This window comes from Rhodamnia argentea, chromosome 10, assembly GCF_020921035.1.
Source record: "Rhodamnia argentea isolate NSW1041297 chromosome 10, ASM2092103v1, whole genome shotgun sequence".
NCBI classification, from domain to species: domain Eukaryota; kingdom Viridiplantae; phylum Streptophyta; class Magnoliopsida; order Myrtales; family Myrtaceae; genus Rhodamnia; species Rhodamnia argentea.
In genome coordinates, this window is record NC_063159.1 from 12,945,644 (window position 1) to 13,086,053 (window position 140,410).

The 140,410-nt window shown below is 40.3% G+C and overlaps 12 protein-coding genes and 1 long non-coding RNA gene across 21 annotated transcripts in view; 7 read left to right on the forward strand and 6 right to left on the reverse strand.

Moving 5' to 3' along the window:
• Window positions 1-18,899: 18,899 nt before the first annotated feature.
• On the reverse strand, window positions 18,900-20,716 carry LOC115733874 (putative disease resistance protein RGA1). The gene is made up of 2 exons (XM_048271822.1): window positions 19,719-20,716; window positions 18,900-19,635 (listed from the first exon to the last, which is right to left on the reverse strand). Exons 1-2 carry the CDS (start codon window positions 20,714-20,716, stop codon window positions 18,900-18,902), a joined length of 1,734 nt encoding a protein of 577 aa, XP_048127779.1.
• A 3,482-nt stretch (window positions 20,717-24,198) lies between these two features.
• LOC125312712 (putative disease resistance protein RGA4) lies at window positions 24,199-26,718 on the reverse strand. The gene has a single exon (XM_048271823.1). It carries the CDS (start codon window positions 26,716-26,718, stop codon window positions 24,199-24,201), a length of 2,520 nt encoding a protein of 839 aa, XP_048127780.1.
• Window positions 26,719-29,794: 3,076 nt separating this feature from the next.
• Window positions 29,795-49,030, forward strand: LOC115726432 (homogentisate solanesyltransferase, chloroplastic). Of its 3 annotated transcripts, none has more exons than XM_048271282.1 (10): window positions 29,795-30,056; window positions 42,529-42,650; window positions 42,775-42,921; window positions 43,285-43,510; window positions 45,316-45,389; window positions 45,880-45,972; window positions 46,342-46,459; window positions 46,677-46,739; window positions 48,212-48,244; window positions 48,693-49,030. In XM_048271282.1, exons 1-10 carry the CDS (start codon window positions 29,826-29,828, stop codon window positions 48,765-48,767), a joined length of 1,182 nt encoding a protein of 393 aa, XP_048127239.1. In that variant the 5' UTR covers window positions 29,795-29,825; the 3' UTR covers window positions 48,768-49,030. The 3 variants fall into 3 exon arrangements, with proteins under 3 accessions (XP_048127239.1, XP_048127240.1, XP_048127238.1); XM_048271281.1 differs by lacking the exon at window positions 29,795-30,056 and adding an exon at window positions 41,373-41,634; XM_048271283.1 differs by lacking the exons at window positions 29,795-30,056; window positions 42,775-42,921 and adding an exon at window positions 41,372-41,634.
• Window positions 49,031-51,448: 2,418 nt separating this feature from the next.
• LOC115726418 (eukaryotic translation initiation factor 3 subunit C-like) lies at window positions 51,449-55,624 on the forward strand. The gene is made up of 5 exons (XM_048286049.1): window positions 51,449-51,463; window positions 51,957-52,017; window positions 52,175-53,974; window positions 54,397-55,350; window positions 55,428-55,624. The coding sequence occupies exons 2-5, from the start codon at window positions 51,994-51,996 to the stop codon at window positions 55,458-55,460; spliced, it is 2,811 nt and encodes a 936-aa protein (XP_048142006.1). The 5' UTR covers window positions 51,449-51,463; window positions 51,957-51,993; the 3' UTR covers window positions 55,461-55,624.
• On the forward strand, window positions 51,965-62,266 carry LOC115726419 (eukaryotic translation initiation factor 3 subunit C-like). 2 transcript variants are annotated; one of them, XM_030656273.2, is made up of 4 exons: window positions 57,985-58,146; window positions 58,870-58,934; window positions 59,121-60,905; window positions 61,100-62,266. In XM_030656273.2, the coding sequence occupies exons 2-4, from the start codon at window positions 58,911-58,913 to the stop codon at window positions 62,066-62,068; spliced, it is 2,778 nt and encodes a 925-aa protein (XP_030512133.1). In that variant the 5' UTR covers window positions 57,985-58,146; window positions 58,870-58,910; the 3' UTR covers window positions 62,069-62,266. The 2 variants fall into 2 exon arrangements, with proteins under 2 accessions (XP_030512134.1, XP_030512133.1); XM_030656274.2 differs by lacking the exons at window positions 57,985-58,146; window positions 58,870-58,934 and adding an exon at window positions 51,965-52,017.
• A 1,074-nt stretch (window positions 62,267-63,340) lies between these two features.
• LOC115726430 lies at window positions 63,341-65,792 on the reverse strand. Of its 2 annotated transcripts, none has more exons than XM_030656289.2 (3): window positions 65,592-65,792; window positions 64,249-65,197; window positions 63,341-63,803 (listed from the first exon to the last, which is right to left on the reverse strand). In XM_030656289.2, exons 2-3 carry the CDS (start codon window positions 65,164-65,166, stop codon window positions 63,612-63,614), a joined length of 1,110 nt encoding a protein of 369 aa, XP_030512149.2. In that variant the 5' UTR covers window positions 65,167-65,197; window positions 65,592-65,792; the 3' UTR covers window positions 63,341-63,611. The 2 variants fall into 2 exon arrangements, with proteins under 2 accessions (XP_030512149.2, XP_030512150.2); XM_030656290.2 differs by having other exon boundaries at window positions 64,249-65,203.
• A 2,055-nt stretch (window positions 65,793-67,847) lies between these two features.
• On the forward strand, window positions 67,848-71,332 carry LOC115726431 (mediator of RNA polymerase II transcription subunit 7a). 3 transcript variants are annotated; one of them, XM_048271755.1, is made up of 6 exons: window positions 67,848-67,956; window positions 68,091-68,257; window positions 68,578-68,647; window positions 70,472-70,638; window positions 70,712-70,785; window positions 70,989-71,332. In XM_048271755.1, exons 2-6 carry the CDS (start codon window positions 68,123-68,125, stop codon window positions 71,047-71,049), a joined length of 507 nt encoding a protein of 168 aa, XP_048127712.1. In that variant the 5' UTR covers window positions 67,848-67,956; window positions 68,091-68,122; the 3' UTR covers window positions 71,050-71,332. The 3 variants fall into 3 exon arrangements, with proteins under 3 accessions (XP_048127712.1, XP_030512153.2, XP_048127713.1); XM_030656293.2 differs by having other exon boundaries at window positions 67,859-67,959; window positions 68,093-68,257; XM_048271756.1 differs by lacking the exon at window positions 67,848-67,956 and adding an exon at window positions 67,966-67,998 and having other exon boundaries at window positions 68,093-68,257.
• Window positions 71,333-71,769: 437 nt separating this feature from the next.
• LOC115726427 (rRNA biogenesis protein RRP5) lies at window positions 71,770-96,100 on the reverse strand. Of its 2 annotated transcripts, XM_030656285.2 has the most exons (40): window positions 95,683-96,100; window positions 94,916-95,121; window positions 94,294-94,434; window positions 93,998-94,171; window positions 92,919-93,018; window positions 91,548-91,666; window positions 91,323-91,445; window positions 91,121-91,192; window positions 89,842-89,934; window positions 88,668-88,781; window positions 88,444-88,566; window positions 87,456-87,641; window positions 87,288-87,362; window positions 86,163-86,299; window positions 84,557-84,691; window positions 83,820-83,965; window positions 83,664-83,729; window positions 82,811-82,917; window positions 82,642-82,722; window positions 82,473-82,547; window positions 82,283-82,384; window positions 80,645-80,813; window positions 80,413-80,561; window positions 80,142-80,225; window positions 79,887-79,987; window positions 79,191-79,344; window positions 78,977-79,051; window positions 78,725-78,872; window positions 76,922-77,561; window positions 76,098-76,158; window positions 75,397-75,542; window positions 75,115-75,298; window positions 74,669-74,767; window positions 74,124-74,503; window positions 73,853-74,029; window positions 73,113-73,209; window positions 72,877-73,032; window positions 72,566-72,796; window positions 72,399-72,482; window positions 71,770-72,302 (listed from the first exon to the last, which is right to left on the reverse strand). In XM_030656285.2, exons 1-40 carry the CDS (start codon window positions 95,840-95,842, stop codon window positions 72,195-72,197), a joined length of 5,778 nt encoding a protein of 1,925 aa, XP_030512145.2. In that variant the 5' UTR covers window positions 95,843-96,100; the 3' UTR covers window positions 71,770-72,194. The 2 variants fall into 2 exon arrangements, with proteins under 2 accessions (XP_030512145.2, XP_048127599.1); XM_048271642.1 differs by lacking the exons at window positions 71,770-72,302; window positions 72,399-72,482; window positions 72,566-72,796; window positions 72,877-73,032; window positions 73,113-73,209 and having other exon boundaries at window positions 73,912-74,029; window positions 74,108-74,503.
• On the forward strand, window positions 90,478-108,883 carry LOC125312673. Its single transcript, XR_007196763.1, has 3 exons — window positions 90,478-90,612; window positions 107,286-107,292; window positions 108,873-108,883. It is a non-coding gene; the product is annotated as an uncharacterized LOC125312673 (long non-coding RNA).
• On the forward strand, window positions 98,961-102,915 carry LOC115726426 (serine/arginine-rich SC35-like splicing factor SCL33). 2 transcript variants are annotated; one of them, XM_030656284.2, is made up of 7 exons: window positions 98,961-99,108; window positions 100,235-100,409; window positions 100,742-100,819; window positions 101,372-101,536; window positions 102,398-102,520; window positions 102,650-102,674; window positions 102,705-102,915. In XM_030656284.2, exons 2-7 carry the CDS (start codon window positions 100,261-100,263, stop codon window positions 102,759-102,761), a joined length of 597 nt encoding a protein of 198 aa, XP_030512144.2. In that variant the 5' UTR covers window positions 98,961-99,108; window positions 100,235-100,260; the 3' UTR covers window positions 102,762-102,915. The 2 variants fall into 2 exon arrangements, with proteins under 2 accessions (XP_030512144.2, XP_048127601.1); XM_048271644.1 differs by lacking the exon at window positions 98,961-99,108 and adding an exon at window positions 99,841-99,860.
• LOC115726424 lies at window positions 104,007-108,768 on the reverse strand. The gene is made up of 3 exons (XM_030656279.2): window positions 108,477-108,768; window positions 107,306-107,665; window positions 104,007-104,753 (listed from the first exon to the last, which is right to left on the reverse strand). Exons 1-3 carry the CDS (start codon window positions 108,684-108,686, stop codon window positions 104,226-104,228), a joined length of 1,098 nt encoding a protein of 365 aa, XP_030512139.2. The 5' UTR covers window positions 108,687-108,768; the 3' UTR covers window positions 104,007-104,225.
• Window positions 108,884-111,951: 3,068 nt separating the features above from the next.
• On the forward strand, window positions 111,952-116,288 carry LOC115726425 (histone-lysine N-methyltransferase ATXR4). The gene is given in 8 exon segments (XM_048271643.1): window positions 111,952-112,421; window positions 112,771-112,826; window positions 113,586-113,661; window positions 113,663-113,713; window positions 114,173-114,242; window positions 114,340-114,519; window positions 115,040-115,111; window positions 115,990-116,288. Coding segments are annotated over 8 exon segments (993 nt in total). The 5' UTR covers window positions 111,952-112,052; the 3' UTR covers window positions 116,109-116,288.
• Window positions 116,289-137,689: 21,401 nt separating this feature from the next.
• The window catches only part of LOC115726428 (fatty acyl-CoA reductase 2, chloroplastic), a 3,617-nt gene continuing 896 nt past the window's right edge, over window positions 137,690-140,410 (reverse strand). Inside the window, exons 3-9 of the mRNA XM_030656287.2 lie at window positions 140,204-140,403; window positions 139,916-140,016; window positions 139,598-139,805; window positions 139,290-139,451; window positions 139,120-139,201; window positions 138,292-138,686; window positions 137,690-138,070 (exon numbers count right to left, since the gene is read on the reverse strand). Coding sequence (XP_030512147.2) covers window positions 137,905-138,070; window positions 138,292-138,686; window positions 139,120-139,201; window positions 139,290-139,451; window positions 139,598-139,805; window positions 139,916-140,016; window positions 140,204-140,403 — 1,314 coding nt within the window. The 3' untranslated portion in view covers window positions 137,690-137,904. The remainder of the gene's footprint in view (window positions 138,071-138,291; window positions 138,687-139,119; window positions 139,202-139,289; window positions 139,452-139,597; window positions 139,806-139,915; window positions 140,017-140,203; window positions 140,404-140,410) is intronic.

Consider the following 140,410-nt stretch of genomic DNA (forward strand, 5'->3'; position numbering starts at 1 on the left):
ATTTTAAAAATTTCAAGAGGACTTTCTAAGATTTTGGAAAGTAATGGAACAAATTCTGAAGGATTCTTGATGTCGATATTTGTCTAGCTGTGGCGCGATATTAAATAAAAGTAGAATTGCATCCACTACTACAGCGAAAAGGAAGTAAAAAAACAAACATCAGTTCGTATTGCTTCATGATGTCCCTAATTTGAACTAATTCTCCAGGTCCAAATGTTGATGCTAAATAGAGCAAGTCCGAAGCAAGGTAGCAACTAAATTTTTGCATGAATGGACCACGCATCAGCAGATTTCGTTACGGACAACGCTCCACGATACTCGATGCACACAACGTTTGTCATTTGGTAAAATAAACGAAATCGAGACATAGCTGTTGTTACATAGAAGAAAATTCAATATCCCCTCCCATAGGACAATGACCCCATTACTTGTAATGGGTATCTTCTTCTTCTTCTTCTTCTTCTTCGTTGGTTTTCTTTTCCAATGTTTACTTTAATTCCTAATGGCCGAAATTTCTCATTTATTTTGAGATCTAATGTAATTTCACTCCTATTTTTTGCTTTCATTAACTTATTGTATGCATTATTTCTCAAGTGTCTGATGTCCAATGATTGTATCTTCCACTTTACTAATTGACCATAAAACCATAATTATCTTGCGCATTGAGCTGGAAAACTTTCAAGATATATGGGAATTCCTATAATATTTGAAAGGCAAATTTTCAATCCTAAACCTTTTAAGTTCACCAGTTAAGTTCTATACATTTTCACTTTTTGTCAATTGAGTTCTATTGATTGGAAATCTCTAATATGGACTCTGGCTGTCTTATGTAGCATAACCAGTGTTGATGTGGATAATTTTACTAATATTTTAATATATTATTTTTTTCTTTTTTTTACCTCTAACTTTTCTTCTTGAGCGGGCCGGTGAGGACCACGACACCCTCACCGGTGGCCGGCAAGCACCGCAAATGAGGTTGGCCTCACCCAAACAATCGAGGCCTTACCGCCGGCTCCAGGTGAGCAACCTTGCCCCTCGCCCATAGCCATTATGGCCTCGCTTAGACTTGGGAGAGGCCGAGCGAGGGCCGTGACCCTCGCTTGCGGTCTGCGAGGCGTCACACCCCTTGCCACCCGCCGAAGAAGAAAACCAACGTAAAGAACGAAAAAATGAAAAAACTAACAAAATTAATAAAGTATATTAAAAACTATAAATTTCTTCATGTCATGCCCCGACTCTCGAGCTCGCGACATCCCTACCTTACTCGCCTCGGGTCATGAATGATAGCGTCCCGGGTAGCTATCGACCTATAAAATAACGGCGCATGCGGAACGTGCAATTCTCCCGGACAATAATATCGGCGGGGATAGTATAGCGGGAAAATCAACACAGTCAATTCATCAAAACAATTTCATTAAACAATCAAAGCAGACGAATCTCAACCCTACTGAGTTACGGTAAATATATATACAACCCCATTCTTCGGGGCGGCTCACTAGGACCTCAAAAAGACACGGGATCGGGTAAGGTTAAACCTTCGTCTACTCCAAAAATTCAATCCTACCACACTCCTCCAAGATCGGCGTCCACGGCCTCCATCACCGCCTGAAAATTGTTACCACGACGAGGTGAGAAATTAATCTCGGTGAGCCAACGCCTAAGCCCGGTTAGGACGTTGATTCGCTCGAACACCCTAAAAATTAACACATCAGCATAAAGCAAATATTTCAATCACAGGCAAACTTACCCTCCGGGCCACACGTAATGCAATGCAGACTCAACTCAACGATCACCCAATCAAATCAATTCATCACCGCAAAGCATCACAGCACTTGCATGCACAAGACACCACACGTAGTCCATTTATTATCGATCCGACCCGTAGGTCCAAAGACACTAGTCGGTTGGTGCTCTCTGGCGGAGACCGAGGCATCGTCCCTTACTTCCGGCGACGGCGTCTGATAGTCCATGTGACTCCGCTCGACCAACCGGAAGACAATGATTGTCGGCACGGCACGGAGCTAACGGGAATCTTTAAAAGGCTTCACCCATCACAAGTCAGCGACTCGCAAACGCGTGCTGACGGAAGACAATGATCGACGCGCATCCAAAGAACCAAAAGGCAATGATTGCCAGGATCGAACGACCGGAAGACAATGATCGTCGGAATTATCCCATTATGTGACCACTCGGGCACTTCGACAACCAGCCAATTCATTTCTTGGATTTAGGTCGAATGCTCATACTCGCATGTTCAAATACTTGGCCAAAGACCGTTTTCGTGCAAAAACATGCAATTTTATCTCATACGTGGTCACATGAATGCGCAATTTAAATTGACTGACAGACCAAGCAATTTGAGGCGATTAACCTATAATCGGACCCCCACGGCAATCAACAGCAAAACCGGCACTCATGGCCAACAATTCAATAATTCAATTAGTTAATTGCACCCAGTCAATTATTAATCACAATTTTAATTCCAATCGCGCCACTCGTCTCTGACATATCGCTCGCTCGCGATCAATCAATGCAAACAATCAAATCAATCAATCAATCTAATCTAATTAGGCATGAAATCCTAACTAATTAGACTAACTTAACCAATTATGGCCATTGAACCTAAACCAAATTTCTAACCTAAACCGGCCCTAATCGAGCTACCTAAATACTTAATAATCTAATTAAACTAAACCGAACGTAATTAGCGTCCTAACCAAGAGTTAGGGGCTAACTCACCAATTTTAATTGCTCGGGCGGTCTCAACTCAAGCGGCGGCGGTGACGCGAACTCGGCCCGACCCAACGACGACGACGACTCGCGGCCCGATCCACTTAACTCCGGGCTTCCAATTTGGTCAAAGGCGGTCCGCGGGACTTGGCGACAACCTGGGACGGCAGCACGAGGTTCGAGGGTGGCGGCCGGTGGCCGGAGCTAGCCGGAACAGTGCCGGCCGGCATGAACAGTGGCGGCCAGAGGGAAAACAGGGGAAAACAGTGGCTTTGCGGGCTGTTTTGGGGTGGTTCGGGTGGTTCAATGCCAGGGGGAAAGGTTGGGCTTTGGTCGGGGGTCTCCGGGGAAGCTGTGGGTGGCGGCGACGGCGGACGGCCGGAGGCGGCGGATCGGCGGCGGACAGAACAGGCGCAGAGAACAGAGGACTCGGGGGCAGAACATGGGAGGTTTTTCCGGGCTCAATCCGAGCTCTACGGGCGGCAATCAACTTCCGGTGACCTTGGGTAACGATGAGGGGAGGCTGGTGGTTGCTCGTGGTGGCTAGCGGCTGGCGGAGCTGGGCGGAGGGGGCTGGAACATCCGCGGCAGCTCGGGCGACGGGAAACAGGGCAGGCGGCTTCGGGTCTGACCTGGGCTGTTCGCGGCGGTCTCCGGCGGCGTTCGACGGACGGGATGGTGGCTGAGGGTTGAAGGGGGCCTGAGATGGTGACCGGTGGTGGCGAGACGCGGCGGCAAGGGCGGCCGGAGCTCGAACAGCTCACGAACGCAGAAACAAAGCAGGTGGTCTGTGGGAGCTCCAGGCGGCGGTCCGGCGGCTTCGCGGCGGTCGGAGGGGCTGCTGGCTGACGGGCTGTGGTGGTGGTGGTCAGAGGAAGGTGGCTGGAGGTGGTGGTGGCGTAAACTGAAGAAGAAAGAAGAAAAAAGCTACACGGTGGGGCTGTTTCGCGCGAGCAGAGGAGAAGAGAGGGAGCAGACGGGGAGAGAGAGAAAAGAAGTACGTGGGCTTTGACTGGAGCTGGTTTGACTGGTAGTGGGGCCCACTGGTCATTCAAAATTTATGTTTTTATCCCTTATGCATAATATCTGAGGGTGTTTCGGTAATTTGACAAATCGGGACTGGTTGGATTTTTGGCTCAACCGTTTAGGGATAAAATTAGGAATTTCACGGGCTAGGTTCGGTCCAGAAAATTTTAGGCGTGAGGATTAAAAATCCTAAGTCGCGGCGACCACGATTTCGAGACCCAATCGAAATCGAACGACATTTCGGGATTAGTCCAAATTCGTCACTTTCGTCCTTTCGATCCAAAATTTGCACCGACTGAAATTCAATTTTCTTCATTTATTGAATTCGGGCAAATTTTACAAACTTTGAATTTCTCGGGCATCACAATTCACGTCGGCGCTAGCCATCCCACGTAGGACGGTCAAGAGTCCACACCGTAAATTTTCGATCAATAGAAATCCATTGGCAAAAAGTGAAAATGGTTAAGACCTTTTTTTGACAATTTCCTCATATTTGAAAATAGTATATCTCCATATTAAATTAAAAACCCATCAACTAAAGTTAGATGTTTTAGGTGTGTTTTTTGAATGTAATTGTTTTAGACCAAAAGAAATATGTAATTGTTCATGGAATACCTAAAAAAGCAATGTACATATTGAATGCAAATGCTTGTATCAAAGTGATGAAAACATAAAAATAAAAGAAATTTTCAAATAAAAGCTTGAAATGCTCTCATTTTTCACATAAAGGCATGAAGTGGACCTTATTTCAAATAAGGTTGAAGTATCCTCATTATTTCAAAGAAAAACATGACTAAGGATATTTTCTTCGTTTACATTTTCTATTTTTTTCCTTTTTTTAAAAAATTTTTTTTCCTTTCTTTTGGCCAATGGTCAATCTTAGGTAATGGCCGACCACCGGCGAGGGTCAAGCAGCCTCTCCTGCGACTATTGATGCGAGCCCTTGCCGACCACAATGAAGCGTTCATTGCCCTACCTAGGCAAGGCCAACCATTGCACGTGGTCGGCGAGGTCGCCCAACCCTCATCGGTGGCCAGGCACACTAGTGGCCGTTTCCTTTCTTGAAGGAAAAAGGAAAAAATTCAGAAATTATAAATTACGAAAATATCCTTGGTGAGAACTTTCTTTGAAATAATGAAGGCATTTCATATTCTTATTTGAAAAAATAAGGGCATTTCCGACTTTTATTTGAATTTTTTCTCATAAAAATGACTTGTGATTTTATAGCAAATCCAAAGGAACTTACAAAGTGAGGTGGAAGAACACCAAGCATATGAGGAGTAATTAATAAAATAAATTTTTTGGTCGGAACAAAATAAGTTAACAAAAGCAAATAAACAGGGGTGAAATTTAGTATGAAATGTCTTGTAACATAAGGTAACACAACACCATTGAGCTGTGAAGAGAAATGTAATTCTTTAAGTGCACGAATCTAACTTGTCAAGAAAACCCACAACTTTCTCTATGCATTGCTTCTTAGCAGCAAGAGATCATTGGTCAGGCAAACAAATAAAATTGGGAAAGGAAAAAACAATAGTACAAGCAAGATTTCGAATTACCTAAGTGAATTATCATTTAATTCCCTCCCAAATCCTCATCAAAAGACGCATGATTTCCTTAAAATGTGTATTTACTTTTCCTACGTATTTCCACTTAAATCCTCGTTGAGGCGCTTTGGTTCAATTAAGATTAACCACCAAAATGCAAAGTCTCGCGGTAAGATCCTTGTGGACGAGAACCCGAGCCAAAACATACACAAACACTCTCTCTCTCTCTCTCCAACGTCAGCCCCGACGACGCACGAAGCAGGATACTCCCCCTCTCTCATGGAGCTCTCAGTGTCTCCTTCGTCTTCCCTTCGTATTCCGGCCATAACCCCTCTCCGCAGCTCCGCCTCGTCTCACCGTCAGAATGGGCGCGGCAGCAAGCCGACGTGTCAATGCTCCGCCAGTCCCTACTTCAAGCGCTCCCAGAGTTTGCCTTCGCCCCGCGCGTCCAGTCCAAAAAGCCGTTCCAGACCTGCCCCGAGGAGATACAATGGGAAGAACCTTATCCAGGCACGCCCTTCTGCTTGGCGTCGATTTCACTACGGAGCTTCCGGCTGCTAGCTAGCTGTGCAGGTCCGTGATCTTTGAATTAGCGAGATATTTGTCGATTGGGCTCTTGGGTGCGATAGATAAGCTGAACTGTCCATTTCTCCTTGGACAAAGAGGAGTGAATTCGTCGTGGACGCGTGTTCAATTGTAAAGAAACGCACTTCACAGGATATTCATCATGCTAATAGATGACAAGAGGGGAAACATACCATTGAATTTGCATAAGTGCGAGGATGGGAATATGGGAACTGGATGGAATGAATGAAATGCTGCTCTCAAGCGTGTTTCTTTTGCAGTGTTGATTCCATACTTAGTGGGGGTGGGCGAGTTCTGCCTGGAAATTGGGATGACATGCCATGTGACTGGAATATAGGGTCCTACTTATCACGTTGTATAGGCTTGAGTGTGTACTGAGATTTATCCATCAAAGTGGATCTGGTGTAGTAGCAGTTCTCTACTGAGGGTTTACCATCACTGCATGGATTTGTTGTAGCAGCAGTTTTCGCTAAGAAAAAAATGAAAAAAAAGCTTTGATACCTATCGTGTGTCTTGTTATCAAACTAAACAAGATATATAATGTACAACTTGATGAGGAGTGTGTTCTTTAACAGAGCCAAAATAATTTGTTGGTCGATTGTCATGACGCGCCTTGGATAAGAAGAACAGTTGCAGCTGACATTTGAAAACGTCAATCAAAGTGTTTCCTTATGCACAATTCTCGATCAACTATTTGACAAAGCTTCAGTTGCATATCTGTCGGAAGATGCATGATCACACCCTTTCATTCTATCGACAGTCCTCGTGTCCTAGAGTCTGTCTAGTTTACTTGAGCCATAATTGAGTGCACACAATCTGCTAGGCCTGTGCTCGAGTTGGAGCAGCTGGCTCTGATCCTACATTGAGTAAAATCTGCTAGACCAGTGCTCGAGTTGGAGCAGCTGGATCTGATCCTATACTGAGTACAATCTGTGATTTTAAAGATGCATGTTGGACATTTTTAAGACCTCACTCAATAAGAGGAACAGCTCTGGGTTCCTTGTAAGTACTCTTTTCCTGCTGCGATAGTTATTTCCGGTTAGCTGATCATAACGCTTTAGTTTTTTTGAAGCTTAAGTACACCCCAAGTGCCATAAGTTGTGTACGGCGCTCACTTTAGTGCCAAAACTTTCAAATCGTTCACTTTAGTGCTAAGTTTTTGTAACTTCGATCACTTAAGTGCCAACTTCTTTTAAAAACGATCACTTTAGTGCCAGAGCTAACGTGGCTTGCCAAAAATTCGACACGTGGTATTTTTTATTAATATTTGAGATGACGTGGCTCGGTGAATTTGACACTAAAGTGATCGTTTTTAAAAGAAGTTGGCACTTAAGTTATCGAAGTTACAAAAACTTAGCACTAAAGTGATCGTTTTGAAAGTTTTGGCACTGAAGTGATCGAAGTTACAAAAACTTAGCACTAAAGTGATCGATTTGAAAGTTTTGGCACTAAAGTGAGCGCCATACACAACTTATGGCACTTGGGGTGTACTTAAGCCGTTTTTTTTTTGTGTTTTGTCTCTCCCTGCTTGCCCCAATTTACTTGAACTTATTCTTGCTCATCAACAGCTCATTGGTGACTAGAGCTACGATCGAGAACTCGCACATGATAAAGTGGTCTCTTCTGCTTAAACTACAAGATATTGGAACCGAGAAACAGAGCAAAAGTCCTTCCGGCCTCGGCGTAGATGTTTGAAGTGACAAAGAGTGCATGTGTTCATAATAAAACAGTGTGAAATCTCAACTTTTACTAGACAACAGATTTAGGGAAATTTTCAAGTAAGGAACCCAAGTATTCTCATTTTCTCAAATAAAGGCCTGAAATGCCTTCTTTATTTCAAATAAGAGCATGAAGTAGTCATAACTATTTCAACTAAGTGCCTAACCCCATCGGCCGGCTAAAAATTCCAGCCTATCAAGGACATTTTCATCAAAATACAATTTTAACCTAATTTTTAATTAAACTAAATTAAAAATAAAAATGTAAAAGTAAAAAAAAAAAACAAAAGATGGGAGATGGTGGGGCCGCGACCATAGGTGGGAGGGCAGAACCCTCCTACCTGTATCTCCTTCTTTTTTTTTTTTTTGAAAAATAGAAAAAAGAAAATGATAATAATGCCCCTAATCCATGGTGAGTGAGGACCTTTTTTGAAACTAGTATGGCCACTTGAGGTCCTTATTTGAAATAATGTCCACTTTAGGCCCTTATTTGAGATAAAAAAAAAAAAAAAGCACTTCAGGTCCTTATTTGAGAAAATTAGAAGACTTGGGGCCCTTTTTTAAAATTTTTCCTCGGATTTATGTCGGTGTTTGAGGCACCATTAACAATTGCAATGTGTAAATTCCCTATTACCTAGAAGTTAGATTACAGATATGCCACAAATTCCCAACCACGATGCTTGTTTAAAAAGAGTCGGAATAAGTGCACTAGTATTCCGAAAACTTATCACGAAAGTGTAATTGAGTCTTAAAATTTACAAAAAGTGCAATCAAGTAATTTGTCAAATTTGTGTAGTCGAGTTCTTCTGTTAACTAGGTCCAACTTGACGAATGGAAAATGCTAACCTAATTTTTTTAAAAATATTGTCTCTTTCCAACGTGGCGATGATGTGGCTAAAACATGAAACATAAGGCTAAAATGATGTCATTTTAATCCAAATATGATTTTAGTGTATATATATTTTTTAAAATCAAATTAAGAAGTAAGATAAACTTAAAAAGAAAAAAGAAAAAAGAGGTGTAAGAAACCAGGTGGCCGCCGTGGCGTTTGCCACCCCACCATCACCGGGACGGGCCAGCAACCCTTGCTGGCCATCCCCCACTCTTGCCGGCCCTTCTCGGCGATGGTGGGGCGGCAAGCGCTTGTTTCTCACTCATATGTTTTTTCTAATTTAGCTAACCATTTAATTCAATTTAAAAGAATTTGTACTAAAAATCATATTTGGACCATAACGTCATTTTTACCACTTCATTGCCTTGTAGGATATAGAAAATAATAAATAAATAAAAACGCCACATCAATATTTTTCTTCCCAATTTGGATATAGTTAACGGAAGGTTCGCGATCTTTGAATTAGGTAGGTATTTGTCTATTGGGCTCTTAGGTGCGATAGATAAGCTAGGAAAGAAACTAGTTAGCAGGAGAAGGATAGCAACTAAGCATGATTTTTTGCCAGATTACATATGCACAAGCATAGGAGTACACATGGTGGTGCAATGGAGTACGTACAAAGTTATTCCAAACTCTTGCATAGTTCACTTAAATGTTGGCGGAAATCCGCAAGCAATTCGATGCCGTTCCAATTAGAATTGGAATGCCTTTGTTTGATGGAAGGTAAAGCGAAAGTGGCTTGAATTCTGCGACCTTTCTCTTAAATCTATACGACATTCCTTTCTTTGTTACTCTGTTTCTTGGAAGACAAATATGTACACAGAGAAGAAGAATCTCCTTTTCGAGAATGATCGGTTCACAAGTATGTGCTGTTTTCCCTCCACAATTTAAGACTTTCTAAGATATTTGAAAATAATCGAACAAATTCTAAATGATTCTTGGTGTCAATATTTGTCTAGCTACTCTTCAATATTAAGTAGGAGTCGAATTGCGTACTATACTACAGAAAAAAGGAAGTAACCAATAAAGCATTAGTTCGGATTGCTTCATGATGTCCCCGATTTGAATTAATTTCTTTCATCCCAAATATTGATACTAAATAGAGTGAGTTCGAAGCAAGGCAACAACTACATTATTGCACGAAATGGACAATGCGTAAGAAGATTTCATTACGGCCACCAGTCCACAATACTGAAAGCACATGAAGGACTACTAGTGTTAAAAAGATTTGTGGGAGTTGTCGCAACCTAAACTTTCGGTTCCAATTTTGGATTAATAGATTATTAGGTTAATTATTTGACTAACCTAACTCGGATCGAGTTCATATCAAATCGCAACTTAAGGTTCAAATAATTCACATGCAATGTATTTTAAATTTGGAGCCGCCACTAATCTTTTTCGGTAGGTCGACTAGAAACCTAAGTAAATTAGTAGGAGAACTAAATTACTTCTACGAACCAAAGATTAAGAGTCCGGGGACTTGATTACGCTAGATTACTCTAGCGCACTTTTGGTACCATTTTATCTCATGAATATTTTTTTTTTTAGAATGCAATATTAATTGATTTTAACCTAAGTCACTAACAAAGATTATCATGTGGTTGCACAATCAATTAATGAACATCCAAAAATCAAATAAACACAAGGAGGATGCGCCACATAATCCATTATTTCTTTTTCTTTTTTTTCGATTTTTTATATGAATGCATGAACCTATTCTAAATGATGCAATGTCATGAGTTAAATGCATAACTAAACTAGATGACATGAAAAATGAATGTACAAGTGAGTCCGTGGTTTGATTAAATGTGTGACATGTAAATGAACTAAAACCTAGACATGCAATCTAATATGCAATTTAAGCTAAAATGCAACCTAATATGACATGGCAAGAATGATGACGTGGCAAGAATGACGAAGCAAAGATCAATGATTTTTTTATTTATTTTGGGATGGATTTGTTTCCTAAAATAGAACTATGCCAAAATAATGTTTATCTTGCATATCTTAGAGTTTAAATTGACCTAAACCCTACTATATTAAAAACGAATTATTTTAGACATGAAATTATATTTAAACGTGCAATTTCTATCCTAAAATGCAATCTAACCTAAATATTTTACAAAAAAAAAAAAATTAGATATGCAATATCTACATGATGCTATTTTTTGAAAAGATATGCATTTTTCCAATATGGAAAGTAAATGAATGCAAATCTTTTAGAATTTTTTAGATTACATCATGCAACCGATATATATAAGAATACGAAAATCAAACAAATCAATTCGAAATAGGAAAGTGGATATGCCAATCAATGTCAATCAAGAAAGTGGATGTATCAATCAAGTTTTGAAATATTTCACGAATATTTGAGTCAATATTTAATTCGTAATCTTACAATTAATGATTGAACCCAAATCCTTGCCTAATCGAGTATCCATCAATAATCTTAAATGTGGACATTCTCGATTATACGGAAAATTGCGGATTAGGAAAGAAACTTTTCCTAATCAACCTATATTTTGAAAAGATATCTACTTTTATGCAATACGCTCGAGATATGCAAATAAATCTCAAAATATGCAAGTGAATATATTCAAGTTCAAGATAGGAAATTTACCTCATGTTGCAAAATTCGCACTTTCCTAATTTGAATTCGCCCAAATCTTTCACGCCGTCTACGGGCCGGCGACACAAGAGGGGCAGTAGATGATACTCACGTTTTGGATCCTTCAATAGACGTCCACTGTGGTTGCTAGTGGTGTGTCCCACAATCATACTTTATTGAAGGAAACGGTGGTCAATGGATTGTACCTCGGTCAACTTTCATTGACACCTTGCTCAGCGACACAAGGACTTCACCGAAGACTGCACCGAAGACCAAGTCTGGAGGAGATTAAACAAGTCAAAAAGAAGGGCTGCTGGATCGATTACTTCAGGGATATGGCGCACTGATGGGCAACAACACGAGCTCGATGGGTCCGACGATGACAACAACTCAGCGATTGTGCACGTGAACTGCAGGTCGGGACAACAAGCTCTCGGGTCTGTTCTTCTTGGCGAAAGGAGGTCCTGATCACCGAGTAACAAGGACAAATTGTCCTTCTCGAAGTTTTCAAGGAAAGAAAGACGATTTTATTTCCACAGAATATCTTACGCTTTCTTTCATATACTGACTGAATTTCTTGGGCTCATTTCAAATCCATGTGTCCTCAGTGAAGAACGTGCCTCCCTTTCTTGTTTTAAAGCCAGAAAATATATTGCTTGTACAACATTATTTGTTGATACGGATGTCATTAGTAGTGCGTTCTTGGATCGATTGGATCGACATAAATCTAATCGGAAGGCGAAACGGTGCTGCGGCTAGAACCAGCGGATTGGGTCGATGACGTCGGATTGAGCTCAAATTGAATTTTGGCGGTTCGAGAATGTCTAGATGGGTTTTCCTATTTTTTTTTAGTATTTTTCGGGCTTAATTTTATTTCGGTGGCACTTTTGTAATTTTTCGTTTTTTGATATTTTGATTCCTAATTGGACTAGGGTTAGGATAACACCCTATAAAAGGTGTTTATCACGTTTTTTGAAGGATCATCAATAATATTTACAGAATTTTCGAGATTTCTCTCCTTTAGCAAGAATTTTCTTGCAATATTCGTTGAACGTTGCGTCGGGTGGTATCAAAGCCTATGGCGACTGGCGGTGGTCTTCGTGACGATGCTCGGGAGACCGGAGCCCCAATCCTTGGGGACGACGCGCCGCAACGTTTGGAGCAATGTTTAATGGAACGCATAGATCAACGATTTGATCAAGGCCTTCGTCATTTCGAAGAGCGATTTGACGAGATAGCATATCGATTCGAGGGTCTCGGCGTTGATGTGAATCAGAATCGGCAACATGGCAGAAGGCCGGGTACAGATTTTGCTCGCGGTGACCACGTCGATAGGCACGTTCCGGTTCGCAGGCGGGATATTCCTCTTTATTCAAAGAGTTCGAAAGAAGAGGAGACCGAAGTTTCGGATGAAGAACGTGCCGATTATGCAAACCGGAACAATTATGGAGGAATTCGAAGGGGACGTTACAACGATCGTGAAAGAAGAGACAAGAGGCGACGCTATGACAATCGTGAAGGTAACGACTTTAAACTAAAAGTCGATATCCCTTATTTTAATGGAGGTTTGGGAATAGAGGAATTTACGGATTGGGTTGCTGATATAGATAAATTCTTCGATTATATGGAAACCCCTAGTGAGAAAAAGGTGCGATTAGTAACCTGTAGATTGAAGGGGGGTGCATCCGCATGGTGGGAGAGATTGCAGAATAGGAGAGAGAGAAGGAAAAGAGCGAGTTCGAACTTGGCGGAGGATGAGAAGGTTGCTGAAGCAAGAGTTCCTTCCTCTTGATTATGAGCAGATCATGTTCCAGCAATATCAACATTGCCAGCAAGGTAATCGATCCGTACATGAGTACACGGTAGAATTTATGAGGTTGGCGGAGCGGAATAATCTGTCGAGACGGAGGGGCAACAGGTGGCCGGATATCTCAATGGGTTGAAGCCCTTCATCCTAGATAAGATTGGAGTACGGGTTTTGCGGAATCTATCTCAAGCGAAGAACATGGCAATGAAGGCAGAGATGATGCAGCAAGAACGGGGTAAGAGGGGCTACGAGAACTATAGAGGTAGCGGTTCGAACAGTTCCATAGAGAAGAGCGGCTTCAACAATCGTTATAACACGGAGCGAAGTCGGGATGATAAGGTGGTGGAGAAGCGCCCTGTGAACGAGGCAAGGGATAAGGGAACGCAAGCGCAGAAACCCGCAAACCCAAATCCTTACGCTAAACCAGCGGGGATAAAGTGCTACAGGTGTAGTCAACCTGGGCACAAATCTAATGAATGCCCTCAGAGAAAGATAGTTAATGTGGCCGCGAGGGAAGAGGAGGAAGATGGATATTGTTGTGAACCGGATGGTGACGAGGATGATTTTAAAGAAGAGGAAGAGGAGGAGGTGCATTGTGTTGTGCGCGGGATGATGTTAGCCCCAAAACAGGAGGATGATTCGCAGCGCCATCGGTTATTCTAAACCGGATGTACCATTCTAGGAAAAATCTTTGCTGTGGTCATTGACGGTGGGAGCATGGAGAACATTATTGGAAAAAAGGCAATGAAGAAGCTAGGAATACCTGTGGAGAAGCATCCTAACCCATACACGTTAGGATGGATTAAATCTGGAGCGGACAGCATTCGGGTGATCGAGCGATGTAAAATTCCATTCTCCATTGGTAAATATCATGATGAATTGTATTGTGATATGGTAGACGTGGATGTATGTCATGTGTTATTTGGGAGGCCGTGGCAATTTGATGTAGATGCTCAAGATTCGGGAATGAGCAATCAGTATAGTCTCGTGAATGATGGTGTGAAGTATACATTGTTGCCCCTAAAGAACAAAAGCAAACAGGTTGCCGAAAGTAATTTCCTTACCCTTACAAGGAAATTTGACTCCGAAATTAAGGAGACCAAGGAAATTCATGTTTTGATAGTAAAGCAGGCAATTGAGGTAGAGGTTGGACAACAAGTAGATGAGCAACCTGAATCAGTTAGACCTTTATTGAAGGAATTTAGCCGATTAATGCCCGAAGAGATTCCAGACGGGTTGCCTCCTATGCGCGATATTCGGCACCATATAGACTTAATTCTTGGTGCTAGTCTGCCTAATCTACCGCACTACGGGATGAGTGCAAAGGAGAGCAAGATTCTAAAGGAGAAGGTGGAGGAGTTGTCGCGAAAGAGACATATTCAGAATAGTATGAGCCCATGTGCCGTTCCTGCTCTGTTAACTCCTAAGAAAGATGGGAGTTGGAAGATGTGTGTAGATAGCAGAGCCATCAACAAGATAACTGTGGGCTACAAGTTTCCTATTCCAAGATCGGATGACATGCTGGATAGGTTGCATGGCGCTAAGTGGTTTTCGAAGTTGGATTTGAAGAACGGATATCATCATATTCGTATTCGGCCTGGCGATGAGTGGAAGACAGCTTTCAAGACAAAAGAGGGGCTGTACGAGTGGTTGGTGATGCCGTTCGGCCTTTCTAATGCTCCAAGCACTTTCATGAGGCTTATGAATCGGGTTCTGAAATCTTTTATTAGCAAATTTGTCGTAGTTTATTTTGATGATATCCCGATTTATAGTAAATCCGAGGAGGAGCATTTGATGCATTTGAGGGAGGTGTTAACGGCTTTGCAAATTAATAAGCTGTATGTAAATCTTAAGAAGTGCGGTTTTCTGACTAATAAGTTGTTATTCCTGGGATTTATTATCACTGCTAAGGGAATAGAGGTGGATGAGGGAAAAGTAAGAGCAATAAGAGAGTGGCTAGCTCCTAAAACGGTTTTCGAAGTTAGGAGTTTCCATGGGTTGGCTACCTTTTATAGGCGTTTTTATTAAAATTTCCAGTACTATTGCGGCCCCAATTACAGAGTGTATGAAGAAAGGGAAATTTGTATGGGGAGAGGAAGTCGATAATAGTTTTGTTATTCTGAAGGAAAAGTTATGTACCGCACATGTTCTGGCTTTACCCGATTTTGATAAACTGTTTGAAGTGAACTGTGATGCTAGTGGATTGGGCATATGAGCTGTTTTATCTCAAGAGCGCAAACCAGTTTGCTATTTTAGTGAGAAGCTTAGCGACGCGAGACAGAAGTGGAGTACCTATGACAAAGAATTTTATTCTGTCGTAAGGGCTTTGAAGACCTGGGAGCATTATCTGATTGGAAAAGAATTCGTGCTATATTCTGATCATGAAGCTTTGAAGTATCTCGAATAGTCGAAGAGGATTAGCAAAGACATGCACGCGCGTTGGTGTCAATTTTGCAAAAATTTCCTTTCGGATTACAACACAAGTCAAGTGTGCAGAATGTAGTAGCTAATGCATTGAGCATGAGAGCTGGCTTGTTGATTACGTTAAGCCAAGACATTCTAGAATTCGAGCAGTTGAAAGACCATTATGCAGGCGATGATGACTTTGGGCGGATTTGGAGGTCATGTGCTGCTGGTAAACCTGTGCAAGAATTCTATGCCATGGATGGTTATCTGATGCGAGGTAATCAGCTTTGCCTTCCTCGGACCTCATTACAAGAGAAGGTAATTCGTGATTTACATGAAGGAGGTTTAGCTGCACATCGGGGACGCGACAAAACTATTGCTGCCATTAGGGAGCGATTTTACCGGCCCCGGTTGCGTAGAGACGTCAGCAGCAGTACGTGCTAAAATGTTATGTTTGTCAGATCGCTAAGGGGCAATCTAAGAATACAGGTCTATACATGCCTTTACCTGTTCCTGGCAATATATGGGAAGATCTGTCTATGGATTTTGTGCTTGGTTTGCCACGAACCCAAAGAGGCGTAGATTCTGTTTTTGTTGTGGTAGACAAATTTTCCAAGATGGCACACTTCATTCATTGTAGGAAAACGTTCGATGCGAGAAGCGTGGCCAGATTATTTTTCAAAGAAGTAGTTCGCTTGCATGGAGTGCCTAAATCTATTACTTCCGATAGAGACAGTAAGTTTCGGGGGCACTTTTGGAGGACTTTGTGGAAGCTCTTTGACTCTTCTTTGAATTTTAGTAGCACAAAGCACACCCGCAAACCGATGGTCAGACAGAGGTGGTCAATAGAACTCTGGGCAACTTGATTCGAAGCATCCGTGGAGACAAGCCGAAGTAGTGGGATATTGCTTTATCTCGAGGCGAGTTTGCTTATAATAATGCAGTTCATAGTTCTATTGGCAAGTCACCTTTTTCTGTTGTTTATACAAAAGCGCCTCAGCATACTCTAGATTTGATACGATTGCCTAAGCAAACAAACAAGAGTGTTGTAGCGGATCATATGGCTAAACAGATTGTGCAGGTGCATCATGAAGTCAAACAGAGGCTGGAGGAAGCTAATAAGAAGTATAAGGCAGCCTCGGATAAGCACGAGCGAAAGCAGGTGTTTGAGGTAAGTGATCGAGTCATGGTGTTTCTTCGTAAGGAGCGGTTACCAGCTGGATCTTACAAAGAACTGCAGCAGAAGACGTACGGGCTTTATACTGTCGGCAGGAGAATCAATGATAATGCTTATGTTATAGACCTTCCACATAGCATGAGCATATTCAACACTTTTAATGTTGCTGATTTGTCGCCATTCCATGAGTCGGCCGAGCCGATGTATCCGGATTTCGATTCTAACTCGAGGACGAATTTTTTTCAAGTGGAGGAGAATGATACGGATGTCATTAGTAGTGCGTTCCTGGATCGATTGGATCGACATAAATCTAATCGGAAGGCAAATCGGTCTTGCTGGCTAGAACCAGTGATCGGGTCGACGACGTCGGATTGAGCTCAAATTCGGCAGGCTGAAGTGAAACAGCGTCCTGATCAATACTCTTTGCCTTTGGCTGTGACTAACGATGAATTTTGGCGGTTCGAGAATGTCTAGATGGATTTTCCTATTTTTTTTAGTATTTTCCGGGCTTAACTTTATTTCGGTGGCACTTTTGTAATTTTTCGTTTTTTGATATTTTGATTCCTAATTGGACTAGGGTTAGGATAGCACCCTATAAAAGGTGTTTATCACGTTTTTGAAGGATCATCAATAATATTCACAGAATTTTCGAGAATTTTCTCCTTTAGCAAGAATTTTCTTGCGATATTCGCTGAATGCTGCGTCATTTGTTCCCTTTTTGGGCTTCAAGGTGCGAAGACACCTCTTATTAATTGATCCTTTCTTCCCTTCTTTTGCCAAAGAGTATGCTTTCTTGGTGAAATCTATAGGACACTCACGAGCTAAGGATAAAAATATTTTTGCCTCAATGCTATTTAATTCTATTAAGCTCAAAGCGCTCAATTGATTCCATCCACTACCGATCCGAATCAAATGCAAATGTAATGCAATGGATGTTAAAATGAAAACTATACTAAAATGATTAAACATTTTTGGTTAGGGACTAAGATTAGTCCCTAATTTTCCATGCAATTAATAATATATAAAAAATCAAAATTTAGGTGTCAATAGGAGTGCTAACACGTAATATCTAGCCTTTACCCTCGCCGCACATCTCAATTTGGGTGACAAGGTTTTCAATCGATATGCAAATTCACAGCGGGGTTGGAAAAGACACATTCCCGACAAAATCTCTCATCCACAAGAAAAAAAAACGAGTTACGGTATTATTCACAAACTCCATTATCTCAAAAAGATACTAAGCATTCGACACTGACAACATGTACTAAAATCGAATAGATGCTAGTACTTAAAATTGAGCAACTTTGTCAATCTACTCTTTCGAAGTGTTAAAAACGAGTCAAGATGTCATTCAAGATTCTCTTTTTTGAATGGGTGAAATGGATTAAATCACCTCGTCATCTAGTCCTAATTCATATTCCTCTATCATTTCAACGTAAATTGTCATCGCAAATGGTCTTGGGTCATTGTCGCTCATTCTCAAGCGGTAGTCAATTAGTTTGAGTTAGCATCAATTGGACTTGAGTAGCCTTTAATCGGTCATTAGGTCCCCAACGGTTCATCCTCGACCGATGCCAGAGCATCATAAGTCATAGTCAATTTTCCCAAAATGCCTATCCTTAATCCCTCAACGTGCGTCGAGTAGGCGGGTGTCGTCGGCATATTACAATTTTCAAAAGATTTTACAATTTACATGTCCGTCAATCGAAAAAATATGAAAAGTCGTCACATACATGCACATGGGCCTAGGAAACCTCATTTTGAATGGAGGCACCTTGAAATTTTTTCATCCCCAAATTTTAACTTGTAAATTTCTAGTAATGTGACACGTCGAGATGCTTCCACTATTCTCTTTTTCTTCTTCTTCTTTTTTTTTTTCATTTGTTTACGTCGAGGCATAAATTAAACCCCAGCATGAATAATTAAATGGAGTTGCAAAATGCAAATTAGCCACTTTTGCTTTACAGACAGCAATGCAGACAGCAATGCATTCCTTTCTCAAAGAATTCGACTTGCAAGAAAATTGTTAATGAAATAAACAGACTGAAAGTACAATTTTGATTAACAAACGTGCCAAAAAAAGGGAGGGACTTTGCTTATACCGCCGATGTGAAACTCGATCTTGCCCCAATCTCTACCGCTTTTAGCCGCGGTCGTAGAGCATGCGGAGCGACAGCTCAAATACCAATCCATGAAAAGGACACAAAACCAACTTAAAGAAAACACACACCTTTTTATTATTATTATTATTATTAAAGGTCCTCTAATACAAATATGGGTCGACAGAACTCCTTACACACACAGTTATTTGTTGGTGTTAGCCACACATTTCCACACTCTTGTTATAAGAAAATATCTGACAAGACAATATATCTACATATTTCAGTGGTATTTATTCCTTCTTCAACGTCGCCGCCCCTGCTCAATTCCCGCGCAATCAATTATCCGCAGCTCTGTCAACGTGGCAATGCGGCGAACGCCATCTGGTAAAGAGGTCAACCCAGGACATCTCTTAATCTCCAGTTTTCTCAGAGAAGAACAATTTTGCAGCCACTCGGGCAATTCACTCAATTTGGGACAATCCTCAATTCTTATCCTCTCCAGCGTACTTGCAGAACCTTCGAGCCACCCGGGGAAAGAAACTAGTTCCGGTAATCCCTTGAATCTGATGGATTGAAGCCTCGACATGGAGCTTGCCTCGTTACTTTCGCCTTCTGGCAGCCTCAAGCTCTCGCAGTGGCCAATGCAGAGATCCTCCAATGCCTTCAGATTCTTGATGCCTTGTGGTAAGGAGGCCAACTTCGGACAACCTCCAATGAACAACTTACGGAGCGACGTGAGCGATTGGATACCATCGAACAAGGCCTCCAAATTCTCGCACCCTCCAATGAAGAGCCACCGCAGAGAGGTCAAGCATCCTATTCCATTCTCTGGGAGACGCTGCTGTTTCGTGGTTATCCACAAAATGCGGAGGCTGATCATGTTCTTCATGTCTGCAGGCAATTCCTCGAGTTCCCAGCACCAGAGAAGGTCTAAGCACTGCAGATTGCAAAGCTCGCAGATCGACTCGGGGAGTTTCTTAATATTAATGTTGCCCCATACACTAAGAAGCCTCAAATGCTTTAGACCGCCAATGGAACTAGGCAGTTGGTCAAAGGCAGTTGGTCAAAGCTAGAGTCCTGTAGCCATAGCACTCGCAAGTGCTTGAATCGCGAAATGCACCTCTCCAGAAAGAACTCCCCAGAGGAACCGTCCTCAGACAAGAAGATGGTACGAACGCGGCTGAGTTTGCTCAAGGTGCCGCTTACTTCATCTTTTGGTAGAAGAGATGGGTCCGGAAATGATACATGGCGAGTCCTCGAGGAAATATCCTGCGTGGGCACTTTCATGTTGGACGATTCGGTTTGTGCCACAGAAATGGCAAGCTCGTGAATGAGGTCGTGCACTCGGAAGGTCAGAAACGGATAGTCTTCGATGACAACATCGAAGAAGGATCTCGACCACAGCTCCTCCAAGTAGTGCCGTCCGATCTCTTCCAGCTCCTGGTTATTTCCGCTGGATTGGATAAACCCGTTGGAGATCCACAGTTGGATCAGATCCAAGTTGAGGAACTCGCGGCTCTTCGGGAGTATCGAGCAATAAGCGAAACATCGTTTCAAGTAAGACGGCATTAGATCGTAGCTTATTCTCAGTGAAGTCAACGGGTCATCTGGTAATTGCCACATCTTACTATCTCTTACCTGTTCCCAGTCGCTCCGGTTCTTTTTCTTTGAATACAACAAGCTTCCCAAAGTCTTCACCGCCAGAGGATTTCCCCCGCACTTGCTCACGATTTCCTTGGCCATCACCATAAGGTCCGGGTGATTCTTCTCTTGCCCTTGATCAAACGCGCACCTCACGAACATTGTCAAAGATTCCTCCTCCGAAAGGTTGGCCAAATAAAGCGGGGGGACAGTGCCCATGATTTCGGCGATCGATTTATTCTGCGAACTCACGATGACTTTACTCCCTTCGGAAACGCCCCCTAACAAATCTCTCAGTTCCATCCAATCCTCCCTCCTCACTTCCCACACATCGTCCATTACGAACAAACACCTTTTGTTCTTCAGGACGTTCCTCAGGCGTTCTTGCAGCATTTCAAATCCATCATTATTTCCTTTTTGACCAAGAGACTCGATGATGTCTCTTATTGTCTTCTTAACTTCGAATTCTACTGGCATGGATAACCAAACTTTGTGATCGAAATGTTCGTTTACACTGTCATCATTGTATACAAATTTAGCGAGAGTGGTCTTTCCAGTACCCCCATTCCAAGAATCGGAACGACTGCTATCTTTCCAGCTCCATCATCATCTGACCTTATCAACAACTCTATTATCATTTTCTTTTCTTCATCTCTTCCAATCACGTTCGAAGCGGGTACAAAAGAATGAGTTTCCCTCCGCGGAACTATAGTCTTTTCTTGAACATTACTCGACAAGTTGAACTGAGTTTTCTCTTCATTGATCACATCAAGTCTCTTCCCCAGCTCTTTCATTTTATGCGGCATCTTAAACTGGAAAATCAAGTTGGATAGCCACGAGGACAAGTAGCGTACCTTCCTTCTGAGGGTCAAGCGCTCGGTCAACCTCGCCCGCCTCCGCAAAGACCTGGTTTCAAATTCGTCTAGCACGTCCTCAGCATCATAGCAGAAGTCTTTAAGCTCCGACAGCCAACGCCTCACAGCTGTTTCTTTTATTTGCTTCTGCTCAGCATCGGCGAGCACCTCCTGGATCATCTTTAGCGTCTTCTTGAGCTTCTCTCGGTCATCCTTGACGCCACATACCAGTTGAATTTCTTCAACAGCCGATGAAGCCAGTTTCTCCACGAGAGGTCCGAGGATGCTCGAGACGAAGTCAGTCATGGTTGTGATTGGTGTTATTGGTTTTCGAGGAGGTTTGTTGTAGCCGCTATGCAAGAAGGAAGCTAGTTATCAGGGGAAGGATAGCAAAGAAGCACGATTTTTTGCCAGATTATATAGGCAGAGGCATGGAAGATCCGAGAATCAACATCAACACTTCACCGTGGACTATAACGAGAATCGACAGATGGGTGTTAGAGATCCTCACAGATCGCTCACGATTTACACAGAAAGAGGAATTCGCGAGCTCACTCTGGCAGATCTGGAAATCTCGCAACTCTTGCACTTTCGTAGGCCTCAGAGTTTCCCCCCTGTCCACCCTAACCGATGCTCTAGCCATGCACGAAGATGAATTTTTAAGCTATCGGAAGACACCAACAGAAGCAAGGGACAATCTTTCGGAGTCAGGGAAATGGTTACCTCCAGATCGCGGTTGGCGAAAACTCGACGTTGATGTTTCGTGGTCGGAGGAGAAATCTGAAGCTTCGGTCGCCGGCATCAGTGGAGAAAGCCACGGAACCCTGATCGATGGTTTTGCCTAGAAGATCCGCTCAGATTCATCTGTCATGGCCGAAACCCTTGCCTTACGCGAGGGAGTGCTGCGCCGGTGGGAAGCTTCGGGTGGAGGGGGGGAGTGACGTACGAGACAGATCCAAGGATAAGAGAAAATATATCCCTTGTAGACTGGTGTCAGATTGCAAATCTATCGTGGAGGGCCTCCTCAACGTGGACCAAAGCCCATGGTCCATCAGAAATGTGCTGGAAGACTGCAAGGAAATGCTAAATCATTTACAAGAGGTTCAAGCAGCTTTTGCCCCTCGCGATACAAATCGTTGTGCCGACTGGGTCGCAAAGGTTCATAGGCTCGGGTCTCTTTCCCCTTAATTGGCTAGCAAAGCCTCCTCAATCTCTTTGGGATCTACTTTGTTTAGACGCTTGTTGTGCTTCCTTTTCAAGAACCTTTGATTAATGAAAGTCTCAATTATTTTGAACAAATATATATATAGGCAAAGACATAGCAATACACATGGTGCAACGGAGTGTGCCCAACGTTATTCCAAACTTTTGCATGGTTCATATTCCAAACTTTTGCATGGTTCACTCAATTCTTGTTGGAAATCTGCAAGCAATTCGATCTTGTTCCAACTAGATTTTGAGTACCTTCCTCTGATGTAAGATAAAGCAAAAGTGGCTTGAGTTCTGCTCCCTTTCTCTTTAATTATTACTCCATTCTTTTCTTTGCTACTCTGTTTCTTGTTAGACAAATATGCGCACAGAGAAGAAAAAGCTTTTTTTTGTTGCTTGATCCCAGTATTATATGCCCACTCTTTCGTCCTACTACAAGACTCGGGATGATTGGTTCATAAGCATGTGTTGTTTTCCCTATACAATTTTGGAAATTGGAAAAAGACTTTCTAAGATGTTGTTAAATAATGGAACAAGTTCTAAATGATTCTTGGTGTTGGTATTTGTCTAGCTATTGTTCGATATCAAATAAACACCAGCTCGAATTGCTTCATGATGTCCCTAATTTGAACTAATTCTCCAGTTCCAAATGTTGATGCTAAATAGAGTAAGTCCAAAGCAAGGTAGCAACTACATAAAATGGACGACACATCAGAAAGATTTCATTACAGATCGCACTCCATAATACTCAATATCCCAATAATAAAATGAGAATGATCGGTTCACAAGTATGTGCTGTTTTCCCTCCACAATTTAAGACTTTCTAAGATATTTGAAAATAATCGAACAAATTCTAAATGATTCTTGGTGTCAATATTTGTCTAGCTACTCTTCAATATTAAGTAAGAGTCGAATTGCGTACACTACTACGAGAAAAAGGAAGTAAACAATAAAGCATTAGTTCGGATTGCTTCATGATGTCCCCGATTTGAATTAATTTCTTTCATCCCAAATATTGATACTAAATAGAGTGAGTTTGAAGCAAGGTAATAACTACATTATTGCATGAATTGGACAGCACGTGAGAAGATTTCATTACAGCCAACACTCCACAATATTGAAAGCACATGAAGGATTTCTGGTGTTAAAAAGAGCTGTGGGAGTGCCAACACATAATGTCTGGCCTCTACCCTCGCCGCACATCTCAATTTGGGTGACAAGGCTTTCAATCGATATGGTCGGGAGGTTGGTAGTTATTGCATATCCGCAGTAGGGTTGGAAAAGACACATTCTTGACAAAATCTCTTATCCACAAGAAAAAACCGAGTGATGGTATTTTTCATGAACACCATTATCTCGTAAAGATACTGAGCATCAGACAACAACAGCATGTGCTAAAATCGAACATATGCTAGTACTTAAAGTTGAGCAGCACAGTCAATCTACTCTTTCGAAGTTTTAAAAACGAGCCAAGATGTCATTTGAGATTCTCTTTTTTGAATGGGTGAAATGGATTAAATCGCCTCGACATCTAGTCCTAATCCATATTTCTCTATCATTTCAATATAAATTGTCACCGTAAATAGTCTTGGGTCATTGTTGCTCGCTCTCAAGTGGACTTGAGTAGCTTTTAGTCGGTCATTAGGTCGACAACAGTTCATCCTTGACTGATGCCAGTGCGTCGTAATTCATATTCAATTGTCCCATAATGCCTATCCTCAATCCCTGGACGTGCATCGAACAGTCACGTTTTCCACATTTTTATTAAAGGTCCTCTGTACAATATCGGTTGAGAAAGCTCTTTACACACACTTACACAAGCACACTGACATTTCCACACTCTTGTTATAAGAAAATATCTTACAAGACAATATAATCTAGATATTTCAGTGGTATTTATTCGCTATTATCTTCTTCTTCAACGTCGCTGCCCTGCTCAATTCCCTCGCAATCAATTATCCGCAGCTCTGTCAACGTGGCAATGCGGCGGACGCCATCTGGTAAAGAGGTCAACCCAGGACATTTCTTAATCTCCAGTTTTCTCAGAGAAGAACAATTTTGCAGCCACTCGGGCAATTCACTCAAGTTGGGACAATCCTCAATTCTTATCCTCTGCAGCGTACTTGCAGAACCTTCGAGCCACCCGGGGAAAGAAACTAGTTCCGGTAATTCCTTGAATCTGATGGATTGAAGCCTCGACATGGAGGGTGGCCCGCTACTTTCGCCTTCTGGCAGCCTCAAGTTCTTGCAGTCTTTAATCCAGAGATCCTCCAATGCCTTCAGATTCTTGATGCCTTGCGGTAAGGAGGCCAACTTCGGACAACGCCAAATGAGCAACTTGCGGAGGGACGTGAGCGATTGGATATCATCGAACAAGGCCTCCAAATTCGAGCACTCTCCAATGAAGAGCCACCGCAGAGAGGTCAAGCATCCTATTCCACTCTCCGGAAGACGCTGCTGTTTCGTGGTTATCCACAAAACGTGGAGGCTGATCATCTTCTTCATGTCTGCAGGCAATTCCTCGAGTTCCATGCACCCGATAAGGTCTAAGCACTGCAGATTACAAAGCTCGCAGATCGACTCGGGGAGTTTCTCGATATTGTCGTTGCGGCGCAAACTAAGACACCTCAAATGCTTTAGACCGCCAATGGAACTAGGCAGCTGGTCGAAGCTAGACTCCTCTAGCCATAGCACTCGCAAGTGCTTGAATCGCGAAATGCACCTCTCCAGAAAGAACTCCCCAGAGGAACCCCTCTCAGACAAGAAGATGGTACGAACGCCGCTGAGTTTGCTCAAGCAGCGGCTTACTTCATCTTTTGGTAGAAGAGATGGGTCCGGAAATGATACATGCCGAGTCGTCGGGGAAATATCCTGCACGCGCACTTTCATGTTGGATGATTCGGTTTGTGCCACAGAAATGGCAAGCTCGTGAATGAGGTCGTGCATTCGGAAGATCACCGCTGGATAGTTTTCCCCGACAACATCGAAGAAGGATCTCGAACACAGCTCCTCCAAGTACTGCCGTCCGATCTCTTCCAGCTCCTGGTTATTTCCGCTGGATTGGATAAACCCGTTGGAGATCCACAGTTGGATCAGATCGAAGTTGGAGAACCCCTTGTTCTTCGGGAATATCGAGGAATAAGCGAAACATCGTTTCAAGTAAGACGGCATTAGATCGTAGCTTATTCTCAGTGAAGGTAAAATATCAGTTTGTAATTGCCAAATCTCACTATCTCTTACGTGTTCCCAGTCGCCCCGGTTCTTTTTCTCTGAAAACAACAAGCATCCCAAAGTCTTCACCGCCAGAGGATTTCCCCCGCACTTGCCCACGATTTCCTTGGCGATCGCCATAAGGTCCGGGTGATTCTGCTCTTGCCCTTGATCGAACGCGCACTTCACGAACAATGTCAAAGATTCCTCCTCCGAAAGGTTGGCCAAATGAAGCGGAGGGACAGTGCCCATGATTTCGGCGATCGATTTAATCCGCGAAGTCACAATGACTTTACTCCCTTCGGAAACGCCCCCTAACAAATCTCTCAGTCCCACCCAGTCCTCCCTCCTCATTTCCCACACGTCGTCCATTACGAACAAACACCTTTTGTCCTTCACGAGTTCTCTTAGGTGTTTTTGCAGCTTTTCAAGGCTCCAGCTATCACATTTTGCTTCATCACTAAGAGACTTGATGACGTCTCTTACTATCTTCTCAACTTCGAATTTTACTGGCATGGATAACCAAACTTTTTTGTCTTCGAAATGTTTGTTTACCCTATCGTCATTGTATGCCAATCTAGCGAGAGTCGTCTTTCCGGTACCCCCCATTCCAAGGATTGGAATGACTGCTATCTTTCCAGCTCCACCATCATCTGATCCTCTCAACAACAGGTCTATTATCATTTTCTTTTCTTCATCTCTTCCAATCACATTCAAAGCGGGTTCAAAAGAATGAGTTTCCCTCCGCGGAACTATAGTCTTTTCTTGAACATTACTCGACAAGTTGAACTTAGTTTTCTCTCCATTGATCCCATCAAGTCTCTTTCCCAGCTCTTTCATTTTATGTGCCATCTTAAACTGGAAAATGAAGTTGGATAGCCACGAGGACAAGTAGCGTACCTTCCTTCTGAGGGTCAAGCGCTCAGTCAACCTCGCCCGCCTCCACAAGGCCCTGGTTTCAAATTCGTCTAGCAGGTCCTCGACATCATAGCAGAAGTCTTTAAGATCCGACAGCCAACGCCTAACAGCTGGTTCTTTTATTTGCTTCTGCTCAGCATCGGCGAGCACCTCCTGGATCATCTCTAGTGTGTTCTTGAGCTTCTCTCGATCATCCTTGACCCCACGTACCAGTTGAATTTCTTCAACAGCCGTTGAAGCCAGTTTCTCCATGAGAGGGCCGAGGATGCTCGAGACGAAGTCAGTCATGGTTGTGATTGGTGTTATTGGTTTTCGAGGAGGTTTGGCGTAGCCGCTATGCTGGAAAGAAACTAGTTATGAGGAGAAGGATAGCAAAGAAGCACGATTTTTTGCCAGGTTATATAGGCAAAGACATAGCAATACACATGTTACAATGGAGTGTGTCCAACGTCATTCCAACTTTTGCATGGTTCACTCAATTCTTGTGGGAAATCTGCAAGGAATTGGATGCCGTTCCAATTAGATTTGGAATACCTTCGTCCGATGTAAGATAAAGCAAAAGTGGCTTGAGTTCTGCTCCCTTTCTCTTTAATCGTTACTACATTCTTTTCTTTACTACTCTGTTTCTTGTTAGACAAATATGCGCACAAAGAAGAAAAAGCTCCTTTTGGTTGCTTGATCCCTGCATTATATGCCCACTCTTTCATCCTACTACAAGACTCAGGATGATTAGTTTATAAGCATGTGTTGTTTTCCCTCCACAATTTTGAAAATTGGAAAAAGACTTTCTAAGATGTTGTTAAACAATGGAACAAGTTCTAAATGATTCTTGGTGTTGGTATTTGTCTAGCTATTGTTCGATATCAAATAAACACCAGCTCGAATTGCTTCATGATGACCCCGATTTGAACTAATTCTCCAGTTCCAAATGTTGATGCTAAATAGAGTAAGTCCAAAGCAAGATAGCAACTACATAAAATGGACAACACATCAGAAAGATTTCATTATAGACAGCACTCCACAATACTCAATATCCCATTCCTCGTGCAATGGCCCTATTACTTATAGTGGGTATCTTCTTCTTCTTCTTCTTTGTTGATTTTTTTTTCCAATGTATACTTTAATTTCTAATGGTTGAAATTTCTCAAATGTTTTGTTTTCTAATCTAATTTCACTTCTATTTGTGGCTTTTATTAACTTATTATGTGCAATATTTCTCATATATCCATTGTCCGGTGATTTTATTTTTCACTTTATTTTCAGTTTTACTCTATCTAATTAACTATAAAACCAGAATTATCTTGCTCATTGAGCTGGAAAACTTCAAGATATATGGCAATTTCTAAAATATTTGAAAGAGAAAATTGTCAAAAATGTTTTAAATAAATTGCATTTTTGCCAATTCAGTCATAAAACTTTTGTCAATTGAGTCCAATTGGCCCATAATTGTTGATGTGGACCCCTCTCGTCCTATGTGATACGGTTGGCGTTGATGTGAATAATTTTTAATAATATTTTATTATATTTTATTATTTTATTATTTTTTTTCTTTGATTTCTCTTTTTTAGTAGCCAGTGAGGGTTGTTGAGCCCTCAATGGCTGCGGCAAGGGCCATGAAACCCTCACCGGTGGCGGGCAAGCACCGCGGTCGAGGCCGGCCACGCCTAAACAATCTCAGCCTTGTCGCCGGCCGCGAACGAGGCAACCTTGCCCCTCACCCGCAACCATTATGGCCTCACTCGGATCTAGGTGAGGCCGGGCAAGGCCATGACCCTCATTTGAGGTTGGCAAGGGGTCACAATCCTCCTCACTTGTAGCGGCGAGGGTCCAAATGACCCTCGCCGCTAAACAAGAAAACAAAGAGAAAAAAAAAATAAAAAAATAGCAAAATATTCAAAAAGCATATTAAAATTTATTTATAATTATCCATGTCATCGTTGGTCATCCCACATAGGACGGTCGATGTCCACATCGGTAATTTTCTGTCATTAGGACTTAATGAACAAAAAGTGAAAATGTTGAGGACTTAGTTAGCAAACTTAAAAATTAGGAACTCAATTGACAAAATTGCAATAAGTTTAAGACTTTTTTTACAAATTTTCTATATCTTGATAGTATATTAGTGAACCATAAATTAAAGTTTGGTGTTTTAGATGAGTTTATTGAATGTAATTGTTCGATGTATACCAAAAAAATTGATGTAGATATTGAATGCAAATACTTGTATCAAAATGATGAAAGCATAAAAAGGAAAAATTTCAAATAAGGGTTTGAAGTGCCCTCATTTTTCAAATAAGGGCTTGAAGCGGGCCTTTATTTCAACTAAAGGCATAAAGTGTCATTATTGTTTGAAAGAAGGGCTTGGCCAATGGCATTTTCCCCATTTATATATTTTTATTTTTTTTATTTCTTTTTCTTTTTTCATTTTTTCCCTTTCTTTTCGCCGATGGCCGGTCTGGCGGGATGGCCAACCACCAACAAGGGTTGAGCGGCCTCATCCGGCAAGGGCTGCCCTCGATGGCCACAGCAAGGCGTTCCTCGCCTTATCTAGGCGAGGTCGCCTAGCTCTCATTAGTAGCCGGGTGTACCGATGGTCGTTCCCTTTCTTGAAGAAAAAAAGGAAAATTTTCAGAAAATACAAATAACGAAATACCATTGGTCTGACTCTTTTTTGAAATTATAATAGTGTACTCCATGCCCTTCTTTAAAAGAATAAGTATATTCCAAGCCCTTATTGAAAAAAAAATCCATTTCAAATCCTTATTTGAGAAAATAAATACACTTCATGCCTTTTTTTTTTTTTAAATTTCTTCATAAAAATTGACGTGATTTTATTGCAAATCCAAAAGAACTTACAAAGTGGGTGAAAAAAACACCAGGCATATGAGGAGTACTCAACAAAATAAATTAACCAAACAAATAGGAATGAAATTTAGTGTGAAATGTCTGGTAACATAAGTCAACCCCATTGAGTTGCCAAGAAAAATGTAATTCTTTAAATGTACGAACCTAACTTGTCAAGAAAATCCATAACTTCTCTTTGCGTTGCTTCTTAGCAGCAAGAGATCATTGGTCAGGCAAACAAATAAAATTGGAAAAGGAAAAAGACAATAGTACAAGCAAGATTTCGAGTTACCTAAGTAAATTATCATTTATTTCCTCCCAAATCCTCATCAAAAGACACGTGATTTCTTTAAAATGTGTATTTACTTTTCATACGTATTTCCACTTAAATCCTCGTTGGGGCGTTTTGGTTAAATTAAGATTAACCACCAAAATACAATGTCTCGCGTTAAGATTCTCGTGGACGAGAACCCGAGCCAAAACACACACCTCTCTCTCTCTCCAACGTCAGCCACGACGACGCACGAAGCAGGATACTCCCCCCGTCTCTCATGGAGCTCTCAGTGTCTCCTTCGTCTTCCCTTCGTATTCCGGCCATAACCCCTCTCCGCAGCTCCGCCTCGTCTCACCCTTGGAATGGGCGCGGCAGCAAGCCGACGTGTCAATGCTCCGCCAGTCCCTACTTCAAGCTCTCCCAGAGTTCGCCTTCGCCCGGCGCGTCCAGTCCGAAAAGCCGTTCCAGACCTGCCCCGAGAAGATACAATGGGAAGAACCTTATCCAGGTACGCTCTTCTGCTTGGCGTCGATTTCACTACGGGGCTTCCGGCTGCTAGCTAGCTGTGCAGGTGCGTGATCTTTGAATTAGCGAGACATTTGTCGATTGGGCTCTTGGGTGCGATAGATAAGCGGAACTGTCCATTTCTCCCTGGACGAAGAGGAGTGAATTCGTCGTGGACGCCTGTTTAATTGGAAAGAAACGCACTTCACAGGATATTCATCATGCTAATAGATGACAAGAGGGGAAACATACCATTGAATTTGCATAAGTGGGAGGATGGGAATAATGGGAACTGGATGGAATGGGTGAAATGCGGGTTTCCCATCCGTGCATGGATTTTGTTGTGAAATAATCGGTACCGCAGCACAATCGGATCGGCGAGCCTCTGCAATTAATGTCGGGAGCCGTAGAAAAAAAAATCAATAGAGAAACAAAACGAGGAACAATTAAGGACACAATTTATATGTGATTCGGTCCGAATGTCGGAACCTTCGTCCACGGAAGAGCTAACAAAATAATCAACTAATAAATCGGAGAATTACAGGATTATAATCACTTGTACTCAAGTGTTTCCCAATCCTAGATTATACACTCAATACCCACGGTGTTTAATAACTCAACTCGATGGACTCGACGTGACGAACAAACCTCTCCGAGCTCTAGACTCTCGTCGTCTCTTGAGCTCTTGTTTTCTTGCCCTTCCTTCACAGAGGTCTTTGCTCCTTCTTATGGGATAGGTGAAGGAGACAAGAAAACATCATCATTAGATTTCTTCTTAAACAAAGTCCATGAAGATATCTTACCTTTTAGTTCCTACGTTCACCATAATCCATGGGGAATCTAATGATGATGAATGGTGGATGGTGGATGGGCACCCACAAGCAATAAGGAAAAGAAATGGACGTTCACTCTTCTGACCTTCACTTTCCTCTTGTCGGCCAAGTGATGAAAAGCTAACAAAGAGATAAGAGCATAAAGGCAAGAAGACAAATAGAGCTCCATCTTCATTGAGCATGCACTTATTTAATGCTAGGATTTCCATATCCTTCATTCTTTTTGTCTGAAAACAATTGTCATCCCGCATGAAGAGAAGGGATGCGCGTGGATTGAGCAGTAAATACTCCACGCGTGTCGGGTCTCGTAAACGGACTCAAACTCGAGACACAATTTTAATAGATTTGGTGCGGCAGTAGTTTTCACTAGGGGAAAAAAAAGCTTTGATACCTAGAGTAGTGTGTCTTGATATCAACACTAAAGAAGACATACAATGGACAACTTGATGAGGAGTGTGTTCTTTAACCCGAGCCAAAAATAATTTGTTGGTCGATTGTCATGGCGAACTAGAATAAGAAGAACTATCACAGCTGAGGTTTTAAAAATTCAATCAAAGAGTGTCCTTATGCACGATTCTCGATCAACTATTTGACAAAGTTTCAGTTACATAATCGGTCGGAAGATGCATGATCACCCGCTTTCGTTCAATCGACATTCCTCGTCTCCTGGAGTCTTTCTAGTTTACTTGTGCCATAATGGAGTGTACACAATCTGCGCCTGAGCTCGAGTTGGAGCAGCTGGATCTGATCCTATATTGAGTAAAGTCTCTGATTTTAAAGATGCATGTTGGAGATTTTTACGACCTCACACAATGAGAGGAATGGCTCTGGGTTCCTTGTAAGCATTCTTCTCCTGCTGAGATAGTTATTTCCAATTAGCTGATCATAACACTTTATTTTTTTCTTATGTTTTGTCTCTTCCTGCTTGCCCTGGTTTACTTGAACTTATTCTTGCTCATCAATAGTGCTTTGGCGACTAGAGCTCTGATCAAGAACTCGCACTTGATAAAGTGGTCTCTTTTGCTCAAAGCATTCTCTGGTCTTTTTGCTCTGATATGTGGGAATGGATACATTTTCGACATCAATCAGACATATGATATCGTCATTGACAAGTATGCGGTGCTTGCTTGAACATTGTTTTATTAAATTATATCTGGCTAGATGGGCGCTGGATATAGTGTCACTGTTACTAGCTTGAGAAGAACTGAAAACTACAAGATATTGGAACTCAGAAACATAGCAAAAGTTCTTCCGGCCTTGGCGTAGATGTTTGAAGTGACAAAGAATGCATGTGTTCATAATGAAACAATGCGAAATCCCAATTTTTACTGGACATCAGATTTAGGGAGATTTTCAAATAAGGACCCCAAGTCCTCTCATTTTCTCAAATATGAGCCTGAAATAGTCATTGTTTCAAATAAAGGCCCGAAATACTTTCTTTGTCTCAAATAAGGGCCTGAAGTGGCCATAACTGTTTCAATTAAGGGCCTGACCTCGCCGGCCGGTTGGCCGGCCAAAAATTCCAGCCAATCAAGGACATTTTCATCAAAATACAATTGTAACCTAATTTTTAATTAAACTAAATTAAAAATAAAAATGTAAAAGTGAAAAAAAGGGGGCGGAGATGGTGGGGTCGAGGCCACAAGCGGGAGGGCAGAACCCTCCCGCCCGTATCTCCTTCCTTGTTTATTTTTTTGAAAAATAGAAAAAAGAAAAATACATAAAAAAGAAAATGATAAAAATGCCCCTAATCCATGGTGAGTCCGGCCCTTTTTTGAAACTAGTATGGCCACTTCGAACCCTTATTTGAAACAATGTCCACTTTAGGCACTTATTTGAGATAAAAAAAGACACTTCGTAACCTTATTTGAAACAACGACCACTTCAGGCCTTTATTTGAGAAAATGAGAGGACTTATAGCCCTTTTTTGAAAATTTTCCTCAGATTTATGTCGGTGTTTGAGGCACCTTTAACAATCGTAATGTGTAAATTCCCTATTACCTAGAAGTTAGATTACAGATATACTATGAATCCCCAACCACGACGCTTGTTTAAAAAAAAAATCGGGATAAGTGCACTGGAATTTTCAAAACTTATCACGAAAGTGCAATTGAGTGGCAAAATTTACAAAAGTGAAATTGAGCTCCAAAAATTTATCAAATTTGTGTAGTCGAGTCCTTCCATTGACTCAGTCCAACTTGACAAATGGAAAATGCTAACTTGATTTTTTTAAAAATATTTTCTCTCTCCTATGTGGCAATGACATGGCTAAAACATGAAACATAAGGCTAAAATGAAGTCGTTTTGATCCAAATATGATTTTAGTGTAGATTTTTTTGTAAATCAAATTAAGAAGTAAGATAAACTTAAAAAGAAAAAAAGAGGTGTGAGAAACCAGGTGGCCGCCGCAATGTCCGCCACCCCACCATCGCCCGGACGGGCCAGCGACCCTTGCTAGCCATCCCCCACTCTTGCTGGCCCTTCTCGGCAATGGTGGGGCGGCAACGGCGAGCGTTTGCCGCCCGGTTTCTCACCGACATGTTTTTTTCTAATTTAGCTAACCTTTTAATTCAATTTAAAAGAATTTGTACTAAAAATCATATTTGGACCATAACAATGTCACTTTTACCACTTCATTGCCTTGTAGGATATAGAAAATAATAAATAAATAAAAATGCCACATCAGTATTTTTCTTCCTAATTTGGACATAGTTAACGGACCTTCCGCGATCTTTGAATTAGGAAGATGTCGTCTATTGGGCTCTTAGGTGCGATAGATAAGCTAGGAAAGAAACTAGTTAGCAGGAGAAGGATAGCAACTAAGCATGACTTTTTGCCAGGTTACATACGCACAAGCATAGGAGTACACATGGTGGTGCAATGGAGTATGTAGAAAGTTATTCCGAACTCTTGCGTAGTTCACTTAATTGTTGGCGGAAATCTGCAACCAATTCAATGCCGTTCCAATTAGAATTGGAATACCTTTGTTTGATGAAAGATAAAGCGAAAGTGGCTTGAATTCTACGACCTTTCTCTTAAATCTATACGACATTCCTTTCTTTGTTACTCTGTTTCTTAGAAGACAAATATGTGCACAGAGAAGAAGAATCTCCTTTTCATTGCTCCCACTCTTTCGCCCTTCCACAAGAATGAGAATGATCGGTTCACAAGTATGTGCTGTTTTCCCTCCACAATTTAAGACTTTCTAAGATATTTGAAAATAATCGAACAAATTCTAAATGATTCTTGGTGTCAATATTTGTCTAGCTACTCTTCAATATTAAGTAAGAGTCGAATTGCGTACACTACTACAGAAAAAAGGAAGTAAACAATAAAGCATTAGTTCGGATTGCTTCATGATGTCCCCGATTTGAATTAATTTCTTTCATCCCAAATATTGATACTAAATAGAGTGAGTTCGAAGCAAGGTAATAACTACATTATTGCATGAATTGGACAATGCGTGAGAAGATTTCATTACAGCCAACACTCCACAATATTGAAAGCACATGAAGGATTTCTGGTGTTAAAAAGAGCTGTGGGAGTGCCAACACATAATGTCTGGCCTCTACCCTCGCCGCACATCTCAATTTGGGTGACAAGGCTTTCAATCGATATGGTCGGGAGGTTGGTAGTTATTGCATATCCGCAATAGGGTTGGAAAAGACACATTCTTGACAAAATCTCTTATCCACAAGAAAAAACCGAGTGATGGTATTTTTCATGAACACCATTATCTCGTAAAGATACCGAGCATCGACAACAACAACATGTGCTAAAATCGAACATATGTTAGTACTTAAAGTTGAGAAGCACAGTCAACCTACTCTTTCGAAGTTTTAAAAACGAGCCAAGATGTCATTTGAGATTCTCTTTTTTGAATGGGTGAAATGGATTAAATCGCCTCGACATCTAGTCCTAATCCATATTTCTCTATCATTTCAATAGTTTTGGGTCATTGTCACTCGCTCTCAAGCGGACTTGAGTAGCTTTTAGTCGGTCATTAGGTCGACAATGGTTCATCCTTGACCGATGCTAGTGCGTCGTAAGTCATAGTCAATTGTCCCATAATGCCTATCCTCAATCCCTGGATGTGCGTCGAGCAGTCAAGTGTCGTCGGCATATTTCAATTTTCAAAATGTTTTACAATTTACATGTCTGTCAATGGAAAAAATATGAAAGGTTGTCACATACATGTACATGGGCCTAGGAAACCTCATTTTGAATTGAGGCGCCTTGAAATCTTTTCATCCCCATATTTTAACTTCTGAATTTCTAATATTATGATATGTCGAGGTGCTTCCTCTATTCTCTTCTTCATTTTTTCAGTTATTTATCTTGAGGGGTAAATTAAACCCAAAAACATAAATAGTTAAATGGAGTTACAAAATGCAAAGTAGCCACTTTGGCTTTGCAGACAGCAACGCATACTTGCTCGAAAAATTCGACTTACAAGAAATTTGTTGATGAAATACACAGACCGAAAGTCCCCAGACGAGCAATCATTGAATTGCATGCATGGTCCAATTTTAAATCGTAAACGTGTCAATCTATTCTCTTTCCTTCCGTCGATGTGAATCTCGATCTTGTTCCGACCTCCACCGCTTCGAGCCGCGGCTGTGGAGCGCGCGGCGAAAGGTGTGATACCAATTGTTGAAAAAGACACAAAAACCCACTTACAGAAAACACCCACATTTTTATTAAAGGTCCTCTGTACAATATCGGTTGAGAAAGCTCTTTACACACACTTACACAAGCACACTGACATTTCCACACTCTTGTTATAAGAAAATATCTTACAAGACAATATAATCTACATATTTCAGTGGTATTTATTCGCTATTATCTTCTTCTTCAACGTCGCTGCCCTGCTCAATTCCCTCGCAATCAATTATCCGCAGCTCTGTCAACGTGGCAATGGGGCGAACGCCATCTGGTAAAGAGGTCAACCCAGGACAGCTTATAATCTCCAGTTTTCTCAGAGAAGAACAATTTTGCAGCCACTCGGGCAATTCACTCGAGTTGGGACAATCCTCAATTCTTATCCTCTGCAGCGTACTTGCAGAACCTTCGAGCCACCCGGGGAAAGAAACTAGCTGCGGTAATTCCTCGAATCTGATGGATTGAAGCCTCGACATGGAGCTTGCCCCATTACTTTCGCCTTCTGGCAGCCTCAAGCTCTCGCAGTGGCCAATGCAGAGATCCTCCAATGCCTTCAGATTCTTGATGCCTTGTGGTAAGGAGGCCAACTTCGGACAACCTGCAATTAACAACTTACGGAGCGACGTCAGCGATTGGATATCATCGAACAAGGCCTCCAAATTCTCGCACCCTCCAATGAAGAGCCACCGCAGAGAGGTCAAGCATCCGATCCCATTCTCTGGGAGACGCTGCTGTTTCGTGGTTATCCACAAAACGTGGAGGCTGATCATGTTCTTCATGTCTACAGGCAATTCCTCGAGTTCCGTGCACCCGAGAAGGTCTAAGCATTGCAGATTGCAAAGCTCGCAGACCGATTCGGGGAGTTTCTTGATATCACCGTCGTCGCGTAAACTAAGATACCTCAAATGCTTTAGACCGCCAATGGAACTAGGCAGTTGGTCAAAGCTAGAGTTCTGTAGCCATAGCACTCGCAAGTGCTTGAATCTCGAAATGCACCTCTCCAGAAAGAACTCCCCAGAGGAATCCTCTTCAAACAAGATGAGGGTACGAACGAGGCTGAGTTTGCTCAAGCGGTCGCGTAATTCATCATTTGGTAGAAGAGACGGATTGGGAAAATATATATGCCGAGTCCTCGGGGAAATATCCTGGGCGCGCGCTTCCATGTTGGACGATTCGGTTTGTGCCGCAGAAATGGCAAGCTCGTGAATGAGGTCGTGCATTCGGAAGATCACCACCGGATAGTCTTCCCTGACAACATCGAAGAAGGATCTCGACCACAGCTCCCCCAAGTACTGCCGTCCGATCTCTTCCAGCTCCTGGTTATTTCCGCTGGATTGGATAAACCCGTTGGAGATCCACAGTTGGATCAGATCAAAGTTGAGGAACTCGCGGCTCTTCGGGAATATCGAGCAATAAGCGAAACATCGTTTCAAGTAACACGGCATTAGATCGTAGCTTATTCTCAGTGAAGGTACAATATCAGTTTGTAATTGCCAAATCTCACTATCTCTTACGTGTTCCCAGTCGCCCCGGTTCTTTTTCTCTGAATACAGCAAGCATCCCAAAGTCTTCACCGCCAGAGGATTTCCCCCGCACTTGCTCACGATTTCCTTGGCGATCACCATAAGGTCCGGGTGATTCTGCTCTTGCCCTTGATCGAACGCGCACTTCACGAACATTGTCAAAGATTCCTCCTCCGAAAGGTTGGCCAAATGAAGCGGAGGGACAGTGCCCATGATTTCGGCGATCGATTTAATCCGCGAAGTCACAATGACTTTGCTCCCTTCGGAAACGCCCCCTAACAAATCTCTCAGTCCCGCCCAATCCTCCCTCCTCATTTTCCACACGTCGTCCATTACGAACAAACACTTTTTGTCCTTCACGAGGTCTCCTAGGCGTTCTTGCAGCTTTTCAAGTCTATCACTATTTTCTGTGTCTCCAAGGGACTCGATGATGTCTCTTATTGTCTTCTTAACTTCGAATTCTACTGGCATGGATAACCAAACTTTGTGATCGAAATGTTCGTTTACACTGTCATCATTGTATACCAATTTAGCGAGAGTGGTCTTTCCGGTACCCCCCATTCCAAGAATCGGAACGACAGCTATCTTTCCAGCTCCACCATCATCTGGCCTTATCAACAACTCTATTATCCTTTCCTTTTCTTTGTCCCTTACAATCACATTCGAAGCGGGTACAAAAGAATGAGTTTCCCTCCGCGGAACTATAGTCTTTTCTTGAACATTACTCGACAAGTCGAACTTAGTTTTCTCTTCATTGATCCCGTCAAGTCTCTTTCCCAGCTCTTTCATTTTATTTGCCATCTTAAACTGGAAAATCAAGTTAGATAGCCACGAGGACAAGTAGCGTACCTTCCTTCTGAGGGTCAAGCGCTCGGTCAACCTGGCCCGCCTCCACAAGGCCCTGGTTTCGAATTCGTCTAGCACGTCCTCGACATCATAGCAGAAGTCTTTAAGCTCCGACAGCCAACGCCTCACAGCTGGTTCTTTTATTTGCTTCTGCTCAGCGTCGGCGAGCACCTCCTGGATCATCTTTAGCGTCTTCTTGAGCTTCTCTCGGTCAGCCTTGACGCCACAGACCAGTTGAATTTCTTCAACAGCCGATGAAGCCAGTTTCTCCACGAGAGGTCCGAGGATGCTCGAGACAACCTCAGTCATGGTTGTGATTGGTGCTATTGGTTTTCGAGGAGGTTTGGCATAAGCGCTATGAAGGAAAGAAACTAGTTATGAGGAGAAGGATAGCAAAGAAGCACGATTTTTTTCTTTGCCGGTTTATATAGGCAAAGACATAGCAATACACATGGTGCGATGGAGTGTGTCCAACGTTATTCCAAGCTGTTGCAAGGTTCACTCAATTCTTGTTGGAAATCTACAAGCAATTCGATGCCGTTGCAATTGGATTTGGGAATACCTTCTACTGATGAAAAGAAAAAGCAAACGTGGCCTGAGTTCTGCTCCCTTTCTCTTTAGTCATTACAACATTCTTTTCTTTGCTACTCTGTTTCTTGTAAGACAAGTATGCGCTCCGAGAAGAATAAACTCCTTTTCATTGCTTTATCCTTGTATGAGATGACCACTTTTTTGCCCTACTACAAGAATGAGAATGATTGGTTTACAAGTACGTGCTGTTTTTCATCCACAATTTTAAAATTTTCAAAAGGACTTTCTAAGATTTTGGAAAGTAATGGAACAAATTCTGAAGGATTCTTGATGTCGATATTTGTCTAGCTGCGGCGCGATATTAAATAAAAGTAGAATTGCATCCACTACTGCAGCGAAAAGGAAGTAAAAAAACAAACATCAGTTCGTATTGCTTCATGATGTCCCTAATTTGAACTAATTCTCCAGTTCCAAATGTTGATGCTTAATAGAGCAAGTCCGAAGCAAGGTAGCAACTAAATTTTTGCATGAATGGACCACGCATCAGCAAATTTCGTTACGGACAACGCTCCACGATACTCGATGCACACAACGTTTGTCATTTGGTAAAATAAACGAAATCGAGACATAGCTGCTGTTACATGGAAGAAAATTCAATATCCCCTCCCATAGGACAATGGCCCCATTACTTGTAATGGGTATCTTCTTCTTCTTCTCTTCTTCTTTCTCTTTTTTTTCTTCATTGGTTTTCTTTTCCAATGTTTGCTTTAATTCCTAATGGCCGAAATTTCTCATTTATTTTGAGATCTAATGTAATTTCACTCCTATTTTTTGCTTTCATTAACTTATTGTATGCATTATTTCTCAAGTGTCTGATGTCCAATGATTGTATCTTCCACTTTACTAATTGACCATAAAACCATAATTATCTTGTGCATTGAGCTGGAAAACTTTCAAGATATATGGCAATTCCTATAATATTTGAAAGGGAAATTTTCAATCCTAAACCTTTTAAGTTCACCAGTTAAGTTCTATACATTTTCACTTTTTGTCAATTGAGTTCCATTGACTGGAAATCTCTAATATGGACTCCCGCTGTCTTATGTAGCATAACCAGTGTTGATGTGGATAATTTTACTAATATTTTAATATATTATTTTTTTCATTTTTTTACCTCTAACTTTTCTTCTTCAGCGGCCGGTGAGGACCACGACACCCTCGCCGGTGGTTGGCAAGCACCGCGAATGAGGTTGGCCTCACCCAAACAATCGAGGCCTTCTCGCCGGCTCCAGGTGAGCAACCTTGCCCCTCGCCCGTAGCCATTATGGCCTCGCTTAGACTTGGGAGAGGCCGAGCAAGGGCCGTGACCCTCGCTTGCAGTCCGCGAGGCGTCACACCCCTTGCCAGCCACCGAAGAAGAAAACCAACAGAAAGAACGAAAAAATGAAAAAACTAACAAAATTAATAAAGTATATTAAAAATTATAAATTTATTCGCATCGGCGCTAGCCGTCCCACGTAGGAGGGTCAAGAGTCCACATCAGCAATTTTCGATCAATAGAAATCCATTGGCAAAAAGTGAAAATGGTTAAGACCTTTTTTTGACAATTTCCTCATATTTGAAAATAGTATATCTCCATATTAAATTAAAAACCCATCAACTAAAGTTAGATGTTTTAGGTGTGTTTTTTGAATGTAATTGTTTTAGACCAAAAGAAATATGTAATTGTTCATGGAATACCTAAAAAAGCAATGTAGATATTGAATGCAAATGCTTGTATCAAAGTGATGAAAACATAAAAATAAAAGAGAATTTCAAATAAGAGCTTGAAATGCTCTCATTTTTCACATAAAGGCTTGAAGTGGACCTTATTTCAAATAAAGGTTGAAGTATCCTCATTATTTCAAAGAAAAACATGACTAAGGGTGTTTTCTTTGTTTACATTTTCTATTTTTTTTCCTTTTTTTTAAAAAATTTTTTCCTTTCTTTTCGCCAATGGTCGGTCTTAGATAATGGCCGGCCACCGGCGAGGGCCGGGCGGCCTCTCCTACAATTGTCAAGGCGAGCCCTTGCCGACCACAATGAAGCATTCATTGCCCTACCTAGGCAAGGCCAACCATTGCCTCGTGGTCGGGAGGCCGCCCAACCCTCATCGGTGGCCGGGCACACTAGTGGCCGTTTCCTTTCTTGAAGGAAAAAGGAAAAAATTCAGAAATTATAAATTACGAAACTATCCTTGGTGAGAACTTTCTTTGATAATGAAGGCATTTCATATCCTTATTTGAAAAAATAAGGGCATTTTCGACTTTTATTTGAAATTTTTCTCATAAAAATGACTTGTGATTTTATAGCAAATCCAAAGGAACTTACAAAGTGAGGTGGAAGAACACCAAGCATATGAGGAGTAATTAATAAAATAAATTTTTTGGTCGGAACAAAATAAGTTAACAAAAGCAAATAAACAGGAGTGAAATTTAGTGTGAAATGTCTTGTAACATAAGGCAACACGACACCATTGGGCTGTGAAGAGAAATGTGATTCTTTAAATGCACGAATCTAACTTGTCAAGAAAACCCACAACTTTCTCTATGCATTGCTTCTTAGCAGCAAGAGATCATTGGTCAGGCAAACAAATAAAATTGGGAAAGGAAAAAGACAATAGTACAAGCAAGATTTCGAATTACCTAAGTGAATTATCATTTAATTCCCTCCCAAATCCTCATCAAAAGACGCATGATTTCCTTAAAATGTGTATTTACTTTTCTTACGTATTTCCACTTAAATCCTCGTTGGGGCGCTTTGGTTAAATTAAGATTAATCACCAAAATGCAAAGTCTCGCGGTAAGATTCTCGTGGACGAGAACCCGAGCCAAAACACACATTCTCTCTCTCTCTCTCTCTCTCCAACGTCAGCCGCGACGACGCACGAAGCAGGATACTCCCCTCCTTGTCTCTCATGGAGCTCTCAGTGTCTCCTTCGTCTTCCCTTCGTATTCCGGCCATAACCCCTCTCCGCAGCTCCGCCTCGTCTCACCGTCGGAATGGGCGCGGCAGCAAGCCGACGTGTCAATGCTCCGCCAGTCCCTACTTCAAGCTCTCCCAGAGTTCGCCTTCGCCCGGCGCGTCCAGTCCGAAAAGCCGTTCCAGACCTGCCCCGGGGAGATACAATGGGAAGAACCTTATCCAGGTACGCCCTTCTGCTTGGCGTCTATTTCACTACGGGGCTTCCGGCTGCTAGCTAGCTGTGCAGGACCGTGATCTTTGAATTAGCGATATATTTGTCGATTGGGCTCTTGGGTGCGATAGATAAGCTGAACTGTCCATTTCTCCTTGGACGAAGAGGAGTGAATTCGTCGTGGACGCGTGTTTCATTGAAAAGAAATGCACTTCACAGGATATTCATCATGCTAATAGATGACAAGAGGGGAAACATACAATTGAATTTGCATAAGTGCTAGGATGGGAATAATGGGAACTGGATGGAATGGATGAAATGCTGCTCTCAAGCGTGTAGCTTTTGCAGTATTGGTTCCATACTTAGTGGGGGTGGGCGAGTTCTGCCTGGAAATTGGGATGACATGTCATGTGACTGGAATATAGGGTCCTACTTATCACGTTGTATAGGCTCGAGTGTGTACTGAGATTTATCCATCAAAGTGGATCTGGTGTAGTAGCAGTTCTCTACTGAGGGTTTACCATCACTGCATGGATTTGTTGTAGCAGCAGTTTTCACTAAGGGAAAAAAAAAAAGCTTTGACACCTATCGTGTGTCTTGTTATCAAACTAAAGAAGATAAATAATGAACAACTTGATGAGGAGTGTGTTCTTCAACCGAGCCAAAATAATTTGTTGTCGATTGTCATGACGCACCTTGGATAAGAATAACAATTACAGCTCACATTTGAAAAAGTCAATCAAAGAGTTTCCTTATGCACAATTCTCGATCAACTATTTGACAAAGCTTCAGTTGCATATCTGTCAGAAGATGCACGATCACACCCTTTCATTCAACCGACAGTCCTCGTCTCTTAGAGTCTTTCTAGTTTACTTGTGCCATAATTGAGTGTACACATTCTGCTAGGCCTGTGCTCGAGTTGGAGCAGCTGGCTCTGATCCTATATTGAGTAAAGTCTCTGATTTTAAAGATGCATGTTGGAGATTTTTAAGACCTCATACAATCAGAGGAACAGCTCTGGGTTCCTTGTAAGTTTTCTTTTCCTGCTGCCATAGTTATTTCCAAAGCTGATCATAACACTTTAGTTTTTCTTATGTTTTGTCTCTCCCTGCTTGCCCCAGTTTACTTGAACTTATTCTTACTCATCAACAGTTCATTGGTGGCTAGAGCTTTGATCGAGAACTCGCACCTGATAAAGTGGTCCCTTCTGCTTAAAGCATTCTCTGGTCTTTTCGCGCTAATATGTGGGAATGGATATATTGTTGGCATCAATCAGATATATGATATCGGCATTGACAAGTACGTGGTACTTGCTTGAATATTGTTTTATTAAATTATATATGGCTAGATGGGCATTGGTTACAGCACCACTATTACTAGCATGAGAAGAACTGACAAACAGAGCAAAGGTTCTTCCGGCCTTAGCATAGATGTTTGAAGTGAGAAACGAATAAATGTGTTAATAATGAAACAATGCAACATCCCAACTTTTACTGGACATCAGATTTAGGATAGTGTTTGAAACACCATGCAAGCACTCACGGTTCTTTTGAGGTCCAGTGTTTTTTAATTTACCCTCTTGTCATGCCCTTGCTTTTGAGGATCAATGTCCCCAACTTTCTCTCCAGTTTTATGATTAGTATCTCTTTTATCTTATTTCAGGGTCAACAAACCTTATTTACCTATAGCAGCAGGAGATCTTTCTATTCAACATGCCTGGCTTTTGGTGATATTTTTTGCAGTGACTGGCCTGTTGATCGTTGCTTCAAACTTTGGATCATTCATCACTTCTCTTTACAGTCTGGGTCTTTTTCTTGGAACCATCTACTCTGTTCCTCCCTTTAGGATGAAGAGGTTTCCTGTTGCAGCATTTCTTATTATTGCCACGGTATTATTTTCTTCTTTATTTTTCTAAAAAATTGAATAGCTTAAAGCTGCTGCATCTTTTTGTGCCTTGCTGGAAGATTATGGCTGTTCAACTTGATGAGCTTCGCTTGGAGTAGAAGCTTTCTTCACTACTTTCTTCTTGTAGCACAAAACGGTTAAGGTACTACACATTGAAAGTGAAACGAGGATAAACACTGTTAAGTTGGAAATCTGCCTGATTATTCCGCTCAATCCTTGAAATATTCACTCATCCGAATCACGTGGAAGTAGTATATCTATAAGTATTCACCATGGGAATACAATGTGGAATAATAGATAGGGTGTAACTGTAGTTATTGCTCTGTGCTATGTTCAACTTTTTTTTGGGGATACTGTCCTCGTATTGGCACCATAACTGATAAAGTATTGCTATATGACCTCTAAGGCTATAATAGATACTTCGCGGTGTTGGTATATGACCTTTAAGGCTATAACAGATGCTTATTGCAAAAATCCTAGAAGAAATATTGTCAAAACATTTGGCAAGTCCTAATCTGTCCCCAAACTCCACACTTATGATACTGCACGTTAAATGCAATGTGTATTCGTTTATACATCGACTTATCCAAGTACTCCTGTCCATATTGCAATACTTTTGCATAGTCTACATGTCCCAAATTGAGAGGTATGAAGGAGTTAAAGCACCCATTTGCACCTGCCAAAACCCTGCAATCTGGTCAGAGTAACATAACATACTGAAGGGTAGTATATGGAATAAACACTTGCCAATGTTGTTGGTCATGTTTGTACCTTAACATGTGAATGTTGTCATGCTATTCTTGTTGCATGAACTCAATTACAAGTAAGCTTTGGTGGTGTGCATGGTGATGGAATCTTAGAAATGTGCATGTTTCTATCACATCACTCTTCAAAAGATTGAGCATTTTAATACAAACGGGAGGGGGGAAAGAAGGGAGGTTTGGGGGGGGGGGGGGGGGAGGGGGGTTGTGGAAGGATATACAGCTTTGGTGTTTCTGCTTGCTATCTCTTTGTTCCCTTTCTCCTTTTTCACATTCTTCCTGCCATTTCTACTCTTAGCTCTTAATTTCACCTTTCAACTTCACTCATGAAATTAATGAACCCCCTCTCTACTTTTGGTTGTTTATAACTAATTGTATGAGGGCCTTGTAATACATTTTTGAAAGTGTTGCCTCATCATGGGTTCACTGGGGTTTCTCAATGAGTAGAGGATTACATTTCAGTGGGCTGAAATGAAAGAATATGCTATGAGATGGACTTAATAATTCCTTTATCTAAATGTTATGTGTCTTCAATTTAATTGAGAAGTATTTTCTACTTTGATCTAAGGTCAGTTTTTTGTTTACATCCAGCTGTTTTTTAGTGATTTTTGGCTTAGGAAATGTCAGATGCAGGACATAAGTTGAGAAAATTGAAAAGGAACTTGTTTATGCTACTGGAGGTCTTTCCTAGTCTGGTACTTCAAGTTACTTTCGTGAACTTTAGACTTGACAATTTCTGTTAAATGTCTGGTTATACGACTCTGAGATGATTTGCATGCGCATTGTCTAGTTTTCAAATTTAATGTCTTCGTTTGTGGCTATTTCAGTTAGAGCAGTTTGACCAATGCATAATATTATCTGTATTACGGGTTCGTATAATGATGTGCAAATCCTGATTGGCGATGAATAAAATATTGGAATCAGTGAGAAATAAACTTCTTATTTGATGTCCACATACTATAATGATTAGATAAGCTTGTTATCTAATGTCTAAGCAACGAATTATACCCATTACTGGTGTTGGCAGGTACGAGGTTTCCTTCTAAATTTTGGTGTGTATCATGCCACAAGAGCTGCACTTGGACTACCATTTGAGTGGAGGTGTGTTTATACCTTGCACATTGTGTTGGTACTTTGATCTACTAAATACTGGAATGTAGGGTAGCGCTTGCCACTGAAGTTGACTTATATAAGCCTGCTAAATTAGGCTGAACCTTGTGACTTGAAGATTTACGAAAACGAAAAAGTGATGTGTCTGTGCTGAGACAGCATACGGTAACAAGTAGCTCAGTTCCTGTAAGCATCTTTTGTAGAATATGTATCAAGTTTGTAGTCTGATTCTTATGTCTGAAATAATTGGAGGCAGCTCAGTGCCATAGTGGACAGCTATTGTGCAGTTTAAGTTCCTTCCCATGTGATCTCTTGTATGAAAAGGAGCTTCTGTGTCTGTCCATACTGGATTGTTTAATACATGCTTCATATTTATGTGGGAAGCCTCCTTGGCTCATGAATGTTTTGGTTCAATCTCAATCAGTTTTTTGCATCTCCTAAATTCTGACTCACACTCTGGTCTCTGAACTTCATCGTGTAGCTCGCCCGTGGCTTTCATCACGAGCTTTGTTTCTCTGTTTGCTCTGGTCATTGCCATAACTAAAGATCTTCCAGATGTAGAAGGAGATCGCAAGTGAGTTGCTTCCTTATGCTGCTACGTCTTCTCTCCCTGAAATTTTGTGTGGGAAAAATCAATTTACCGTCTATATCGGGTTGTATGAGTTCTTATGCTGAGGATAAAGAAGCCAATCAACAAATGTATTTAGATAGTCCCAGTATGTGAAATTGTCTTGGGATCTTTGGACTCTGTATTATTTTCACCATCTTAGAATATTGCAAGTACCTTAGTTATTTTGCCATTATTGTCCCTTAGTTTGCTTGCTATCTCTAGCTCTAGCAGTCGTTATGGCTTCTTTATATTCTTGTGCAGATGGACAAAACTTTCAAGAAAGATTGCTGCAAATTGAATCTTCAAAATGGCTTATGTAGTTACTGTTTGTAGGTTTCAGATATCAACTTTTGCAACCAAGCTTGGGGTGAGAAACATTGCTTTCCTTGGTTCAGGGCTGCTTCTGCTAAATTATGTCGCTGCTATAGTTGCTGCAGTTTACATGCCTCAGGTGTGTACTGTACATAGTATCTTTAATTTCTTTGACAAAAATGACAGTTAATGCTTTGTTTGGGAGGGTGGGAAATTGTGACAGGGGAAGAAGAACCTAACTTTCCCCTACCTTTTCATCTCATAAAGATCTTAAATTCATCTTCATTTTCCACACCCACCTCCCAACTCTTCCAAACAGTGCCTAAAATTTGACTACTAAGGTGGACATTCTACAGGCTTTCAGGCGTAGCCTAATGATACCTGCACATTCAATCCTGGCGTTGGGCTTGATTTTCCAGGTTTGTTTAAGATCTATCACTCCATTGAGATAATAATCCTGTTTTTTGTTTTTTATGGATGCAATTACTATTATTCTGATGTGTGTGAGGTTCTTTCGCTGCTTGTATGTATTTCCATTATTGTTTCCTTGACTAAGGAAGGCAGCAAGGACAGAAACACTATGTTCACTTCTCCACCATTAATTGAATTTGGTGTATCCTTGGAATTTGATAATTCCTTTACTTTCTGAAAGAACTAGTTTTCCCATGATGGTGACAACTAAAATCGGTTCTAATGTTGCCCAGGAAACCTCAAGATAAAAATATCTAACAATTGCTGGTCCACGCGCCTGGTTCTACTAATTGTTCTATTTCTGTTGCAGTACCACACCATTCATATTCTGTTACGCAATGTTTTGGTTTTATTAAGTACGACTGCACTGAAGATTGCTTGTTCTATCAGCTTTAGATAATTTGACTGTTCCTTCTGTTATCCCCTTGCTCTACAATTTATGGTGGCAGGAAATCATATTAGTTAGCTGTTTCTACTATGTTAAAAGAAAAAAGATGCATCTGCCAACAATTTTATTGGCACCTTACTTGTAACTTCTATGTGTGGGTGCATTGGTGTTGCTCATGGCTGTGGTATGCACGTGTGTGATTTTTAACCAATGCATTTACTTGAATACTTCCTGTGTCAAACACATTGGGAAAATTTCTCTTTTTTTGGCTAAAAAAGAATTTACTATATAATCAATCGATGAAATCAGAGGAGATGTCAATACATTGAGGATGTTAAGTACGAAAAATACACCTCAGTTTTAACTTACTCTTAAACCCTCTAATGCTAGATTGTAGGTCTCAAGGATTATCCATGATGATATATATGATAGAGAGCCTTTTCTAAACAGATAGGCTGCGTTTGGTCGTCCGTATAAAACTCGGGATAGGATATGTTTTATCCTATCCCGTGTTTGGTAGGTGTCCCGGATAGTATAATGTCGGATATAGGGGGGATATAAACCGGATAAAAAAATCCTAGGGGAGGGGGTAGGATAAGGTCGGATATGATTTCTCTTATCCGTCATATAAAAGCCAACTTTCTTGTCTAATTTGTTTCTATTTTCATTTTATTTTTTTATTTTTTTTGCAAAGAGGGTTGAAAATCTAATAAAATGTGTACATTTTCAAGTTTTTTTTTTTTTGTGTATGAGAATATTATTTTTATAGTAATAAGATCGGAATATTTCATAGCATCACATAGGGCATATATGTCATTTATATTGATATACAGTTTCTACCAAATGCATGATATGATAGGATATGTTAAGCATCTCATCCTACGACTGTGATATGTATGTTTATGCTTCTGTTTATTTGACGCACCATTGCACTGTCCAAGAAACTTTGCTCTCTTATGATAGTATTGTGGTGCCTTGTTGTACTTACATTAATTTGTGCTCTGAAGTACGGGTTATCTCTATTTCTTTCAGGCATGGGTGTTAGAACGAGCAAACTACACGAAGGTAAATGCATCGTTTATGTTTCACAGAAAGTAATTCTTTCCCACAACCACACAGGAGAAATGATTTGATTGGTGTCTCTGGGTTTTCTGATTCTGTCATATCATGGATAAGTAACCCTCTATCAATGCCTTGAGAAATTGATGAAGTGGTAGTTATCAATCTGCAGCTTGGCAGTGAATATGTCTATGAGCTAATAGAGTACTACGGTTCAAGCTCTAATATGTCTATGTTGTCGACCGCCCTTTCCACAGATCACCTAATGATACTCCAGCATCCTTATTTGTGTTGAAAATTGTTGTTGGAAATATCAAAGCCTCCAATTTGTATTTTAATATCTATCATTTCTTCGTCTAGTTAGGTTTCCACACCAACAAAATTCCATGGTCCCGATTTTTGTGGATCAATATATCTCAGCTCTCTGACATGGGCATTAAATTGCATTCTGCAGGAAGCAATTGCTGGATATTACCGATTCATATGGAATCTCTTTTATGCTGAGTACATCATATTCCCCTTTATTTGAAGAATTTTTCTTCCATACATATTTTGAGAGAGAGAGAGAGAGTCCTGTATGCTTGTCTGCTAATTGTACATATCTGCTTGGTATTGTAATTTTGTCGTGTCTTTACAAGCTATGTAAGAGAAAATCCTGGTTCCTTTATTATCTCGCGACAGCGGATATTTGAACATTTGTAAATTTGCCTGCCTGGACTATGAATTTTAGCTTAAGAGGCCTGTTAAATTTGCAGAAACTGAGACTCTTATTGAGAAGTTCAAATTGATTTTGCCCTTCGGCCCCCTACGTTCTTTTTGACCTTGTTGATTCAAGGTTATCATATGAAAACCAGTTGCCGCATATTATTAAGAGAAAGATATCTGTCTTCAAGGGCTTTTACGGCACCATTTCCTCATCTCGACTTATGCTGTCTGTCTCCACGAGTGAGGAGGCGGCCCTTAAGATCTTGAAGTTAAAGGGTGCGCATGGTAACACTTGTGGAAGTAGATTTTTAGAGTAGAAATCCGTTCGATAAATTAACTTTTCAAGCAAAAATTCGTTTAGTGAAAAAATTTTACTTGTGAAAAGAATTTTTACTTGTAAAAGAAATTTTCACTTTTGAAGTTGTTTTTCCCTAATTTGAGAAGCTAAAAAAAATTGCTTATGAACTCAAGAAATACTTCTCGCTTTATTATCTTTTCATTACACCCTCACCCTTATTTCGACTATGCTTGCCGTTGACCTTCAACGTCGCCCATCGCCGAACACTGCCTATCGCCAATCGTCAACAACCATCAGTTGCCTCCCATCGTCGCCTGGGACCTCCACCAACCGCCGACCATGGCCCTCTGCTAACCACCACGGACCTCTGTCGGCCGCCGCACACCATCGCTCGTGATCGACCCCACTTGTTGACCGCCCCCCGCCGCCATCGTTGATCACTACCGCCGCCGCTTGCCGACCACCGCCGGCCGCCGCTCATCACCGCCCACGACCTACGCCAACTGTCGACCATAACCCGTCGCCGATTGCACCCATTACCGCGCACGACTATCGCTACTAGCCGCCACAACCACCGCTACCGGCCGCCAATAGCCAACCTCCGTCGGCTGCCGCCTCCACCCCCCACCGCCACTATCACCGATTCACCATCTCCGATCGCTAGAGCAAAAAATAAATTATAATTTTTTATTTTAAAAAATTAAAAAATATTTAATAATAAAAAATATTTTTTAAAGAAATTTAAAAAGTTTAAAAATGAAGTGAAAATTTTTAGGCTGCCAACAATAATTTTTCACATAAGATTTTGTGTTAATAATGTTTCATAAGTAGAAATATTCAACCGTTACTAAACGAATTTCTCCGATCAAAAATCAAATTTTGGAATAGAAGTAGAAAAACCAACTTCCGACTAGAAGATGATTTTTAAAGCAGAAGTGTTGCTATGCGCGTCCCAGGCGAACTAGTCTGTTGGGAAGCTGATAGACTCACGCTCATGGCACAATTACACGCGCGGTCTCGAAAATATACCGCAATTCTACAGTGATCTTGCATCCTGAGGACTTCTGTTCCATTACCTGGGTACGACCAGACCTGCGTGTCACCCTCTCTAGGAATCATGTCAGGATTCTAGTTTCCCCGTCTTCTTACCCATGGATAAAGAACATAAAGTTATGGCTTATTCATAAAGCTTTCATTTTCTTCACCCGCTAAGCACACCAACTTGTAAATCATTTCGATCTATTCAGCATGTTCATAGGCTGAACAAGTTGTCAGTTGTCTCCTTCTCTCCTCAGCCAACCTAAGGGATTGTGGACCATAAATATTCAGAAAAAAGCTGTGCTGACAGAAAAACTTGCATTTGTAATTCATGCTAATCAGCAGAACCGAATGCCTAAGGCGAGATAGGCTCAAAGAAAGAGCAATAACTCGGACCAACCTACGATGAAGAAACGGTCTCCGATACGTTTTTATTGGAATAGTTGTTGAAAACCCAAACAATGAATATGCGATGATGATAACTTATGTTCTGTTCTTGAGAACTTTTGCTTGCAAACAAACGATGAGTTGCGATGCTCTTGTAACGTATAACTCTAGGGATGTACGAAAACGGAGACGGTTCGAATCGTAGGATGACGACATTGGTTACTATCAATCTCGGTAACGAGTGATGATACGCATCCTCACCAAGTTATTCCAATCTTAAGAAATTCCTCGATTTTTAAACTCGTCTTTGTAGACACAAAGTATAGATGAATGCTATAGGTGACGTACCTTTCCCATTCTTTAAACTCGTTCTTTGCTTTTCCGGGATGTTCATCGATTTCAGATTAAGTGGAAAGATTATTTTGATTTATTTTCTCAGTTAAGTGGTTTCCTCCCCCTAAGGAATTACTCATGTTTTTTGGTAAATTTCAAAGGAGGAAATACAACTGGGAAACAATTTCTGTGTTTTTCCTTCTATGTACTCCAATCTCCGCCGTCCACTCCAAATATTGACGGCCGTTGGATCAAATCGTTAGGCTTTCTCTCACTACTCCGACTCCTACTCCGCCTTCGCCATCTTCACCACCACCCGGGCAGGCTGACTTTCGCCTAATAACGCCGACAGTGCTTTGTTCGTTCCCAACCAAGCCTCGGGCCTCAGCTCGTCCTCCATCCTCCGTCGTACGCCGACCGTTCTCAAAGCACCGACCACCCACCCCCGTCGCCGGAACCCGCTGGTACGCCTTTCTGTTCTCATCTCCGCTTTCCCTTCCGTTCGGGTTTATTATTCGATGGCCTCTTCGCCGTCGTCATCGCGGCTGATTCAGCGTTGGAGTTAAGCGCTAAGAGCTTTGTCTCTCTGGATTTCGTTTCTCGCATATCCGATACGTGGCGATTTTCCCTGCAAAAAAGGACGAGACTGTGTGGCGATACTGGGGACGTCTCCGGGGTTCCCTTGGGGCTTAGTAACAACCGACATTGATAATCCAGTTTTTTAATTTTCTCATTGGGAATGTTGCCGACTGGGTTGGATTGTATCGTGCGTCTATAAACCTGTTTAGCGGACTGAAAAAATTGTTTCTTTCTGTCCCGGAAAGGGGGGAAAATGGTTAGCTAGGCGTTTGAGATAACAGGGTTTCATCAGGTGTACTCTTACTTATTTGGACATATCCTCAGCAGAATTGGCATTTTCTATTTGGATAGTTCTTATTTTGGCATGTGAATATGCAGATCCGGAGTTGATTGATTTAATCTGCACTAAAAGAAGATGGCGTCGCGTTTCTGGACACAGGTTTGAGCTAAATTTTTTGTTACCTTTAGAAGTTATGGACTAATGACCTCTCTATCTCACACACAGATGCACGCGCGCATGTTCATAGGCACCCATCCACCCAACACTCGTACACCTGTGACAATTCTTACCAGAATGAGTTTTGATGTATAAACAGGGTGGAAGTGACAGTGAGGAGGAGACCAGTGATTATAGTAGTGATGTTGAAGATAGTGGGGCAGTTGAGTCCACTGCTCCAAAAGATGGAGACAAATACCGTAATGAGAAATATAGAGACAATGGTAGTGACAGTGATGATTCTGAGGATCAGAAGCGTGTTGTTCGGTCTGCCAAAGATAAGCGTTTCGAGGAAATGTCAGCCACTGTCGACCAGATGAAAAATGCTATGAAGATCAACGATTGGGTGAGTTTGCAAGAGAGCTTCGACAAGATCAATAAGCAGCTTGAGAAAGTCATGAGGGTCACGGAGTCTGAGAAGGTTCCCACTCTTTACATTAAAACCCTTGTGATGCTAGAAGACTTCTTGAGTCAGGCTTTGGCAAATAAGGATGCTAAGAAAAAGATGAGTAGCAGTAATGCCAAGGCTTTGAATTCAATGAAACAGAAGCTCAAGAAGAATAATAAGCTGTATGAGGAGTTGATTAATAAGTACAGGGAGCTACCTGAGAGTGAGGAAGAAGTGGAAGAGGATGAGGATTCTGAGGAGGAAGAATTAGAGAATGAGATTGAGGACCCAACCAAGATTGATGCTTCTGATGAGGAGGCGGGTGACAATGAGGATGACGACGTTCCAGATAGTCTTGATGATGGCTGGGAGAAGAAGATGAGCCGGAAAGACAAGCTCATGGATAAACAATTTAAAAACCCTAACGAGATTACATGGGAAATTGTCAACAAGAAGTTCAAAGAGGTTGTTGCTGCTCGTGGGAGGAAGGGAACTGGTAGATTCGAGCAGGTTGAACAGCTCACCTTCTTGACAAAGGTTGCTAAGACCCCTGCACAGAAGCTTGAGATTCTTTTTAGTGTTGTATCTGCTCAGTTTGATGTTAATCCAGGTCTTAGTGGTCACATGCCGATTAATGTGTGGAAGAAGTGTGTGAAGAATATGCTTGTTATTCTTGACATTCTTGTGCACTACTCTAACATTGTAGTTAGTGATTCCGTGGAGCCTGATGAGAATGAGTCGGAGAAGGGACCTGACTATATTGGGACAATTAGGATTTGGGGGAATTTGGTAGCATTCCTTGAGAGGATTGATTCCGAGTTTTTTAAGAGCTTACAGTGCATTGATCCACACACCCGTGAATTCGTTGAAAGGCTCAGGGACGAGCCTATGTTTTTAGTTCTTGCTCAAAATGTTCAAGACTACTTGGAACGCGTTAGAGATTTTAAAGCTGCTTCAAGGGTGGCTCTACGTCGGGTTGAACTCATATACTATAAGCCTCAGGGGGTCTATGATGCGATGAGGAAATTGGCTGAGCAGACTGAAGATAACGGGGTTGATGCAGGGGAAGAGCCTAAGGTGATTGAGGAGAGCAGGGGCCCACCCGCTTTTGTGGTCACTCCTGAGCTTGTGCCGAGGAAACCAACTTTTCCTGAGAATAGCAGGACACTGATGGATATTCTGGTGTCCCTTATATACAAGTATGGAGATGAGCGAACTAAGGCCCGCGCAATGCTTTGTGACATCTATCACCATGCTCTCTTGGACAAGTTCTCAACTTCCCGTGATCTATTGTTAATGAGTCGCCTGCAGGACAGCATCCAGCATATGGACATTTCAACTCAGATACTTTTTAACAGGGCCATGGCACAACTTGGTCTGTGTGCATTTCGGGTTGGCCTTATATCCGAAGGACATGGCTGCCTTTCTGAATTATATTCAGGTGGAAGGGTGAAGGAGTTACTTGCACAAGGTTTTTCTCAAAGTAGGTACCATGAGAAGACCCCAGAGCAGGTACAAAGTCCTTGCCCGTTTTGCATGTTTGTGTATATCCACACTTATGAGTAACACCATATTACCAGATAATTGGTTATGAACAAGACCTATTAGCTTCCAAGTAGGCTATTCAATTTTTGGCAAACCTTATCCTTTGGCTTTGATTTATTGAAATACCGATTCTCGCCGCCTGAGGAAGATCTATTATCCCATGCCAATGATCGTCTTTAGCTTTTTCCTCTCCCATCCTCCATCTGTTTTGGGGTTTTGTCTACCCATATTAGTCAACTTCTTTGTAAGTTATTTATTTAACGTATTGTTTGTCTGAGAATATCGTAGGTTTCAGCTCTTCTAAAACTATGGTGGAGATTTGAATTAAGAGAGGATCACAAGTTTTGTTCGGCTGCTCATGCTGTAAAATTTCTTTTATTCTCATTCAGGAAAGATTGGAAAGGAGGCGCCAAATGCCGTATCACATGCACATAAACCTCGAGCTTCTCGAAGCGGTCCATCTGATATCTGCCATGCTGTTAGAAGTGCCCAATATGGCAGCAACCAGCCACGATGCTAAGCGCAAAGTCATAAGTAAGAACTTCCGACGGTTGCTCGAGGTGAGTGAAAGGCACACATTCACAGCGCCCCCAGAAAATGTGAGGGACCATGCAATGGCAGCGACAAGGGCCCTAAGCAAGGGAGACTTCCAGAAGGTCTTTGATGTCGTCCAGTCTCTTGACATCTGGAAACTACTCAGGAACAAGGACACTGTCCTTGAGATGCTCAAGGCTAAGATTAAGGAGGAGTCTCTGAGGACCTATCTCTTTACCTATTCATCATCCTATCATTCATTGAGCTTGGATCATCTAACAAAAATGTTTGATCTCTCGGAGGCACAGACGCACAGCATTGTCAGCAAGATGATGATCAATGAGGAGCTCCTTGCTAGCTGGGACCAGACAACCCGGTCCATTGTATTCCACGACGTTGAGCACACGAGGCTCCAGGCTTTGGCATTCCATCTTACAGAGAAGCTGGCAATTCTGGCAGAAAGTAATGAGCGGGCTGTGGAAACTAGGATTGGCGGCGGTTTGGATCTTCCTCCAAGGAGGAGAGACGGACAGGACTATGCTGCTGTGTCGACTGTTGGTAGTGGTAGGTGGCAAGAGGGGTTTTCCTTCACTCAGGGAAGGCAAGGAAGTGCTGGTGGCGGGAGACAACAGACAATTGGCCAAGCCGGAGGAAGTAACTATTCTAGGCAGTTCCGTGGCACGGGTGGATATTCTGCGGGCAACCGATATCAGGACTCTACTTATGGAGGATCAGGGAGGTATCAGACTGGGTCTGCAGCAAGGTCATCTCAGATGAACAGTTCGGCCCGCATGGTGAGTCTGAACAGGGGGCTTCGAGCATAAGAGGAACTTCTTGTTGGTCTCTGAAGAAAAGGATCCACATTGACTGTCATTGATTGATCCGTGAGCTTTTCAAGCAGAAGTCCTGCTGTTTCTGAGTTTTGACTGGGAGAAGACTTTTTTACGTGATTTTTTTCAGTCCTAAGTTTTGAATTCTGATGTATTACTTATGATATCAGAACCCTATTCATCGTCCACATTGTTGTCACATTTTTGTAATAGATTACTAAAAGCCTGGATAACAGCCTTCTGTTTAATTTTTTTTCTTTGCCTCCCTTTTTCTTTTTGAAATGCAAGCCATATTATACCTGAACTACCGCCACCTCTCATGCATTGCGGATTGTTATGCTTTAAACTGGCGAAATAGAGAAACCAAGATAGGTCGCTAGAGCCCTGGTAATAAGTCTATAACCTAATGCTTTTTCATGTAAAATGGGATGTTGCTCGTAAAATTATGACACTTGTGTTGTGGTTCGACTTGAAAAGGGCATAGTGTTGCTTGTTTTCAAGCCATCCTTGAGATCGTGGACTAAATAATCCTTCGATTGCCTTTTGACGATCGACCAAGTTTCACTCGAATATACAGTAATAACCAAGTTGATTTTCCTATAGATCGGTTTCAATGGAAGCTCGTCCATTAATAGTTCCCCTCTTTTTCTAAATAGCAAAGAAAAATCGAAGACTATATCAATTATCGAATACACGTGTATTGAAGCATATTATATAGTCTTGCATTGGATTATTAATTAGAAAAAAAGAACACTATTTCTAATAAAATACACGGATAATAAGCAATAATCTAGACTACCCCGTAAATTTGTATCTCACAACACAACACTTATGTGTAGATACAGAAATTAGACTATACAGGTAATAACTCTAGAGATGGGTACATAGTAGTATTAATATGTCAATTTTGGTTGAGAACCAACCATAATAGATGGTTTTATAATTAATTTGATTAACATGCTTTAACTAAATAAGTTAAAGCTGATTTCTGTCTAAATTTTAATTAAATGCGTTATAGATCAAGTTGAAATTATAAAATCCGAAATAAATTCGAAGGGAAGCTTCGAAACATCACGTGGGAAATCCACGTACTAATTCAGTGTGCGGTTTGGAAGTATAAATAAGAAAAGTCTCCGCTTCCTCTTTAATAAGGAAGATGGAAAATGACAGAAATGGTCATTGAACTTTGACCTAATATGCAATATAGTCCTTAAACTTTTACATTGTTTAATGTGATCCCTGAACTTTTTGTACATATTTAATTTAGTCACCGGACAAATGAGGGACTAAATTGAACATGTACCAAAAATTCAGAGATCACATTGAACAAATTAAAAGTTCAAGAATCACATTTTACATTGAGATAAAGTTCAAGAATAAGATTAAATAAACTAAAATTTCAAGGATCACATTACACATTATGCTAAAGTTCAGATATTATTTATGTCATTATCCCTTAGGAATAATCTAAGAAACCTTACGAGACTAGCTCGCGAATTTGAGAGACCGGAATGAAGTATAGATAACGGTTTAATGCATGCCAAAAGAAGAAATCTAGATGACTTCACCTTTTGTGGAAACAAGCGTATATCTTAAACTAAGTCTTGTTAAAGACTACTTTTTTTCTTGATCTAAAAAAAAAAAAAGACTACTTTTTTCTGGTAAAGGTGATTATTCTCGAGGACGCATGAGAATTCGATTCGAATATGACATGAACTACTAAGAAAAATTTGAATCAAACAAGAAAAAACATGACTAGTTCAAGATTGACACCAATAAATCTACAAATTTTCAAGAAAAGCTCTCTTTATTAAGTTGAAAATTGAAACGTTCTTTTTTATCATTAAGAGAGATTATACGAAAAAATGACATGATTATAAATATGATAACACGGTACTAATTAACCATCCCACTCTAGATTGTACCTTCTTTACTTGGTATTTTTTTTTTTTTTAATGAACCTTTCTTCATCTTTTTTGCTTCGTATCAGTATTATTTCCTACCTTAGTGTTAAATTCGAATCAGACGGCCCAATTCAACCGGAAATACACAACATCAATTAACCATCCCACTCTAGATTGTCCTTTCCTTACTTTGGTTTGTTTTAATAAACGTTTCCTTAACTCTTCGTGTCAGTATTATCCCTTACCTTGGTGCTTTTAAATTCGGACTAGACCACTCAATTCAACTGAGAATAGTCTGACCAAAAAAAAAAAAAAGAAGTGAGAATAGGACCATGGGCCGGTCCGAGGTGGTCAAGAACCGGTCAAAACCCGACATTGACCCGGTTCAATCGAGGGGACCCGACTTCAAGCGTTCACCCCTAAGATCCAAGCCAACTGATGAGTCACTTTTACCTTTTTCAATGACTTAGATAAATACATATTACATAATTCAATTGTTAATTATGCAAATCATCACTCCGACGGTTGAACCGGTAGACACACAGTCAGACCGATTTATTAGCCGGTCCATTGACCGACCCGTCTCTCCCATGGGCTCAACTAAAATTCTAAAATTGCCTGTCCTTTTTTCTTTTTTCTTTTTTCTTTTTTTGGTCGAAAGCCTGTGTCGTTCACAGCAACTATATTGACAGTTATATTTAAGAAAATAAAGATTAAAACAGAGAAACCCTAATTCTGCGAGCTTGCTCTTGCTCTTTCGCACGTTCTCCTCGCGTAGACAGCCTTCCTCGCTTCGGGCATCTCGTCGCCGCCTCAGCGCGTCGCCTCGCCGCTGCGAGCTCGTCGTCGCGACTCGCCTTCGCCATCAAAGGTCCGTCACATCTCTCTCTCTCTCTCTCTCTCTCTCTCTCTGTAACCCTCTTTTTCCGCCGCGCCGTTGCACTTTCAACTGCTGAAGCTGACGGTGCGTCTCTGTGCGTGTTTGTGTTTTGGTCGCTCCTCTGTTCTCTGATTTGTGCATCTGTGTCGCGGATGGTGGCTGAATAGACCATCCACCTTTTCGCCGAGGGCTTGAATAGTAGCCTCGAACTTCCTTGACCTCTTCTTCGAATGTCTTCTTGTTTCTGATCTTCCGGATCTCAAGTTCCTTTATTGATAGTGTGGGATGCACAGTTGTGTGTTAATGCTTCAACCTCTTGAGGGACTTTTGCGTTTATGCGGGAAAAAGTTTGAAAATTTTTGGCAAAAGTGGCTGTTGTCCCCTTGCGAGGCGGCGCACGCCGCCTTGCACTGTGGGGACAGTGGTTCCCTGCACCGCAAGGGGCAGTTCTCCACCCCATGGCACAGGAAAGGGGAAATATGGCCCCCGCCCGGGCCCTGCCCTTGGCCATCCCTGCACTATATATTATCTCTGGTTGTAATTTTTTGTGTGTGAGAGAGAGATCAATTCCCGGTGCTAGTGGAGTACTCTCTCTCCTCCTTCCAACCACCCGGGTGCTCTCTCAGTTATATGATTTTCTTGTTTAGTTTTGTATTTTGATATTTAGATCTATTTGATTTGCCATTGCCCTTACGGTGGCATGTGAATATGCAGATCTGAGGGTAATTGACTGATTTCATTTGCACCCGAAGAAAATGGCATCGCGATTCTGGACACAGGTTTGAGTCTATGTTTCGTCTTTTGTTTTTGTGTACAAACTGTGGAGATATTCCCCCCCCCTCTCTCACGAACACGTGCCCACATAGTGCACTCATGTACACCATATTCACCCGACCAGACACCTCATTGACTCATAACCAGCATTACTGAAACTTCTCACCATAAATAACTCGTATTATAAACAGGGTGGAAGCGACACTGAGGAGGAGAGCAGCGATTATGGCAGTGATGTTGAAGAAATGGAGGCAGGTGAGTCCACTGCTCCAAATGCTGGAAGCAGATACCTCCAGGGGAATGCGAGTGACAGTGATGATTCCGATGGTCAGCACCGGGTTGTTAAGTCTGCCAAAGATAAGCGTTTTGAGGAAATGTCTGCTACTGTTGACCAGATGAAAAATGCTATGAAGATTAATGATTGGGTTAGTTTGCAAGAGAGTTTTGACAAGGTTAATAAGCAGCTTGAGAAAGTCATGAGGGTCACTGAGTCTCAGAAGGTTCCCACTCCCTACATTAAAGCGCTTGTGATGTTGGAAGACTTCTTGAGTCAGGCTTTGGCAAATAAGGATGCTAAGAAGAAGATGAGTAGCAGCAATGCCAAGGCCTTGAATTCAATGAAGCAGAAGCTCAAGAAGAATAATAAGCAGTACGAGGAGTTGATTAATAAGTATAGAGAGCATCCTGAAAGTGAGGAAGAGGTAGAAGTGGATGAGGAATCAGAGGAGGAAGAATCTGGAGATTCAGAGATTGAGGACCCTACCAAGATTGATGTCTCTGATGAGGATGACGATGATGAGGACGATGTGGCTGCGGATAGTCTCGATGATGGCTGGGAGAAGAAGATGAGCCGAAAAGACAAGCTAATGGATAAGCAATTTAAGAATCCTAGCGAGATTACATGGGAAACTGTTAACAAGAAGTTTAAAGAGGTGGTGGCTGCTCGTGGGAGGAAGGGGACTGGTCGGTTTGAGCAGGTTGAACAGCTCACTTTTTTGACTAAGGTGGCTAAAACCCCTGCCCAGAAGCTTGAGATTCTTTTTAGTGTTGTATCGGCTCAGTTTGATGTTAATCCGGGTCTCAGTGGTCACATGCCAATCAATGTGTGGAAGAAGTGCGTGCAGAATATGCTTGTTATCCTCGACATCCTTGTGCATTATCCAAACATAGTAGTTAGTGATTCAGTGGAGCCTGATGAGAATGAGTCTGAGAAGGGTCTGGACTATATCGGGACAATTAGGATTTGGGGAAATTTGGTAGCCTTCCTAGAGAAGATAGATTCCGAGTTTTTTAAGAGCTTGCAATGCATTGATCCTCACACACGTGAATATGTCGAAAGGCTTAGGGATGAGCCCATGTTTTTAGTCCTTGCTCAAAATGTTCAAGACTACTTGGAACGTGTTCGAGATTTTAAAGCTGCTTCAAAGGTGGCTTTACGGCGGGTGGAGCTCATATATTATAAGCCTCAGGGTGTCTATGACGCTATGAGGAAATTGGCTGAGCAGACTGAAGATGATGGCGATGAGACAGGGGAAGAGCCTAAGGTTGAGGAGAGCAGGGGCCCACCTGCATTTATTGTTACTCCTGAACTTGTGGCGAGGAAACCAACGTTTCCTGAGAATAGCAGGACCCTGATGGATATTCTGGTGTCCCTTATATACAAGTATGGAGATGAGCGAACTAAGGCCCGTGCAATGCTTTGTGACATCTATCACCATGCTCTCTTGGATGAGTTCTCAACTTCCCGTGACCTGTTGTTGATGAGTCATCTGCAGGATAGCATCCAGCATATGGACATTTCAACCCAGATACTTTTTAACAGGGCTATGGCACAGCTTGGTCTGTGTGCATTTCGGATCGGCCTCATAGCCGAAGCACATGGTTGCCTTTCTGAATTATATTCAGGCGGAAGAGTAAAGGAATTGCTTGCACAAGGTGTTTCTCAAAGTAGGTACCATGAGAAGACCCCGGAGCAGGTACGATGTCCTTGTCTCTTACCGTCTGGCTTTGGTTTAGTGAATAACTGGATTGTTGCCATTTGAGAAGGATCTGCTCTACCCTGCAAAAATATTTATTTAGTTTTTCTCTTTTCTCTCCTCCCCTTTCCTTTGAGAGGATCATCACTTTTGTGTGGGAGCTCACGCTGTGAAATTTTTTATTCTCATTTTAGGAGAGATTGGAGAGGAGACGTCAAATGCCTTATCACATGCACATAAACCTTGAGCTTCTCGAAGCTGTCCATCTAATTTGTGCCATGCTGTTGGAAGTCCCCAATATGGCAGCAAACAACCTCGATGCTAAGCGCAAAGTCATAAGTAAGAACTTCCGGCGGTTGCTTGAGGTGAATGAGAGGCACACATTCACTGGACCCCCAGAAAATGTGAGGGACCATGTAATGGCTGCCACAAGGGCCCTAATCAAGGGAGACTTCCAGAAGGCCTTCGATGTCGTCCATGCCCTCGACATCTGGAAACTCCTCAGGAACAAGGACGCTGTCCTTGAGATGCTCAAGGCTAAGATTAAGGAAGAGGCTCTGAGGACCTATCTCTTTACCTATTCATCCTCCTATGATTCATTGAGCTTGGATCAGCTTACCAAAATGTTTGACCTCTCGGAGGCACAGGCACACAGCATTGTCAGCAAGATGATGATCAATGAGGAGCTCCTTGCTAGCTGGGACCAGCCAACCCAATCCGTCATCTTCCATGACATTGAGCACACCAGGCTCCAGGTCTTAGCTTTCCATCTCACGGAGAAACTGTCCATTCTGGCAGAAAGTAATGAGAGGGCTGCAGAAGCTAGAATTGGCGGTGGTGGTTTGGATTTGCCTGTGAGAAGGAGAGATGGCCAGGACTATGCTGCAGGCTCAGGCGTTGGTAGTGGTAGGTGGCAAGATGGCGGCTCATCTTTCAGGCAAGGAAGTGCTGGTGGTGGGAGGCAACTTACTGGCCAAGGCGGGGGAATTGGCTATTCCAGGCAGTTACGTGGCACAGGTGGATATTCTGGTGGCAACCGGTATCAGGATTCTGCTCATGGTGGATCTGGGAGGTCTGCTTTTCAGACTGGTTCGACAGCACGGGCATCTCATTTGGATGGTTCGGCTCGCATGGTAAGTCTTAACCGGGGACTTCGTGCATAAGAGAAACTTCCATTGGTCTCCGAAGACAAAGGATATTTTGGCGATTTGCACTGATTGATACGTGGGCCTCTCAAGTAGAAAGCACTTTTTTTTAGCTTAATTGAGTTTTGACTATGAAGACAGATTATCTGAGTTTTATGTGGGCATATCCTCAGTGTGGAATGTTGTATCATTAATGTTATTTACTTTATTTAGTGCCCACTCTCCTGTTATACTTCTTATGCCAATGTTACATTAGGGAAATCCTGCCATGTGAGAATAATATCATTCTTTCTGTTATAGCAGAATTAACACATAAACCAGAGACCTTACCCAAAAAAAAAAAAAAAACACAGACCACAGCCACAGGTACAATAAGGTTCAAGCTAGATTATCCCTGAACCTTGACGCGTGCGTCTTGTAATTTGTATTCTCGTGCCATTAATTTGAATAAGGGTGCCGCTGGAGCTCTAAAGATTCCTGTTCTGGACTCTGTCAAACTGGTGCTTGATGCCCGCGATGTAGCTATGCATTCGAAGAGTGTGACTTGGGTATTTTATTTTGATTGCACGTCTTTGGCTGGTATCATTAACAGGATAAGCACTGCATTGCTCAGCGGTGCTTGCGTATGCATCCCAGCCCCCAGTAAAAGTTTTTGTATCACTGATTTTGACCAGGATGATAAGGAAGCAAATGGATGAGCAAGCTTAGTGTTAGCGTCCGTCTCGACTTCTGGTAATTTCACAGGCCTGGGTCAAAAACTGCATCCACGCCACGGGGTGAGAAGCCTATGGCTACTGATAAAATATCATGATCTCTAGTTTCCGGGTGGTTCTCGAGCACTGAAGAGAAAAAGTAAAAAACGACCTATTAAGCAATCTTTTCGATCTTGCCAAAGACTGATTAGGCATACTTAGAGCACGTACAATGGCTCATAAAGGAAGACTACGATGAGACTGACTTCTTATGCTTAAACGTACTGATGCGATAATGAACATGAAGGTTCTGTTTCAAAGCGGTTGGATAATCTTAGCCTAGATGAGTAAGAATATGACGACTTTTTAATGGCCTAATATTGGAGTGAAGTTCAGGAAACTGCACTCCAAGAGTACATTCTGAATTCCACAGTGAAATATTCATCTTCCGGATCCGTAGAGCTAGCAGATGATTATAAATACAACATGAGTAGTGATAAACTAGCCAAATTTTTCTTCTTAATTGATGAGGATGGGTGGTCAAACACAAGTTATCAAATAGAATAGAAGATCCTCGTATTGACAAAAACGAAACGCGGAACACATTCCTCCTCCTATGCGTTCCCCAAGTAGAGAAACAAATAAGCTTCTTTGTGAGTTCAACAAAACAGTGAGGTTAAGAAAAAGATGACAAGCTATGCCAACCAAAAAACTGCGCAGAGGAGAAAAAGCAAAACCTCGAGATTGTAGACCAAATAATCTACCGACCCCTCACTCAAATTGAGAAGTTACCAATATGCCGCAATTTGAACCTTTTTTTCATCTCACAAGGTGCCTGGTAACAACATGGTGACATGATGTTACAGTTCCTAGTCTGCATTTAAATGCTCTGAACTGGAAACCTCTGTCTGTTCTGCATCAGATGTGGTCGTGTTGACATCTGGTTGCGGACCAGTAGTTATATTGGCTTCTGGTTGCGGTAACCTTGCTTCCAAATCCTTGAGAGCCATGGTTAAAGATTTCACATCGCGAGCCAAGGCTAATTCACCGGAAAACGACAACTGTACAGAACAACTACAAATATCAGTGTCCATGCTAGACAGTTAGTAATGTGTCCTGTGTGCTACAACATGCTACTCCAATAAATAATCAGCAGAATGTAATTCGTAGCGTAATTTTCCAGGAAACAAAAGCCAAACAAAATGCTGCTAAAACTTGGAGGTTCCCAACATTAAATTGCTGTGTAACTGTCTGGTGAAGTCTTTTAAAATTGGCAAGCTGCAATGGGAAAGCTTTTCAGAAATCTTTTCTGGTAAAGCAACACAACTATTGAGTCAACAGTCTTGACAAACAGAGAGCTACCTCATGAACTCTGAAATCTTTTATTTTGTTAAGAGCTTTGTCGAGGGCAAAGAGCAAAAGAACAAGACACTTGCCCATAGGATGTTCTGAGATGCAAATTCTGTGCAAGAAGAAAACTAACATAGCTCAACTGAATAAACTAACCTCTAATTGCTCCGCTTGACGTTTGAGATCATCAGCTGATGCATCCTTATGAACTCTTTGAAGAACATGCAGCACATGGTCACGTAGATTATCATGATTATGTTGCTCAAGAGTACATTGAGGTACAGTTGATTGACAGCCGACTTGATAAAAAGGGCACTTCACAAGCTTCATTGGACAGTTGGTTATGCAATGCCTGTCCATTTCACGTCTCATGAGACGTTCCGAGCACTTCTGCTCGCATGGAATTATTTTGAACGGACAAGCTAAATCATGCTTTTCCAAGTGGGCTGCTATAAATCTAGTGTTACAGCCCTCAATAGCGCAGATCATAGACCTGAATCCACAACTTGCAACGTGCTCAGCCAGCTCGTCAGCAGTGTCGAACTTCATGACACAATGAAATGCACCCTTGAAATCGATATTTTTAAGCAAAGTACGTGCGATTGCTTCTCTCCTGTCCATAGCCCAAAATTTACTGAGTTCCATCTCCTGGATGATATCATCTATCTTGTCCTCCCTCTTTTCACTCAGCAACCATCCCGATATCCTACCGAACAAGTTCCTCTTCAAAGTTGCAAAGTCATCCGCAAAATCAGCTACTATTTCATAAGGATTATCAGATGCTTCGGCAGCTAAATCCCCTTCTAGGATAGCGGTCTCGGCCACAAATGACTCGCTCCTTTGGGTTAGATACTCCACGAACTCTTTCCTCAAATCTACAGCCACCATAGCCGGGGTCCTGAAGATATCGCCCGTCGTGTTGTCCACACAAGCCGTGGCCAGTCCGGGGAGCAACATTTGAGCTATCTTGTGAGATACCTCCGTGTCGTATAGATCGCAATGAATTAAGGGACCCCTGTTCTCATCTTCAATCTCCTCGTGCACGTGTTCCCCGTCGCTCACCGGAGCATCCATGCTTACCGATTAACCACGATCAACAAAGCACCTGAGGCTGATCATCGTTAGGATAGAGCCAATCATTTCGCAACCAGAAAAAAAAAAAAAAAAAAAAAGGCGAAACCATGAGTTCTCCGTAAATCCCACACACTTTAGCTATCACCATCAATGTAGTTCTTGTTTCCCCATGCATTCCCAAATATGAAAAAAAAGAAAAAGAAGAAGAAGAAGGAGAAAAGAACTCGACAGCAAAAGATAGAATTGCATGTATTAGCCTCCCATCAGTGACCATTTCCCCCCCTTCAATTTATACCCAGAAAAGGAATGTCAACAAATGATTGAAATTTAAATCGCGCCCGCGGCACAATCAGCTTCGTATTTCACACCCAATTCGAATGAAACACGCCTCGATCAGCTCGATCACAGGAATCAGAGTACGAAACCTCGTTGATCACCGCATATTCCAACCACCACGCGGGAAAATTTTCGGGCGAAAGCGATATGCTGTGACGGATCCGACGAGCCGGAGGGGCGGCGCGATCAGGCGAGATCCGGAACAGCTCTCCTGTAACACCAGAACCCAATGCCTCTCAGAGCGAGCACCGATACATAGAGAGAGACAGACAGACAGAGAGACAGAGACAGAGCCACGTTTGAAGTTATCTCCGACTGAGTTTTTCTCTTTTTCCTTATTTTCGCTTTTTTTTTAATTACAAAAAAAGGGTTGTGTTTTGTGATGTCAGGTCAACGACTCTAACCGTCGCTGTTGGATTAACGACGAGATTAACGAGATCGATTGGTGACGAGGGCAACGCCAAATGGAGCGTGCAAGTGCAATTATCATTTAATGCGAGGACCTTCGAAGAAAATCGAATTTATTTACTTTAGAGAAAAAGCAACCAAAAATCTTATACTATACTCATTATGACATATTCATCTAAACTTTTTTTTGTGACATAGAACATCCCAAACTTTTATCTACGGGATGTATTTATCTCAAGTTTTTTTATTACACTAAAAATTCTAAATTTATATCTCTGTAACATATCTACCTTAAATGTCACGTGTCTACAAGTTTGAAATTTTTTGTGCCACAAAAAAGATAATAAGAGGATAAACATGTCACATGAGTATAAATTTAAAATTTTTTGTATTATAAAAAATATTTAAGGATAAATATATCACACGGGTATAAATTTAGAGTTTTTGATATTATAAAAAAAAAATATTAGAATGGCCACCGGCCCACCGCAATAGAAGGGCGAATCTCTTGGTGGGCTCGAGGACACATTGGTAAAGTCTTTTGGGCCTCTCTAGAGGACATTGGGCTGTTCATGTTGTTTGATGGAGAAATTCACAAGCCCCGTTTGGAAAATGCGATGCAATTCCAAAGGGTGTTTTTCTCTCTCTAGCCCACTGGAGACCCGCGTCGGGGCATTTCAGCATTTTCAAAATACCGAAGGCTACGAACTGCCAATAAAAAATAATAATAATAATATAATGAGATAAGAATCCGAAATCGAAATGCTTTTCTTTGTATTGAGGATGGACACTAAGATGAAAGAGTCCCGCTAATATAACTAAAGTGCCTGCTACGATATGATGAGAGGTTATTTCTCTCGAATTAATGAAATTTTTTACTCTAGTTTTGGCTTACATTTTTTTTTTGTATTCCCCTTTTACTAGTTAGTTTTACATTATTTTGTCTCTACCCTGCAGATCTTGGATTCCCGAACGTGGCTCGGAGGAGCTGAACGGATGCCGGTGTTGTTTAGCTTGGGGTCCCGTTGGGAACCATCGCCTGGCTTGTTTGATGTTGGAGCTCAAATCTGGCTTACTAGAGGTCCCACGACCTTGGCCGTCCATTGTTTGAGGTCGCATGACCTTGCTTGGGGTCGTTGCTGCAATTTTGATTTTTCTCTTTTTGGAAAATAATAGGCAAACTCCTCGATAAAAATAATATTTACCAAATACTATTCGCATTTCATGAAAAGAACTCTTTACTCGAAAATGAATGCAAAGGCTTTGGGCAAATGCTCTCCTAAAACCTTTTACTATCCTCAGGGACGCTCCATTAATGGAGCTAGGTCTTTCTCCAACGAAGAAGACAAATAAGGACGGAGTAATCATTGATAATAATAATAATAATAAAAAACCACATCAACGATTGGTCTTAAAAGGTGAGATTTTGATTGCAATTCTTGCACATGATCAAGTCGAATTAAGAATAGTTACGTCACTAACCAAATTATTCAGGAATGTCCTTGAATTTATCTAGTATCAAACACAACAGGAAACTAAATTTGGACAGCAATTTCGGCCATCATGCTTGCATGTCACTTATTTAGATCGCAAAGTGATTATACTATCAATATAACGCATCAAAATCTAACTAGAAATATAAAAATTTAACCTTTTGCTTAAAAACACCAGAAAATAAGATCAATAGATCATTTTCTAAATTGCGGATTTTTTTAATATACAGTTATTCGGGTTATCTGAAGATTTTCTTTCTTTGTAACGATCTCTTAATCCTACTTAAGTTTTTGAAATTGATTCGGGCAGGTCCGGGCTTTCGAAGTTCGGGGCCCGATCCCAAATGAAGCAAGCCCGAACCGCACAAACGGGTCGGGGCCGGTCCTCTTTCAGGCACGTATGGCTTTCTTCTCTTTCGCCAGGCACGAGCTTACGTCATATTGAAGATTTAGAAGCTGAGCCTAGAACCGGGCTAGCGGACACAAGCACACTCGCGCTGGTTGCTTCGATCAACGCCTTGATATCTCAATTTCTTGGTAGACTGAGTGAAAAAAGGTTCGCTTTTTCTGATGAATCTCTCCTTTTCTCCCATGGGTTCTTGTGATCCCTCCTTAAGTTTGAGTTTTGTCGATCGTCGGAGTCCTTTTTCGTTCTTTTTCCTTCTTAAATTTCAGTTCGGTTCTTGTAGGTTTTGGCAAGAAGTAGTCCCCTCACTGCAATGGCGACGGCGACGTATCCACCCCCACCACCGTATTACAGGCTTTACAAGGATTACGCACAAGACCCCGAATCGGCTCCCGAGCCTCCCCCTCCTATCGAGGGCACCTACATGTGTTTCGGCGGTACTTACACCGTGAGTTTTTCCCCGTTTCTTGATTATCTTACTTTCCAATTAGTGTTCGTCATCACCGGTCTTGGTGATGGATGTGCCTGATTTGGTTTTGATGCTTGTCGGTGTCAAAATACTCTGCTTTTTCTCGTGCATTTTGAGAAATTCATTCGTATGGCTTGTGGGGTTGTCTAGAAGGGGAAGGAAAGAGGAAGTTTGTCGCTAGTCGATTGTTTCTGCTACTGTTCTTATTGTTCTCCTTTTGAAGTTGATAGTTCGGCTGTGGAATTACATGTTATGTCGATGATGATCAGACTTGTTCGTGCCCTATTTTATGTTTGCAGACCGATGATCTGCTGCCTAGCTTGGAAGAGCAGGGGGTGAGACAGCTTTACCCTAAAGTACCTAATATTGGTAATGCCCATTTTCATATTCTGTATACTGCATGCTCGTTTCTCCGTGTTATCACAATTATGTGATGGAATCAATTAGCTGATAGCTTCACCCACATTTTATAGCACCCAGAGAGCATTTTAGGCTTCGAGCGCAACGCTTTGATAATATTACGTACAGGAATTCTCTATTATTCTGCTCTGACTTGACTTGCGGGAATGTTGTGCCATTTCATAAGTGGTGGCACCCTTATTCGAAACAAGTTGCATCAGTGTCAAATCATGGTTTCCTTTAAGCCCTTTATCTCTTTGATATTGTGTATGTGGGGTTACTGTGGCTTTGAACCGCGGTTTAGCTTTTAACTTAAGTTTTAACTCTTTCCGGTGGGATCTGAGTTTTATTTCATAATTAGCTATAACTTATTGTGAATCATTTATACTTGATACCAAATATGTAACTAAGATGCAGATATTTGCAATTAAGGTCTTCTAATTTATTTTAATAAATTTCTTTGAAGTTCTCTTGGACATTTTCATTGATAGAAGTATTAGCATTATTACCTTGTGCTGCCATTTGGTAGTCTTTCTGGTCAATACATAATAAATGTCATCATGGTGGATGGATATTCAATCACTTGGAAGAGGCATTTGTTCTGAATGATGTCAAAGTTCTGTTCAGTATATAGGCCAATCTATCCATGCCATTAGATGAGATATTTGTAAGGGATTAAGTGTTTGACTTTTCTTTGAGGATTTTGTCAAAAAGGGCTAGGCTGCGTTTCTTATATTGTATATGTCTTCCGGGATTTGATATTGCTTAGACTCCATGATTCTCGATTTTAAGGCATAGCTATTGTCGGTGTAGGTCCCCTGACTTTTAAAGTGCTGCATTATCATTTTAATCAAATTCCATGTCTCAACTGACTCCTTTTACCCATCTGGCGCTGTGTCACTTGATAAGCCGGCATATGTATGAAACATTGGCCATATGTGTATACGATAATGGATTTGCTTCCTTTATCTGTGGCTTACTCTCTGATTTTGGTCTTTCGGCCCTGTGCATGCTTTGGAACTTTGGCTGCATGCTAATGTCCTTTATTGTTTTTATGTGGTAGTTGAAAGGGCTGAAGGGACCTGTTATTCGAGGCTCTGCCTTTATTGCTAAATAGCTGGCCATATGTGTATACAAGAATGGACTTGCTTTCTTTATCTGTGGCTAACTCACTGATTTTGGTCTTTCGGCCCTGCATTATAGGAGGCTCTGCTTTTATTGCTAAATAGCCTGAAAAATGGCAAATGCTGATTGTGCTGTCTTTTGGATACAAAGGGTGAAAATTTCTCCATGTTTATTGACCTGATTGAATTGGAACTTTTTCTTGCCACATTCTACATCTTTCAGTTATAAATCTGCATCTAAAAAGAGGGGATATCAGTGAAATAATTACCTGCTTAACTGTTCTGACCTGTCTGAATTTGTGTTAGTCTCTCTGGCTCTCTAGCTGTCATTGTTGTTATTCTCTTATCACATACTAGCTAACAATACTCAAAATTGATCTCCTATTGGAGAGGAGAGGGAGGTGAGTGAGTGCTAGAAAAATTGTGTGGGTGTACATTCTACCGCATCTCCTTTTATCGTTCATCTAAAACTAATTTTATTTCTAACCCTAGTTTGGTTATGCTGTGAATGCTGAATAATGAGTATCATCCTTCAGATTTAAAGAAGGAACTGAGACCACTGAACAGAGAACTGCCTCATATCCTTTTATCGTGCATCTAATACTAATTTTAATTTCTAACCCTAGTTTGGTTATGCTGTGCATGCTGAATCGTGAGTATCATCCTACAGATTTCAAGAAGGAACTGAGATCGCTGAACAGAGAACTGCAGCTGCACCTTTTGGAGCTGGCTGATGTTCTTGTTGAGAGACCATCGCAGTATGCTAGGAGGGTGGAGGAAATATCTCTTATATTCAAAAATTTACATCACCTTCTTAATTCATTACGTCCCCATCAGGTAGAGTTCGGTTATGATATGGTTTAGCAATTTTTGAGTATCGACCCCTCATCGAAGACTCTTTTGCCCTCAGGCCAGAGCAACACTAATACACATCCTGGAACTCCAGATACAACGGCGTAAACAGGCAGTTGAAGACATTAAAAGGTATCTCTGGTTTGGTGCTGTTCCTCATTAGTGAAATATGATTAAAGGCAATATTATGAAGTGTGGGCTTGAATTGCTTTTTCCTATATCATGTTACTGCTAGCCGTATCATGAGTACACGAAACGAGCAACTGTGATACCATCTCGTGTCTGCTTATGGTCAGATTCCAACAGTTTTTTTTTTTTATCCGACTCTTTTATAGGAGGAGAGAGGAGGTACAGAGACTCCTCAAAGAATCCCTGGGAACCTTGGATGGCCACTAGCGGGAGACAATGCAAACAAACGGAGCTGCATTTGGGTCATTTGGTGATTCGCCAATTAGATTTCATTGAGGCATATCATGAAAATCACGTAGTGAGTAACAGTTTCTTCTTATGCTGTCAAAATCTGTTCTTTCTTTGGGTGGTGAATTTCAGTTAAGGCTAAAATGATGCTGTTCAGTTTTATCTGAAGTAGATGAAGTTTACTTGTTAGGAAAGTCAAAAACTACCCATTAGGATGCGTTAGCTACTGAAATCAAATGTAATTTGCTATAATTTTCATTGAGCCGCGTTCTTGTATTGTTCCAAAGGTTTCTGGGCCTGTTGTACTGCACAATGTTTGGACAAAGCATATCAATTAGTGGCATATTCATGTCATCTTTCATAATAAGCATTTAGCGTCGAGAATTAACTTGGGCACGGTTGCTCTGAAAGATGAACCAATCTCAAAGTATGATACCACAGGTTTTTTTTAAAAAAAATCAATCATGTAGGGAACATTTTCTGGGCCAGCAAAGTCTTCCCACTTTTACGCTGAAGCAATAACTTGAGCATCGTTTACGGACAGGTGGAGAGACTCCAACCGAAAGCAGTAACATGGTATCGGCAAAAGCATCATTTTAGACTTAAAATGAAGCAAGTCCCGTGTTCAAGTTGAGATGGCATACGCCAGTCAGACAGAACTTCTCGTCTGTGTGAGAAAAGGTCGAAACGATGTTGATAACACGCCAACACTTTTGGAAGCGTGAAGAAAACACAAGGAAGTTTATTACATGCGAGAGATAGAAGAACAAATGACTGCTCCAAAATTTCTCTTCACTAGGAAGACCAGAAGTGTAGCTACTCGGACAAAATATTCGCTGGTGATCAAAGCTGCCAAAATTCCTACACTAAATAAACCCAACCCTGAAATCAGAGTTGAATGAAGAAATGTTCATACACATTAGACGCTACGGATACAAAGTGAACAAGAAACAAGTTGCGGCATCCTCGCGAAAGATCAACTCATTTTTTGGGTTGTCAGCAAGAAAAATCAGTCTCTTCACCACGGTAATGTTTCAGCAGTTCAGCTGAAGCTCCACATGCTGAAGCATCTTGATGTCTGAGATATCGCCTGGGAAACCACTGCCAGTGAGCAACAACTCATTTTACTCCTGTGTACTCTCAGCATATTCCATAGCCTTGCGCTTCACATATTCGATTCGTTCTTCATCGCCCAAGGTTTTCTCAAAAGCAAAATATTTCTTGAACAAGAACTGCAAGGCGGAAACATGCAGATGTGCGGGTTAGTCAAAGAACGAAAGTCAACTTCTGCGAAAAAAGGAAAAGATACTCACAAGGTTGAAACCCACCTTAATCTTTTTGAGTGGAAGGCTTAGACTAGTTGCTCTCTCAAAGAGTGCGCGAATGACATCTGTATCTCCTAGTTTTATCTCCTGCAAATTTCAGGACATAAGTAGGTTAGAAAAAAAAAAAATCTTTAGGGACAATTTTGAACTCCTAAGCCAAAGGGACTCACTTGGTCAAGATAGATGCTCCAAAGATCAGTCCTCTTTGGATACTGTCGCAGTATTCCCTCAAACAGAGAGCGACCTCTATCAGGAACTCCGCATTTAAACTCCAAAATTGCAGTTTGTGAAATGAACTTTATATGTTTATGCTGAGGAAGACTTAATAGAGCACGATTTACAATAGGCTGAACACCTTCATTATGTTGTTTCAAAAGCCACTGCACACGCCTCAACCAAACCTGCAATCCCGTTAAATATGAAGCAAGAAGTTTAAAGCCCCAAGATAAGACAGATGAATTGTATGATACATTTAGTGTACCTTGCATGAATGCTTAAACTTCTTGACCATTTTCTCAAGGAGGTCATCGACCAACTTATTTTGCTCTGTCCTTTCATACATCGCTAAAATAGCTAAATGAACCTTTTTAGGATCACAGTATTGTAGAGCTCTTTGAAATACTTTCAGAACAGACTCCTGAGGAAAACACCATTTCAGTAACTTCAAAAGCAATGATAAGATTCATAGAACATTACAAATAATAAGATAATAATCACCTGGGGAGGATTTCCATACTCGTTTTCCAGATTAAAGTAAGCAACCCAGATATTAAGCTTCTCATTTTCTTCTCGTACATTAATTGTTCGCAGTGCCCTTCAGAGGAAAAAAAAAATGCCATCTGGATGTTAACAATAAAATGATTTTGAAAGGGAACAAAAAGGACAGCTATTGCTACTGAACTCCGTTTCAACTACAATATTAAACATACGTAACAGTGCTTGCTGAAGTCATATAGTGTTAAGAAAAACAAGGAATTGCAGAGGTTGAGGAAAAAAATGTATGCTACGTTCAGGTTCATAAAGATAAGAGGCTGTCTGAATTTCCAATATCCACCAGGCAGCACATCATGATGTAACTCAGCATATGGCACAATCTGATGCTATAATAAAACGCCCAAGTTATGGCAACTTCATTCATGGACAAGAATAATACAAAGAAAGCAAACAAAAAGACAGCTCGTCCTAGTATTACTCACACAAGAAGCAAGAAAGCAAACAAGCCACTAGTGTTAACCAGCAGATACACATGAAATCAACTTTAGACCAACTTTTGCACTGGCCTTTCCGTACTGAACTTTCTTTTAGCTTCATTTTCTTCAATAGAGGATCTTCTATGGCAATTCTTTTTAATTAATTGGCACATGCCCGAGAACCATAGACTACTTCACCTTTGCCATCTTTTGCCATCTTTTACTTCAGTGATAAACAGACAGTGGATAGGTTAACTGAGCTATTACCTTTCAGCGATGGAACGAGCCTTCTCAATATCAGCTAAAGAGAGCATGAAGGCCATGTATTTTATCCAAACAAAACTGCTATTAGGAGAGCTTCTAACAAGCCTTTCAAATTCATCAGCCGTCCTAGGAATGTCCTTCTCCAGAAGTCTTTCCTCAGCAGCCCGGATCTCTCGCTCCCTGCACAGGACAATAAAGGAATCAAAAGCTGCAAAATGAGGGAGTGGACAGTTAAGTTCTAAAATAAGTTGGACCAACTTAATAGCAGAATGACCTCTCTTCCTTCTCTTTCTTCTTTGTTTGTTTCCTGTTCTTCTCAACGTTTTTGACCTCATTGTTGTGACCTTCCTCTGGAATGATCGTGTTATCTTCATTTAGGTGCTCAATTTCATCGAGAGTGACCTCAAGTGGGGGAATCCAAGCTCTAGATTGTGCTTGTGCAAGAGCAGCATCTTCTTCACTGTCATTATTACTGATCACATGCTGGATCACATGAGAACCGCTGGATGGCAACATCAGCTTGGTTTCATCTCCATATCCATTTTCTCTAATTAATTCATCAGATTCCTCATCTGAAGGTAGTTGAATACCATTGACACTTGTGAAGTATGAGTTTTTCATCCCAAGAGAGATTCGGCGTCTTTCCTCATCAACCTGAATAAGGATATTCATCACAGAACAGAGTTACACTCATGATTCAGTGTTGAGCATAAAAGTACACTCAAAATGGGTCTGAACACTTGGAGAGATAGCATGGGTAAACAAAGGAATAGAGAGAGAATTCCATGCTGTTCCAACATCTTAAAATAAGAAAGTTACCTTCAGTATCTTCACCCTAACTTCCTCCCCTGCTTTGTATTTAGATTCAATATTGTCAACAGGATCATCCGAGAGCTCCGATATATGACATAGTCCAACCTAAATCCAAGTTGAGTCATAAAGTCAGTAATGCAGGAAGCAAATGACAAAATCTTAATGTTTCAAATGGCGTTAAAAACTAATAGAAACAAAAAGTCAATGCGCTAATCAGCAGAGAAAGGAATGAAACAAGAAATTGACTATCCGACAATCATTACTTGAAATAGTGATGTGCAATAGAAAAGAAGATTTTTCATCAAAATTCCTCAAGATCACTATTTGTGTCTTCCATTATACTATTTAGCTATAAATACTTAGTATGGAAGTGCCAACCCAAAGTTCCTTGTATATGAAAAAATGAGTCTGAACGTCAAATCTCACAATTCCATATTGCTTTATGATCTTACCAAGTTGGTTTGGTTGATGGTGACAAAAAGACCGTATGACTCCACTCGCCTTATTCGCCCAGATACAATACTTCCAATCTTCAGGCTCGATAAACTGTCAATTCTTGATCTTTCATTGTTGGCTGCATTGGATGCTCTCAGAGTAACTTCAACTCTCTTTGATAATGTTTCCACAGATAACACCCTGTGCTCGATCTTCTTAGAACACGAAATGCTTCCAATATCACTTAATAAAAATCCTTACTCTCAACTAAAAGGAATCAAAGAACTTATGGAAGTTACCTGCCCTCGACAAGTTTTCCCACAGGAAATTCTTTCTCCAGATTATTAACATACCCATCAGACAAATTAGATACGAGAATTTTTGCATCAATCTTCCGAGAAAGCAAAACAAAACATCCTTTAGGCGTCATATTTTTAACATAACCCTGTGTGAAACAGGAAAAAGACAAAGTTATATCATAAAATAAGTATTATCCTTCAAGAAAACACAAAAATAACCCATACATTTCCACCTTAAAGTAAGCATAAGCAAATTGATTCTATGGTTTGGAATAATATTACAAGTAAACCCATTGTTTCCCATGTTTGTTGATATGCAGTAATATGTAGATTATCGAGAATAAAAAGATTTTGCAGACCAATTCTGACATTAGAGTTTTTATTTTCAACTCATGTCGTTGCACATGTCCATAAAGGAAGCCAAAAATGCATTTTCGATACTCAACATGAGATGGAATACAATTTCATTGGAATTTCCGCAACTAGCCAACTACAATAACTATACCCAAAAAAATAATGTAGATGCTGAGCTTGCTGGAACTCTCTGATTTGCACCTATTCCGAAGCGCAAGGAAAATCATATAAAGTGATATTCAGACAAGCATGCACCCACACATAATGACCTCATATCAACCCCAATAAAATTAAAAATTGCGTCAAGGAATGTTCATGAAGAATACTGCAGCTGTCATATTTCTTACCTGTACAACCATATTAGGACGTAGCTCCTCAATCTTTTCCACACGTTTGCAATAACCATTCCTAGGAATGATTTCAAAAAGCAACAGTTTTCGTCTTTTTAGAAGGATGGGTGAGGAATACAATAATCAAAATATAAGAATGCAATAAGTAACTCAAAACGCCATGAAAAGGGAGAAAGCGTGACTAGTGACTACTCATGAAAGGACAAAATATCAGGCATCAAATAAATCCTCATCAAGACACTTTCTAACTGCTCTAAGACAAAGTCAAAACTAGTTGATACCGGCCCACATTTAATAGGAAAGAAAAATTTTGAACCAATTCCCAGTTACAGGAGACAATATGTGGGATCATTAACAGATTTGCCAAAATCTAACTGGACTAATTTGAGACAAGATCATCTTCTCATCCGAATGGCTTTCAACTTTATTTATCGTAACAGGATTCCAAACCAATTCAAACATCAACAGATGGTCTTCATAGTTCAAAATGATAAAGAGCAGAGGTTAAAAACATACGTGCTTTAGAATGCAACAAAGAAATGCCCCGACACTGCAAAGAGAAGTGTATGGTTCCAAGGACAACTATTCCACCAATAATTATATGCTGTAGTACAAAATTCTACCAGTGTCTCCTCATTTGATAATGGGAAATTTATGTATTTTCATCCCATAACAACATAGCCACTATTAAGGCGAGTGCAAATAACATAACAGTTCGGGATATATTCATTAGCATATAGTCAATGATTTTATTATGTCACAAATTAGATAAGGACACGGACCAGGTATTCCCCAATAAAACTCGCATAAGTTGATGTTACCTGTCAGAGAGATCCTCAGTGCCCTGAACACCCATTCCATCCAGCGAAGCTCGTAGAGACAGATCGATATGTACACTTCCCTGGGCTGTGTGAGAGATTTCAATGACCTTGCATTTCACAAATTGTCCTTCATGATGCCCAGATAACGGTTCAGACACCCATGAGCCTGTTATTTCAGTATAGTGAACCCGACCATAAACTGAAGGGCCTAGCTGGACAACCAATCCACCTACACCAGGAAGAATTTTGGAAATTCTGCCACCCAGGATGTCCCCTTCATGCATATGTGCTGTAACGTCATCTTTTAGCTTTTGCTCACTCGAATCATCAATCTTTTGCTGTTCACCATGATAATTCCCATTTGAGAAAGGACATGGTACCAACCGCAACAATTTTTTCTCCTTGTTGCTGCTTAAAACATATCCGGAAAAAACTTTTCCCACATTAAAGCGATTCTGGAAGTTTTGAAGTTCACTTGTTTCACATGCACTATCTAGAACAAACAGCTGAGCCTTCACATGCCGAGATATGGATATCCAGGCCCATTCACTATCCACCTTATATAAATAACCAGAGACACGTTGTCCAGCAGTGATATTAAAATCTTCAGAAGCAAAATCTTCCCCAATTACATGGGCATCTGCACAGACAGTTATCATTGAGATGCTAGAACCAGAAGTCACAGCACCTTTAACTCATAAGATCAGAAAAATCAGAGAGGCGATAGTAAATTACTAAAAACCCACTGCAGAAGCTCCCAACTTTTGGGCTCAACGCGTATGCAGTCTTACCCCTTCTTTTGCAAAGCAGCTGATTCTGCAACTTGAACTTGGGACCTCCAGATTACAATAAGAAGCCTTACCGTTGCATATAGGTTCGCCTTCTAGGTTAATCAATTACTAGACCGAAGAAATTTTTTATCTATCTTGAGGAAGAACTAGATTTTGAAATTCCAATAGTGGAGAGAGGTGGATCACATTGAGTTTCAGTACATAGAAAAGTCACATCCAAGAGACTTGTCAGAGTATTGAGCGATGGAGGTAGCGCCCTATGAGTACTCATGCTGGACCAAGACAGTCAAGCAAGAAACACTGCGGCAAAGAGTGAATAACTTCCACAAAATTAAGTATTGTATAAACTACTTGAGCAGAACATCCCTTACATTCTCTGAAATTACTATGATGCACTTCATGCTTTTTGTTGAATTGACTTTAACACCCCCCTTGGAGTACTTGATAAAAAATGAACAAACAGTTCCGAAGGACATTCTGTGAGTTCATTTAGACTAAAATGGCGGAAATGAGTTATCCTTATGATTTAAGTACATTATTTAAGGGATTGAGGTAAGTCTAATTAAACCACAAACGCTGACAACACATGTATAATAATATAGTGGCACAAGATATTGAACTATCTCATCAGTTAGAGTCTCAAGAAATTAAAGCATTCTCAGCACATTAAATCTATTTTAGATCTAACCAACTTTTATGGATAGGTCGCCATAAAAATTCTTCAAACTAAACGCCGCAGTTGCAATTCAACAAATTGGAGGGCTGTCCAACAACACAGCAACTTAAATGTGCACATGTATAGCCAGGCAAAACAAAGTGCTGATGTTACATGGTGACTGACACATTTGCCAGGAAAAAGAAAATGAGAAATAAGAGTGTGTGTTAGAAGACACGATTGCCGCGTCAAGCTCAGAGATGCACAATTTAGAAGAATTTTGGACAGCACATTTCAAAACAAATTAAATACAGGGCAAAACTTACATAGCAACACCCCAAATGTAGTTAATCTTACCACTAAGTAAGGATGGTTTTATAGACAGCTCCCACTGATTGTTTGTCCGCTTATTTGATGAGTCAGCTTTTGCAATGATTCTGGCACTTAGCTTTTGCCCAACTTTGAAATTTTTTAATGGATTGTCCACAAAGTTATCATCATTGACCTGCCCAAGAAAACAACACACAAAATACACATGCTTTCAATGTAGAAGTACGAAGAGCAATTATTATGGGCTGTGAATAATATAATAACATACTGATGAAGTACCTCTGTTATGTGAACTCTCCCATGCAGATGAACCCCGAATTTTAGTTGCATTTCAAGAGGCTTGATTCCAGTAATCTGGTAAATGAAAAACAAGTATAGAAAGACTAAACATTAGTGTATTGTAAACAAACTTCAATGAACTCCTTGTGACAATATGCAATAACAAATACAAGTATATCAAATTAGATAACATCAAACATTCATGAGCATCTACCTCAGCATGTACAAGAGATCCCACATTGAAATTCAACATTTTTCTAGCCTTCTTTGAACTTGATGTGGCGCTGACATCAGCAAAAGATTTGAGAAGCAAGAGCAACCTTCCCATGGTAGCAGGAGTAGGAAGTGCCACAACAGTGGCAGTGACACTGAAACGAGAAATAACAAGGCCATGTCACGATTCCATCGTCAATAGTATAACCAGACAAGAGATTCAAACAAATCAAGAAGTACAACCAAACAAAGTAATTGATCGTCTAAAACATTATCAGCAGCTAAACAAATAAGCCAAACATAAAGTCGTGTCAGAAGCAGGAAGTGCCACAACAGTGATGGTGACACCGAAACATGTAACAACAATGTCATGTCACAAATTCTTCATGAGTATCAAAACTAGACAACTATATTACATGATTTGAAAATCTAAACAAAAAAAAAAGGAGTTACAGATGATCTAAAGATTATCAGGAGACAAATAGCTCAAATAAAAACATCTGATGCACCGTCTCAGCCCATGGAGAGAACAGAGAGAACCGGTGGGGAGGGACAACAGACAAAAGTATCAAAGATAGATGCCCACTGCAGTTTGAGAAGCCTGGAAAACCTCACTCCTATAAAATGGAACACTGCTAAACCAGAAAAAATAACAAGAAAAAAATATATCACCTAATATCAAGAAAAAATATATCACCTTTCTCCATTCAAAAATTGTCTCTGAGGGGCCTTTTGCGTGTTATAATCGTATATCAGTGCATATCCCACAGCATAGTTACACTCAGGAATTGCAAGAACCTGTTTTTTTTTTTTTTTTGGCAAAAGCTAACCTTAGAACAATGGATGAATGAAGTACATAATTATGAAGAGAAGCCATAATCACGTAAGTAACATGGATAGTGATGAAAACTTTTCTTTGCTGAATAAAGTTAACACAACATTTAACACTTGCCAGATAATTTTCTTTCACAATCTCTACCACTGCAGCGACAGTCTGATTCAGCTCTGCGTTTTTTTTCGCTTCTCTCTTACGCTTCTGAGAAGAAAAAAAGGATTAAGTTAGGTATATAAAGGAAAACAGGTTTAATTTGATAGAGGCAAGATATGGTTAATAGTTACTCACTCACGTTCAATGTTTTCTTACAAAATTAATGCTAAGACAATTTGCAAATCTGTTTATCAACACATACTGAGGGAATAAAAAGAGATGGAAGAAATTTAACCTTCTTTTCAGCATGGCTATTAGAACTTTCGTTGTTGACCTTGTTAACAAACACTTGCTTTAGAGACAAATCCACAAGCCGCCCTACTTTGGCAACATCGAGAACCGCAGCTTGAACAACAGATCCTACTTCCACAGAACTGCCTCCTACTGCACAAGTTTCAATTGTCTTTTGAGTCCACAGTTGAATCGTATGAAATCTTCACTAATTAAACATACATAACAGAACTTACACTGATAGTGAGTAATAAAACCAAGTACATCAGCATAGTCGTTGAAACTGACAACCACTCCATAATCTTTTTTCTCCTGGACTTTTCCCTCAACAATACTGCCAATTTTGAATCTTTCGACCCATTTTAGCTCAGTTCCACTTAAGGTTGGAGATTGGAGCCTAGCAATCTAAAACAAACAGAAGAATTGCAGACAAATGAAAAGAATAACTTCCAAAGAATACATACTGCAGATCATCAAACGATTTATAACCAGGTACCCACAAGCATAGAATATGTATTGAAGCATCTGCTAACCAGAGTTCCCATTGATATGAATTCCAGCTAGAGCAATGTTAACTTGACTAAGATAGTTAAGCCAATTTCTCCAATGGGAAAGGAACCTTCAACTAACAAGAAATTTGAGAATGATGATGAAGGCGATTCAAGCTGCTTAGGTTTGCGTCTGGAAGATAAAACGCAAAGATACATAGTTCACAATTGAGAAAATGAGGTGTAAGCCCCCCGTCCCCATATTGAGTGGGAGAGCAATTGCGAAGCAATACTAAGCAATCACCAACCAACTGGTTTACAACCACAAATTGCAGTGCAACAGAGGAAAAAATGATACAAACAAAATTAAATACCATTACACGGCATAAATTGCAGTTCGATAGAGACCTACAAAAGTTCAATCAAAGTGCTGAAAGTACTGATCAGATGGCCACTTGACAGCCAACTGGTTTTACAACCAGTCAACTAACGCTAACTATTATACGCATTTAATTGCTACATATAAAAGCTTTTTCAGCCTATGCTGAAACTGTGTCACTTTAGAAAAACTTTTCCCTTCATTCTGTGTGTTTACAAAAGCATACCGGCGAAACAAATACTGTATTAGTGAAACCCAAGAAAGAATCCCACCTGGCTCCCAAGAAAGAAAAAGATCAAATTGCAGTCATAAACATGCAGGGAAAAACACGAATAGTTCTTTCCCTCTTCCTTTTTATATGCAGGGATGGTGGTCTGGCATTAGTTATGAGGTTCATATTTCAATATTCCACCACAAGCAGGAAGCATACTAAGCTTGACAGCCTATTTATCCATATGTTATATGTGAACTTGGCATATCAAAGAAAGACAAATTGAATGCTAAAATCTGGAAATTCAAGAACAGAACAAAAAAGAGTTCATCCTCAAGATTTATACAATTTTCACGTACATTCAACCATTCTTGACGGCTGGTTTTCTTTTCGGTTATATGTTTAGTAATCTCCACTTTAATTGTTTTGACTATTTTTCTTCAGAGAAGGATGGCTGAATAAAGCAAAAGTTTTGCAATAAGGCATTGACATCAAATCCAATGTTGAGGAGCATAAACACATTCCTGCCCATGTCCATGTCGCAACCCATTTATGTATGATCTCTATAGAAGAGTCAACATAGCGGAGTGAAAATTTGAGCAAATTTTCACCTAAATAATACCGTGCAAATGAAGATTATCCCAATACACAAGTAAAGAGAATAAGACTGCCTATAAATTATAGTGGAAATGTTCATTTCCAGCACATTGATCAAGGGCCAACTGAGACAAGCTAAAACCAAAAATGAAGACACTACAAAGTATCTGAAAATAGGTAGAAGTGCTCCTTTGTCTACCTTATCCTCTGAGAAGTAGTATTCTTGAATCAAGGATGCATCGGTCGAAGAGCAACATGATTGCTTCAAGGAAAGTGTTATTCTACCTGTTTCATTGTCAACCTAGAGAACACGACAATTGAGAACAAAAAATGAACAATCAGCTATTAAAAAAGGGTGAATCAGAACAATTGTCAAAGGTTTCACCAACATCAAGTATGTTACTCCGAACAGACTGCCCGATGAAAAAGGCCTCCAAAGGAGTCGCTCTCAGCGCATCCATCGCCTTTCAAGGAAAGAGAGAATCGAATTGCTTAGGTTGTAAGTACAGGATTGACTACAGAATCACTGAAATCAGATAACTAATATGATGTGTTCACCTTTTTCCTTGGAGAGAAACCAGTCAAACGGCCAAGGAAACGAACAAAGCAACCTGTCTCTATGATATTGCAGATGTATCCCTAGGATTACATGATGAGTCTATCAATCTTCAACAGCGATATTTGGAAATTAAAAGCTACACAGCTAATTTTAGAAATTACAACTCACATGGACAGTCGAATTTGGATGTACTTGATGCAGATCAGAAGGAAGATCCGCAGCTGCGTTGATGAGGGAACTCTTTGCGGAAAGTAACAAAGTGTTTCCTTCAATGTCTACAATGTAAAGAATTTAATAGCATGAGACCATTGGTGCAAAAAGTAAAGAATGATGTTGGAGAGAAAACATGTCCACCAAAAAGAAGTGAGATTAATTAAAATGAGGAACAGCACATGGAAGTGAATAACGACAAACAGGTGGAGAAGCTATTTTTTGCAATGGTTTTTATTTCAATCATGCTGCAGGTATTAACCTGGAAAATTTAGCAAGATCAATGCAAAGTCTACAACAATTCCATAAAAATAATAAAATAATGTGATGAAGAAACAATTAAGCTATTTCAACAGCCTTATGGTGATCACTCAGGATGCTATATACACGGATATAAAAGAGCCGGGATAAAATAAAACCACCCGGGTGCGAGATGACCCCACACAGGATTTCTTCTAGCCAGGATTGAAAACTAATTTTGTAAGATAATCCTGAGCATTGAAGCGAGAGTGGGGAAGGAGATCGGCGGTCGTCCCCACGAAAGGTGACCATACCCAAGGCTGTACCACTGCCATGGTGGTTGCATTATGGTGGTTGGCACTCGGGTGACCTCCATGGTGATCCTTGATCTCTCCCTCTCTATGCGTGTCAAACCTAATTACAATGGGTTTTGTTGGTCAATTTCTTTTACTTTTCCGATTTCAGAATTCATTATTAGTTTTTTACTTTTCCTGTTGGATCACATGGCTGCTAGCCTTAACAAGCATATGTACTATATATCTGGTGGAGGCTGGGAGAGTGGTGGCAATACCTAGAACAAGGAGCTGCTGAAACTCATATCCAGGCTTCAACACTGATTCCATTAACATAGCATGCTCTGCAAGGTGAGTGCATAAGATAAGCAACAGAATAAAAGGATCTTATTATGGTAATGCATGTATTTATGAGATAAAAACTAACAAGGTACCATGGTGATCCGCCAAATGCTCAATAGGAATTGTACCCTTGAAGAAACTTTTTGCCTTAACATATATAACAACCCCACGAGGACTAACTGCCTCGACCACTCCTGAAACAAGGCTGCCCAACCTGACCATATCATCTTCAGAAATCCTGCTTGGAAGTTAGACTGGATGTCACACTCCAGAGTTAAATCAAATTGTAGAATGCATCAAATGGTAGAATTATCAAATGGCAGAATTCATGATCAGTGCAAGGAGGTTTGCCGGCATGAGTGTATGCATAAATGAAACCACTCCCTCCCTCCGTCTCACACTCCAGAGTTAAAAAAATACTCCAGAATTCATCAAAACGGTAGAATTCATGAGCAGTGCAAGGAGCTTTACCAGTATGAGTGTATGCACGAATGAAACCCCTCTCGGTATGAGTGTAAGCATGAATGAAACCCCTCCCTCCCTCCCTCCAGAGTTAAATCAAATGGTAAAATTCATGAGCAGTGCAAGGAGCTTTGCCAGTATGAGTGTGTGCAAGAATGAAATCCTCCCTCCCTCTCACACTCCAAAGATTTTTGAAATGTTAGAATCCATGAGCAGTGCAAGGAGCTCTGCCAGTATGAGTGTATGCATGAATGAAATCCCTCCCTCCCCCTTCCCCTATCTCTCCATATCAAATGCATGACATGTGTGCAACTTGGTTTGTTTGCATGAGCATCAAGAAGAAAAAGAAACATTAGATGAGACTAACCTCGCGGGCTTCATCAGAAAACTTAGATTGATCCTTCGTGCCGCAGGAACAGAACCAGTTACTCTGCACTTGACAACTTGTCCGACGTGATACATTGAACTTGGATCTGATCCAGGTTCTAGCCCCAGTTCATGTCTAGTTTAGAAGGAGAAAAATAAAATGTGTGACTTTGACAATTGTCAAACAATGACAGCTAGCAACGTATGCAAGGGGTTTGACATGACAGCATGAGGCCACATGAACTTGCTTGTCCACTAAAAAACACTCCATTCAACCTTGTTCAGCTTGTCCTCCAATATGATCATATTCCAAATACACATTTGCTTCCAAGTGGCAACAATGTGGGCAACTATGTCCATTATTCACTCAAAACTTTAAGTAAAATGAAGTCCTGATGAACATCATCAAATGATATTGTCATAATCCTAATTAGATTTAACCCGCTGACAGCATGGAGTTATCCTACTACTGAGATACTTATCCAAATAAAACATGTTCTTATCAAACTTGCATATGGAACAATAATGAACCCGCCACAAATGCATTTATACATTGTTCTAGTATAATTATTGAATAAAGACATCCTCAATTTTTTTCACTTAAAGTTTTATCTGCACTTAAAATAATTTATTATATACTGAACTCACCTCAAATCAAGAAAGTTTTTATAATCGCCACACATAATATTATTTTGATAAAGCAGCACACTAAATAGCTATAGTCTAGTTAGATCACACGATCTATATTCTGACTAACTTGATCACTCATCTTATATTAGATAAGCCCAGCCGTTAGCACTTTATATTAGTGTCCAGATGAATTTATGGCTTCTTTTTGGGTAGTGTATTTTCTTTTCCAAATTATACGCCACTTTTTTCATTAAAAAAGTAATACAACAAATAACCATACACTTTACAAACTTGTAAGTATGATAGCCTTTGCCACCTGTATAGCTGGTATTAGTGTTTGCATTACAGGTACTATTCTTAACAAAACAGCATTATAGAGTTTTAAATTGAAAATGCCTGAGCCAAGATTATACAGTTCTAACTCGCAATGAATATAAATGGCCATCCAAGATTGTGGTAATTTAATGTCTAAGTGGCACCCTTGGAACCCAAAAGAAAGGCTTTGACCTACTGGCCGTTGGAAAGTCTCTGTTTACCACGAAGTGAAAAAAGTTGGTAGGAAAAGAAAAAATTTGTTTCATTCCTTAAATTGAATATAACTACTGCTGACAGTTATATCACTCCATCATCCAGACTGTCAATGGCCCCACCCACATGATATACACTCTAATCACCATGTTATCTTTTCTCAAGTACAATTGGTGCAACAGTGAGTAACTTTCACAACCAATTGAAAAGTAATATGACTGAAACATTCTGAAGGTTCAAGTGGTCAACACTCCTGTGGACCACTCTTGTGCGTTATGCTTGTATGGTTTCACCAAACAACTAATGAAAAATTCAACATGAAGAAGAAAACCCACTTGCAGCATGCAAACAATAGCCCAGTCAATGCTAAGGAAAGAAGAGTAAGATGATAAGAGTCCACATAACAATCTGTGCAAGACACCAGAATATTCTTAACAATCTAAAATTACCTAGGAGCAAATCCTTGGACACCATTGTAGAACCGGACAAAGCATCCATGTTTTTCAATTTTGGTTATCCACCCATGGGTTATAAGTCCATCAGTAGCGTCTGAATATAAGCTAATAATTGCGAGTTTTGACTTCACCTGCCAAAAATTGACAATCATTTTTCAGCAGCAAGACTACGATTTCGATTATAGAATTGCCAGAAATTAATTGTTAGACAAATCAGATGCTGCAAACATCACATGGAAAAGTAACATTTGGGAAAAGGAAAAAGCGAATCTTCCATACAGATCCACATCAGTGCACAAGTGGAGAGCCTCTTTTGTTCTCAAGCTTAGCTTACTTAAATCTACGTATTCTGGAGAAAGAACTTTGAGAGTGTACATAGTAGGACATGATTTTCTTAGTGGAATGAAAGTGAAGGTTACAATTCTCAGTCTTAGATTTTAGACCTTCCACATGCTTCTGTTCGATTTTATTTTTTCCAACACCTTGCATTTTTTAGGCATTCTGAGTGTCATTTGGGAATTTTTTCCGTTCAAATGACAAGAAAAATAGATAACTTATTCAAGGGTTTTCAATTTTTCAGCCAATGATAAAAATATCCAACCTTTTCAAGGGTTTTCAAATTTCGTGCGGAGTCTCATGCATAGCAAGGTCTATTAAGCTATTTTTGGTTGGTTCAAGAGAACAAAATGAGACATCAGAAGAGGAAGATTTTTCTATCTAAGCACTTACCAAATTGTTCCAAAATTTAACACTATTTTTACAGCCGGATTTACTCCATAATGTAATAATTGATTGAAATTATAGATTCTTTGTCTTGGAAATGAGCTCTTTGTTTTTTGACTTTCATCTCCTCGGGTTGCACACTCTTGGTGGTCTTAGCAAACTTCTCTTTATGTACCAAGAAATAATTAAATATATGTAAGAATTTAATGTCATTGGGGTCATGCAGGATTAATTTATTAATAATTTGGAATCAAAAAAATTGTTTTCAGTGGGAAAGCCAAAAGGCACTCTTTTCCCATTTAATGAGCTAAACCATACACAAACTAAAGCTGCAAAGACTTTACCCTTGCAAGAAAAACCAAATTGAAGCAGGATAAGGAAAGAAAGGTAGCATACAAGTGTCTTCTTGTGGGTGACAGTTATTCTCTTAGATTTGCAACCAAGCACACGGAACACCAGCTCAGCTCCGACCTGGAGAGAGATGAAGGAAAAAAGTGCACATCGTCAAATTTTAGAAGAGATCAAAAGAACCATGTGGTAAATGATCTTAGCTGCTGGAATTACCTTGAACTTTTTTCGAGGTTTTGCAATTTCAAACTCAGACATATGTGGAAGTGGACAAAGGGCCTTTACGCCACCAGAAAACTGAACAATAGCACCAAAGGTATCGACAACTAACACCTTAGCTCTCACCACCATCCCAGGCTTGACGTCAGAGTGGGTAAAAACCGATCCTTCAAAAGCAGTAGCCTGCTTGATATAAATTAGAGGCACGATATATGGGCTATTAACAAAATTGTCATTAAAGGAATTAAAATAACTATTGAAAAGATTATTACAGGATAGTTAACTTGCCCTAAAAAGAACCATTTCCAAGCAAAAATTAAGATGAGGAATCCAGTCTATAAGGTCCATTCATGAAGACCCCAAAACTTGTCTTAGATAGTCAAAGTTTCTTTATTTAGCTCAGTGACTGGCAGAACATGGAGAACATTAGAACCTCAAAGAGAGCCTTTCACTTAAAACAATAGGGCTTCCCTATTACCAAATTCAACGAGGAAAAGGAAAAAAAAATGTGGCCAACCAAAAGAACTTCTTAATATTTCAAAATTAACATGAGTTAACGTAGACATGTATAAGTGATGCTCTAGTAGCTCTTATAAAGGATGCATTGTTACTTGGTGCATAATACATACATGCATATATACATATATCTGCAACAGTGCATCACAAATACCATTCATTGAGTGCAAATGGGAGAGCAAACCACCATTTGAGTACTAAGGATGGAAAGAGAAGCCCCTAAAAACTTGTGTACTGAAGAAAGGGTAATAACAAAAGGAGATCCATCATACACTGGAAATCATAAAAAGGGGCATTATATACCATATAGTAGTACCTGTCACCACAAACAATGAATATCCAGAAATTCTATACCATGGCGTCTCCTTCATGTTAAGAGCTAGTTCAACAATCACATATCAGAGACACTAAGGCTCCAGTGCAAGTAACCATGACATCTTAAATTTAAGAGCTTTTAAAAAGGACCGACCTTCAAAACTCCAACAGCTAGCCCTTCCAAATGCCTGATCCCAAAAATCCTAACACGTACACAATTTCCTTCCTTAAACTTCTTTTCCAGTTTAAGACCTTCCCCTTCAGCAATATCTGATACCTGGAACCATTGGGAGCAAGACAGCATCAAGTTTAAAGAGGAAATATTAACTGCAATTAAGATAGAAGAATAGAAATAGAAAATCCTCAAAATTGACTTACGCTAACATATGCTGAAGTAGACTGAGGAGGAGAAGGGATCTCGAGCAGAATGCCCAACCCTCTGTCTACTCTGACTATTTTTGCATTCTCATAAATATCGCCTACCCTAGTATGCTGCCAAAGTGAAACAAAGAACTGGTAAATTAAAAAGCATGCCTATACACATGCTCATTTGTATTAACTAATAAAAAGTACATTAGAAAACTTGTTCAAGTACACCATGATTATAGAAGAACAGGTCAAAAAGGAAAAAGTTCAGATAACTAAAAAGGCCAAATTAAAGAGAAAAGATTGAAAGGCCCCATGTGAAAGCGGAACGACTTGTAAACAACAAATCTTAAACTCATTGACAATAAAAGCGTGATCGAAACAGGGGGCCACACTATATCTCATGTCGCCTCATGGTCAAAGATCTTCCTTCTTATTGCCTATCAGCTGGAAGATAAAAAAGGCATCCTTGAATGAGGCTCCCACATTACGGGGTCCAGGAGAGTTCCCATAACCCGAAACTGTGGCGTCCAGGTCACAACAGAATAACCTTACTGTTAGACCAGGGAAAATATCAATGGAGTAGATATTTCCATATTCATTGAAAAAGAAAAGAGGAGAAAAAGGACACATGAGATTCCATGCAAGAAAAAGGCCAACCTCAAAACCCTAACATAAATCCCTGTTAAACACCTTACATGCTCACTTTATGATGTCAAAAACGACACTCAGTGCAATTTCTAATGCAATTATGGCTGGTGAGAGAGCAAGTCGGAAATTTTGTTGCAATTATTCTTTGCAGAAGAAGTAGAGCAGTTCACAGTGCCAGCCAAACTTACACGCTACCCTAATACAGCAAAACGGAAAAATTTGGGAGCGAAGAGAGCATCTACTGTTTCTGTTATCTCTTTTAAGGGCAAAAGCATAGCATAAGTTCATGTTGATAGCCTAAACTGGACTGGGCAGAAATGCTAGTTCCAAAGAAGTTGCCTACTTGCACTCTACCAAGCTTGGAAGAAATTGTCTTAAATTACTGCATTAAGTATAATTCACATCCCTCTTTCAGAAACCAAGTAACAGGACTGCCAATTAATTGCCAGATCCATAGTGACAATCACTCAGGACACAAACAACATGTGGACACTGAGATTCCTCAGGCTAAGGAGAATAATGTGTGCAATCTTACCAAAGGAGGAGCCTTATTTTGACTAAGATATGGATTCATAGTCAAACCGATCGCTCTACTAAAAGGATCGACAAATAAAATCCGAGCATTGACCTGATACAGCAAGGTAACAGCGCACATTAGTAACAAAGAAAGATGATAGGACCAAATCTCATCGTTCTGACAACCTTTTTAGCATGCTGAAATATAATGGACCAAAAATGTCATTGATCAAATCTTGACAACTTTCGAGGATAAAGAACTTCATAGACATAAATTGCAACTACTTTTACAGCCAGCATATTATGTGGTACAAAAATAAAACCATAGAACTCATCATTGGCAGGCAATCATTCGTTGAAGTCCCATCGACCCTGGCTACACTAATTTCAATGCCAGCAGTCATACCAGCAAATGCGCTATGGAGGAGAAACCAAGTACCCAACATGCCAAAATACGCAGCATGCTCACCAAGCCTGAAGGAGGATGTAAATGCGAGTTCCAGCAATAAAACCCAATAAGTTCGCTGTCAGCTTACAGTATTGGAAACTTAGAATGTCATTGTCTCATACGGTCAGCTTACAATACTTAAATGTCTATCCACAATACTTTGGCTGATGTCATAGCCACCCATACCCAAGCTTGTCTATCAGGATAGTCACTGTTGGGTTTATTACTTTAGAATATTAGCAAGTTGGGCTTATATATGTAATTGTACTAGGCTTAACCCTAAGCCTATAAGTACTCCTTGTTTATCTCAGAAATAAAGTAATTGCTTTTTTATCAACAACAGTCTCCACACCATCTGAAACTACTTATGCAGATAAACATCTACAGAGTAGCTAATGATGTTTCAGTCAACCATTTATTCTTTCTACAAGTACAGTAATTATCTCAGTGCAAATAGTGATTGATCTTTAAGAATTTCCACTCCTCACAAGAAACTGAAAGTATCGTTGACGATCTTTCCACACCAGGGACATCAAATAAATGGAAAAACCCCCAATGTCCAAGTAAGAGGTTGAGAATCGAAGCAATATTCACGTCCAGATGAAGCTCGCAAAAACAAAGCTGTCAGCATCTTGGGAAGTTCTCACATGCTAAGGAGAGCATAATTAGACATGCACTCAGCAGAAAACATGGCATGATAAGCAACATTAAGATTATTCCCTCATATAACGGTTGCTAAAAGTTACGTGCAAAGACAACAATCAAGAGCCAACAAAAAAAAAAAGGCACAGTCATGAGCCTAGAGATAAATACACAACACAAGAGTGAAAATAAAGAGGAGTGACCAAACCTTCTTATTTTTAGCGTAACTGTCCATCCAACTTTTTGAAGGTAAAGCATTCTCTAAGTGGAACATATCAACCTGTCAATTAAAAAAATGACACGTAACCAGACAAGAAGAATCCACTAACCTTAAAATATCAAACCCTGCTCATTCAGTCAAAAATAATTAAGTGCTCGACAATAAGACAGCCAATGACCATAAAACTCACCGTTCCAGTGAAGTATGTAAGGAATGATAGCATGATCCCATTCTCAATGGTTGATTGCACACGAGCATTAACCATCATACCAGGAACAAGAAGATCAATTGAGATGCCCTTCACGTCCTTTGTCTGTGTGTAAATACCGATATGAAATAAGGGCAAAAGCAAATTACCTTTGAATAAAAGATAGGTTGACAACTTGTTTGGAATGAATGATTAAGAAATAGCTACCACAAATTTCGACACCATATCCAGGTCAGGGTTCAAATAAACAACTTTCCGAGCTTTATCGATGCTTTTGATGACTCCTTGCAAAAGTTTCCCGACTTTTAATTCAGGACCCTTACTCTCTGAAAATTGAAAGAAGATACATCAAAGCCACATGAGAATCACATACGGGAGACATTATTGAATCAACAAAAATCGCAAAAAGAACTATAATACATAAGTACAAAGACCAGAAAACCAAAGGAAGGAATATTGTAGCCGAAATCTCCATTAAATCAATCAAAGCAAACAAGCACACATCACTTAAGCAAGCTATAAATACGACACATTAATTTATTGGGACAGAAAGGGTTTGCAGAACTTGGTATCGGAGCACTGTTACAAGTACAAATCTTGAAACTTCCCTCTCACTGTTGTTCTGCCTAACTAATTCCGTTATAAATTTCTGTGGGGTTGTCTATTTGATCGTCTTATGCATACAAAACCCAGCTTATAAGAGAGGGTTGCGTTGATAACTATGCTAAATATACATAATAAGATCATAAAATTTTGAGAGAAACAACGCATCTAACTATGTTGTTTTTCAAACTTCTATGGATAGGTACCTTTGCCAAAGAAACAGAGGAGATATATTATCTGAAAGAATCTTGTAATGATGCCCACCGCAGGTGAGTTACATAAGTAATATTTTCACTCCAAACTAAAGAATCATGAATGTCAAATGCTATAAGTCAACGCAAGTGACATTATAGCCACAGTTGACCAGCCTACACAAGCAACCCTAATGTAGCTAAAATGCTTGAAATACAGAATGAGGACTTCCAAAGTGGTAGCTGTGCTTGATGCTTTTAAAGCTTGTGACAGAGACATCATTCCTATCCCTGATAAATTAACTCTCTACAATTTTCAGTCGAATCGGAATGCTATCCAACTTGTGGTATTCTGAATGTCCTAAAAAAGTTTCACTAACTGATGGCAAGGGGTTGCCTTAAAGGTTTTCTTCTGCAAGTGGCAACTCGAGTTCCCCTTCCATTTAATTTGGTTCAATCTCTGTGAGATTGCCAACCCATCGCAAACTCTAAAGAAGGATTGTTTCAAACATAGGTCAGAATGATTTACTTCCTGTCATATGCATTGTGTCAGGTTCTAGCAGCTATTAAATCATGCAGATAATGCAAACTTTTGCCAATTCTTCCAAAAATGTTTGTGCAACGAAGATGTATTTAAAGTGAAAATCAGGCTGCCTTGTAATTCCCATATACTTTAGTATTGGTACCTACTTTGTGGTATCCGACCAAAACTGTAAATTCAATGAAGCTTACGTAAACAAGATAGAACAACAAACAAACAAAAAAAAAATTTTGGAGGCATTACCATCTTCGCTGGCTTTTTGCAAAAATCCTGTAAAGGAAGGTGAGCCATAGTGGAGAATGTAACCATGATCTTCAACACTTCTGACGTATGCTGAGAGGACCTATAATATCCAGGGACATTAGTTCCAGCCTACAATTCTGATCGATAGTTAATCCAGGAAGAGATTGTTGGTCTATGAAGAGAACCACTGCCTAGAGATAAGCATGGCTGCCTCATAAAACGCCATTTACCATACCGAATGATAACAAAATTGAGCCAAATAAGCAAATTATGATTGCCAATATCATGTAAATAGCATTATTTTGCTTTACTGATCATGCAACACATCAATTACTACCAAACAAAATGTAAAACAACATATACTCAAAAGGATCAAAGAGAAATTCACGGATTTCTGATGGTATAACAGACATAGAACAACGATCTCGATAATTTTAAATTGACATATGCAGGACAGACTCTTCAAATACTTCCTACTTGAACATTAATATTCTAGTTCAAGAAACAAAGTAAAGGTATCCATAAATCACCATTGCAACAATAGTAGATGATGCCTTGAGTTTGCCACATGAATGACAAAAACATCATGTAACAAGCTTGCAACAATAGTATACATTTGTTTCCAAGTTATCCTCTGCATGACAAAGTATTGCTTCCATTTTAACAAGTTTACAATCATAATCTAAGTCCAACACATGCCATACCGATTTGAACAGTAAACCCTAATGCACTCTTTACATATCAGTAATCACTAAAAGAAAAATATATATAGAAACGAAACAACTATTCTGTGCCTATGAGTCAACCCAATACTGAGTTATGATTGCTGGGTAAGTAATAGAAAATGATTTAAAAAAACCAAGCATGAGATTGTAAACCACAAGAAATGAGCTTATTTGCCTGAAGTTTGAGGGCATGCATGTTGACATATTTGCATTCGAGAAGAATGTCCAAGTAAGTCAAAAAAATGCCAGTCCTATACTCTTATTTTGTTCATGGTTCAGATAAAGAGGGTCTATCGACAAACAGTCAAAATCAAATCCTTTCACCTGTCTTTTAAGAAATTTCAGAAAGCTTACCATCCCTTCTTGAATGACTTCTAGTGTAAATCCCTTTTGCACCAAAGAGAGACGCAACGAGAGCCAGATCTTTCGTTTTGCTTTCTCTTTTTTATCATCATCTACTTGAATTACAACACAAGATACAAGATGCCCAATACTGAACATGCTCGACAGTAAATTATTTTCACTTTCCTACAGGAGAAAACGAAAAGACAAGGTGAAGTATCAGGGGTGCAGAGAACTATTAAAAGAACAAAGACCACTGCCATGGCAATTGAGGAAATGCATATGAGTCATCAACATGCAACAATTACCTCAGTTTCACCATCTAAAACAGGATCTATTGCATCTGATGCCCGAACTAGACCACGTAATCCCCCAGGAAGACTAACAACGAGATCTTTCTCATTCACTTCACCGATGACTCCCCAAAGCTTCATACCGGGAGAAATATTCTGGACAAACAAATATTGCATAAAAATTGTCCACCAAAATTGGCCGAGAAGCATGGCGGAATAGTGTAAAATAAACAATTGAAAGGGAAAAAAATTTTGGATTCCATGAAAATCTAAACTAGTCAATAGAGCCTTGACGAAATTCATACGAGGATTGATGACTAAGATGCAGCCCACTGACGAGTAATTGCATTTGGGTAGTGGAGTGGAAGAAGAGAGGGAGTCAGGGAAAAAAGGCCACATTGAGCCAATGGCTTGTCAAAGTTTAAATGTGTGTCACAAGAAGCACAAGATGGTAATAGCTCTCACAATCTAAAGCTCACTAATAGTGCAAAAGCTATTTCCAGAGCCATGACAATTCTGAAATGAGGAATTTCTCTGTGAAGACAGGTAATGTGTATTTGGGTTTCTGACAAACTAACAAGCATCATATACATCTTGCAAAGTCCTACAAGGACAATCAGAGAACAGAGACAAGCACCTTCAAAGTGATTCTGTTTGCAAATCTAGGCAATTTCCCAGTCATACCATCCCCAAAAAGTGAACCCAGATCATCTTCTGAAGTAGGTCCCCTCCTCTGCATCTTTTTCGTTTTCTTTTTCTTTAAATCCCTCTCAGCCTCAAACTGTGCATCGACTTCCGCATGAATTTCCTCACGTTCTTTTCGACTGAGAAAACTTCCTCCACCTGAACATACAAATCAAAAAACATTTAAAAGAACCTTAAGTAGTTATCCATACTTTTAATCAAATGGGATCCAGTCTGGAATAAATTATGAAGATGGTCAACAAGCTCGGGACTCAACCTGACTGTTAAAGGCTGATAGGTGATAAATGACTCGAGAGGCATAGGAACCAGATGATTTGAATCGGTGTAGATTCTAGACGTCAATATGCACTCAAAGTTTTTTTTATTGTTTTTTTATCAACGGAAATCCTGAGAAGTCCAATCACACAGCTTGGAAGAGAATAAAATGATAGCCAAAGTTCCTCTTTTGGGACATCACAAAATAGTTACATCTTACGAATGTACCTAAACCTCGACGCGTTAGAAGACAACCATCTTCCGACAATAGGTCTAGAATTGATTACCTACGACAATCCACACCAAGCTCCTATCACAAATGCGTCGACCGTGCCGTGACAGTTCAAGAAAAAATAGTTGATATCACTCGTATTACTTTTCCTCTTCTCTCCGATTAACGAGAAACCTCCACGAACGCAAAAGGGAAAGCCGGAGTCCTCTAACCTCTGGGAAAGTCAGGCACGTCGTCCTCGAGCTGTAAGGCCACAGGCTTTTGCCGCCCCGCTTCGCCGGACTGCTTCTTGGCTTTGAACGGTTTCTTGGAGTCCTTCGAGAGCTTCGGACCGTCTCTCGCCTGGCCCTTCCGAGACTTCGGCGCCGCCATGTCCACGGATCGTTTTCAGGGGTGGGGGGCCTCGGTACCGTTTCCTGTCAAACTTCGAGAGAAGAGAACAACCGAACCAGAAAATGTAGACAGATGAACGACCCTTTATCTCTTGCTTGGATTGGAGTGGTGCAGAGTAGATGGAAGCTAAAGCACGAGACGCAATTGAGCGTGGCGACTGGTGAGCTATATGAAGCTCTGAACGGGGACTTTAGAAGGGTTTTGCAGAGAAGAAAGACCTCAAAGCTTCAAGCCACCATTCGGTATTCACTTTAAGAAGGCACTAGCGGACATGAATCGGCTCGGCTTGTCCGGTCGGACCGAATGGGGCAAAGTATTTTAACAGTACGCAAATAATTAGTTAAAAGGTGTATTTTTTTATTTTTGGTCGAACAAAATGTCTAGTTAAGGTTTTTAGAAATACAGATTACTCTCGCTTGATTTTCTGAGGAAAAAATAAAAGCACGCGGCGAAAGCAAAAAGAAAAAAAAAAACTACATCATTTGCACAATCAAAAAATTTGTACCATCATTGACATAAAAATACTGAATTTGCAAATTAATATGAACAAAGTATGTTTTATCCGTTAAGAAGAGAATAAAGACATGTATGGTAACCATTCTCATTTTCTAATTCTGATTCTAGGAACAAAAAATGAATGAGAATCGCATTTGGTAACGCAAATAAATTTGATTCTGATTTTGTTCCTAGAATCAGTTTTAGAGCAAAATTCGGAACAAAAAAAAAGTTGGTTTTGAAAAAAATAAAATAAAATAAAAATAAAGTCTCACATCTCTCACTTTTCCTTTTTGTTCTCTCGTTACTTTCCCTCAACCTAATAAAAATAAAATAAAATAAAAATGGAAAATTTTTAAAAAATCACAAAAAATTTAGAAAATCCCTAAAAATAAAATAAGCTTATATTAGGCTAGTTCAACCTCATTTTCATAAATTTTGGCCTAAATTTTCTAGATTTCACTCTTCCGTAAAAAATGTCACCGAAGATGATATAGTCCAACATATGGATGATAACATATATACTCGTAGCCGCGCGACACAAAGTGTAAATATCTGCATGTGGAGCTAAAGCTAAACACCTACTTGGATTTAGGATAGAAGCTACAAAATGATAGTGAAGGACTTGTACTTCGTATGGATGAGGATAATTTTTTTTTTGTTAGTGGATAATTTGATTATTCGGCTGCTATGTTTATATGTATTTTGGATAACGCAACATTTGAAGAAAAAAATGAGTTCTTAATATGAAAATTGTCTCATACTTCAATCGAACTTCAAACGTAATGTATTAAACTTTGTATTTCATTTATGACATGCTAAAAAAAACAATGTATTTTAAATTATTTTAGTGTGCATTGAAAATTAGTCTTCAATTTATGATGGAATTTTACAAAGTAACTACATAGTTATTTGACTTATATGAAAAAAATTAGGAAGAGAAACAGTTTTTTAAAACAAAAATTTTGTGCAGTTATCAAACACGTTTCTATTCCATGAACATAAATTTTGGACAGTTATCAAACGCGTTCTGATTCTCTAAAACTCATCCGAAAACAGAATTAGAAAAAGTCATTTTAATCAAAATCGGTTTTCCGGAATATAATGGTTACTACACGTAGCCTAAATGTTCATGTGATAAGTACCGAAGACAACTTTATTTTGACTTGATATGGGGCATTTATGTTATGCAGAAGAAAATGAAAATGGTTTGTAGGTTTTTTGCATCAATACTTCTCTGCAATATCCTAAAAGTGCATAAAATCAAATTCGTATTTCTTATTAAGAAAAAGCTGAAATTTTCTAGGTGTCATCTGGCTACATTAATATTAACAAGTCTCCTGCTTTTAAGGAGATGAAATGCGTTGGTTTTTACTTTTGGAAAAACCAAATTTACCTATTATCCATTCAAAAGTATTTTTACATACTATAATGCTTTTTCTCAATTTTCAATGTAAAAAACTATTTATTTATGGCCAATAAAGCGTCGGACGAGTTGATGAGACGTTTGGGCCTTAGATAGTTAAGGACCCGTATGAAAACACTTCAGAAATTGCATTTCTCCGCTAGAAACCCATCTAGTAGAGAAATGTGTTTGATAAAAACCTAATCGAAGTAAAAATCCGTTTGGCAAAAAAATTGACTTGTGGTAGGAATTTTCACTTTGGTAAGATTTTTCACTTCATGATAGGATTTTTAGCCAATTTTGAGAAGTAAAAAATTTTAACTTCTTAACTCAAGAATCACTTCTTGGACCACACCTACCTCCACCGACCATCGTTGCTGCGACCGCCAGCCACTAACCACCTACTGCCCACCCACCGCCGTAGGGCATCGACCACCGCCCAACCACCGCCACCGGCCGCTAACCACCTCCACCGCCACCGTGGGCGTCGACCACCGCCGCCACCCGCCGCCACCGCCCCGCCGACCACCGTGCCTTGTCGCCGCCATCTCCGCCGCGGTTGCCACCGACCGTTGCCGCCTATTGCCGCCGCCGACCACCCCCTCGCCACGGCCGACGTGGTTGCCACCGACCATCGCCGCCGCCATCGCCATCGCCACCACCGCCCTACCGCCGCCGCCGCCGATCATCGCCTTCGAAGATTTTGTTAATAATGTTTTAAAAGTATAAATTTTCAAATTTTTCCGATTAGAAGTCAATCTGGAGCAGAAGTAAAAAAATCAATTTCTACTTTTGAGAAGAAGTAGAGAAATCAACTTCCGATCGGAAGTTGATTTCTCGCAAAGAAGTGTTACCATGCGTGCCTTAAATTGATGAGCTTCCTAGGTTCGACTTCCATTGATTACGTCTTGGGAGACTTACTTGATGGTATTGACAAAAAACCTCTACTACCCCGATAAATAGTCCATTCCACGTGAGAAACTTTGGATTAAAAAAAAAAAAACTACTTATTTATGCGAATGTAACCAAACCGCCTCCCCATTTCACCTTCATTTATGGGCCTGGCCTTCAGCATTGGGGGCCTCCGTCATCTCGCCCCTCCTCTCATCCATCAGCGGTTAGATTCACGAGTACAAATGGGAAAGAATGTTATCGCACGTACTGAATAAAACCCCGGTCTTCGAATATAACAGAGGGAAGCTTCTCGAACGCATTCGCCCGCGAGAGTCGTTTATAACCTGCCACCTCGCGGCCCCATTGCCTCACTTGTGTCTCTCTCTCCCTCTCTCTCCTCTCTCTCACAGCGCGAGACGATCGAATCCGGCCGAGTCTCTCTGCGTTACAGGTATGGATTCGCCCTCCGTTGCTCTTCTGAATGCGTTTCGTTTTTGGTTTCCGAGCTCCGATGTGACGATATCCTGTCGCTGGATGTGTCAAGCTCATGGAGCTCGACGTTTTCCGTGGTCCGGTGTCTGTTAGCGCTGCCGGCTTCTCTTCGTCTCGGGTTATTTTGATTTGAGGTCGTCGTCGTCGTTTGATCTTGTTCTTAGAATTGTTAATTTCTAGCCTTCGCCCGTGTTGATTGGATTGCACGTGGTCGGTTGAACGTCGTGGTTGGCCAGGGCAAGACTGCGTGGTAATTTTAGGGGAAAGAGTTGCGGGTTGTCATGTTTCTTTGCAGGGATAGATCTAAGGTCCAGCATGGTATTTTACGGGTCCAGTCCATTATGGAATACGACCGTTGGATTTGAAGCCAAAAGATGCCTTCCGTTAGATTAATCTTGAAAGGTGTTACCGGTGACCCGTATTTTCCAAACTGGACCTTAGAAGCGCGCTTCTTTGCATATGAGAAATTTGTGCTTCTTGTTTTTCCGGTTGTTTGTATGAATAAAATGTTTTAAAAGCGGTTGCTTTTCTTAGAATTTTTTTGTCGACTTTTCACCTTACATTTCACTCTATTATTGTACCTCATGTTTTTTAAAATTTCAGACTTCTTCTAAAACCGTATGAGAACTTGAGAAATTCCTCAGGCTGAGAATGGTCCTCTCTGCACATTTTGGAGTTGGATAATTCCTATAGTGGCTGTCATATTTGAGGGTATAATTATTACCGCACACCGGCTTTGGTGTTAAAACAAGGTTTCATTGTTCTGGCAACGTGTTCATCTGTGGCAGAATTGTGTTATCAAGGATTTTCTTTTTTAATTAGATTAAGATTTTAAGTTCGTTGCTCTTGACATAGGAGCAGATTAGGCTTGAAAGTTAATGTTTTGATACTTTGCTTGTATATTTTAAGTGGCTGTGGAGTCTTAAGAGTGTCAGTGGGTGCTTGTTTGCATACCAGTTCATGGCGTAAAAAATTCTTTGGGTAGGTTTACTTTAGATGCTCCTCATGTTAATAGTTTGCAAGTCAAGTGGTTTTGCTCCAAAGCGTTTTTTTCTCCATGTGGATCAAATGCTCCTTTGTTGTAGGTAGTGAGCTTTAAGTTTTGGTGCCAATGAGGGGGAGAAGTTATAGCTACAGTCCATCTCCACCAAGGAGTTATAGCAGGAGGCACCGAAGCCCTAGTCCTAGGGATCGGTATGGCAGTCGCGGCAAGGACCTTCCTACTAGCCTTCTGGTTCGCAACCTCCATCGTGACTGCAGGTCTGATTTCATGCATTCCTTGGTGTATGCTTCATACCACAGGCTCTATTATGCTTCTTGCAGAATATTCTCGCTTTCCATTTCAAAAGATCGAATTAATCAAGTTAGCGTATCAGAGTGCTAGCAGGGTAATTAGCACTATCATAGTTGAATTGCTGATTAGAATGCTTTGCATGAGGCAAGAATAATATGCTTGCTTCTGTCAGTAAATAAATGACATCCTGTGGTATATGATAACCTTGTGGTATATGGTAGCTTGATTTTCATCATCTCACTGCGTTGCAGCTAAACTATTGCTTAATCAAAGTTGAAAAGAAAATTTTCTTATGCAGGGCTGAAGATCTACGTGGTCCATTTGGCCAGTTTGGTCCTCTCAAGGACATTTATTTGCCTCGTGATTACTATACAGGGTGAGTCATGACAACCTTTGGAGAGATGATAGGTCGAGGTTTCTCGTTGGTCAGGTTAATGCTCCTAGATTCATCTAAGTATCCATGATATAGCAACTACTCACAGAATGTAAAAACAAAATATTGCCTATGATTGTTCCATCTATATGTATTTGGCCTCTTGTCAAGATTGTTACCTTTTTCATCAGTTGTTTATGGGAGGTTGGTTTTTTCATTGAAAGTTTTGAAGACACCAGTGAAGTAATGAGGTGAAAGTTTGTTGAAGACAACTATTGAAATGGTAAGAGTATCGGTCAAGGTTGTCTTAATGTCAATGAAGATTTGAAGAAAGTGGATTTGAATTCTTCTGAAGAAGTTCAAATTCTTGAAGAATTTCAACAAATTAAGATTTGCTTGCACAAGGTGAGCAACTGCATGACTGCCTTTTTGTCCTAAATGGAATGTGGGCAGAATTTCTGTTGGGATTCTTCATCTAAAAAGATGACTTGCCAATTCACCTGTTCCCTTGGCATTGGTTTCTAGCTTATGGCTGATGATCTGTTTTTGATGCAGGGAGCCCCGTGGTTTTGGCTTTGTTCAGTATGTGTATCCAGAAGATGCTGCAGATGCTAAACGTTACATGGATGGGGAAGTGCTGCTTGGCCGTGAAATGAGAGTGATTTTTGCTGAGGAAAATAGGAAGAAGCCTTCAGAAATGAGAGTGAGAGAACGCTTCAGGTAATTAAGGATTTTGCCTGACAATTGAACATGAACTCTTTGTGTGCATTTGCGCTGCTTTTTCCCCTAAACAATAGGATGGGAGGCTGTAACAGCACACGCTTATGTTGTGGGTGTGGGAGGGCATGGGAGAACATGGTTCTTTTAATTAGGAACTTTCTCCAAGGCTGCAGTAGTACTTTAAGCTGCGGCCAATGAGTGGTTGGAAATGGTATTCAGGTGCTTAAAAGTATGCCATTGCAACGAAGGTGGTTGTTTTGTGAGACGCCTAGTATATCCTTTCTCAATTACACGGAATATTTGTAAAATGATAATGTTGCAAGGACAGTTTGTGTTAATTGGGATGAGATGACGAGTTTAGGGATGTGGAGAATCTGTATCATGTTACGGTAATAGTTTTGAGTTATTAAGCATGAGCTGGGAGGGGATCCGACATGGCTGTTATAGTACTAGTTCTTTCCCCCCTTTCCTGAAGGTTCTTTCTCCTTTGGTTAACTGATATATTTGGTGATTAGGTAGTTTACTTTTATCATTTGTATGGTTCTGTAAGAGTCCTTTGATTTTGCTTTCGAAGTTGATTAGTCTATTGAGGAATGGTTGGGCTCTTCATGTGATTTGGTCGAGTTGACATGTGATGTATGAAAGCATATTACTATTTTGTTCTCGTCATTTGACTAGAAAATAGCAATGTTGGGCTGTGCTTATCATCCACAATCAGTTTTTGCACTTTCGTTTCTGGAAATGTTATGGTTGGAATAGCTAAATTGTGTCACTAAAGAATAAAAGCCTTTATGAAACGGTTTATCGGAGTTTCCTGGTAGAAGCTGACATTCATGGGGAATTTGATTGTGCTGTTATCAGGGGTCGTTCATATGATAGGAGACGTTCGCCCCAGGGTTATTCTCGATCTCCATCATATGCACGCACTTACTCACAGGATGCATACTATAACTCACCTTCTCCCAGGAGTCGCCGTTACTCAAGGTAGTCAGAGTTTCAACTTTTCTATGATGTTTTGTCTCCTTGGTATTTATTTGTTTGGGTCCACCAACATGCTTTGGAGCTTAGTTTTATTTCATCAAGTTTTCCAATGAAGTTTTCTTGATGATGCAGGTCAGTATCGCCAAGAGCTCGAAGTTACCGAGGTCGATCTTATTCACATTCACCCTATCGCTCAAGGAGTCGCAGCAGGAGAGCAGGAGCTGTAGTCTTGACTATTAGGTAATTAAGTAGTGCAAGACCTATTAAACAAATGCCAGCAGAGACAGCGTAATGTAGTGGTTGAGGTCTGCACCATGTTAAAACTTTTCTTGTTTCGTAGGATCATGTTAAAGTCTTTCAACTTTAGTGTTGTTTGCTTAATATTATTGTTACATGGAGGCATAGCTGTCTTAATTTACAGGTCATGGTAACTAGTTGCTCCTGTTTTTATGTTTGCAGTCTTGTTGATCTTTTCTCTGTTGTATCTTACTTTAAAAGTAAATCAAGATATCAGAGTCCTGCAACAAATCCCGTATTCCTTTTCATCCCCACCTTAGGGAGACTTCTGCATCCTGACAAGTAAACCGCATCGCTTTCGTAGGCATTGGTCGTTTTTAGGCTCAACCTGTGAGGTTTCTTCATCCTTCAGGTGGCTGTTTTGGCTGCATAACATTCGTGCTGGTATAGAAAAACACTAGGATTTGGGTACTCATTTGATTTGGGAAAGCAGTATCGAAACCCTAAATGTTTATTCGGATTGAGAGCTGTGTGTTCATCTTGATGATGAAAGGTTATAGGTGGTACGTCATCCTAATGTCATCTGTCAAGTCAGTTTAAGACTAAACAGAAAGATTGCGAGCTTCACGTTGCATTGCAGCGAAATTGCTGTGTACACGTCTGTTCTGCATAGTTGCTCTCTCCCAAATCCGGGATTTTCAAGCAACCTTGTTTGTAGGTTCTGTGCAACTCTGTCACTTCATTCTCCTTTGAGGGTAGGGTCACTTGATGGCTAGAGTGTGAGCATTACCTCATAATGAACTAGTAAATGTCCAGATGTCCGTTTGGCCATCGATTATATCCTGAGTATGGAGACTTCTGGTGACACAGATTGATGGAAGATTCGATGAAACCAAATGCGAATTGATTGGATCTTTCTTGGAAAAACAGAAGGGAAATTTTGTGCGTCCTCTCCTTATATATTCATCTAGATCCGCTAACCTACAGTTTGTATGGTTACGTCGGCTTATACTTCCTGTCGCCCTTTGTTGTATTCCGACTTCTTAGGGAACTTCCCCGTTCCATAGAAACATTTTAGTGGTCATATGAGAGAATGCAGCAACTTCTTCCTGAGTTAGCATGAAATCCCACGATCTGGATCCTCAAAAGCAATGGGAAGGGTCATTGATCCGATGCTTTTGTCCAGACGCATTTATGCATCAAATGTTGGCAAAACGCTATCATGTGTATCTGCTTAAGAGCTAGATCTGACTAATCTGCTTTAAGATTTGGATCCGTACCAAAACAGGACCACAAAAAGGCTTTGGAAGCAGTTTTGTACATAAGCACTATACTCATATTGAACCAAATGAATTAGCGACTTTCAATTTTGTGAGTCAATGACACTAAAATAAGATGCACCTTTCCCTTTTTTGTTGCATCATCAACTCAAAACTCCTGATGATAAAGAGGCAAGAGAAAAATTGATGTATCAGTCTAATGGTGATTTCCAATCATCATCTGATGGAAAATGGTCCTTCATCACATCCTTGGGTGGAATGAAGCTGTCAACGGACAGACCAGGCACATTGAACGCGAAATCATCAATGATCCACGTTTCTTCCAACCGCGTGATTGCCGGGCCTGCCCGTAGATGATCATCCCCGAAACGTGTGATGATCGCACTCGATTGGCCAGAGTGAGCGATCATAACGCCGTCCACTTCACGGTAGTCTTGGATGTGAGTGGCCATCGAGGTCTCCCAGTACATGGGGTGTGTCCCAGGGGATTGTATCCTTGTCAAATAAGAGTCCTCCAGGTGCACGAGGAGCCCGTTCCTTTGGCTGAAGTAGCCAAAAGCGACGTGCCTGATCATCTCCGCTGTGCTATCGCTCCGGTCGGACAGGTCCATTTGATCTGCGGACAGCTTGAGGACGAAGCAATCCGCGTCCCCGATTCTCTTCTCTCCCATGTATTCTGACGTGGAGAATACGGCTGCTATCGTTACCGGATCTAGTCCCTGCATGAACTTGTGATTTATTCCTCCCCAAAGTCTTAGGGATGCTACATCACAAAGACATGGTAATATAAGGCGAAGAGCCTCACCTCTCCACACCCAAATACACATTATAAATATTTCGTATAGATGGATCCGAAAACACTATCATTTGCGCACTATTTTCAAGAATTAAAGACCAGAGTAAATCCATGGTACTGAGCCTAGGAGACATGATCCGCTGTATCGGTTGCAATGACTTCGACTTCAGCTGGGTTAGGTAAAGGTGATTTTTGGACCACTATTATGTAGCCCGCGTTGTCAATTTCCCATGTACAACATTAGACCGCCTCAAAAGAGGTTGCATTCAATCACCAACTCTGTCAACTTTAGGCTGCTTTCAAATTCCCGAAACCTTCTGACCAAAAAAAAAATTCCTGAAACATTATTGGGCTAAGTTAACGTAGATCCTCGGAGTTTCTTAAGCTTGTCCACTTCTTTTTTTATGGTTATTTGTAATCTAACTCTAGAAGCGAAGACCCCAAACTCAGGGGTACATGTCGAAATTATTGCGCATGTAGACAATTGTAGGTGCGCATCAACATGCGGCAAGTCATATAGAGTTCTGTGGAAGCTAGGAGGGGACCAAAAAAAAAAAAAGAATAAATTAGAAAAAGAATTATTAACCATGTGAAATTATGGCCATTAATAGCCCTGTTGTTTAATAAACTCGATTATATTGATTTAAGTGATTGATGCTTATGTAGGAAATTAAAGCTGATACAGAAACAGAATACTTCCTCATATTACATATATTTAGACAATGTGAAAAGGAAATATATCTTACTTTGTTGTCCACGTACGTTCACTACTTTTCAAATCAAGTTCTTGCATTTTGAGTTCTTCTAATCAAATTTTTCTACTTAGACAAAGTTTCTAATCAAGTCCCTCTGCTAAATGTCCGGCCATATCCGATCGATGTGGCCATTGGAGGACACCCCAAAGTGGTTTGGTTTAAAATATTTCCCATGCGGACACCTATTGGAGGGGCTCCGATAACAAATGGATGGTTATACTTTGATGGGCCACATTGGTTGGATTTGGACAAATGTTATGCCCGAAGAAACTTAATTAGACATTTGTGTGAGTAGAAAGACTCGATTGGAAAAAATAAACAAACATAGGGATTTGATTAAACAAGTAGACAAATGTTATGCCCGAAGAAACTTGATTAAACATTTGTGTGAGTAGAAAGACTCAATTGGAAAAATAAACAAACATAGAGATTTGATTAAATAAGTAGTGGACGAAATTAACTTTCTTTTGGAAAATGCACCCGGTAATAATGGAATAGATTTGGCCTAGAAAAGTGGGTGTAAAACTTATATCACAAATGTACACATAACTATGCAGTCTTGTAGCAGTTGTGTACAAAGCTTCTGGCCAGATGCTTTCTTCTTTCTTCTCTTTTGTCATGGAACCCAACCATGACACGAACATGCATTATTCAGAGACATGACATTCACTGGTCCAACCCTACTGTGCTATGACAACAGCTTAGGTATTTTTTTTTTTTGTGTGTTTTTTTTTTTTAGCAGAAATTAACCTCTTCTAACAGAGGCACAATAATGCCTAACGCCTATAATTTAATTGCAAGTGGGGCAGAGTCCCAGCATGGTCCTGGCCATACATAGGTACATCAGATATAAATCTCCTACAAGTGTTGACTTTTCAGGGTCAATTTTCAGTGGATTGGTACGGTCCCAATTGATGGTGATCATCGTGGCAGAGCTACGTTAAAGAAATGCAACAAATTGCAGGATCCACTTAAATCTTTCATAGGAGAATATTCTGGCCTGAATTGATGATGATTCTCGTGTCAAAACATTCCAAGTAGACCCAAATTGGGTATTCTTTATAGTTCGTTAAAAGGTCGAATCAGAGTATTAAGCTGACTGGCTTTTTTTTTTTTTTTTGAAAAAAATAATTTGGTGGGTTCTTCCACAAAGGAAAAACACATAAATCGCGAAAATTTAAGTTAACTTTAGGTAGCTTTAATCTTAGGTGTTGAAAGTAAAAGGAAAATGATTTCATGACATGGACAACACAATCTCAATCGTATATCCATACATTATCACCGCGTGTTTTGCATTAAACACTCACTAATTAAAAAATTATGTGATTAGAAATAACTGACAGTATTATATAAAAATGGACCATTGTTGATCATTTTATTAAAATATTTAACAAGATTCTACTTACCATCAATTATGTTTTTATTGAACGAATTAAGTAACCTCTCATTACTTAATCTCATTAAGTGCTGAATCTTTTAATTTCAGCAACTAATTTAGTTCATCAAATAGCCCTTTAATTAAATGCAAACTAATTTCGATTCTGTATTTAGATGTTGTAGAATGTTGAACAATGCAAATCCATGTCCACCATTCTTTTATTTTTTCTCAGGTGTATTAATTTGTGAATTAACCTTCAAGCAAAGCATTCCGAATAACTACTGTTCGGTGCGGTTGGTGCTGAGGTAGAACTCAAAGAAAGAGTATTAGTTAGCAACTTGCCTGAAGAGCTCGCCGGAGAGGTCGGACGCTGCCCTTCGCAGCGTGTGCGCCGAGCCATGGCGTGTGCCGCCAAGCCATGCTGCCGTTGCTGCTGGCCACGACCTTTTGGCCCCCCAACACCAGCTCTATAAGCCACTTGTCAGGGACCATTTGCCACATGACGAAGCACCCCTTTTGCTGTGAAACGCTGCTCGCCATGGTGGTCACAGCGGCCGCCGACGCCCCGCTCGGCCCGACCTCCTCCGCCATCGCCATCACGACTTTTCCCGTGGCAAACACGTTCTTCACTTGCCCATCCAGCTTCCGGCAGCCCGTGGCAGCCGTGAAATGTTGTACGATGTACTGTGCTGAGGAAGACACCTAACAAGGGCTCGACAATGTTACATTATGCATCAAAATGTCATCTCAAAAGAGATGATTCACCCTTGCCTGACATTAAAGGAAGGTCTCTTGGTGACATTTAACTCCTCTCAACATTTTCGGAGTTTGTTGACAAAAACTTAGTAAACACACAATATCAATACGCATTAGCTCACTTACAACCCCGTCTGTTGATTAGTTCAGTCCAAAATTGATGTGGGTCGATACAAGCAGCGAAAAATTCACACACTTCGAGCGTTCAAAGTTCCAATGGCTAACCAGCGAGCATCTTGGAAGTTAGTCAGGTTCGGCCCACTTGATCCTAATTCGACTGTCAAGCCATGGACTCCAATTCAAGCTTCACAAAAGAAGTAGACAGGAGAAATTCTCTCAACCCCTCTTTATTTAGCAGGCTACTTTTCCAGTTCAGCACAAAAATATTTGGGGCCTTTTTGCGATTCTTTCCTCCTTCCCCTGCTTTCTGTCGCAATTTGCATTGAATTTACAGTCATCCCATGTTAGGAAGATTCTCTCAACTTTGGCTCACTAAAATGATTCAGATTCAGGAATTCTTCACGGGACACGAGAACTCTTTCTTCCTGATCAGAGTGTAAAACGTACGAACAGAAAGCAATACCCTTTCCTCATTTCACCGGGAGGAAACGCAAAAAGAAAGACGCTATCAGAAAAGGAAAAGTCCTACCTTTGCCTTCCGAAAACATGCAATGCCCTGTTTACAGTCGCGGAGAACACCACCACCAACGGAAGAAAAGCACAGCAAGAGGAACCAACTAAATTGAATCGGACTCACCTCATTGGCCGGCGCCTGCTGATGGACGGAGACAGGGAAGAGAGGGCAACCCAGGACGCTGAGGAGGACCTTGAGATGACCAGTCTTCTTGCTGAACGGAAAAGACAGGTGGGTCCTGAGCCAGTCCCGCCATGACCGACCTCTCTTGGAGCAGCTCCTGGCGCTCTCTTCGTCGATGGGCTCCTCCGAAACCGGAGCGAGACGACTCATCTACCTTGCGCGGAGACCGAGACACAAGCGTGGGCTTGTCTTGTTGGAAACTGTAGGATCCTTAAAGAAACCGAGTAAGGGAGGAAAGAGCGCTCGAGACTTGAGAGAGAGAGAGAGAGAGAGAGAAGAGAGATTCCTAGGAGCTTTTCAGAGCACAAAACGCGGTTACTGGCGCGTGTACTGCAGTTGAGTTGGTGGCTGTAAAGCCAAAAGCCAGAGAAAAAGAGGGAGAGGACATGCTAATTGGGGGATTTGGCAAAAGGTTGCATCATCAGTTCACCATCTTAGGAAAAGAAGACAAGAGCTTTAGCTTTTTTTTTTTTACTCCATGTGCATCTTCTTCTTCTTCTTCTTCTTTTCACCTCAAGAAAAGTGTACCCTCTTAAAAAAAAAAAAAGGAAAAGAAAAGAGAAATGAATTGACCAGCATGGCTTTTCTGGATTGGAGAATCAAAATGATGGCGGTCACGTTGCTTTCGATCCGTGTCATAAAAGGGGCAACAGCACAGGAAAGATCATGGGCGCACATTGGGGGCTGCAGGTTTCTCTTCCGGCAGTACCCACTTGTTTACATCCTCAAAAAAGGCTTTAGCTCCACAGCGAAATGGTTCATTCAAGGACCGGTCCGTCGGATCATAAGGGATCGCAACCCCTCCACACATTTCGCGACTTCCATACAAAAATGTCATGACATATAAGATTTTAGGTCTTATGATGAAAGAGATGCTTGTCGTTTGCTTTTATCGATGAGTTTGGATCTTTGCTCAAGGACCCTTTGATATTTTCACCCTTCACTCCCTAAATAGGACTCAGAAGCTCTTAATTAGGGCATGGACACTATAGGAAGGAAGGCCCCACAAGGTGCAGCATGGTCGGCGGTGTTGCTTCCGGTTCCCGATGTTGAGTTTTTGGTCCTTTGATATGGATTGCTCTTCGAATTTTCCCCGAGCTATTCTCTACGGAATTTTTTTTCTTACGTCGAGAAGTTTACTTTGATTCGGACCTTGAATCGTGATTTCTTGAAATCACTTAGGAGTAAGCTTGGGATCACTTGGCTACCCGAATGCAACTAGTACATAATCTCATCCTTCTAGAGCTTTGACACTAAAAAAATAAAGCGATGTCATCTATCGCTATGCGCGGGTAATAGCATTGTTTGTGATTGAACTTTTAAAAAGTTGGTTTAGTGATTCAATGCGTTCTTTTGTTAAAATCATTGACTAACAACTGATATGAAAGAATAATCCTTTTAATTATCGTTGTTTATTAGCTCAAATTAGTCCACGATTCTCTCTCTTGCGCCCCGACAAATTTAGACTTCATCCCTACACAAAAATGCACTGGCTACTTTATGGCATTAAAACCCAAACATAATGCGCAAATTCGTTGGATTAAACTACACACAAAAACATTTTAAGATGTACTGTAGCAATACTTATTTCTGTTTACACATTGTAAGTATGTATGGATGTATTTAAATATATCAATGTTACGCCGGAGGAACATTATAAATTGTTTAATTTGACGGTCCAAGCGCATTATAAATCCATAAAAGGGTCAATTCATACTTGACATGCTCGACACGCTCATTGTTCGACATGATTAAGCTCACGCAAATGCATTAACACGTGCACCGTGTATGTTTTATCAAGAGGTTGTGCCCACAATTAATAGCCTTAAATAAAGGGTCGTCGAAAAATACTTGACGGCCCTCACCATGTAAAAGTGAATGGTGTTAGAGAGAAGGAAGCAAAACAATAATAAAATGAGTACTTCCTTACATAGATTCCACATTAGCTTCCTAACTAACGTTCTATTTGAGCCACGACTGTTCAATTCACTTGGAACTCAAACATCTGACAATGACAAATCCATCATCGCAGCCCCCTCCAATGTCCGGAAGTCAGAAGGTCTCTTCACGCGAGATATCGGATACAGGGAAGGTCAAGAATTCTCTACATTTAAAACGGGACAATCGGGAAGGAAACTTCCCATTCATTTCCCCATCTCAGACAACGCCAAAGCGATCAAAACAATGACCGCTAGTGCGTTTGGCAACATTAGAGAACGGCATCATCGACACATTCCCGGAGCCAAACATGGTCCTTTCGTGTCAAAGCGGTGATGCTAACCTGGTTCGAGGCGGGCAAATTACGGACGCGCTCGAAAGGATCGGACCAAGAATGAGGAAGGGTAGTGGCAGATGCCGCGGAGCGCGTGGTGGGGGGGGATGGATGGATCTGTCTGGGTCTCCATCAAAAACCGGTTCTGGGCTCACTTCAGGTTAGGGAAGATTACTTGGGACGGAACTTGAAAGGGAGGCAATGCTGGTCACGTATCCACATCTCCTGCAATCATGCCGCTCGGCCTCCTCTTCCGCTCCTTTCTCCTTCCTCTGGTACGGAAAATGCTGCCCCTCAAGGCACGCCCATTTTTGCTGGACTCTTTTCGGACTTTTGTTCCGTGCATCGGTCGGTCGTTTGATTGATGATATTCATCGACTAGGATCGAAATCATTTTCTGTCGGACGGCTCCTCATAGATTCAATTTTTCAGAACAGAAAGTTACCGTCGACTAACTAATGTCTTCAGAGAATTTGGATTCATGGTGTTGGTCGAGCGAGAAGAGTTGGCTATACTTACCATACTTTGGATCCGAATCGAAAAATATAGATCGAGGACATCTAAAGGCTTAGGGTTGATATTACAAAAAATCTCAAATCGATACATCTCGTGATAAATTTATTTCAAATTATTTTTTTATCACAAAAAACCCTAAACCGATGTATCTGTGATAAATTTATCCTAATACTAATTTTTTTTACCACTAAAAACCCTAAACCGAAATATATGTGACAAATTTAACCTCCGTTAGTTTTCGTTAAGTTGAGTCAATACCAAGAAAAAATCCCAAATTGATACATATACAATAAACATAGGGTAAAAACCCTCAAACGTGTATATTTGATAATTGGCATGTGTTATTTAACTTAGCAATTTGATGATTAAAACTTAGGGTAAATTTGTGACAAATGTATCAGCTTAGAATAAATTTGTCGAGAGTGTACCAGGTTTTTGGTAGTCAAAAAGTAATTTGATCTAAATTTATCATTTATGTATCAGTTTGAAATTTTTCGTGGAATTAATCCAAAGCTTCAAGTACTAGGTCTTTTTAAGGCCTAGTAAAAAATAGTATTGTGAGATAAAATAAGCGTTTGTCTGCTAAAATACTGAATTTGCAAATCACTACTGCGAACATTCGACAAAAAAATGAGAAAGAGAACTGAAGTAGCGAAGCTGAAGGCAGTGATCGAGCAAAGCAAGCGGTCTCCGTCTCTGTCTCAGCCTTTCCGTGTGCGTGGGAGAAAATGTCTCTGCTGTCGCGTTATGGTCGCCGCGCTTACTCGCGCTCGCACATGCTGCGTGGTCCGAGCGCGCTTCTCCGACTCGCCTTCCTCTCCACCGCATCCACGGACTCACTCGGCGTTCGCAGTCCAGCTCAACTCGGACCGCCTCCGATAAGAGTCGGGCTCACCGAGTCGGCCGGCCGAGGCGTCTTCGCGACCCGGAGGATCGGATCCGGCGAACTCATCCACACGGCTCAACCGGTCGTGTCTCACCCCTCTCTCCACTCTCTACACACCGTCTGCTACTCCTGCCTCAGGAAACTAAACAGTGCAGGTTCTCCGGCTCAGGCGGTGTCCTTCTGTAGCGATGACTGCAGAGCACGCTCCCAAGTAGTGATTGCTCCAGCTTTTGATTGTGCCTACAGTCAATTTGTTGAATTTGTTGAGGCAAATGAGTTCGCCTAAGATCGCGCACGAGCTGTTTGTAGTTTTTCCTTTACGTATTGAACGGCCAGTGACTGCGTTAATCAGCGAGTTGGCTGTAGGGTGGTTCTCGCATGGCGGGGGAGAGACTTTTAATATGTAGATGGCTGTAAATATAACCGTAGTATATTGTTTTACTGTCCTTATAGCAAGCTGCAGTTCACTTACAAAGGAACAGCTTTAAATTTTGAATTTTTGCAACATTTTGTTGTTTTACTGAATCTTACGGGATTTCATATTTGATATTGGTGCATAGGCATTTTATGAAGTCGAGACAAGGGCGGACTGGTCACGCCACGATGGCTATTGTCGGTATGAAGTATCTCTAGTCTTGTTACTGTTGTTTGCTTCACATAAGTAGATTCCATCACCAGCCAATTATGGTGACTCACACGCTGGACTACATGTGGCTGCGACTAGGCAACAGGTTGAAGCCACCACGAGAACTTTTTGTTCCATTTCTGTCTGCCTTTCTGCATCCTGATTGAGGTTTACCTGTTTTCACTGCATATGCTTCTGAGGTTGCATATGCAAGTCATGTGTCAATCTTTATTGGTTGTAGTAGAAACCTCTGGTCTTGGTTACTGTTTTTGCTGACAGAAGAGAAATAACTACAGTTTAGAAATCTTGTCATGCTGGGGGCTTTTCCTGGGACCCAATGCAGGTTCTCATATGATTCACAAAACGTAGTTGCCTATATCTAGCAAAAGTGACCATGCAACGGTCTCATTTAAGCTGTTATAAAAGAAGCACGGCTGATAGTCTGATCTGTCAAAGCCTCAATGGCTTTTCCCTTAATAGAGTTGCTTTACTTTTTCTCAAGCTTGGTTTACAGTCCACCCTCTTAATGAAACATTCAATGGTTTCCTTCTCCTCTATGAATTTTGAAACCAAGTGAAGACCAACAAAGCACCGGCTTTTATGTTTTGTGTGAGTAGAAAGACTTTCCTTTCAGAGGAGAGCATTCAGTAGTTAAGTTGGCATTATTATCTTGTGATGAAAAAGGTCCAGTTCTTAAGGGGTTTCTATCATCTTGTTGTATAATTTCACTCTTTTTTTTTTTCTGCAAAGTACCCAAGGTTTGAAATATCCTCTCCTGGTAAAACGGCTAGCTTGTATGGTTATATCAGGCGCAACATCCACCGAACTGCCTTGACATACTTCAACCTGCTTATTTGTCCCCTGAGATGATATCTGAGGTGAGAACCTTGTGGCTGACTTCTTTTATTCTAAAATTTCAAGTCTAATGGATGTGTGGTTTATTATAGAATTTTTATTAAACTGCTATGATGTTTCCTCTTCCGCACTGATTTTTCTTATTGTGCTAAAGAATGTTTGGGACTAAATTAGAAGGACCAGAGCCTTTTATCATTTTGTTGATGTGTCTTCTTTAATGAAAAGCCTTAGCCATTAACAATTGAATGCTCCTCCTTAAATTTGTTTGGTGCCGTTGGTTCTCAAGAAGGTCATGTGCAGCGTAACCTTTTCCATGCAAAGCATAATGTGCTTTCCTTTACGAATTTGTAAGGTGCAAGTTTGAAACTTTTAAAGACCGATTTTAGAAATTGTCTTCATCGTTTGAAAAAACAATTTATCGATTAACAATTAGCAGGAAATCTTGTTGGACGTCCTTTTACCTTCCGAATTAATGTGATTAGATGGAGGAAGGGTTCAGATTCCTGAAGTGTGCCTTCACAGATGCTCATGTGAAGGACGAGCAGATAGCATGTATCCTTAACGCAACACTAATTTTCATTTTTCCTTCTTTGTTTTGTATCCTGCCCTTTTTTGTTCTTATGAGAATGATTGTCTTTGACATTTCTAGTTCTGACTAAGCAATGGTACACTACCTTGCTTGCACGGATCCGTATCAATGCATTTCGTGTAGAGGTGGTTGGAGGATCGTTTGAGGATTTGCTTTCAATGGCCGCGGCATCTGTAGAAGCTGAAGCTGCTGTTGGAAATGCCGTTTACATGCTTCCTTCATTCTACAATCATGACTGTGGTACTTCCCTGCTCCTATTCGTGGTAATTGTTGCAGCGGTGCAGCACAAACTTTTGATAATGGTGGATGTTTGATCAATTAGCCCCTTGATGGCTGGCCACATAAGTCCCAACTTGCGCCAAAGAAAGTGCATATTTAGTATGACTTTTGGATTAGCAAACGGAGAATTTTAACGTAAAATTCCGATTATTTAAAAGATCAATTTACATGCTACTGAGAAAAAACGATATACACTCACCTTGACAGAATGATGAGAGAAGTGATTGAGCTTTTTTTGGCTCTGCTTTTTTATCAACTGTTCCTGTGAAAGAAAGTGTGTTTTTAGTCTGATTTTTGAATTAGAAACTGGAGATTTTTAGGATAAAGTTCTGTGAATTTGAATAATGAAATTGCATGGTACTGAGGGAAGAAAAAAATGATCTACATGTACCTTGGAAAAATGATGAAAGAACTGACTGAACTTTTTTTGGCCTCTGTTTATAATCAGCTGTTTGGAAGAATTGCATTGTTTTCCTTGCAGATCCCAATACGCATATTATATGGTTAGAAGATGCAGTTGCAAGATTGAAGGCCCTTCGAGATATTGAGCCGGGTTTGTCTCATCTACAGTAAATTTATGCAGCATCACTTTAGTATATTGCATTTTCATTCTTGCTTATCTAAATTGAAGGACATTCTCGCCTTATTCCGTATAGTTTCGTAGTTTCGACTGGCGTCATTTACCATTAGTAAGTTAGTGAAGGAGATTGTATCATTGCTCTAGCCTTAAGTAGCTTTCCCTTGGCTTGTCAGTTTCATGAAAGTGCTGGCCATGCACTGCCATGCTATCTCATACAATGCATGAAAAGGGGGAATTTCATATTTTCATTGTGCTGTTAGTTTTCTGAAAGTGCTGGCCATGCACTGCCAAGCTATCTCATACAATGCATGAAAAGGGGGGATTTCATATTTTCATTGTGTGTGAAGATGCTGAGAGCCTGAGATAGTACCCACATAGTGTCCAAATTCTTCAGTTCCTTTGGCATGTGGGCCATTTGTGAATATGTGGGTATTTAGTACAGAAAGCATTTGATTTGCAATTTGACAATTTGCAAGGACAAGGAGGCTAGACTATGTCGATGGGTAGTCTGATCTGATACAATCATCATGTCCAAACGGGGAGGATCTAATCATGGTGTAGAGAATCATGGAATATTACTCGGGTACCCGTTATGTAATTCAGGAGATGAATGGATTAGTAAGAATAGTTTCATGGGTCTCATGATGGAGCTTGAGACTAGACGGTCCATGGTGCTCATGTGTCAGACTATTGGCTTCATCTATAATAATTCATTTCATGCAGAAGAAAATTATGATAACAATTGTACTGGAAATAACAGGCTAGCTGTCCAGCCGACTGTTGTTCCCAGTCTGGTTCTTCTTTAGCAAGGGGTCAATTCTGTGTTGCAATCTGAAAAGAGTATTTTGCAGGCGAAGAACTTAGGATTTGCTACATTGATGCAAGTCTAGATCGGGATGCGTGGCAAAGTGTTCTGTCCCAAGGGTTTGGCTTCAGGTGTGACTGCCCTCGGTGTTTATCTGGAGACTAGAAGGATTTCTGATATGTGAAGTATTGGCAAAGGAGGCGATGAGATTTTTCCTACTCTCTCGCATTCATTGGCAATAAATTCTACTGCTATTCTTTTATCTTTCAGTTTGTGTAAAAGTCTAGGCATTGCATACAACTTCAGCAAAACTAAAAGCCTTTCGAGCTACTTAAATTTAGTGAAGTATCCCTTGTGCACTTCTGTTTCTGCTCTTATTTCAATCTCGTTGTGCTTGTCGCAGAGGACAGGAGATCATCAGATTTGACTGGGTATAAGTTTGATATAATTCTCTCCAGTAGCCAATTATCAAATTGATGACATCATAAACATAATCAATCGTCTGTTTTATGAGACATAATTGAGTGATCCTAGTACGAGTACTTAAGAATGGCCACATGAGGGTCTGTAACGGATGGACCAGAGTAGAGCAATGGTAAAAATTGACTACTTGTTTCATTTGCTCTTCAGATGTCATTAACGCCATTTTATTACGTTACCTACTGTTACAGAACCCAGTGTGCCGTTCCTAAACAGCCTCCTCTCTTTCATCACATGTGATCTCAAGTCCGGAATGTAGACGTAAATAATATAATCTTTTCAGCCAATGCTCCCGGCATCGAACCCAAATCTCCTCTTCTCTTCCTCGGACATTCTTTCCACCAGTCGCTCAGTGTTGCTGTTGTCATAATTTTTACACATTCGGGGAAATTAATGGAATGAAACGTAGAGTTGAGCTAGCAGATTTGAAGACTGTCCTTTTTGTCCTTTACCAACACGTAGTTTATTTCATCACCGCTTAACTATGAGAGCTTGAGTTACTAATCTTCCACGGTAGAATGTGTAAGGCTCACATATGTTGGCCAATTTGTTTGCCTGCTCCATTAAGTTTTTTGGACAGCTTTGCATTTCAGGCCATGGCTCTCAACCCGCTTCTCTGAAAAATCGTCCATGGAAGTGAATAGCTTCATCGATGGGACATGGCACCGTGGCAGTAGAAAGAGGTGACGGAGCAATCTGGGCCTTGACCACCTTGCCGTTCATGTCCATGCTCCGGGTCTAGAACTCGACACAGATGGTGCCCTTGGACTTGCCCGGTGCCTAGTCGCTGATTATCCCTATCTCGAACAAGTACTCCTCCCCTCCCCATGCTTCGAATGTGGAAGTACTCTTTTAAGCGTTATTTCTAAGGGGCTTGTGTGGCAATGATTTTAATTCTCTGATTTTAATTCTTAAAATAAAAAAAGGAGGAAAATTATTTTTAGTAACATAAATGATTTTGATTTTGATTTTATTCCCGAAAATAGTTTGGAGCAAAAACAAGAACAAAAAAAGTTGGTCTTGAAAAAAGAATCATTTTTTAGAATCACATAACAGAATAAAGTTCTACATCAATCAATTTTCCCTTTCGGTTCTCTCATCACTTTTCATTCGACTTAAAACATAACGAGGTTTTATTTTTAAAGTAAAATATATAAGATAATAAAAAATAAAATAAATTTTTTTATAAAATTCTTAAAAAAATCATAAAAATTTCAGAAGCTTAGATTAGGCTAGTTTGATCTCATTTTCATAAATTTGGGCCTAGATTCCCTAGATTCCATAGATTTTATTCGTTTTTAGGAAAATCATAAACACCTTTGAAATTAAATTCGAACCACATTTCTCAAAATCCTTAAGGGTTCATTAGGATTTTATGATGTAATTTATCAATGTCATGATTCCTTGATTGCACACTTGATTTCATTGGTTGTGATTTGCCTAGTTTTAAGTACTTTAGACTTAATCTAGTTTTAGAAAATTTAAAAAAAAAAAAAAAAAAAAGTGCGTGAACACTTATCATTGGCTTACCTCATAAGTTTAAAACTAAATTAAAAATTTGCATGAAATACGTTTAGAAAATACTCAACTTTAGTGCCGAAAGGGCGTCGGAGAAAAAACCGCGTAACCAAGTTCCTGGACCTTAAATTTCTCTGGTTGTGTAGAATCGGATGGTTTCTCCCGACCGTTGATAAGGTTCCCGATCTACCTTCTTTAAAGACTGGTGGCAACTCTATTTGTATGTACACATACACATGCCATCAATCACACGAAGATTTAATTTGAGATTCCTTCGTTGTAATTTGGTATAGGCTGGTATAGGCTCGTGAGGGCGCAAGCTAATAGGAAATCACACACTAACCTAACATGGTCTATCATTTTTTAAGCTTAAAATGATTGGTTATGGCACGACAATTAGACGGAATATTACGAAAAAATATTATACGCAATATACAATATGTTATATAAGAGAATCAATATAAATTAATCTTCAATTAATTCAAAATGTGGGATGAAATTTCACAAAGTAACTACGTAATTATTTGACTTAAATGACAAAAAATTGGGAAGAGAAATTATTTTCGAGAATGGAAATTTTGTGCAGTTGCCAAAAGTATTTTTGTTGTGCAGTTATCAAACACATTCTACATATTTTGATTCTCTAAAACTTATCCAGTGAACGGAATTAGAAAAAATAATTCTAATCAAAATCACTTGTTTGAATCAGAATCGTTGCCATGCGTGCTCTAAATGCACTACTTAGCCATCGTTACAAGAGAAAAGTTTAGAAACTTAAATCATACAAGTCTCGGCAAAAATCAATTACTTACCTAATTTTTAAAATCGAATATTGACTTGACTTTTCCTTCCCTTATTAAATCTACAATTTCAGTTGTCAAATACAATTTGCTTGGCATTACAAAATTACTACCCTTTATGATACGCATCTATCTACTTTATATTTTCCAATTCTATATGTTTATGAACCTATAAATATATATAAAGATATCTGACCATCTCTCAATCAATGATAAGAAATAGAAGATGTTTTCTTAGAGGTGGGTTTTTTTTTATTATTTGTATAGGATATACGGATTGCATACAACCATTAACTTCAATGGGCTTTTTTGTTCACAAATATATACGCGTAATAGCTCCATGGCTATAATTATATATAAAGGTAACAATTTACCAATCATTTGAGAACTAAAACAGAAATATACAAATCACAAATAAGCACACACAAATTCTATGTAATTGTAACTTTCAAGGAGTTATTCAAATCAATTCAATGGTGTTATTAGAAGAACGTGGACTTGAGTATCCTAGTCCTTTAAAAAAAAAAAGAAAACTCTTGAGTACATGCCCACCATAACTATCTTTGACATCAAATTCAACTAAATTGCCCACATTATCAAATGGGCGTGAATAAGCATTCCACACGTCAAATTAACAAAGCTCCAACCAGCAAGAAGCTTAACAAATGTGAACTCATTTAGAGGATCCTTGGCCTCAACCATCGCGAGGATAAGTGTAATACCATGTCCCATATCCGTTCATCAACGAATGTCAATATCATTGTTGTCCTAAGCAATCGTATCAATCCTTCACACATGCGTACATATATTCGACGCTTCCTCTCTATAATCACATTCGAAGTATTGTTCAATGATATTATTACCGAGGACTCAATTTGACTTCCTCCCGTTGTTTGCATTATTAATACGGATACTAGACCCTCGGCCAAATTCCGCTAGTGCGGAACACGACCGCAAGACGCTCGAAAGAGTGAACTCATTTGAAGTCTGCCCCGACCTCGACATCGGATAGAAAAGTCGTATCTCATGACACCCACTTCTAACATAAGCAGACAAAAGCCCCATTCAAGAGACCACGTCTCCGTGTGGCATTTCGTCAAAATGAGACCACGACATTTTGCATAAAGGCACAAGAGGTTGTTGTTCAAGTATAGATCATCCTGGAAACCCAAATTGATTACTGAGCGGTAACGCATGTACCATCTCTAAGAGACCGTGATTTGCCACAAAAAAAAAAAAAAACAAATAAATATCCGTGAGCAAATATCTCTGAAACTGGATGATGGGTTTTCCCTAACGACTGCCTTTATGGTCAAGCTTGACCTGTTCCTTTCTCTAGCTATACGAACTATGAACGTTGGTGAGCTGAGAGCGATTGTTTTTAGAAATGTGAGCACATACCTGAGATTGAGGTTCTTCGAGATCGGGATACGTTGCGTAAGGCGCTTCGATCATTGCAGGAAAGATCTCCAGCGGAGATGCCATGAAATGAAGCAACTTAGGAATGAGCTAGAAGTGGCCATGCTCGTGTATAATTCATGCATCTCTCCTTCTCTGTAAGTCGAGGCTCAACTCGAGTCGAGACGGAACACGCGCAGCAGTTGAAGCAGGGCATAGAATTGTGTTACAAGGAAATTATCATATGAGAGTGACGAATATGCTAAATCGAATTTATATCTTCAACATTAGAAATCGTAGGCCCCGCGATATCTGATAATTCAGATTAAACTCAATATTTCTTAAACTTATGGAATACATATTCGCACATAGAACAGAGAAGGATGGGTGGTTTGGTTTCTTGGCTTTTTTTTTTTTTTAATCTTCTTTTCAAAATTTGTTTTTGAGTATTATAATACTGTAATAATCTGTATTTTGAATTTTACATATGTTGATGGGAGATGATTTAATTTTAAAATATAATGAAGTTTTGTGGATTGCTATACTTACATGATCTATTTACGATTTGCCCATTTCATAAGTTTTTAAATGGTGTTTTTTCCCCCGGAAAAGTTTAGATATGTTTGATCTATTGTTGACACCTAAATTTTAACTTTCATTTATCACTTCATAAAAATGAGAATTAGTAATGGTTCTCACAAAAATAATTTTATCATGCATAGCACATTTATTTTCTGTCGGTCAAAAGCATATTATGGCATTTAGGGTCGGATGTCGGGTCAATTGAGCTTAATTTGATAGGGGCTAGTGGACTAGTTTGAAAATTTCGAATGAAGCCCGGAGGGGATGTCGAATTTTTTATCATAATTTCGAACTTAAAACAGCCCGTTTGAGCTCTTAAAATTGCAAAAAGGCCTAAATTAATTATCCATTTGATTAGTTAAGATCCAATTGGGTCCGGAATGACAAAATGAGCCCACAAAAGCCTAGGATTTTGGTCCAACTTGTGGGAGTCCTCATTTGGACGAAAATTCCAGTTATTTTTAATAAATAGGACTCCTCAAAAGTCAAAATTTTCAATCCGACGATCGATATCTAATAAGAGTTTTTGAATCGAACGGTCGTCGGTAAACCCAACGTTTGCGTGCAACCCTTTGTTCTATAAATACACAGTTATGCCTAGGGTTTAGGGGGTTCCACTGATTGAAATACTTTCAGAATTTTTCAGAGCGAAACGGAGAATAAAGAAGTTCGAAAGTTTCCCCTACCGGTGGAGATTTTCCTCCTTTGGTCGAAGTCGTCACACCACCCTGTCCGCCTCCTTGCTCCTCTCGTCGCTCAATCTTACCATCTCCCCTGTTGCTGCGTTTCAAGAATTTTTTACTGTGGTTTTCCCATCTATAGCTGCGGTTGTGAGCCCTGTTGCTGCGGTTATTACCCTATCACTGCGGTTTTGGTTCTATTACTGCAATTTTTACTCTATTATTGCGGTTCTAGTACCTATAGCTGCGTTTTCTGCCCTACTATTGCTCTGTTGTTCAGTTTGGAGTTCGTTCTTAAGGATGAATTTGCTGCTGTTATAGAGGCTGTTACCCTGCTTTTTGCGTCAAAAGACAGCACTGCTTGAAAGTGATTTTCAGACAAATTCACAGCTTTTAAAGGTGCGGATTTTTTGGGCTCAATTTAAGGCAATCCCTCTATACTTTCATGGGTTTGTTTTGATGATATTCTACGTTGAAAAACATGCTGTTTTGCCACTGTTCACTTGCTGTTTTATGTTGTTTATGTGCTGTTTTGTCTGCATCGATCTCGTTTTGCAAGTTCTATGATCACTAACCATGCAGATATTTGTGGGAGCATGAAGTAAGTATTTGACTTCTTTTGATTGCTGTTTTGTATGAATTCCATGCTGTTTTGCTTGCTGATTTTGGGGTTTAACACTGAATTTTCGGAAAAGAGTTCAAGGTGCAATTTTCACACATCAAAAACCATAATTCTCATCAAAATTTTGGAAATTGGAATTATTAAATATATTTTCAGAATAAAAAACCTTAAATCTAAATTAGGAAATTTATTTCCTAATGGGCAACATATATGTTAAGTTGGATAAACTTGTCCGTCGCCGTTCGGATACGACCCTCCAACTTAGTAAAGATGGAAATTTAGTTAATCTGATCTATCGCCGTTTAGATCCGATTTGCTATCTTCAAAACGCCGAATTTAGATTTATGAATATCCTTTTTTTTGGAAAAATGCAAGAGGATGGGGTTTGATTCGTTTCAACTTATCTTGGATTGCTATCTTGAATTATCCGATTGGATTGATATTCGCAATTGATTGGGATCTTGTTTGATTTAAATTTCCCGATAAACTTTAAAAAAAAATCCTAAAAATTAGTGAGATATGGTTTCTTATAAACCATGTCCGATTAAATCTTTAGGAAGATAAGGTTTCCTAAAAACTTTATCTCATTAAGTTTATCTTGAAAATTTAGGTAAAGAGAATCAAATCAGAATATTCTTAATCTGGCCGAAAATTCAAAGAAAAAGAACGAAAATCAGTTCATTGTCATCTTTTGTGATTTCATGCATATCTCATCTTATTTACAAAAAAATTGCAAAAAAAAAAAAAAAATCTCTCATTGCATATCTACATTTTTTTTTTACATATCTCACGTTCCATGCATATCTATGTTTGCATTATTTCATTTACCTAGCCAAATTCACTTCATATATTTTCGAGTATCCCATCTTGCATTCTACATTTTCAAAATCACTTGCATATCTTTGAATCATCTTTAGTTTCATGCATATTATATTGCCAAAATCAAAAAATCTGCTCACTTCATATCTTGCGTATCTTGCCGTATCTCATGTCATTCATGCATATTTTTGCATCATCTCGTATTAACATGTCATGTTTTTTGAATATCATTGCATCATTTACCATATTTTTTGAAATTTGCACATTCATACATCATATTTCTGAAAATCACATGTTCGCACAATTATATATCATAGCTTGCCATGTCATCATGTTGTGTTCTCTTTGCCACTACACCAAGTCATTCGCATGTCATGTAGAACCACGTCAGGATTCATTCATTTAGGCTAGCCACTTTAATCCACATGCTGAAGTCATATATTTTAGAATTTGCATACCATCTACATCAAGCGTACAATTTTTGCATGTCACATAGTCTTCGCATACGGTTCTTGCATGTTGAATCTAATTGATTGCGTATTCGCACTTATGCCGCCTACGTTATCCGTGTCATGCATAGTTAGAGTAGATTGCCTTGCGTTTTACGTCATATACGGATTAATGCCATGTCATCTTGCATGCTTTAATTGATTAGTTAATTTTTGCATATAGGTTAGTCTTGCATGTCATGCATTGCATCCATTCTAAATAAATGAAAACATAAAAACACCTCGTTTGAGCCTAAATTCAATCAAGCTTGAGTCGTCGATTTAGGACATCTCATGGAATAAAGGTACTGAAAGGGCATTAGCTTTAATTAGTTAATGTAACCAAATCCCCGAATCCTTAATCTCTGGTTCGTAGGAATAAAATAGTTCTCCCGCTATTTTATTTAGATATCTAACCAACCTACCAAAAATGGTTAGTGGCGACTCCAAATTTTAAATCATTCTAATTAATCAAAGTTGCAATTTGGTAGGGCTTGGGAGAGTCCGTATCAGGTTAGTCATTAAAATTAGCCTGGTAATCCATTAACCTAAACATGATTTTTTAGGTCCCGACAGCTATACGGATGAATCGGTAATTTATATGAGGTGATTCTTTATTTTAAATTTTCTTTTCATTTTACAGAACAGTGATTTAATGACAATTTTTGCCCCAATTTCGAAGGCCTTGTATATGAATATTCAAATACCGACTTATTCACATCAATACCATCTCTGTTTCTTTTCAATTTTTGAATCGTCCAAAGTCTTTTTTTTTTCTCTTCTCCAACGGTGTTATGCTCATACGATTCTTCTTCAATGGCAATGACGGAGCTTCAAACGCAGGTTGCTCAAAGCGTTGGTAATCCAAGAGTACGACCTCGCTCGCTGTGAGCTCTTCACTGAAGCCATCTCCCTTAGCCCCCTAATAACGTGGAACTATTCGTGCAGCGTTCTCTTTCCTATTTCTACCTTGAGATGTTCACCGACACTCTTTTCTCCTCTCTATTTGAGTTATATGACAAATCTTGAGTGTTAATTGACAAATCTGAGTACGTATCTTTATTCGCTATTCGCGACTTATCATTAGGGTTGTGAATTTTAATGATTGTGGGATTCGTATGCGTTAGTTGCTCTGTTTTGCCCTTGCTGTCGAGCTTTGTCCGAGGGAAGGAAACTACAGAGGACGAATTTTTTTCCTATACTTTGGTAAGCTTATATATGAATCCCTGCTCACTAATCATTTTTCTTAAGTCAGCCAGATTGTAGAGAGAAGCTCGGGAGAGAATGCTTTGCATTGTTCAAGTGTTAGATGATACAAATGAGGGAAAGAGCTCGCTATTTATACAAGAACCCTCTTAATGATTACCGCTGATCGACTCTAGATCTAATGGTCTAGATTGCATCTCCACATCTAACAAGTGACAACTACTGATAATATTAATAAGAAATCCCTAGAATATAGTACATTTACCGTATCAACCATTCCTAAGAATATTATAAAGAACTCAACAAAACCCTATTCTCCAAGACACTTCAAGTCTTGTGGTTCACGCTAGCCATGTGGTCGATCGGTTGACTCGCGGGGCCTCCGATCCATGACGCATGCTTGTGCTGATCTTTGTGGATGAAATTACGGAAATCGAATTATGTCTTAATGATCAATTGCACTACGGAATTATGTTTTAGAGATATACGGTGAGAATCGTGAGATACTCAACCCGCCACTTGTATGGGCCTCAACCCAGGGCGCGGAAGGTGGTTGGGAAAGTGGTCAGATTGTGAATGAGGTTCCGAGCCAGGCGACTTCAAAGTTGAAATGTGTGGATTCTCAAGCTCTCTCTTCCAATACAAATAGCTTCATCTTCTTCACTTTCTTCAGCAGCTCTGAACGTTAGCTGATCCTTTTTACCATGATAACGGGAAAGACTGCCCTTTTTCCAACTCTCTATCGCCCTTTCCTTATCTACTAGCCCCAACGAAAGGCCAAGATGTTGGCCTCCAACGTGTACGGGAACTTGTCAATTGTTAATTCTTAATTGAATCATACTCTTATCGCTGTTCTTCCGAACGAGGGGTAAGGGGTAACAAATAAGCCATGGAACACGGTTTAAGAGACTTTCAAAAAAATAAAAATCCCTAAATCCCTAATATCACTTATCATTCGCCCAATCTCATCTCGGCCTCTCTCGTCTCAATTCTCTCAAGCAACTCCCTAGGTCTCTCCGTGTCTCTACTATCAATTCCCATCGACTCACAGCCGTGCCTCCGGCTGTTCCTCGCAGGCACGATTCACGGCCTTGTCTCCATCTCTTTCTCTTGGTCGCCTCCATTTGCTGTAAGTTTGAAACCCTAACTGCTGTCATTTTTTTTCCTTTTTAGTTTCTTTGATCTACTCACTATTCGAAGTACTGAGAGGAAAGTGAGGTATTCTTTGCGCGTGTTTGAAGTTTTTTTTACAAACAACATGGCAATTAAAGATCAAGTCATTCTTTTTTGCTGGAAAAGAAAAAGAAGGTTGATGGGACCGGTTCATAGCTTGCTGGAAACAAGCCACTGATTGTGTGAAGCTTGGTGGGACCAGAACCAACGGGCGGTTCCCGGTTCTAATTTTTCAGAACGGGGCCTTAGTGGGCAGTTCTTGGTTTCGAGGTGGGAACCGCTCACCCTTGGATAGATCATCCCTAGTTTGGTGCCCAAAAAATAAACTAGTCAATGAAAATATTTTTCACCAATGGAAAAAATACCTTCAAAAGTGGGGATACTAAATCGACAATTGAGATTTGTTGCTACATGTCGCGACCTAAAAAAATAAACGAGTTAATTTTCAGGCTAATGGATTATCGGGTTAATTAATTAACTAACCTAACTCGGACTCTCCCAAGTCCATACCAAATCGCAACTTAAGGTTCAAATAATTAACATGCAATGTGATTTGAATTTGGAGTCGCCACTAATCATTTTCGGTAGGTTGATTAGAAACCTAAATAAAATAGCGGGAGAAAACTATCTTATTTCCGCGAACCGGAGATTTTGAATTCGGGGATTTGGTTACGTCGGATTTCTCTAACGCCCTTTCGGTACCATTTTCATGAAAAATACTTGATTTGGCAATTTTGATGGATTTTACTTGAAATTCAAAGATGCAATTTTTTGGTTTTTTATCTTCTATTTTATGAGAATGTAAAACATTGAACTTTGTGCGATATACACCATGGATGATTTAGAAAGAAAGAAAACGCAGCCCAAGCACGAGTATTTACAGAAATAAATTAACACGTAATAATGCTAAATTTTGGAACACGTGGCATGTCTAAAATAAACAAACAAATGTTCAAACCAAACGATTACATTTTTGTAGATCGAGATGGAAAGGATTACCTTCTATTACACAAAATCTTACTCACATACACGTTATAGTTCCCTTCAAGATCTCGGAGTCGGAAGAACGCGCTGTCGTCGAAAATGGCAAGCAATGGCGTTGTTGGGTTGCGAGGGCGAAATATGTGTCGGGACTCGTCGAAGATGATGCTCGACTAAAACACTTTTCTTCACTCTCGAATTTTCTCTTCTGATTTTTCTCAAGAACTCTCTTTTTCCTCTCTAAAAATTCCTCTCAAAAACTCTCTCAAAACTCTCTCAATTCTCTTCCACCTCCCTAAAAAACTCTCTTAATTCTCTTCTACTCTCTCTCTCAATTCTCTTCCACTTCCCCCTTCTAAAACTCTTCTCAAGAGCTCTCTCTTTTATAGGCAAAGTTCTTCATCCTTCATTCTTCACCTTCATTTCTTCACCTTCCATTTTCATCTTCTCTTCTTCATCTTCATTTCTTCACCTTCCATTTTCATCTTCCCTTCTTCATCTTCATTTCTTCACCTTCCATTTTCATCTTCCCTTCATTATCTTCCCTTCATCATCTTCCCTTCTTCATCTTCTTTTCATTATCTTCCCTTCATCATCTTCCCTTCTTCATCTTCTTTTGGTATTTGCAATACAGTCCCCCGAAGTTCCAAGTATTTGCAATACGGTCCCCGAAATTTTAAGTATTTGCAATACAGTCCTTGAAGTTTCAAATCTTCTCGGTGTATTTTTCCATCCCGTGCCTAGTCTAGACGCATGCTAAATTAAGTGTTCTGCTTGCCCGATTATATGACAATGCAATGTACGCTAAAAATAAATATGTGAGATGATTTTTTATAATTTTTATGCAAAAAAATAGATTAATCAAAATTTAGGCGTCAACGGCTGCCCCTCTTTGAGTGGAGGCTCGTAGAGGTTCCGCTCAAAGACAAAATTGAATCCTAAATTTTGACAAGGTGCAAATTATGGATGAACTTTTTGGCGGGAGTTTTAATCCCATTTTTTATGTAATGAAGTGATGCATGATATGCAAGACTGTAAATAACACGTGTCATAATTTCCCTTTTTCATGTTAGAGAAACCTGCACATGGATCGCATACAAGAATACCTGTTTTACCAAATTTCTCGTAAGCTAATGGTTCTCTTAATTTCCAAGCTTCTTTTTTTGCGGATGCAAGGATTTTAAGGTATTTGGCCTATCTGTTATCGGAGACTTCTCCATAATGCAAGACAGCGCAAGATATGTGTGTCGTTTGAGATCACAAGAGCTACGTCGTTGTGAGTCGAAAGAAGTGGGATCAAGTTCACAAGAGCTACGTCGTTGTGAGTTGATTAAATGTCGAAATCGCCAAGGCATATGTCTTCACGATTCGATAAAGGGGAACCAAAATCATAAGAGCTACGTCGTTATGATTTGGTTTGGATAAAAAATATGGGTGCTTATGTCTTCATGATTTGATAAAGGAGCCGAAAATCATAAGAGCTATGTCATTATGAGCCGACTAAAGGTCAAGATCACTAGTGCATACGTCTTCGTGATTCGATACTGAAATCATAAGAGCTACGTCGTTATGATTTGAAGAGATGTCAAGATCGCCAGTGCATATGTCTTCACGTCCTGAGATTGAAACCATAAGAGCTACGTCGTTATGATTTGATAAGATGTCAAGATCGCCGGTGCATATGTCTTCACGTCCCGAGATTGAAACCATAAGAGTTATGTCGTTATGATTTGATAAGATGTCAAGATCGCCGGTGCATATGTCTTCACGTCCCGAGATTGAAACCATAAGAGCTACGTCGTTATGATTTGATAAGATGTCAAGATCGCCGGTGCATATGTCTACACGACTTGACGGAAGAGGCATATTGCCCGAATTGAACAATATTTGATAGGAGCACCATCGAATGGAATCGATAAGTACAAAAGGGGCATATTGCCTGAATTGAATCATAACAACTATCATGAGAAGAGTTGTTAATTTGAAAAGGGGTTCAGAAAACTTACGGGTTCTCCAAACGATTAATCAAGGAACGAAGCGCATTGCTGTATCGTACACTGGTAGGCATTTGCCAGCAAAAATTGCTCATTCAATAATCCTTGGATGAATTTCGAGACCTTGGGAGGGAACTCGAACATCGGGAATGTATTACCTATCATAGAATGTCATAGGTAACACACACAAACATATTCAACAATGAGTATAATGCAATCACTCATACTATGGTTCATGCATAACCATTCTGTCAAGTTTGCATTACCAATTTTGTCCAGGGAGGTTCTCACATTACGAATACCTCGAATGTGAGCTGAATGGGGGACTTCGGTCCGAAAGGGCTTTCTCTCACTCTCGAGAAAAGCTATTTATCCTGTCTATGAGGATTCAAGAGAAATCACTCAATCTTTCCATCATCGCATTCGATAAGGATCCAAGTAATCTCGCAATTGATACGACCGAGTCGATCCTGGAGGTCTTGATTAGGACCGTAATGAGAGCTAGGTCAAAGGTTTACAAAGGGGACTCCCGGTTGAGTCAAGGCTGCTGAAATGAATTTCTTCATCATTTGCTCCGGATTTACAAGTCAAGAATCCTGCAAAAATGAGAGAAATAATCTTGCTCGAACTTTTTCGAGTGATGCTTAAAATCATTTAACTCTACGTTAACTCAAGTGCCCTAATCGGAAGAGACTTTGGAGGGTTATAACGTAGGCTAGGATTGGGGAGCGAGGAACGAAAAGGCTCGTTTTGGCTCGAAATTAAATGAGAAGGGGCTTGACGTTGGTGATCATCGCCGACTAGTCACCGATCTTGGTCTTCGGAAATGTCTTCGTAAAGAATACCATCATTGAATGAGGGATGTTAGTTTTCTACCGAGAATTGCACTTTACAAACCGATTTCTTGGGGAGTCTTCTTCATAACAAGTGTCTGTCAAGGATTTGCAAGAGACACAATGCAAACATGTACATGGAATTTACAACTTAACATGCAAAAATGTACATTCAAAATTCAGAAGTACTTTACAAATGAATGTGCATTGGCCTTACTTTTGGTAGGCACTTTGCTTTTCCTATGCTTGAAATTTTCATATGAGATCGACCTTTGCTTTTCTTACTCCCGACTCTCATTTTTCTTTTTTTTTCTCTTTTTTTTTTTCGAGAAGAGATTTCTTTTCCTTTTTCTTTGAGAGCTCTTCGACATCTCTTTATTTTACTTTTTTTTTTTTTTTTTTTTTTTTCGAGAGCGGGCCCTTCTCCTTTAAGCTGAGTTTGCCTCTCCTTTTTTTACAATCCCATGATTTTGAACCACGAATTACAACAAACATAAACATTTACAAAGAAAAATTATGTAAACATAAAAAATCTAGCATACAAGAAATGAGTCCATTCGGGAATTCTCCGTTGACCCGACCATCTCCAATTCTAATCCTTGGGAAAATGCTATCTTCGTCTTTGAAATGAGCAAATGATCACCAACAGGGGTTTAAGAAATGAATTTGCAGGCTCAAGTGGGCTATGCAAAGAATGAAGTGTATAGGATAGAGAAATGAATGCTCTTCATCATCCTAAGGCACTTGAATTAAAATTCGAGTATAAATGCAAAGAAACACCTGAAGATTAATGTTAGTCCGAGCAAGAAAATTTCTAACCATTTGCCTCGTGTTGCTGCTAGAATTAACCCATCCGGACCCCGATGTGGGGTGGTTCTTGACGAGGGTAAAGAAATGAAACCACCGCTCAAAAGGGGTAATCAATGGATAACTTTGTAGTGTTTAGGATAGAGAAATGAACGCCTCCGTCGCTTGAGTTATCGTACCTTTCGCGAGAAAACTCTTTACCTCGGGGAATGCGGAATTTTGCCTTTGTTTATCTCGCCTGAAAAAATTGGACGTGTTTGGGAAAGGATTGCCTTACATCATCCTGTCGTGCCCCATTCCATACATTCGATGTATCTTATGTAGTTCATGTTCCTTATTCAGAGTTGGTAAATTAAACATGAGGAACAGTCATGCGCAAACTATGCAATGTATGAGTGTTTTTGAGCATATAAAATGCAGCAACTTTTTATCTTGGTGGACAGAATTCGCAAGCACATAAGAAACTTCTTAGGGGCGTGGATCGGGAGTTACCCCTACTCATGCAAATGAGTTGCAAAACTTCATTATCTGGTTCAAGACATGAGATTGTCAAAGGCTCCAGGAATTTCTCATTTCATTAATTTTTCGGGGAGAATGGATACTTTCCTATCCGAAAAGGCGGTGACCCCTGTAAAAATCAAAAGGGAAAGCGTCAATGTACGTTCTCATGTTCTAAACGAGTTGAAACGATACCGCTTTACCCTTGTACGAATTTCTTGTGAACTTTGAATTGAAAGGATCAACTCATCTTGATCGGATTGTATGTCCGGGATGTTATCTCTCCGGTCTTGTAACCATCTGGGCTGAGCTTCAATTGGCATTGAACTCATATTCTGGACTGGACTCATCTAGGTCGTATACTTCTGAATCCACTAAGTTCTCCTCCTCATGTATCCCCATGATGACAAACTTGTTGGTCGTTGGTTATCGTCATCGGGTTGGTGGTTCCATCATACTTCTCAAAGTCGGGCATCTTGAACTTTTTCGGCACAATGATCTTTGAAAAGACAGACAGGTCGACCTGGGGTATGTTGTGAGTCCCCTCGACCTCTCGGATCCTCTGTTCCATTTGGGCCAATAGCTTGGCCGTATCACCATTCAATCCGGGGGCCACGGGGCTGGCTTGGGGGATTGGGACTATGGGCGGCGTGCTCGACTTTACGCCTGTGATGATCACATCCTCTAGCGGCATTGTCGGATAGGGAGTAGCTTCCAGGGCTTTACCAAAGTTGTCCGTAGGAGGAACTAGAGCAGGAAGCGACGGGCTGGCGGCTGATGATTGAAGTTTGGTGGTGAAGGCGGCCATCATTTCCTCCATCTTTCGGGACATCATCCCTTCAAAGCGCTCGGTCAATGAGTTAAGTTTCTCGTCCAGGGCAGCAGCGATAGTGGCGTTGATGTCGGCCATCCTCTTTGCGACCGATCGAGTAATATGTGGAGGATCCGTGATAAATTACCTGTACACAGTAACAAACCCAAAATTAGTACGGGGAGCAAGAATAGCGAGCCGGCCCATGGCATCCCTCTAGACTCAAATGAACAAAGTGATTATGACCAAAGGATTGAAACATGTAATTTTCAGTTTGTCCGTTTTTACGAAAAAATTCGTATTAATTCGTACGTTGATCAAAACATGTCCAAATTTTACGAGCTTGTAGTTGAAAAGATGATGAACAACTTTTATGTTGGCCAATCGGACTAGAAATGCGCGGATCAAATCAGTTTGATGTGTCTTTCCAAAAAAATCATGCTCAGAAAGCTGTTATAACCACATGTTGTTGAAAAAATGAAGGGCCATCTTAAATTATGAATTTAATTCTGAAATTTTGCAAGATATTAGTTGAAACATAGGTCTACAACTTTCATGTTTGGCACTTACTCAAAGCTCGATCGTAGAATTTAGTAAAAATCGTACAACAGGAATAAGCCAAATCAGAATTGAGGACAAGCGATGAAATTGTAAAAGCTGCTGGAAGCAACGTGCGAAATTGGAAATAAGACAATGAAACTTCTAAACAATCAACCTAAACCATGGACTGGCCCAAAATAAAAATGAGATAACAGGGTACAAGAGACAAGAAATTACCTCTCATACGAAGAAAATGCCAATTACAAAGACATGCGCATGAATCGTGAGTTTAAATCTTATTCTATCTATCCAAAAGGCTTTTGCAAAGTGAAATGATGAACGAAACGACATGTCGCAGCCTCGCGCACAGTCATCATGACTAGTCGCAACCTCGCGTACAATAGTCATGACTAGTCGGGTCCAATCACTTCGGCTTGGTTCGGTCGACAAGGGCAATTCTCATGCATCGTAGCCTCACGTGCATGAGAACGACCCTTGAGCCATTTTTTGAAAAAAATTTCGGGATCCAGATGGGATAACCTTTAGCGAAACCTTACCGCCAAGGTTAAAGAACCATCTAAATACCATCTTAAAACTATTAGTGTGACCCAGGTCCGGTCACGGGTTGTGTGCGATGTAGTGCAAATACGATAAATCATGCACAACAATTAAAGGCAAACACCGCTTCAATGATTCAAAAGTTAAATCACAATTCCAATTCACCAAGCCCGCAAAACAAAGGGTTAGCCGATCACTCCTCCCCTTATAACTCCCCATCCGCAAAAACATTTAACACCTAAGAATAAGAATTCAACCAAAGTTTACCAAATCAAGTGATTTCTTTTTCATGAAATTATCCGGCCTAAGTCCTCTTTAAATCCCCAGCGGAGTCGCCAAGCTGTCGCGACCTAAAAAAATAAACGAGTTAATTTTCAGGCTAATGGATTATCGGGTTAATTAATTAACTAACCTAACTCGGACTCTCCCAAGTCCATACCAAATCGCAACTTAAGGTTCAAATAATTAACATGCAATGTGATTTGAATTTGGAGTCGCCACTAATCATTTTCGGTAGGTTGATTAGAAACCTAAATAAAATAGCGGGAGAAAACTATCTTATTTCCGCGAACCGGAGATTTTGAATTCGGGGATTTGGTTACGTCAGATTTCTCTAACGCCCTTTCGGTACCATTTTCATGAAAAATACTTGATTTGGCAATTTTGATGGATTTTACTTGAAATTCAAAGATGCAATTTTTTGGTTTTTTATCTTCTATTTTATGAGAATGTAAAACATTGAACTTTGTGCGATATACACCATGGATGATTTAGAAAGAAAGAAAACGCAGCCAAGCACGAGTATTTACAGAAATAAATTAACACGTAATAATGCTAAATTTTGGAACACGTGGCATGTCTAAAATAAACAAACAAATGTTCAAACCAAACGATTACATTTTTGTAGATCGAGATGGAAAGGATTACCTTCTATTACACAAAATCTTACTCACATACACGTTATAGTTCCCTTCAAGATCTCGGAGCTGGAAGAACGCGCTGTCGTCGAAAATGGCAAGCAATGGCGTTGTTGGGTTGCGAGGGGCGAAATATGTGTCGGGACTCGTCGAAGATGATGCTCGACTAAAACACTTTTCTTCACTCTCGAATTTTCTCTTCTGATTTTTCTCAAGAACTCTCTTTTTCCTCTCTAAAAATTCCTCTCAAAAACTCTCTCAAAACTCTCTCAATTCTCTTCCACCTCCCTAAAAAAACTCTCTTAATTCTCTTCTACTCTCTCTCTCAATTCTCTTCCACTTCCCCCTTCTAAAACTCTTCTCAAGAGCTCTCTCTTTTATAGGCAAAGTTCTTCATCCTTCATTCTTCACCTTCATTTCTTCACCTTCCATTTTCATCTTCTCTTCTTCATCTTCATTTCTTCACCTTCCATTTTCATCTTCCCTTCTTCATCTTCATTTCTTCACCTTCCATTTTCATCTTCCCTTCATTATCTTCCCTTCATCATCTTCCCTTCTTCATCTTCTTTTCATTATCTTCCCTTCATCATCTTCCCTTCTTCATCTTCTTTTGGTATTTGCAATACGATCCCGAAGTTCCAAGTATTTGCACATACGGTCCCCGAAATTTTAAGTATTTGCAATACAGTCCTTGAAGTTTCAAATCTTCTCGGTGTATTTTTCCATCCCGTGCCTAGTCTAGACGCATGCTAAATTAAGTGTTACGCTTGCCCGATTATATGACAATGCAATGTACGCTAAAAATAAATATGTGAGATGATTTTTTATAATTTTTATGCAAAAAATAGATTAATCAAAATTTAGGCGTCAACACTACACTAACGAAGGCCCTCGGAAAAAGGTTAATCCCATAAAGAGAAGTTATTGCATATGCTTGATGTACCAAACTGGACTAGACATGGCCGGTTCGGCCGAACCGCCGGTTCCGGTTCCGATTCTGATTCGGAACCGCCGGTTCCCGAGCCCAACGGGTCTTTCCCCCGTGCCTAGACATGGTCGGTTCGGGTGAACTGCCGATTCTAGGCGTGTTCAGGTTTCGGTTTGGAACCTGATTCCCGGCCCACCTGACTCTTTCCCTGTGCCTCCCCTTTTAAAAAAAAAAAAAAAAACGGGTTGGAACCGGCCGTTGAGGGCCGATTCTGGTTCCGGGTTGGAAGCGTGGGCCCGGTCAACGGGCCTGTTTCGGGGTCAACGGGCCTATTCGGGCCCCCGGGCCCATTTGGCCATGTCTACCCGTGTCTCCCCCACCCTTTAAAAAAAAAAAAAACGGGTTGGAACCGTGGGCCCGGTCAATGGGCTGGTTCCGGGCCCCCGGGCCCATTTGGCCATGTCTAAACTAGACCAAACAACCGTTAATAAAAGATGTGTCTGTATATTTTTGGTCGCATAAAAAAATTATAAGTTTTCACGCATCTTGTTCGTTGATATTGTCTACTAATTCTCAATGAAATTAGTCCATCCAAAATTTTTAACTTGTGTATTAGTAGTGTGCCATAAGAAACTACCAAAAGAGCAAATGTTTTCTCTTGGGAAGTCAAAGTCTATTTCCAATCGGCATTTCTTTTCAAGGAGCGGGAGATTTTGCCCTATCATTTATGACTACAAAGCAAAACGCCGGGAATCGAAGTTCTTTCCCTTGAGATTCAACGAGATTTGACGATGAATAATCATGATTTACACATACGAATTAAGTTTCATAAATACAAAGCTTATTAAGATACCTAGCACTCAGATGGAGCTAGTTCATATGAGTGAATTTTAAACCCCTAACACTTACAAGTGACACTATGGCGAGTAACTAGCCAACTTTAATCAAAAACTCATTGTACAATAGTCGGTTCGGTCATAAAATTTTCAATTTAGCCAATTTAATCCTAAATTTTTGGGCGATTTGTCAATGTAGTCCTCTTGATCGGTTTTGGTTGGAAATGCTTACGTGATTATCTAATCAACGCTAGCAGTCTTACATGGCATAGACATAAGATGACAAGTACTGATAGGGAAATTTTATCAATTTTATTAATTTTATTTTTTTATTTTGGTTTATTTTTCTTTTTTTATTTGTTGGATTTCCGACCGGAGTGATTGATTGCCATAGGCAAGGCTCGCGACGCCCTCGCTCAAATTTGACACAAAAAGTAAAAGAAAAGAAAAGGAAGAAAGAGGAAACAAAAGAAAACTTTATAAAAATTCAAAAAATAATAAAAAATTTAGTATGACTGTTGAATTAGCAAATGTAGAATTTTAGTGTATTTAATATGATGTAGAATTTTAGTATATTTAATATGACTGTTGCATTAGCAAATGTATAATTTTAGTATTAAAAATTTATAATTTAAAATATGAATTCACATGCTATCGAGGAAAAAAACCATGTACATGCACCTTTGCAGAATAATGACAAGTGATCGAGCTCTTTTTGGCGTCTGCTTTTTTATCAGCTGTTCCTGTGAAAGAAAGTGCGTTTTTCGTCTGATTTTTGAATTAGAAACTGGAGATTTCTAGGGTAAAGTTTTGCCAATTCGAAAGATTAAATGGCATGCTATGGACGGGGAAAAAAAACGATCTACATGCACCTTGGAAGAATGATGAAAGAAGTGAACGAGCTTTTTTTGGCCTCTGCTAATAATCAGCTGTTTAGAAAAATTGTATTGTTCTCCTTGCAGATCCTAATACGCATATTCTATGGTTATAATATGCGGTTGCAATATTGAAGGGCCCCCTTTGAGATGTCGAGCCAGGTTTGTCTCATATACACTAAATTTATGCAGCATCACTTTAGTATATTGCATTTTCTTTCTTGCTTATCGCTCAGTTGAAGGACGTTCTCCTCTTGTCCCGTTTAGTATCTCAGTTTCCACTGGCGTCATTTATGATTAGTGAATTACTGAAGGAGATTGTACCATTACTCTGGCCGTTAGTAGCTTTCCCTTGGGCTGTCAATTTCCTAAAAATGCAGGCCATGCACTGCGAAGCTATCTTGTACAATGCCTGAGAAGGGGGATTTCGTACTTTCATTGAGTGTGAAGATGCTGAGAGCCTGAGACAGTATCCATATATAGTTTCCAATTTCATCAGTTCCTTTGGCATGTGGGCCATTTGTGAGCCTGTGGGCATTTAGTACAGAAAGTGTTCGATTTGCAACTTGACAATTTGCTAGGGCAAGGAGACTAGAACTATGTCAATGAATAGTCTGATTGGATACAATCATCACGTGCAAACGGGGATGATATAATCATGTTGTAGAGAATCATAGAAAATTACTCGGGTGCCTGCTGTGTAATTCATGAGATGAATGGACTAGTAAGTATATTTTTATGGGTCTCATGACGGAGCTTGAGACTAGACAGCCCATTGTGGTCATGTGCAAGACTATTGGCTTCATCTGTAATAATTCAGCATAATTGATGCAGAAGAAATTATGATAACAACTATACAGGAAATAACAGGCTAGCTGTCCAGCTGACTGTTGTTATGTTGCCCCGTCTGGTTCTTCTTTAGCAAGGGTCAATTCTGTGTTGCAATCCTGAAAGAGTATTTTGCAGGCGAAGAGCTTAGGATTCCCTACATTGACGCAAGTCTTGATCAGGATGTGCGGCAAAGTTTTCTGTCCCAAGGGTTTGGCTTCAGGTGTGACTGGCCTCGTGTGTTTATCTGGAGACTAGAAGGATTTCTGATACGAGGTATTGACAAAGGAGTAGATGATATTTTCCTACTCTCTTGCATTCATTGGCAATAGATTCTGCTGCTATTCTTTTGTCTTTCAGTTTGTGTAAAAGTCTAGTCGTTGCATAGAACTTCAGTAAAACTAAAAGCCTTTCGAGCTACTTAAATTAGGGAAAATGCCCCTAGTGCAGTTCTGTTTCTGCTCTTATTTCAATATCATTGTGCTTGTTGCAAAGAACAGGAGATAATCAGATTTGACTATGGGTATAAATTTGATATGATTCTCTTCAGTAGCCAACTATAAAATCGATGACATCATAAACATAATATATCATTTGTTATTATGAAACATAATTGAGTTATCCTAGTAGAAGTACTGAAGAATGGCCACATGAGTGTCCGTAACGGACGGACCATAGCAGAGCAATGGTAAAAGTTGACTACTTCTTTTCTTCATTTGATTTTCAGATGTGATTAACGCCCATTTTATTACGGCACATACTGTTATAGAACCTAGTGTACCGTTCTTTTTAACTAAATGTCCTTCTCTCTTTCATCACATGCCATCTCAGACCCGGAATATGGACGTTAATGATATAATCTTTCCAGTCAATGCTCCCAACATCGAACCCGAATCTCCTCTTCTCTTCCTCGGACATTCTTTCCATCAGTCGCTCAGTGTTGCTGTTGTCGAACCTGGGATTGTTATCAAGGTAGAAATGAAATTCACGTTTGAGTTTAGTGCATTCTCTTAAAGAAGATAAGACAAATTTTCTTTTTCTACACATTAGGGGAAAATAGTCGAATTAAATGTAGAGTTGAGCTGGCAGATTTGACAACTGTCCTTTTTGCCCTTGACCAACATGTAGTCGATTTCATCACCGGTTACTATTACACGGAAAGCTTGAGATACTAACCTTCCGCGGTAGAATGTGTAGGGCTCGTATATGTTGGCCAGTTTCTTTGCTTGCTCCACCGATCTACGACAAATAATTTCTAGTTTTTTGGACAGCTCTGTGCTTGAGGTCAGGGCTCTCAACCCGCTTCTCTGACTGGCATCTCCTCTAAGATAAGCTGAAAATTCGTCCATGGAAGTGAATAGCTTGATCAATGGGACAGGGATTGGTCTACCTTTGGAGTCGATGCACGGCGAAGTGTTATAGTGCTCATAGATCAGTCTAGCCAAGTCTTGGTAAACTAGTGGGTTCACGACCGATGAAGCAATCTGATAAATGTTAATTCCTGATTTTCCGACCATTCCATGTCTTGCAATGGCTGCTAAGGCAGCATTGACTACCATATCAGCCGGTACCTGAAATATTAGTGGCAGAAACATCACTGGTTGGCCAATTAGACTGGTTTAGTTTAAGTTTTTCAACGATGATTTCTGCAAGTACCTCAAGAATGGTAGACAATCCCTTGTTAATGTTTCAACAAATAGTATGTCAAAGATATGTACCGTTTCCTAATAAGTAAAGAAGCTAGCATTTTTTCGACCAAAAAAGAAAAAAGAAAAAAAAAAAGCTAGCATGTTTGGCAGTTCTTCTGTGGCAGTTTTAGGCCTTGACCTTTGTAAACCAAATCATATGAGTTAATTAACACAACTTTTTCTTAGCATACTGCAATGGCTGTATCATGTCTGATCCTATCGACAAACGACCATTTCTTTTTTTGTTGTTGCATTTTTAATGTTTTACAGTTTTAGGAGTCCTGGAGAGATCGTCAAAGAGGTTGCTATTGCTTACGATATCGATTACTCCATTTGGGTCGCCGAGAAATCCAGTGAGCTGTCCTTTCCCATAGGACAAGATGATGGGATCCATCATCCTGAAATTCAACAGCAAAGATTAGCTATTTTTGTGCGGAATATGGCATCAACAGAACAGTCCCATAATCTGAATTGCTGCTGAAGTACCTATTTCCTTCCATCCATCCTGGAAATGGCTCCTTTATAGTACTCTCAATGACACTCGGTCTGATTATGATGACCGGAACCTCGCCTACCATGTCGTGAATAAGCATCTCTCCCATAGCTTTTGTGAACACGTAAGTATCTTGCCATCCAAACTTCTTCGCCCTGATTTTGGTCATTATCATTAATCAATAAGAATGTCATTGGGATTCCTACTCCTAAAGCAATCATTTTTCATTGAAATCTATCTGTCGTGCAAAAATCGCGTTCAAAAGAGTTACATAGTAAGCCAAAGGTGGATTAAAAATCACCTGTCCAGACCCAACTCTTTCATCTTTTGAGCAACCGCGCGATCTTCCAGAGCCTTTTTTGACTCTAGAGCCAAATGAATTTCCCTTTCTACATCCAATTGAGGAAGAGACGTTGGTGGTTCAGCACTGTAACTTTCTCTGACTATGCTGTCTCCCATGCAGAATGGCTTTTCCATGATCTTCCCTTGCCTTTGTCCATTAACATATGCTATAAACCAAAAAAGATAGCAATCAACTATTTAGATACCCTTTGAAGATGTCCAGCAAAGGCTTAGACCATAACTGTTACACCAAGAAAGTCGTCCCGACAACATTTACCTGTGGAAACTTGCAAGAAGACTTTTAAGTGGCTGCATCTCTTTGCAAAGCTCATGATATGGTACGGTCCTTTGGTGTTGATGTCGACAGCAACGTCGTACCTGTAGGATTATGTAGAAATGGATCATTTCATTGGCGCTTTATGCGGGGAGAAGTTCGCCATGCATAGCTTATCCTATCCCTTTTTTTCAGTCAAGCAGAAAAGTTTGCCATTGGATGACAAGATCAATGGATCCTGTAACCAAGGGGCCAACGGGGAATAGAGAACAAAAGGGAGAAATCACATGCCTCTCGTCGAATTTGGTATTGGCAGCTGAATTTACAATGATATCTACTTCATTTGCAATGGAGTCTACCAACTCATCTCCTAAACCAAGATTCGATTTAGAAATATCTCCAACAACAGGAATTAGCTTGCTCAGCATGAAGCTTTCATAAGATTTCCCATAAGATTGTCGAAGACTCTTGAAGAGCTCTGAACATATTATCTGTGCA

Excerpts from the sequence above, each read along its gene's own strand:
- LOC115726424 (XM_030656279.2), bottom strand. The coding sequence starts at position 108,686 with ATGAGTCGTCTCGCTCCGGTTTCGGAGGAGCCCATCGACGAAGAGAGC. Across the intron at positions 107,666-108,476 it reads AGCAGGCGCCGGCCAATGAG|GTGTCTTCCTCAGCACAGTA; the intron begins GTGAGTCCGATT and ends AGCCCTTGTTAG. Across the intron at positions 104,754-107,305 it reads CTCTCCGGCGAGCTCTTCAG|GGACTAGATCCGGTAACGAT; the intron begins GCAAGTTGCTAA and ends AAGTTCATGCAG.
- LOC115726427 (XM_030656285.2), bottom strand. The coding sequence starts at position 95,842 with ATGGCGGCGCCGAAGTCTCGGAAGGGCCAGGCGAGAGACGGTCCGAAG. Across the intron at positions 80,226-80,412 it reads ATAGCCATGCTGAAAAGAAG|AAGCGTAAGAGAGAAGCGAA; the intron begins GTTAAATTTCTT and ends TTTTCTTCTCAG. Across the intron at positions 75,543-76,097 it reads GTCCTAATATGGTTGTACAG|GGTTATGTTAAAAATATGAC; the intron begins GTAAGAAATATG and ends TGTTTCACACAG.
- LOC115726426 (XM_030656284.2), top strand. The coding sequence starts at position 100,261 with ATGAGGGGGAGAAGTTATAGCTACAGTCCATCTCCACCAAGGAGTTAT. Across the intron at positions 100,410-100,741 it reads AACCTCCATCGTGACTGCAG|GGCTGAAGATCTACGTGGTC; the intron begins GTCTGATTTCAT and ends TTTCTTATGCAG. Across the intron at positions 102,521-102,649 it reads AGGAGTCGCCGTTACTCAAG|GTCAGTATCGCCAAGAGCTC; the intron begins GTAGTCAGAGTT and ends TTGATGATGCAG.
- LOC115726431 (XM_048271755.1), top strand. The coding sequence starts at position 68,123 with ATGGCGACGGCGACGTATCCACCCCCACCACCGTATTACAGGCTTTAC. Across the intron at positions 68,648-70,471 it reads CCCTAAAGTACCTAATATTG|ATTTCAAGAAGGAACTGAGA; the intron begins GTAATGCCCATT and ends ATCATCCTACAG. Across the intron at positions 70,639-70,711 it reads ATTCATTACGTCCCCATCAG|GCCAGAGCAACACTAATACA; the intron begins GTAGAGTTCGGT and ends TTTTGCCCTCAG.
- LOC115726432 (XM_048271282.1), top strand. The coding sequence starts at position 29,826 with ATGGAGCTCTCAGTGTCTCCTTCGTCTTCCCTTCGTATTCCGGCCATA. Across the intron at positions 45,390-45,879 it reads GGACTACCATTTGAGTGGAG|CTCGCCCGTGGCTTTCATCA; the intron begins GTGTGTTTATAC and ends TTCATCGTGTAG. Across the intron at positions 45,973-46,341 it reads GATGTAGAAGGAGATCGCAA|GTTTCAGATATCAACTTTTG; the intron begins GTGAGTTGCTTC and ends TACTGTTTGTAG.
- LOC125312712 (XM_048271823.1), bottom strand. The coding sequence starts at position 26,718 with ATGACTGACTTCGTCTCGAGCATCCTCGGCCCTCTCATGGAGAAACTG.
- LOC115726430 (XM_030656289.2), bottom strand. The coding sequence starts at position 65,166 with ATGGATGCTCCGGTGAGCGACGGGGAACACGTGCACGAGGAGATTGAA. Across the intron at positions 63,804-64,248 it reads GTCAAGCGGAGCAATTAGAG|TTGTCGTTTTCCGGTGAATT; the intron begins GTTAGTTTATTC and ends TGTTCTGTACAG.
- LOC115733874 (XM_048271822.1), bottom strand. The coding sequence starts at position 20,716 with ATGCCAGTAGAATTCGAAGTTAAGAAGACAATAAGAGACATCATCGAG. Across the intron at positions 19,636-19,718 it reads GGGGAGTTCTTTCTGGAGAG|TTCCATTGGCGGTCTAAAGC; the intron begins GTGCATTTCGCG and ends CCAACTGCCTAG.
- LOC115726419 (XM_030656274.2), top strand. The coding sequence starts at position 51,994 with ATGGCGTCGCGTTTCTGGACACAG. Across the intron at positions 52,018-59,120 it reads CGTCGCGTTTCTGGACACAG|GGTGGAAGCGACACTGAGGA; the intron begins GTTTGAGCTAAA and ends TATTATAAACAG. Across the intron at positions 60,906-61,099 it reads ATGAGAAGACCCCGGAGCAG|GAGAGATTGGAGAGGAGACG; the intron begins GTACGATGTCCT and ends TTCTCATTTTAG.
- LOC115726418 (XM_048286049.1), top strand. The coding sequence starts at position 51,994 with ATGGCGTCGCGTTTCTGGACACAG. Across the intron at positions 52,018-52,174 it reads CGTCGCGTTTCTGGACACAG|GGTGGAAGTGACAGTGAGGA; the intron begins GTTTGAGCTAAA and ends ATGTATAAACAG. Across the intron at positions 55,351-55,427 it reads GCATGGTGAGTCTGAACAGG|GAGCTTTTCAAGCAGAAGTC; the intron begins GGGCTTCGAGCA and ends TGATTGATCCGT.